At 45.5% G+C, this 143,506-nt stretch overlaps 3 protein-coding genes across 6 annotated transcripts in view; 1 reads left to right on the top strand and 2 right to left on the bottom strand.

The window, feature by feature from the left end:
- The window catches only part of Banf2 (BANF family member 2), a 42,353-nt gene extending 38,490 nt beyond the window's left edge, over positions 1-3,863 (bottom strand). For both annotated transcript variants that reach the window (NM_001430378.1, NM_001430376.1), the window contains exon 1: positions 3,796-3,863. The gene's annotated coding sequence lies outside the window, so the exon portion shown is untranslated. The remainder of the gene's footprint in view (positions 1-3,795) is intronic.
- A 23,670-nt stretch (positions 3,864-27,533) lies between these two features.
- On the top strand, positions 27,534-89,747 carry Rrbp1 (ribosome binding protein 1). Of its 3 annotated transcripts, NM_001427599.1 has the most exon segments (25): positions 27,534-27,742; positions 48,948-50,322; positions 50,413-51,120; positions 64,886-65,034; positions 65,946-66,068; positions 69,748-69,900; positions 70,732-70,850; positions 72,201-72,354; positions 74,712-74,850; positions 76,220-76,389; positions 76,515-76,549; positions 79,480-79,570; positions 80,246-80,338; positions 81,846-81,938; positions 82,017-82,100; positions 82,230-82,319; positions 82,858-82,950; positions 83,042-83,113; positions 83,723-83,818; positions 84,737-84,820; positions 86,566-86,661; positions 87,311-87,394; positions 87,698-87,796; positions 88,593-88,736; positions 89,208-89,747. In NM_001427599.1, coding segments are annotated over 24 exon segments (4,362 nt in total). In that variant the 5' UTR covers positions 27,534-27,742; positions 48,948-48,968; the 3' UTR covers positions 89,247-89,747.
- Positions 89,748-93,385: 3,638 nt separating this feature from the next.
- Positions 93,386-119,863, bottom strand: Dstn (destrin, actin depolymerizing factor). The gene is made up of 4 exons (NM_001033666.1): positions 119,740-119,863; positions 98,523-98,830; positions 96,788-96,864; positions 93,386-94,568 (listed from the first exon to the last, which is right to left on the bottom strand). Exons 1-4 carry the CDS (start codon positions 119,740-119,742, stop codon positions 94,459-94,461), a joined length of 498 nt encoding a protein of 165 aa, NP_001028838.1. The 5' UTR covers positions 119,743-119,863; the 3' UTR covers positions 93,386-94,458.
- Positions 119,864-143,506: the final 23,643 nt, after the last annotated feature.

Genomic DNA, 143,506 nt, shown 5'->3' with positions numbered 1-143,506 from the left:
TTGAATTTCGTTTCTAATCCTATAACTGTGAAAGTCTCACTCACCAATTTTACGGGGGAGGGGGCATGATGCAAACTAAATATTAAAGAAAAGAAGGAATGTATGGCCATATTTGGGATGTGGGATTATGGGTTTTGTTTTGTTTTTTTTTTTTAACATTTCCTGAGAAGACGTGAACGAAGATGTATTTACCTCTGATAAATGAGTTTAATTGATTACTTGTATATATATATTTAATATATAATTGATTATATATGTATATATATACATAAAGATATATATCTTTTTTTTTAAAGAATGAAATCTTGGGCTCCACCCAGACCCAGAAGATCTGGATTTAAGAGGCCCCCAGAGGCTGAAGGACAATGGGGACAATGTAGTACCCATGGTTGCCTACAAAGGTGGCTCCCTCAGAGTCTGTCCTCTTGCTATATGCTTTCTGCCCACCCAAGAAAAGAAGAACTCCCCCCCCCCCCATTCGTCTTGGCTTGCTCCACAGCTTGGCTTGATCAATGTGTGTGATGAAAACAACGGGTATCTTCTACTTTCTCCCTCAGAAGCTAACTGTCACATTAAAATATGATAACCTCCTCCTGATAACCATGCTGTGAGGAAACCCAAGCTACCTCCAAGGGAATGCTACCAGGAGGGACCAGAAGCCTCAGGCATGTGAGTGAGGCCTTCACGGGCCACCTGGTTCAGCTTCTGCTATGGCTGAACGCAGTTAAGTGAACCTCACCGATATCACACCAAGACGAGCGACTGGTTTCTGAGCCATAGAATTAGAAGAAATAAGTAACTTTGGCTGCACCAAGCTACCTGCTGGGGTAGCCCAGTAAGGGTCCGGAAGAGCTGACCATCTCCCATCACTACAGCGTGGCTGCCTGCAGCATGCTCATCAGCTTAGAGAGGATTCTGGGTGAGCACTTGTCCTCTCAGGCACTGTCCCAGGCATGAGGTGGCAGGTGCGAAGACAGCGCCCACGCTCTGGGGGAAATGAAACTCTTGGGAACTGAAACTCTTGGGGGATGCCAGTAAATGAGACAAAACAGAGATGATGGTTTCAGAAAGATGAACAATGAGTTGTAGTGTGGTTGGACACAGGTAAACGAGGGCCTTCCTTCTAAGGGGAGACCTCTTCTGAACCCTCCTAGCGAACTGTGGCCAAGAAAGGAGACCCTGAGATGACCTGGAAAACAGTACCAGTCAGGAAAGCAACACAAGAAAATCCAGAGTGTAGACGGCCTGGGAGTGGATGCAGAGAGAGAGAGAGAGAGAGAGAGAGAGAGAGAGAGAGAGAGAGAGAGAGAGAGAGAGAGAGAGAGAGAGAGAGAGAGAGAGAGAGAGGAGAGAGAGAGAGAGAACTGGAGAGGGAGGAGCTGAGGTCAGAGATGACATCACAGAAGCGGGAGGGAGTTAGAGTTACCCTGTCCAGCTCATTAGTTAGTTGTAGCCAAGAATAGCAGTGTGATCTACATTAAAATTTTAAATGTAGTTCTTCAGCCCCAGTAGACACATTTTAAAGGCTCCATGGCCTCAAAGGGCCTAGTGACTGCCCTGCTGGTTGGCACAAGCAGAGAACAGGCCTATCACTGAAAAAAGTTCTATTGACCAGTGCTGGCTATCGGATACATCAGACACAAACTCAGATTTGCGTTCAAGAGGTCTGATCATGTGCTCTGGGGATTGGTCCCCCATTAATTTTCTAAAGGTTCTGTTTTCTTTTAGTTAAATAAGGTTCTTCAAGTTCAATAGTGGAGAACAGTTAAAGCCACCAACAGTCAAGGCCAGCAACAGCGGCCCTGCGTTCCACACACTGACTGGAGTCTTCCTTCACATTAGTAGCACTAGAAGTCTATTCACCAACTTCTTTAGCCTCATTTCTGCCACCAATTTGGGGCTCCCTGGTGTGAAAAAAAGCACAGGGCATGGCTACTATTTCAGGGTGGCACACAGAAGGGAAATTGCCACAATTAGACAAGGCTCATTTTCATTAGCATATTTCCCTCCTCAGCCCAGAACATCTGTTGGTGTGGAAATACTTGCTTTATGCCATCCCATCAGAAGGAAACGTCTAGGCACTGAAATAGGCAGTCTATAGAGAAGCTGCCACCATCTTGGACAAAGCCTACAAAGGGCTTAAAAATGGAATCCAGGAAAAAAGATTAAGAAAGATTGACATGGTACAGTACAACTGTGACCCTAGTCCTAGGGAGGTAGAGGCGGGTGGACCACTATATAGTCTAGGTTATATAAGACCCTGACTCAAAAAAATGTGCAAACGAAAAAAAAAAAACAAACACCCCAAACAAACAACCAAAAAGGAGGAGGAGGAGGAGGAAGAGGAGGAAGAGGAAGAGGAGGATGGAGGAAGAAGAAAGAGGAGAAAGAGAGAGGGGGAGGAGGAGAGATGAGAGAGAGAGAGAGAGAGAGAGAGAGAGAGAGAGAGAGAGAGAGAGAGAGAGAGATAAATGTGATTAGGAAATACTATTTGTGCAGGCTAGGAAAGTTGCTGCAAGTGGAAATGCAGGAGCTCCTTGCCATGAACAAGACATGCGTTGCTACTGAATGTTTGTGACATCTTCTCGAGTTACTTTAACTTTGGGCCAGCAACATAACCATTGCTGTCTGTGAAATGGGGACACTGATGCTCTTGAGCCCAAAGCCAGCCATAGTTATAATCTTGTGCTTTTTGAGAAAAAGGTCTCATGTAGCCCAGACTGGCCTGGAACTGATGCAGCTGACGATGACTCTGAACTGCTGGCCCTCTTCCCTCTACCACCTGAGTGCTGGGCTCACAGGTGTGGTGTCCCATTATGCCTGGCACCATAATTGAATTGATAGGAGTTTTGTAAGAAAAATGGAAGAGCTTGAGTGTTGACTAATGCCCAGGCCTAGTTCCCTCTTTTCATCTGCTCAATGTGTAATAGCCATGTGTTGGTCCTATGGGCTTTGGATAACTGGGGTAGCCAGCTTATGCTGCTATTACCCCATGGCGCACCCAGCAGGTAGGGGTAATTGATCTCTAGTGTCCCTTCCAGCTCTGCCACACACACACACAGACTCCACCATTGTTATGGAGACTCCCCAACCCCAGACATGCTGACAGAAGGCCAGGCTTGCCTCTGAGTTCATGCTTCAATGTCCAGAGCAGTCTTACTGGGGGCAGTTAGAACAGAACACCTATGCATTTCAGGCTATGCTCTCTAGATAGGTGCATACCCAGTACAGAACAGTGCTCAGCCCTTTTGCTCATTTGTTTCGAGTATGAGAATCTCCTCATTTCTCAGATCAGTGCTGGGAATGAAGTGCAGTAAAAGAAGCTGATGGTATGGCGTGTACTCTGCACCATGCCTGCTCCCTCCTTCCTCTGTGCCCATCACGAGCCCCTCTTAGCTGGGTAGCACAAAGCTACCTGCAGGGAAGAATGTGCTTGGCCAATAGCTGCTTGTGGCCTCAGTGAGAGCTGGGGAATAGACTCCAGACAGTTTGGCACCTGCAAATGTAGCTTCTTGGCCACATGGATCCCTCAAGAGCATGGGTGACCTTCACCTAGGTGCCGGCTGGAGTCCCACCTCCTCCAGGTGGTTAGCCTGCATGCAGGAAGAGGCTCAGAAGGAGACAGGTATGCCTCAACTGTGTCAACATCCCCAAGAAGGGTTTGGGCTCATTCCTACATATTCCTGGCTACCAGTTGGGCCCATTCTGTCCTTGCCTAGTGTGACACAGAGGCTCCAAGGCAGCTGTTGGCTGTGTCCTGGTCCTGGGGGCTGGGGACAAAGTATCAGTACTCACCAGGTTCAGTCGGTCAGGAAGCAGCAGGCTCCTTACTGTGGATCTGTGGTAAGCTCGGTGTGAACAGTAATCTATATGTTGAGCCCTTGGGATAAATCAGTCCCAAGACCTGAATGGGTCACATTGTGATGTCATACTACTGAGATAGCCCTTCTGTGGCGGCTTGGTATAAGGGTGGGACAGGAGGGGCTGAGAAGTAATGAGATGTATCTACCTTGTAGAGCGTCAGCCTGTGAGACCAGGTATGACACCACCTCTGCTGCTTGTCATTCTAATCCTTGACCACACCTACTCAACTAAGCCAACCCCATCTTTGTTAAGGTTGCCCTCACCAGCTGACTAATATGCACCCTCAACTTGTCACACTTTCCCTGACTCATTTAAAATTCCAGGGCAGCCTTTTTATTTCCTTCCTTTTTACTGCCCCCTACCCCACTCACTGCAATATGCAGACTCTCACCTTCCCTGTCCACCTCGTGTGGCCTCAGAACATGCAAAATAATTTAAACATTTAGCTCAGGAAACAGGGAAACAAGTCCTCCGTGAAATCCTGCACAGTTGTCCTTTGAGTTGTCTTCTACTGTGGTATCTGGCTTTGTGCCATGGTTGGTAACCAATAATTAGGGATACTTTATAATTAATACTACTGAAAAGCAAAGAATTCATCAGAGGGGATGGGATAAAACCATTTCCTGAGGTCTCAGCCCTCTTTTCTGCTGGTGCTTAGGGAGTCTATCATGGAGAGCATTCCGAATGGATTCATCAACTGACAGGGGTACAACTGCTTGTTGCCAAGCTCGATAACCTGAGTTTGATCCCCAGTGTATTTACACACACACTCCATTTTGGAAACTGTTGAGTTATTCTCAAATTTAGAATCTGAACAGTAGATCTCAAGTGCAGATCCCACCAGAGGGATCTTGGTTCAGTAGGTCTGGGGTGGAAGCCACAAGTGTACATTTTTAGCAAGTGGGCCGATGAATCTGGTACTGTGGGTCCAGGAACGACAATGTACTGTTCAAGTGAGGGGTGCTGGCCTCCTGGGTTTGATCTTAAAATAGTCCCATCCGATGGATGGCAGTGTTTTGAGGTTTCTGGAGAACAAACAGGAGCTGTGCCTTTGAGGCCAAAGCTAGCAGAGCCCGTACTTTGTTGAAGATCTGTTCATTGGCCAGCCTGAGCCCATGATGGGGCCCTCCCTATCGGTGGTGTCATTCGTCCTGCCCACAGACTCCTGGCTGTTCTAGCTCAGCAGGAAGGCAGCCTGGCTTCCAGTTGCTATGCCTATATCTCTGCTCTGGAGCTTCCAAAGCTGCTAGAGCACACCCTGCCCACCGCAGGTAGTGACCATTGTCACAAACAGTCACTCATCCCAGTTGAACACCCTTGACCAGTGGTGAATCCTTAATGGAAATAGCAAAGGGCCACCTAGGACTGAATCCTTCATGCCCTCAGCAGGAATGGTTTGATAACTCACCTCTTTCTGCTCCCTCTTTTATCTCAGCTCTGCCACTTCTGCCCAGTACCCCCTAGGGATAAACCCCAGACTAATGCTTCCTGAGTCCTTGGCTCGGGGGAAATCAACCTAAGACATGAATGAGAAGTACTGTACATCCTTGAGAGGGTCACATTAATTTTTTTTGAAAGGGTCTCTTATAATCTACTCTGACTTTGAATTTAATGTGTAGCAGAGGATGACTTTGAACTCTTGATCCTGCCCCCTCTACCTCCTGTGAGTGTTGGGATTACTGGTATGTATCACCCCACACCTGGCTCAGACCCTACTTTGTCCTGGCTTTTTTAAGTGCCAAGGAATGAAACCTGGGGTTTTGCACATGCTAGACAGATGCTGTCCTGAGCTACATCCCAAGCCCACAAAGGGCACAGTTAGAACGAGAAACACAAGAGCTCTCTTAGAATATTGTGGAAGGTCTGGAAATAGCAGGAATAAGAGGAATAAGAATAAGAGGAAGGTCCTGGAGCAGATGGAGGTGTTCGGCTGGTTGCCCTTGGGAGCTCAGTCAGGGCTACCTTAAGGAAACATGCCAGTGGCTATGCTCAGGAGGAGGCCTGGAAACCTGGTCTGAAGGCTTTTTCTCCCATGCAGGGAGACTCACGAATTACCCATGCGAGTTAATGGGCTCTGCACATTTCTTCTGTGTTCGTCTTCCCTGCTTGGAGCAAGAATGTGCAGGTCGGGCTCATACCATGTGAGGTAAAGCTCTTGCTCAAATGTTTGGGGAGTGGTAGAGGCTGGAGAGTGGTTGAGAAGGGTCTGTGCTGGTCGACAGAATTAGTATGGTCTCCGGCCACCCTGCACAATGCTGTGAGTCTGCTCAGCCTTCCATGTGCATCAAAGTAGGATCAATCCAACTCCCTCATTGGCTTTGCAGTAGACTTCAGTTCCCACCCCAGCTCCTCTCCTGGTGTCCTCTCTCACCGTGAGCATCCCCTCTGGAGCTCCTCCAGATCCACACACAGCTCCACAGAAATGTATATGGCAAGGACATATGCCTCAGACTCCCCCATTCCCTCCAACCAGACGCTCCATGAGGGGGAATGCTGGAAGAGCTACTGTTGGCCACCGTGGGTGGGTCATTTGGAGGGACCAAGCCCTCCAGAGTTTCTCTTTTTTCCATTTTCACTTGGCTCAAGACAGCGTGACACCTATGGCACCAGAACACTATGCCAGGAGCGCTGTCAGCTCTTCATTCCTAGCCAGAAATCTAAAGGAAGTTGGCAGGTGTGTAATCAAAGCACTCGGCAAACTGAGGGTGGAGGCCAATAGGTTCAAGGCCAGTGCAGGCAACACGGTAAGACCCTGTCTCCAAAGAGAGAGGAGGGAGGGGGATAATGCATGTTGTTGTTATTGTTGTTGTTGTATGGCAAACAACACCAAGTCTTTGTGTGTGTTAGGTGAACAGACTATCCCGACCTACATTCCAACTTATGAAAATGCTTACAACCAATCATTTCATGCCCATGATTAATGCAGGGAAAATAACCCAAAATATGCAAAATATATATATTACACATTTGAATATATAAACCTAAAACATACAGGGAAGTTTATGACTAAAATGCTAACATTGGTGCAGTTTAGAATTATGAGAAATTGGAAATTATTTAAATGTCTAATAGAAGGGTAATTAAGTAAATTGCAAAGAATTCTCTTGTTAAACTATTAGGAGTCATTAATATTGTGATTATGAAGACTGTGGGTAATAGAGGAACACTAAGTATGAACTTAAACAGCTGAGGGTACAGTCACAATTACAAAAACACTTGTTTATAAAAAAAAATTTGTCGCCCTCACCAGGGAAATACATATTAAAGCCAACACATCCTCACCAGAACGGCTAAAGTAAGAGAGTAGCCATACTAAATGCTGACAGGAATGCTAGTCAGCCATAACCTTCATTCTCACGTTGGAAAATTGGTGGCTTCCTGTAAAGTTAAACATACACACTTATTCTACGGATCCACATTACTCCTGGGCGTCTCCCAACGATAAAGGCAACACATTCATAAGAAGAAGTTGCACAGAGTGATCACGGCATCTTTTATGCACGGTAGCTCTACTCCAGAAGCAATCTAGAAGTCCGTTAATAGATGACGAGATAAACCACCAATTCTGGAGAACTTTTCTATTGGAATGTATGTCAGCAATAAAACTGGAGAAATTATTGATGCTTATAGGATCACATGATAAATCTCAGAAACGTCCTGTTGAACGATAGAGGCTAGCAGGAAAAGAGTACACACATAATTCCATGAACACAAACTCCCAGAACAGACAAACACGCCTGAGGCTAGAGAAGTGAGTTCAGGGGTCACCTGGAATGGGAGGCTGAGGAAGGTAGGTCGAAGGGTCAAGTCAGGCTTGTGAGGCAAAGGAATATTCTAGCTCTTTATCTGATAAGGATTGAAATGCACTTACCCAAATTTATAGGGTCCCATTTTTTTGAGAGGCACTGGGGATGCCAGAGAGCTTCTCTACCAACCAAGCCCTGATTTGCACTTCCAGTGTGCATGGTTTGGACTGGTGAGATGGGTCACTTGCCTCCAAATCTAGTGACCTCGATTCCTTCCCTAGGACTGAGGGGGCAGAAAGAGAAAACTACTTAATGGCTCAGGTTGTCCTCTGACCTCCCCTTTCACACTGAGGCACATGTGTGTACACCCATACACGAATTTTTTAAGGAACTAAAAACTAATACGTAAATTTTAAAACACATAATTTATATCCCGAGAGGGCAAATGCCTATGAGTAACATGTGTACGTGTGGTGTATGCAATGTGTGTATAACACATATATACATATATATCGCCTGACTAGAGGACAAAAGAAAGAAATATACCACAAATGTGATAGGGATTGTATGTTCCATGGGTAATATTTTAGATGATTAGTTTCTTCTTTTTTAGATTTACCAAGGTTTTACCTGTGCGATTCTCTTTTTTTTCCTATAGTATAATAAAGCGCTCCCATTTTTAAACTGTAAGTTACCGATGGCAAGCCCTTATAATGGTCTATAATATACTAGATTTTTAGTGTGATGGGCCCCTGTAGATGCTTTTTTGTGTGTATCTATCCCTGTAAGTCTTTTTTTTTTTTTTTGGTTCTTTTTTTTCGGAGCTGGGGACCGAACCCAGGGCCTTGCGCTTCCTAGGTAAGCGCTCTACCACTGAGCTAAATCCCCAGCCCCACTGTAAGTCTTAATGCAGCTCTAATCTCCAGTTCCTAGTAAACTAGCCACAAATATCCTTGAGAGAAACAAATACCTACATTTATTTATATTGTCTACTATTTTTCTATGTACTGTTTCTTCTTTTATTCCTTCAGATAGAATCTTATGTGGCCCACACTGGACTCTATAAGTAACAGAGGCTGGCTTTGAACTCCCGATTCTTCTGCTTGTATCTCCCAAGTGTTGGGACTACAAATGTGTACTGTCACACCCAGCTACATTGTCTCTTGTTAAATACAACATTTCACTTGCTCACTGAGGACTAGGATTCACTCTGTCTTTATCACTTAGTACCTGCTTGCCTAACCGATTGTCTTAGTTAGGGTTTCTATTACCACTACAAACCACCATGACCAAAAAGCAAACTGGGGAGGAAAGGGTTTATTTAGCTTACACTTCCAGATTATAATCCATTTTTGGAGGAAGTCAGGACAGGATCTCAAGCAGGGTTGGAACCTAGAGGGAAGAGCTGATATAGAGGTTGTGGAGAGGTGTTGCTTACTGGCTTGCTTCACATGGCTTGCTCAGCCTGCTTTCTTATAAAACCCAGGTCCACCAGCCCAGGGATGGTACCACCCACAAGAGGTTGAGCTCTCCCGCATTGATCACTAATTGAGAAAAATGCCTTATAGCTGGATCTCGTGGAGGCATTTTCTCAACTAGTCTCCGTCCTCTCTAATGATCCTAGGACATGTCAAGTTGACACACAAAACCAGCCAATATTCCTATCTCCTAACTAGGCTGGGAATATCGTCAGACCACTGAGCTCCAATCCCAGTCCAAGTGATAAATCTTTGTTCTTTATATCACTACCAACCCTTAGCCTAGGAAAAGAGAAAACCACATAAATACAAAGAAAATTCCAAGGTCATACAGAACCACTAGGTTTGGTGGTACAGGCTGCCTATTGAATAATCTCCAAGCATGGATACAAACGGGCCCTCTTGTAATGTGAGTGGTGTTCTCGGTGTTGTGCCAACAGCTCTTGGTCATTGTCCTTGTCCCACTACCTCCTAGCTTTGTGATCTTGAAGAAACTCTCTAATGCTTATTTCCTTGCCTGTATAATGGGGCTGTTGGGATTAGTAAACTGATATTAGTGTGTGCTCAAAACGGGCCATAAAGTACGACACACACTACATAGAGGTATTCATATACCAGACCTAGAGCCTAAGCTCCTCTAATTTTTATTTTTATTTATGAATATGTGCCTGTGCCAACATGTGTGAGGATGGATGTCTTTGGAGTCTGGAAGAGGATGTCAAATCCCCTGCAGCTGGAGTTACAGGTGGTTGTGAGCCTCCTAGCATGGGTGCTGGGAACCAAACGTGGGTCCTCTGGAAGAGTGTGGAGCACTCTTAACTTCTGGGCTGTCTCTCCAGTGCCTGACTCTCTTTGTCTCTCTTTTACCCATTTCTATAGCAGCTTGCACTCTGTTCCCTGAAATTGTGAAGTATCTTCTAGCCTCTGGGCCTTTGCACAAACTGTGTCCTGCCTTTTGCTGAACCTGTTTCCTTTAGATGACCTAGGTTTCATCTCTCAAAGCACTCGAAGCCTCACGCTAAAATAGCCCCTTCCCCCACTCCCCCTTTCTGTCACTTTAATCAGCTTTAGGGCTAGAGCCCCCTGCCATATCTAGGGTGGCTATTTCTCAGTTCTGTAATACCAGAGATACTCCGTCCTTCTGTGTGTCCCACCCAGAGATCTCCTCTGCATTACTGCCCTGGAGCTTTGGGCTGTTATTAAGTAACATGGGTGCTGTTTGAACACACGCAGCATGATACTCACGAGCCCAGAAACCCACCTCTCGAAACTACTAAGCGCCTAATGGGCAGGTAGCATATACTGCACAGAAACGCTGGACCAAGAGGCATTTCCTACTTGTGAGAGTTCATCCTGCTGCTCCGATGACCATGCACATCACAACACAGGGATTATTTACTTCCGAAAATTTTCATCGAAATGCTTTGCACCTCAGTTGAAGACAATGGAAGAGAAGCCTGCAGGCCAGAGGAGGCGACGGTTAGAGAGAGCTCTTCGCGCAGCTCCTCTACTCCCATCCAGACCTTCAGCAGAGAGCTCATGTCTGTTAAGCACACTTACTTCAGTGTCAGCCCTGGAGCATAGCAGATGTTTAAAAAATCATGCACGAAGTCAGGCATGGTGGTGCATGCTGCCATCCCAGCACCCCGGTGCACGATGCAGGAAGACATTACGTTTGAGGTCTGCTTGGGCTATATGGTGAACTGCTGCCTCAACAAACAAGAAACAAACAGATCACGCACTGGGTGAAGAAACGTTTACTGACACTGGGCTATACACACTGTGTCTATTCTCGGTCTTCTGACTGTTTCTGCATAAGGAGACACTGTGGGACAAACACTGCTTGTTTCCATCCCGTAGCCAAAGGAATCCGTTCAAGAGCCTGTTGGCCTCAGGTCTGATGTTTGCCATGGCAGCAAGGCTCCACAGTGGCCAGTCGGCAGTGAGGACTGGGGAATAAGGAGGGCATTGTCCTGCCTGCAGGCATGGCTGTGCTCAGAGAGGAGCTGGGGAAGACACCTCTGCCAGCCAGGTATGGAGCTTGAGAGCTCTGCCCTCCCTGTTCCCTCAGAGATGAGGGCTACAAGGCCCTGGTGTGGGGCATGAATCTTCCCAAAACCACCGTGAAGTTTTCTAAAACACACAGAGGTGGATCTCACTCGTTTTCATGTCTGAAGGAAAGCAAACAAGCGCTTCTTAGGGAGCTGCTGTTTGCTCTGCTGAAGCAGTGCCAGGAAGACCAGGTTTGTGGGTGGGTCATTCTGGAAAATGCCAGCTCACTGCCACGTGTGCTGCCTACCAGTGACAGCCACCACCACCATCTTAAGTAACTTGGACAGAGCAGGAAGGTGCCCTTCTCCTCTTCCAGTGACCACTCAGTACATTTCCAGAACACTCTCTGTCTCTGCCTGTTCCCTCCTCTTAAGAATGCCCAGGTTCCTGGAGGGGCTTCCCCCAGGCTCCACTTTTCCTACTGGAAGACACTTTGGGTCAATTCCCTAGAGGTTGACTAATGCAGTCGGGTATGTCATCGGAACCTTTACACAGTAGCCAGTCTTTTAAACAGTTTGTATTTAGACAATGAGTCTTCATAAAAAGAAAACAGTGGGGGTTGGGGATTTAGCTCAGTGGTAGAGCGCTTGCCTAGGAAGCGCAAGGCCCTGGGTTCGGTCCCCAGCTCCGAAAAAAAGAACCAAAAAAAAAAAAAAAAAAAGAAAACAGTGTACAAGGAAAAGATTAAAACATCACACCAGAAAGTTGGAGTTTCATGTATTTTTCTTTTGGTATTTCTCTTTGTATACATGTGTTTGTATGCGTGCACATGTAGTTATTATATATGAATGCCTGTTCACTTCTGTGCAAGTGTACACATATGTATACACGAAGGCCAGAAGTCAGCTATGGGTATCAAATTTGTTTTCAGCCATCATTTTTTGAGACTGGTTCTCTCTATGGGACCTGGGGCTTGCCAATTAGTCTGGGCCAGAAAACCCCAGGGACCCTCCTCTCTCTGCCTTCCCAGCACCGGGCTTATAAGCATGTGCCTCTATGCCCGGTGTTTTTACTTGGGTACTGGGGATAGAACTCGTGCCCTTATGCTTGCCAGGGAAGCACTTCACTCACTGAGCCAGCTCTCCAGGCCCCTTCCGTACTTTTCCTGGTAGAGTCTTCTCTACTATCTGAATTCACTCGTATTGATTCTATGCCAGATAAATTGCAAGGAAGCTGGGGCTGGGGAGATGGCTCAGAGGGTAAGAGAGCTTGCAGCACAGCATAACGACCTGAGTTTCAACACCAGCACTCACGTAAAAAAGTCAGACATGACTTTGCATTCCTGTGAGTCCAGCATTGTGATGGATGGAGACAGGAAGACCACTGGGTATACTGGTTATCAGCCTAGCCTGGACTCAGTAAGAGAAATAAAGTGGAGAGGGTAAGCAGGATGCCTGATAACTTCCTGTAGTCCCTTCACACGCATGTCCAGAATCACATTCATACTCACACACATACAAGGATTAACCAAAAGCCCCAAATTGTGGCAAAAAAAAAAAAATGTTCCTTTTGACAGTACTTGCCTACTTGACTTTCTGGATGTATTTTGGAGAACCTAGAGACCACATGAGTGTTTGTGATGGTCAGTGGCTACTGACTAGATTCAGAATCACTTTGGACGGAGGCGCAGCTCTGGATGTGTCTGTGAGGGTGTTTCAGAGGTGATTAACCAAGAGGGGAAAAAAAACCATCCAGAATGTGGCAGGCCCTCTCCCGAGGACTGGGAGTTCAGGTGGAAAGAAGGAAAAGGAGAAAGTAAGTGAAAGGCCAGCATTCATCCTTGCTTGTTTGCATCCACGGCCAAAGTGAGAGCAAGGAGCCTCAAGCTCTAAAGCTGCATCACGGGTCACACGCTGTCGCCATGCCTTCTGACCCTCCTTTCTTTGCCTCTTCAGTCCTTTCACCACACCTGGCTCTAACATCGGCCTGGAAAGGATTATTTTACAACCAAGGTCCCCCAATCTCAGTGTCCCCCTTTACTCACCCTTGGAGATAATCTGGTCAAGATATTTGAAAAGTACTGCAAAGTACGTCACAGAAACTGTAGTATACTACTAAGCCAGTCTTGCATCTTCTCCCCCTCATTCATCACACCCAGACAAATGTGCAGCCCCACAGATGCCCCCGGAGCTCCACAGGCATCCATGGACACCTGAGGAAATGACTCGGGAGGAAGAAATGAAATCTGACCAAATCTAAGTCGCTTTGCCAAGCTCAGCCCAGACCTGGCCTTCCCTGATGCAGATGACTCTCAGAAGGGTTAAGAGAGAGGGCTGCTGCCATGAAGGCTAAGCCCTGTCACTTCTCAATCGGACTCCCCCAGTTGCAATTGAAATGGGTTGTGGGGAGGGCTATGCTGAGCTGGGATGGTGCTGTATCAGCTGGTGGCAGCGCCTGCCAGGCTGAGACACAGACAGAGCTCAGTTCCCCTCCTGGGCCCTTTTAGAATTTTGCTTCTGGCTTAAGGATCTTCTTCAAAAACTCTCACTAATGATTAAAAAATAAAAAACGAATAGGCTGATTAGCAGAGTTTGAGGAGAGCCACACAGTGATGAAGTGGGGAAGAAGGGCTGGGGAGCTGCAGTTTTTAAGTCTGGAAGGATAAACCTGGACGAGGAGATGCAATAAGAAGGTTTAAGTGCCAGGCACTTACTAATCAACAACGACCCGCATCGTGATCCCTTAGCAGAGGCCCAGCATGGAGCAGGGGGCCTCAGCTCTGCCAAAAAGCCACAAAGAATAAGACTAGAAGAAATAAGCAGACAGCCAGGGCACAGTGGTTTAAGATAGACATAAGAAAGGACTTCCTAGAGCTATGAGAGGCTTGCTTATTGTAGAACTAAAAACAAAGGGAATCCAAGAGGGGGAGAAAAAAAAAAAAGAATAAATCCAGCCTTTTAAGCATTATTGTTGCTGAAGTGTGGCTTCCTGGACAGAGTCTCCTCATAAATCCGGTGTGTCGGCCTTCAAGGGGATCCAGGACAAGGTAAAAGTATTTAGTGCTGTTCTATGGGTTTCTTAAGCACAGAACACAACTCAAGTTCAAACCTAAAAACACCTCCAAGAAGGTGTTTGGAAAACGTAACCCCCCTTACATAATAAATGACCAAAGGCAGGGCTTGAAAGATGAGAAGATGGGGAATGATCTTGTGGGGTGGGGCTGTCTGAGGCCCTCCGTGTTCACCGGAGGGAAGATGGGCAGCCTGGTGGAAGGAGATAGGTCTATGAAAGTCAGGCAAGAAACTGGCCCTGGTGAGGATCATTTTAAGCTTCTGCGAGTGAGGATAAACAGGCTAGGAGTGGAGGCTTTATGGGTCAAGCTTGTGGAAGGATAGACTGGAAAGAGAAAGGAGGATGGAAGCCAGTTCAGGTTGCCATAGTTCCTTCACAGTCCTTATCCTGTGCACTAACAGTAGAGGCTATCCCACAGTTAAAACTTAATCTACTCCCTAAACCAATTGCCTGCTGCCACCTGCCACTAAGACTGTGCATGTTGCCCTTTCTGTCGAAGTCTTATCTACTGGTAAGAGACTACTGTATCCCAGGGTACCCTACATGGTTTTTTGAGTGAATAAATTATAAATGAATGAATGAATGAATGAATGAATGAATCAATAAATAAACAATGACTGATGGAATTCTACATGACAGCTCTTCACCTCTGGGAATCCTTTTGCTTTTCCTTATTTTGTGGTGCAGGTGACTGACTAACGAATGACACTTGTGTACATGCTAGACAACCTCTTTACCACTAAGCCAAGTCCCTTCTTCTGGTAATAATAATGAAGGGGCACGATGTTTGTCAAGCTAAGTCACTTCAGCATACTTTCTGCTCAGGGATAGAACAATAAAGGTTTGCTGTACCTTCCAAACCAATTACCCTTTGCTTTTCACATTGTCCATGATGTTCGATGTGTGGTATTCAGTCAAACTGTTCCTCAGAATTGGTACTTCCCTTTATCTGAGAATACTGGGTATGGTTCTGTAGATCCCAGGAAATCATGGCCAAACAGCACAACCGGACAGGGTCTTTGAGCAAGTAAACTTTCTTTTTTAAAGACAGTCTTGTTAATGTAGCCCAGGCTGCCCTCACACTTGGGATCTATCCACTGCAACTTCCTCGATTCTGGGGTTCCAGGTGTGCGCCACTACACCCAGCTTCACTTAAAACCCCTTGGCCAGCTTTCTGCCTGCCCATTACTATCCAAAGGATGGTCTGGTGAAAGGAAAGACAGGTAGATCGTTGTATCTCCTTTTAGACTATGAGAGCAGCAAGTCTCAAATATTTTAAGTTGATATGGATTATTATATAATCGGTAGAAATTTAAAATTATTTCGACTCTCGCTTAATGTATGGTACACATGCAACTCATAAAATGTAGTGTAAAATTCTAGTCTTGTGAAAGCTACTATTGCAAACTGTTTAGGATAATTAGAAATACGAGCTAACTGTCACCCATAAATGATCTTACTTGTGGTCTTGTTAGGTACTAGTTCAGTTAATAACAGAAATAAGGTTTATTGACTCTCTTGTATATGTTTTCAAAGTTAAACATAAAAAATAGCCAAATATAAGAAAGTTTGCTTACGGGGTTGGGGATTTAGCTCAGTGGTAGAGCGCTTGCCTAGGAAGCGCAAGGCCCTGGGTTTGGTCCCCAGCTTCGAAAAAAAGAACCAAAAAAAAAAAAAAAAAAAAAAAAAAAGAAAAGAAAAAAAAAAGAAAGTTTGCTTACTCGGATGTACTATAGGTAGATAGATGGTCTTCAAACATTTCAGAGATCTACAGAACATGGCATTTAAGATATTTTAGTAATAAAAGGCTTTTCTGACAGACACATCTGCTCCTGGCAGTACCCCCAATCTACTTCAAAGAAGATGATGGGCATTGAAGAACCTCCTCATGGAGTTTGCTTCAAACATGGCAAAGGTAGCCCCTGGGCAGAAAGTTGCTCTTACCTCAACAGCTGACAACAGGCTGTCCAAACTGTGGACAAGCAGGACACTGGAAAATCGACTGTCCAACTTTGCAGAGATAAGGTAGGCCAGTCCTTTAAAATTCCTGCTTCATAGAAAGGTCTCTCAGATATTCTGGGCTTGTAGGCCAAAGATGGACGCCCCAAGGATACAGTGGAATCTTGGATGACTGTCTAGGCAACCAGCATTCTCTGTCCTTTCTATAGTTTTGGAAGCTGGTTACTCTCATTTTCTGTTTACTCAGGTAATATTTATCCTTCTCAGGTCTCTGATGGAGTTGAAGACTAGATCGTAATAATCTTATAGTTTTTCTTACTAAAGATTAAAGACAAAAGCTTAAGTTGTTTAGGATCTATGAAAATGTTTAGAGTCTAAAAAGATGTTTTTTTAGATTGATAAATTCAAGTTATGATAAGAAAGTGGTTTAGGTACAGAACTTTGGACTCACCAGAAGACAGATAGTGGAGTACTATCTCCAAGTTTGCCAAATACAAATGGACTGGACATTGTGGATATAATTCTTACTCAATAGTTCTCATAATTGTTCTTGTTGTATAGAGTTTATTGATGTTAGAGAAAAGCCAGTTTTTGGACTAAGAGAGGGAAATGTAGTGAGAAGTGTAGAGAGGGATTTTTGGTTTCTTAAAAAAAGTTAAGCTATGTGAATTTTTGTTGTTGTTGTTTTAATCCCAGGTATGGGATATTGAGCTGCTTCAGATTGTCCATAGCTACCAAGTATGATTATATCATACTCTAGGAGGGCCCTGTGTGAATTTCGCTAGCTTCAGATAGTTTATGCTTGGGATTCTGGGGACTCTTGAGCGGGTATAGATGGGAGACCCCTGAGAGGGCCTGGGGCATGGCTGCTGTTCCTCCTGCTGCTGTCTTTATTGCTAATGTTCCTGTTGCTGTGGTTTGCCCATGAGCAAAGAGATGAGAAGAAAAAATTGGAGATCCTGCCAACAAAGATTGGCCTTGCCCGAAGGGATCCAACCCCCCTAAATAGCATGCAGTAGTCTAAAGAGATATACACTCCTTTCCTCTCTAGCCTTGTCAAGCTAGTTGGAATAAGGGTTGGAAGGGTGATCAATATAAGAACCCAGTAAAGTAGCCCCTCCTCCCCCAATACACCCATATCCTGGAGCCTGAAAGAGGGGTTAGAAATGAAAAAGGTTTCATTAACTCATGAAAGGTCTGTTGAACACGTTCATTTCTCCATTGGTGGAACTTGGAGGAGGTGGAGAGAAGTACCCTGGAAACATGCTGGTCTTCAGACATTGGATTTGTCAAAAGATGACTTTGTCGTTTGTAAGTAGGAAGGCTCGGACGAGCCACCGAACTTCTCTGAAACCGAGGTTCTTGTCCCTAACCTGAAGATAACAGTCAGGACACTTCCCTGTCATGACCAGTGAAGGATAATTTGCAAAGCATTGCAGAAAACACCAAGCATCATATTGGTGATATTCATCTATTGTTTTGTTTTTTTCCTATTTACTCTGGGAACTTAAAGCCAGCCTTTGGACCAAGTATTGACATTTGCAAAAGGCCTCTTAGCTCACTCACTCCCAACCTTACACAACCCAACAAACCAAATATTCTAAGCTAAGTTAGTTACCTTTCAACACCACTAACAACTACATATGTTGGTAATTCGGTTCAACTTTTTATCTACTTTATTTTGTCTTATCTTTTTAAAAACAGTATCATCTAGAGTTTTTTTTTCCTTCTGTGTATATAATACTCTGGTTTTGAGGAGTACAGCTGCAGAATTTAATTATCTAAGAGATCACACAAGTTCTTTAAATCTTGCAAGAGTATAGCAGGCAGATGCTGACTGAGGAATAGAAGGATACTCACTATGTTTTTAAGCTTTTAAATTCTAAATTCAGGTATAAAGGGCCCTGTCTCCATTCATTCATTTGTTAATTCATTCAAGAACTGTTCCTGAGTTATGAAGCAAACTTTGTTAGTGCCTTGCCCACATCCCGTCTGTCATCTCTATGCCCATGATTACAAACATAGGCTACCTTCTTCTAAGTGCTTTCTCTGGTATGTGGGCTGGAAATTCCAGTGAGTTAATGCTTACTGGCATAGTTTTAAGCCAGGGATAGACAGACACTGGAGGGTGAGGACTCCTCTCCTGGGTCGGTGAGACAGTTCAGAAAGTTAAGGTGCTTGGTGCCAGGCCTGAGGACCTATAATCAATCCCAGGTCCCACATGGTGGAAGGAACTGAGTCCAACAGATTTTCCTTTGCCTTTCACATGTGTGCACAGTCCTGTGTGGACACACACTGAATGCATTTAATTTAAATTTGTTCCTAAAGCTTCACTCCTTGCATCTTACTTTGTCTCCTCCAGAGGCACATTCCCCGCTGTATCTGGGGCTCCTGCCTTGGTGGCCCACAGCAGCACTTCTCTGAGGTGCTCTGAACTGGTGTTCTCCCACTCTCTCGTGCTCCTGCTCTTCCAGTGCATGTTCCTCTCAGCATCTTCCAGATAAACTCCTAGGATTTGAGTCATTCCCTCGGGGTCTTTTTCTGCAATGATACCTTGCCTAGAGACACACTGACCTCAGTGGGCTGGAGATGTCAACCCACACATGTGTGATATACGATTTTTCTTGTCTTCTACATAGATTTTTTTGAGATATAACTTCATTCTATAGCCCATGATATCCTGGATTTCACCATATATTCTAGGCTGGCTTTAAATTTATAGCAATCTTCCTGTCTCAGCCTTCTGACTACTGTAACTACAGACATAACCCAACATGCCTAGTGTCATTCTTCTTCTTGATTATATTTTGGGATTGGGAGATTGAGATACAGCCTTAGTATGTCACCCAGGATGGCTACAAATGCATGGCCCTCCTCCCTAAACCTCCTCATGCTGACATAAAAAGTGTACGTACACTACCTTACCTGATTTAGTATTTCATTGTTTCTAATATTTCAAAATCCTGTTCTATTCACCAAACACACACACACACACACACACACACACACACACACACACACACACACACACGGTCTGAATGATGTAATGGACCTAGTTCACTTATGAGAGCTGATTGCTACATTTGGGAGAATTTTTGAGGAATTTATTAAACACAAACATTATTAAAAATTAGATCATCTAAAATTTGCCATGAGGTGGATTTTAAAAACAAAGATAATAAGTACTGCTCTTATTCTCTCTTGCTCTTACCCTCTTACCCCTTTGTCCCTTCTCTTCCCATTCCCCTCCTCCCTTTTTCTCCACATACTCATGGACAACCTCTACTCTTCTATTTCTCTATTTCTCTATTTCTCTCTCTCTCTCTCTGCCCCTACTACCTTCTTAACACCCCTCCCCATGCCCTGAATAAACTCTATTGTATTCTAAAAAAAAAGATAATAAGTACTAAATATCATTGTTTTGCTCCTATCTCCATAGAGATAGTTTACAATGGCACGCGACTGCAGAATTCTCCCTACCTTTGACTTGAACACAATGGGATCTGAAGCAATAGTTTACACCACAGGAATGGCAAATGCTATAAACAAGGGAGCCCTCATTCATAAAAGCCAGTGGTTAAATATTTACTACCATAGCATCAACCATACCTGGCCTGGGATCTTGCTCCAGCTCCTCTGTCCCCATAGTCTGTTACACCATACAGTCTCTTCTGCTTATTTCAGCATTTATAATGCGGCCCTTAGAAATATGACAATGCAGATCACTATAGATCAATAAAGACTGCCTTCTCTTGTGGAAAACTCCCCTGGATTCCTCTTCATCTTATCATATCCCTAGGCATCTTCTCCATATCTTCCTGCCATGCTTTTCCTTCCTCCCTAAGCTCTAGCCAAGTGGCCAGCCTTCCTACTGTTCCCTGACCCTCTGTCTGAGCTTTCCTCTGCCCCAAGATTTGGTACTTTATCATCTTCATCTTGAGACAAGATTTGTGTCTTATGCAGTCTCAACTTGCCCCCACCCAACACACACACACACACACACACACACACACACACACACACACACACACACACACACACACACACACACGGTTGGGAGGGGGCTTTTTCTGCTCATCTTTATAGTGTAGCACCCCCATTTCCAAATCCTTGAGCCTATTGCCTTCTTTGTGGCTTCTTGTTCCACTTGGACTCATCTTGCTTGTTGGTTTGCCTTCTCTATGGTCTCTCTCCCCATTGTTCTGTGAGTGTGCTCATGGAAGGGAACCCTTTACCTTACTCAAGGATATGTTCCCAGACCTTAGAGAGTGATGGATATACAGTGGCACCCATGAGATATATCTGTGAGATGAAGGGATAGAATGGCTTCTCCATTCATTCCTTAGCTCCTTTTCAATCTGGAGCCTGCTTCACCATTCCAGGTTATATTGAAAACTGCTTATTCCTCCCCACTCCTTGAAACCTCTGGCTCTGTCCTCTGTAGCACTCCAAGCTCAGGCTGATTCATTCCACTGCCGCTGCTGTTCTTGGTGATCATTCCATGATACTGGCACCTCCAATATACTGGGGTCTTCTGCTGCAACTAGCCTCTCATAGGCTCTCTTCATGGTGCCAAGCCTCAGTTCCTTTGCATGACACCTTCAGTCCTGGGTCATTAACTGCAACTGAGTCTTTACCTTCTCCAATGGCCTTTCTTGGCCTCTCACAGTGCCCAGCCTCAGCTGCTCTTCATGACCCCTTCATGCCTTCAAAACCAGTACCAACTGGGTGACTCTTACACATTACCCAAGTACAGCTGCAGTGCAAGGTACAACCTCTCCAGAACACAGCTTCTTTGATCTCTCAGAAAACACTTCCCAGAAGATTTCACCTAGTGATGCTGGTCTTTTCTTAGCTCTAGCTAACCAACACAATTTTCCCAGTAGTCCCTCCCATTCTGGACTCTAAAGCCAGAGCCACGTGACCAAAGCTGCCAAGTTCTTCTGCTTGCTGGGACTGGAACATAATCCTCCTTATTACCAGCTTTCTGTTTTCAGACCTCCCTCCCTGCTTACTTTGGCTGTCCTGGAAGTTGCTCTGTAGATTGATCTTGAACTTAGATCTACACGGCTCTGTCTCCTGGGATTAAAAGCATGTACCACCGTCCTTGGATTTAAGGTTTTCTTCACCTAGAACTTGCTCTGTGCCATGCTGGCCTTGAACTCAGAGATCTGCTTTGCTTTGTCTACTAGAATTAGTGTGTGACACCATGCCTGGACCTAAACTTAGCTAGGTGAGATCTTGCTCCAAGGCCCCACTCCCTTAATCTATTGTCTCCTAGAACATAGGATTCAGCTTCATTCTAGTTCCTGGCGCCCCTTTAATACTTGAGCCATATATTTTGTATTTTTCCTTTCTAAGCTTGCTCCCTTTCATTAAAATGCTCTTCATAAAAGTGAACGTTAGTTGCCTTCCCACTGAAACCTCTTGGGCCAGGTCTGCACAGTTCAAGTCACTCTCAGTAACAAAGTCTTCCATATTCCTCCTAGGACAGCCCATTAAGATTCCAACCAAATCCACATTCTTCCAAACAAAAGCATGGCCAGACCTATCCCAGCAATACCTTGGTCCCTGGTTCCAACTTCTGTCTTAGTTTGGGTTTGTGAACAGACACCGTGACCAAGGCAACTCTTGTAATAACATTTAATTGGGTCTGGCTCACAGGTTCAGAGGTTCAGTCCATTATCATCAAGGCAGGAGCATGGCAGCATCCAGGCAGGCATGGTACAGCAGGAGCTGAGAATTCTACAGCTTCATCCAAAGGCAAACAGGAAAAAGACTAGCTTCCAGGTACCTAGGAAGAGGGTCTTAAAGCCCATGCCCACCTACTCCAAGGGTACCCCTTCAAATAGTAGCACTCCCTGAGCCAAACAAATTCAAACCACTACAACTGGCATTCTTAGACTTCCAAACTCTGCTTTAGACCCTAAACGTCAGCTCCACAGAAACAATAGTTCAATGACAAACATTGGTGCATATACGAGATGGACCATAAGTGAGGCATTACCTGTTGTACCTCCCTCAGGACCTTCCTCGGGAGCCTTTAATTGAACACCATTTATACTGTGCTAAGTATCCTGTCCCAGAAGTGACATCACATGGCCCTATCTCTCAGGCTAGAAAGCCTAGCTCAAAGATGACTCCTATTTCTCCTTCCCTGGCCTGGGTTCACCAACCCTTGTTTCCATCACCTTCTAAACACATGACTACCACCCAATTTTACCTTTCCAAGATATCATGTTACTTCTTAGTTGAATTATTATGATGGGTCCTCTCCCAACCCAGAGGGTCCCCAACCTGGCTGGGTTTCAGTTTTTCTAAAGCATGTTGAATGATCATAGATGTCATGCACTAACCTTTTGTTGAGTGGATACCAGCAGAAGAACGACTCTCTTCTTCCCAGAGGCACAGGGCACCTTCCAGTGTGAGTATATATATATATATATATATATATATATATATATATATATATATATATATGGGCTCTGCAGCCAATCACTGCTTGCCTGACAATGCCTTGGGATAGTGGGTAGGTTACTCACCCTCTCAGAGCCTCAGTTTTCTCATCTTTAAAATGGAGATAGTTATAGAACTTCCTTTGTAGGGCCATTCTGAAGGTTAGATGACTTTACATGTTTGTAGGGTGTTTAAAACAATACATAGCTCACCATAAGCTCTAAAAGTTATTGTCTATTTTACCCTGCATTTTTTTGAAAAATTAAAGATTCATTTATTTGTTTATTTCCTGTGTATGAGTGTTTTACCTGGTGTGTATATATGAGGACCACCTGCATGGCTGGTGCCTCCAGAGGTCAGGAGAGGATGCTGGATCCCCTGGGACTGGAGTTACAGATAGTTGTGACCCACCCACGAGTGCTGGGAATCAAACTCAGATCCTTTGCAAGAGCAACCAGTGCTCTAAACCTGGAAGCCATCTCTCCAGTCCTGTGTGTCTTCTTTTAAAATAGGGTTTTTTTTTTTTGTTTCATATGTCATCTTTCTACAGTTGTTGACAAAGCAAAACCACCTTTAAAACTAATATATCTTTATCTCCCTGCCCTACTCTTAAAACCAACAATTTAGTAATCAAAAATCAAAACATCATCATGAATTAACAGATCATGCTCAGTAATTAGTCTTAGCCATTTATTTTTTTTCCTAATAAGAAAGCTTCATTTGTTGTACATATGCAACTAAAACCTAATATATCCCCTTCTGGGGGTCTGGTTGATGAGTGTATTTTCTTACAAACCAAGTTTTAGCCTTTTGGTTCTTTTTTTTTTTTTTTTTTTTTTTTTTTCCGGAGCTGGGGACCGAACCCAGGGCCTTGCGCTTCCTAGGCAAGCGCTCTACCACTGAGCTAAATCCCCAGCCCCAAGTTTTAGCCTTTTGAAGAGTGTTCCATTTGGTGACTATTGCTACAGTTATGTAACCAGCACTCCGTCAGGATCTGGAGCTTGTACCTCTCTCCTGCTCTCCTGTGGTCAGCGGTGCAGCCCACCTCTTCCTCCTTTCTCTCTCCCTGGTCAGTCTTGCGTCGTCTCATCCTTGGGCATCCCAGTCTCTGACCAGCTAGCCTTTGACCATGTTGTCTTCATCAGGTGTGTACTTCTTAGCCTAGGTACCTTCCACATTTTCTTTGAGCTTCTGCTCATCTCCCGTTAACTCCTTGCCTGGCATTTCTACCCTACCCCAGGCCTCTCTGACTACACTGCCATTCTGTGTTGAAATCCCCTAACCACATCTGAATTCTACATGGTAGACTGCCATCTGTGGACAGCAGGAACCTGTTTCCTAGGCTTCAGCCTGGAGTCTGCTGAGCAGATGGCATCGAGAGGCTGGACAGTGACGTGGGATCTTCCTCATGAGGCTGGGGCAACGTGGGATTTAGCTGACTGGGGCCTGTGTTGGAAGTCCTTAACTCTAGAATGCCTCACTCCCCTCAATGGCTTCTTCTATTCATCTACTCTGGAGGTAACTGTTTCTCATGCTAATTCTTTTTTTTTCTTAAATATTTTTTAAGATTTATTTATTAGATATGAATACACTGTAGCTGTCTTCAGGCATACCCAAAGAGGGCATCAGATCTCATTACAGATGGTTGTGAGCCACCATGTGGTTGCTGGGATTTGAACTCAGGACCTCAGGAAGAGCAGTCAGTGCTCTTAACCACTGAGCCATCTCTCCAGCCCTCTCATGCTAATTCTTAGGTGGTCACCTTCAAACCTGGAAAAGGGGAGCTGGGGACAGGAGTTCTCACAGCACAACTAGAGGGTGACAGAGGATGAACATGCAGGGGCAGAGCGAAGGCAGAGCTCATACCATGCCACGCTATTCCATCCTGAGATGAATATTGTGATTGAACTAAATTATTGAACTAGGGGAAGGAACAGAGAGAGAGAGAGAGAGAGACCTTTTTGTAAACACTCCTCACCACTGGGGACTCTGTGATCCTATTGCCCAACGGATAATATTTGCAGAACCTATATTTGCCAGCCCCTCCTCTGTGCAGGCGCTGTGCCAGGTGCAGGTTCCTGTGGAGAGGGTAGAATAGTGGCCCCCGCTGAAGAGCCTTTTAGCCCACAAGTACAAAGAATGGGTAATGAATAACCAACCACGTCTTCATCCTCTTGAGGAGAATCTCTGGGGTGTGTTTTATAGGGCTTTGCATCCCCAGTGACACAAGCTGCTTGCTTGATACCATGCTCTCTCTGTTGGTTCCCAGTTCGCCATCAACACTTCCCAGATCGTCTCCCAAATGAATTGCAGTCAGCCCTTCAACCCACAATTGTACAGTCACAGATTTAACCAACAGAGGCTCAAAAATATTTGGGAGACATCTGCCTCTGCATTGGGCATGTGCAGGTTTCTGTCCCGTGTCCTGACTCTCTAAACAATACAGTCTCACAACTATTTATATGGCACAGCATTGAATTAAAGTCAGTGTATATCACCTAGAGAGGATTTAAAGCATATGGGAGGAAGTGCAGAGGCTATACGCAAATCATTTTATATGAGACTTGCCCATCCCCAGACGCCGCAACCTGGTATAGACAGTCCTGGAACTGATCTGTCAGATATTGAAGGACTACCATGTATGAACCAATTCCTCCTGCCAGGATCTGCTTCTGGGAAAACTTAGACAAATAGCGACCAAGATAAAGAATGACCCTGCCACGGAGAAGTCTTTGGGCCCTTGGTAGATTTGTGTGTCATTTTAGACCACGGGCACAGCCTGGGGTTTTCCCTGGGCACTAACAAACACTAGTGAGTGAATGAATAAATGTTCTTACTTATCCCCATAAGAGAGAGTAACTGGCACAGCCTGGGGTTTTCCCTGGGCACTAACAAACACTAGTGAGTGAATGAATAAATGTTCTTACTTATCCCCATAAGAGAGAGTAACTGGCTTAAAGTCCATTTATGCTCAGGGAGGTAAATGCCTTGCCCATGATCAAGCCAGACTGGTTGGTAGCGACCGCTGGCCAGAAGCTGGGATCCTTCAATTTTATTTCAAGTGAGGCTCAGCTCTGGAAAATGACAGTATGGAGAGGTAACCCATGGTAATTCCTGCTGATTAATCACCAGTGCGCTAAGAAGCCACTGAGATTCAAAGTAGAAATAAACGGTTTAGCGTCACCCTAACCCCACAGTCTCCTCTCTCTGCAGCTGTAGACCAACAGCTTGTAGAGTAGCAATGGCCAACAGGGGTGCTCACGGAGGCACTGAGGCAGGAACTCTGCAGCCGCAGAGGCTGGGGCAGTCTTTGGCCTCTTAGAAAGCTACATTTTAGAGGCTACAGAGATGGCTCAGTGGGAAAAGTGCTTGCTGTTCACACGCTTCCAGGCACGAAAGGCCCTGAGTTCAATTTCCAGCATGAATGTGGAAAATCCTGGTGCCACCTATACTGCCAGCACTGTAGAGATGGCAGCAAATACCCCCAGGTCAGGCAGTGGAGTTAAAGCAGTGGGTGGGTCCCAGGGTCATAGACAGACCCTGTGTCAGAGCAAGAGAGGGAGATGCCTGATACCAAACTCTGTGTGGGCTCAGGGGGCTGGGGGGTGTTCAGGGACAGAGGAGAGACACCGAAGTTCATTTCAAAGAGGCTGGTCTTGCCTCAGGCTCAAAGGGATAAGTTTAAGAGATAGCGTTAAAATGGTTATAACCTGAGCTTAAGCTGGCATGGTGTTTCATGCCTCTCTTTAATCCCAGTACTCAGGACATAGGCAGGAGGAGCTCTGTGATTCTAGACCCAGCCTGTTACACAAAGCAAGTTACAGGACAGCCACATAGTGAGACCTTGACTCAAAAAAAAAAAAAAAAAAAAAAAGCACCTAAAGTTAAATTATTTCAACTGAATTTGGTTTTGAAGAGAGGTTTTTGGGCTGATGAGGTATCTCAGGGAAAGGACTTTTAAGTGCTTTCTATGCAAGTATGACTGAGTTCTGATCCCTACAATCCACCACGGAAGGAGAGAACTAAGCAGAGAACCAAGGTGCATGGTGGCATATGCATCGCTCCTCTAAATAGGTGGGGGGGGGGGCAGGCTAATAATATTTGAAGTATCACGAGTTCAATTTTCTGAATTGCCATCATTTGGTGGGGAGGGGAGGGGAGGGGGGGTCAGAACCTCATGGTCCCCATCATCTGAATGTAACTCTGTGTGATTTGTATAAGGGAGTGGCCTTCCCTATCAAAATCTCTACCTCTATTTCTTTTGTTCTTTCCAGGTCTTCCACCTCGATTCTTTCATTTATTCAAGGAAATTCCATCTAGGGCAGAATGCTTTCACAGATAGATAAGGTCCCCATCCTCCCTTCTCTGACCTTTGCAGAACTCATCATTAGACCGAGAGGCTGGTGCTTTCTGTGAAGTTATTTGGGTTTAAATAAGGCATTTTCCCTGTTGTTCACGGTTTGTGCAATCCTCCTCAGGGTGACACCCATCACCACGTCTTCCGGCAGTGTGGGGGGTGGGGAGGGGAAAGAGCAGCCCGCGGCCAAGGGGATTCGAACCACAATCTATCCGCCTAGGCGGAGCCGAATCTGAATAAGCGGTGGCGTGGAGAGCGGCGGCCCGGAGTGGGCGGGGCCGGCAGAGGACCTCCCTGGGTGGGCGGGGAGTTAGAGACCCGCCCCCGCGCAGAGCTGAGAGTTGCGCTGCGCGGCTCCGCCCCTCTCCGGCCCCGCCCCCCGCGGTTCCCCGCAGCTCCTCCTCTCTCTCATTGGCTGAGACGTAGACCCTCCTTTTTGGCCAATGGCCGCCGCCGCGGCGCGACTGTCCGCGACCTGATTGGCTAGAGGCTCGCAGAGTGGCGGCTAGTAGGCCAATGAGGAGAGGCAACTCGATGAATGGCTGGCCCGGGTGGGGAAGGCAGGAGGCGGCGATCCCGGCGGAGGGGGCCGTTCGCCAGCTCCGAGGCAGAAAGTGCCACGACTCCACACGCGCGCACGCAGCCAGCGAGCGGCCGGAGCGGACGGCGGACGGGGCGGACGGCGCTGGGGTCGCGGTTTGTGCAGCTGCTTAGGGGCGGCTTCTCGGTGGAGGCTCGGCCGGCTCCTCTCTCGCGGTTCCGAGGCGGCGGCGGCTGCTCTTGCCCTCTCGCTCTCCCTCTCGCGTCTCCCGCTGCAGGTAAGAAACTTGGCCGGGCCCTGCAGCGGCGGCGGCGGTGGAGGCGCGCGGGCTGGGCCGTCGGGGCGCCGGGCCGGTCGCGCCGCGCCGCGAGTGACACGTCTCCTCGGCGGCCCCTCCCCCGGCGGCGCCGGCCCGCCCGCCCTGGCGGTGGCCGCGGCCCCCTCGGGTGGGACGGAGCTGCGTGTGCCAGGCCGAGCCCGTGCAGGGGCGTCGGCCGAGCGCGCCCCTCGGGGTGGATCCCCCGGCCGGCCGGCTAGGAGCTGCGACGGCCCCGCGGCGCGACGTGGCGACCCCTCCCTCTCGGCCGGGCCGTCGGGCCGGCCCGCGCGCTCCGAAGTTGGGCTAAGAAAGTTGGCGGCGGGGCGGGGCGGCGCACAGCTGGCGGAGGAAGGGGTTAAGTTTCGGGAAGCCACCGGATGACGTTGCCGGGCCGGAGTCCGGGCCGGAGGGGGTTGGGGGGGCGGAAGGCGGTGGGCCGGCCTGGGACGAGGGCTGAGACTGGATTGGCGACGCGGGGCCCAGAGCCCTGGGCTGCGGGCTGTGGCCACTGGACACGTCGGCGGCCCCGACGGGGCGGGCGGGGGCCACAGGGCTCGCCGCGGGTGCCGTCCGGGACTGGCCGTAGCAACTTCCCTGAGTACGGGATGAGTCTCTCTGCTCCCCCTGGCGGTAGGGCCGCAGCACCGTTTCCCGGAGGGTCCTCGCGGAACCGGCACGAGGGTGCCGGAGCTGGCCTGGGTTGGGGCCACCCGGGGTCCTGCCTGGCCTCTCCTTCCCGCGCCCACGATGAATGGACCCGTGGTGCCAGGCCTGGGCGGAAGCCGGCACCTCCGGCCCGGCGGGCCAAGCGTGCTGGCACTGAGCCCGCCGTCTGTCCTGGCCCGCCAGGCTCCCTAGCAATGCCCGGGGAAAGGAGACCGGCTGGCCCGCGCCTACTGCGGGCTGTGCAGGATGCTTCAGGGACTCTTTCCCGTAGGTGTCACTCTTGGTGGACGGTTGCTAACCAAGTGGTTTCACTCAAAGGTGTTCCATTTCCCCATCTGATAAAACAGGGTTCCTGCTTGTCTCTGAGAGACAGCAGTGGAGACCCAGCACATGTAGGGAGTAGCCAACTGGTATTGACTGTTCTTGTGGGATGTGTGTTTAGGAACGTGGGAGACAAGGGAACAAGGTGGAGTCTGACTTGCACTGTGAACCACTGCAGAAGTCACGCACCTGAGTTTCAGCCCCTTGAACACTGGCGGGTCATGTCTCCTAACCTCTGAACCTGAATTTCCTTATCTCTAGCCTGAAGATAGTACCACCCACTCACCACTGGGGTCAGGGGAACTGAGCAGGAAGTGTGAGATCTTGTGCAAAACAGAGGGCAATTTGGCAATAATTCCTGAGGTCAGAGGTCAGGACTGGGAAACACCAAGGAAATGAAACTTGGAAGGATCCCTAGAGCCTCCCACGGCTCTATTTGCTAAGCTAGCTGTTCATTTGCTTAAAGCCTAATGGTGGGGGTTGGGGTCCTGGTGGAATTGTGAGTAGAGGCTCATACTGTAGGCCGAAGAACTGCACGTCGGACACGGCCTTTCACAGTTGAGTATTCTCTCACCATCCACACCACTTCCTTCCATTTTTTTCTAACTGTTCTTGTTTGTCTTAACTTCCTGAACTTAGAGAAATTTCTGGGATTTGCTGGGAGTTGTTTTAATGTAATGTTACTGAACTTTGTAAGGTCAGCCCACTCTGGTCTGCCAACTTGTTTGTCTTTAGAAGCAGCTTCCTGTTCTGAGGGCCTGGAGATGCCACTTCCCTTCTGTACAGGAGGAAAGGCACCAAGCGCTCAGCACAGACCTGTTGGTTTTCCATCTAAATGCCAGGGCAAGTCTGGATTGCTCGCCTTCTGGCCTAGTTGAGGCCTACAGAAGACCAAGATTAGGGGATGAGGGTCAGAAGAGATCTTGAGGTTTGGGATCCGCGGGTTTGTGTGAAGCATAAGCTATAGCAGAACTTTGTTTCCATATTTAGGACTTGCGCTCCAATTGTCTTCCTGTTCTAAGTAGAGTGATATTATAATGTATGGATAATTTTTGTTGACAGGAGACATTTTTCTTTCTTCTTTTTCATTTCTTCCCCCCCCCCCCCTTATCCTGCTCTCTTCCCTCCCTTTTTCCTTTCTCTCTGCAGTTTTTCAGGACAGAGTCTTAGGTATTCCGCCTGTCCTCCATGAGGTTTGGACTGACCTTGAGTGCCTGGCTTTCTTACCTCTACCTCCCAAGTATGGGATTACAGGTGTGCACATGAACACTCGGCTTGATGGAGAGTTTTAAATAAATCCTGATCGAGTCACATCCGAGCAATTACGCTCTTTGCCGAATGAGCCCTAAGTCTATATGCTATGATGATTACACAGCACCAAACTCAGGCTAAATGGTTGCATGCAAATGATTTAATTGGAATATTGGATTATTGTGTACCGGGGTACCTTTTAAAAGCATAGGAGTCCAGACTCTTACTCCCCAGAAGCCGTAACTAATAGACACATGACAAAGGGGTAGAGCCAACAGTTCTTGTGATTTTCCTTGTCTAAATCTTGCTTCCAGAAGGAAAACATCCATCGTGCTATCCCTCTATAAATTCCAGGCCTACGATGGGGAAGGCTTCTGAGTTTCTCTCTCCAATGAGCCATACAAACATGGACTGTCTGGCTCCTGGAGGAAGCCAAGATTGGGGGTCTTAGGAGTTTGAAGTCCTGGTTTCTGTAGTTCATACTGATTAGAAAGACTGCTATCTCATGGTATAAAGAGTCTGGATCCAACTTAATTTTGAAAGGCTTGCAAGTTAGAGTCAGATGCCACACTGCTGTGATTTTAGACACAGTGTGCCCAGATTTAGGACAGGGATGGTTGTCCCCATTCAGTACATGAGAACCTAGAAGCCCAGCAGAGAAGAAAGTTTGGGAATCTGCTCCTGTTGCCAACTGCTAGGTGACATTGGTCAAGCTTTTTGAGCAGGCTGTGGGGTCACACGTCTGTCTTGCTGAGACAGTGATTACCCAAGGGAGGAGGACACGAAACTAGAAGATCAAAATGAGTTTTAGTGACAAGGTATAGAGTCAGTAATATTTGGCAGTGCAGGAAGGCACTTGGTATTTTATTCCTTTCTGAAAAGTCTTTGTTCTGGGCTTTTAGACTCCATACATACAAATAAATGAGTGACCCCTGAATTTGTGTGAAGTTGTTCACAACAGCGTCGTCCGTACTGTTACTGCGTGGGAATTAAGTGCGGTAACTGTTGAACCGTCTGCTTCTTAGCCAGATCACAGATGCTGAGCAGTTGGATGCAGACCTGCCTCATCCGAGTTGTCTTGGCAACCTTGACCAGGCAGCACAAGGAAAGGTTCAAGTCCCTGTTCCTCCTGATGACATGAAAACACAATAATGTTGAACTAGGCCAAGTGTCCATTTTGTCTGCCGAAACAGATGCTGATTGGAGGTTAAGCACTTGGTGATAACTTGTCACCTTTAGAAAACACTAGTCTCGGAGGCTGGAGAGTTGGCTCAGCAGTTAAAAGCCTATGTTCTTTCTGCTGAGGACTGGGATTGGTTCCTAGCACCTATGTGGTTGATCATAACTGCTCATTTCTCCAGCTCTGGGGAGCTGATGTATACTGCTGATCTCTGGACACTAGATACATACATGATGCATGTAAATACATGCAGGCCCTCATACATAAAATAAAGATAAATCTATAAACAAAAATCCCAGTCTCAACTCAGTGTGGATATGTGGAAAAAGGGGTAGGGCAGGAGGCCAGGGACCTTTCCCTAGAACTACAGCATGAAGATGGCCCTATGTACCAGACAGAAAGAAGGAGTAGGCATTAAATAGACAGTATGCAGCTTGTGAGTGAGTAAGCCTAGGTGAGGAGGCTGCTAGCGTTGTGGAATATTAACTCGGGGACTTCCTAGGAGATTGTTTTCATAGGCAGGCAGATTCTGAATGAGTCTCCTGAAACAGGCAAGCACACACCCAAGTTTAAGTCAGACTCACTTTCTGTTTACGTGTTGGAAGCACACGTCTCTCAGCTCTCTGAAATGAGCAGCCGCTTTATAGAGGGTGCTGTATAAATTATGTGTCTCTTATTTTAGCAAGGCTGGAATACCTGTCTGGGTCCAGCACTTTCACAGCCCAGTAAACCGGAATCTTCCTCTCTGCCTGTTGCAAGGTATTTCCTGAGCACTGCACTGACAGCTTGCAGGTCCTGTTATACTCCATATGGCTTTGAAAGCTCGCTGGGACTTGGGAAGAATTTTTGAATTCTTTGTTGTGATCATATGTCAGTGCTCAATAGACTGACAGAAAGCCCAAGTTTAAAGGAAATATCCAGTCATGGGGGCAACAAGTTATTATCTTGCTGGTCAGAGAGAAGGCCCACTGAGATTGTGCCAGAAGTCAACAGCTCTTTACAGTGATAACAGGCATCAGCTGACTCAGAAGCTGACTAAATGACCTTCTTGAACCCAAACCCTTAATTTTATACCCTAAGCCTGGGCAGGCTGTAAGCAGACATTGAAAGATTTTTTTTTCATTAAAATTTAGGTTTTTAAGACTTTTACAAGAATAGCGAGGATTTGGTCTGATTTCTTTGTGGTGTTTGTAAGCCTGTGGTCCTTTAGCAGCAGTAGATCTACCCTGGTGCATGTGCTGTGCCTATGCCTGGCTGTCCCTAACAATCTGGAGCTGCAGTAGGGCATGCTGTGGCTTAGGGTGCTATGAGCAGCCCCGGGATGGTGTTCGAATCCCAGGAACAAGGAGTATGACCTTTCCTACTTGGGCTTTAGTGTCCCTTCCTTGTAACCTGGAAGCAGGCCAGATGGCTATAACCAGGGCCACCATTGGGCCCTGTTTATCTGTAACCATTGCTCTCTCCTTGTAAATTCCGTCAGCTCAGCTATCTAAGGGAGAACCTGTTTGGCCCTTTTCATACTCTCTGCTGGTTCCACTCCATCCCTCTGTCACTGTCACCTCCAGCCTGTTTTCTAACTAGTCTTTGAGACGGTCTCCCAGTTCTGACTTCACCCATCTGCTAGACTGTTCCTCTGTGTCAGGTCCTTGGTCTATCTTGCCAGTGACCTCGTGGGCCCCATTATCCTTGTGCTTCTCTCCTGCCACTCTGACCACCTCTGCAGGCCTCAGGCTTATTATGTTCGCAGCAGGGCTTTGGGATGTGTTGCTTTTACCTGGGGAGCTTTTCCCAGAAGACACGCAGTTGCTTCCTGCCCTGCTTCAGATCTGTTGATCGTCTTGTTCAAAGTTGACAGATAGCCTTCCATCCTGCCCAACCTGTGCATAGCTCTCTCCTCACTCCTATTTGATATGTGTCCTGTATTTGTCCTGCCTATCATTGTCTCCACTGGAGCATAAACTCTGTCAATACAGGAACATTATCTGATTCATTTTCCCAGGTGTCCCAGGGTCTAGAACAGTTATGGCACCTAGTAGCTGTCCCTGCTTGCTGGGCTAATGGAGAGGCTTTTCCTGTGCAAGTCTATAATCATTTAGCTCAAAGTAGTCTGGATTCCTGGAGTATCAAATATAAATACAAAAACATCCCAGAGCCAAATGGGAGTGAGTTTTGGATTACCTCCAGTCTGGCTCCAGTTGAGAAATTGACAAGAACGTTGAGTGGCCCTGTCAAGCTTCATCAGCCCTTTGCTGCCCTTAGAGGCCAGAGGTGTAAATGATCCTTGGGGCAGGGAGGTGGGCTTGGGGGCCGGCTCTGTCCTGGGCTCTTGAGTCTACAGGACGGTCTTATAGCCTTGGACTGACCAAGCATGTATCTTCACTGCTGCTCCAGTCCCAGGAGGAATATTAACAGGGATCACCCACATTTCCCAGGATACAGCAGGGCCTGGGTCAGGCCTGCAGAGGAACTGACCAGTCTGTCTAGGAAACAAAACATTTTTAGTTTGAATAGTGTGGTGGCTTTTTCTAAAAAGCTTTGAATTCTATGCTTGAGAATAAAAGTGTGCTGCAGCAGTAGGAGGGAGAATTTCTTCTTGTAGCTGGCATGGTGTTTTCCCTTCTCTTGGTCAGACTGAGGAGTTTTGTCAGGCTGAGGAGTGAGGAGTTGATGAGATTGCATCCTTGCTTCCCCTCATGGCAGTCATGGCAGTGTCTCTTGTTCTAGAGTCCCTGTCCTTTGTGGTGGGAATATGTGAATGACTCATTTGATAATAGAAGGGTAAAAGGCCTTGTCCATACCCATGTTTTCTAGAACTTCTCATTCAGTGCTTAAAAATACAGTTCAGCTGTATTGAGACCAACTGTGTTTCCCTGAAGACTGTTCCTGAGTAGGAATTAGATGTAGCTTTATTCCTCTTGGCTGTATTTTTTCCTGTAGTTGGTTTGTACTGTAGTTACAAAAGTCACTTCATAGTAATCACAGTGACTGAGAAAAGGAAAGAGATGAAGGGTAAGTGAATTATTAAAACCTTTAATGAAAAGTCTTATAGTGACGTGTCAAGGGACTTCTCTAAGGCCTACTTCAGTTGTGCCTTTGAAGCCCAGCCACTCCTCACCATTACAAGTTGCTTCCCTGGTAAGTTGGGTGATCCTGGGCCACCTTTTGTACTGTTTTAATTTTTAAAGACAGTGAAGAGAACAGAGCAGTAGGCGAGGCTAATGAAAATCACTGGGTACTCTAGGAAGGGGACACCTTCTTGACTGAGCTCCCATTAGCATCTCTCTGCAGGCAGCAATGTTCTGTTCGCTTGCTAGAGCTGGAAAGGATCAGTAGCAACAGCCCTTCGTAACAGATTCTTTAGTTTGTCCCTCTTTCAGGATGCATATTTTTAATTATTTACTGAAATAATGTGCTTGTACTTGAGCCACAGTGAAGTACTTATTTAAGCTGCATACCTTGTTTAACTAGTTCTCTTTGTGTTCCTGTGTTCCTTTATAGCTTTTCTTCAAGGATACCTGCTTTCCTGTTTATCCATCAGAGTCTTTGCCAGTGTTTGAACATAATGGAAGTGGATCACGTGACACATGCTCATTTGTCTTTCCCTTGGTGTGTATGTAAGATTCATCCGAGTGGTTGAGATAGCTCTGGTCCATTCATTTGCTCTTGTTTCATCCAGTGTGTGGCTGTATCACGGTATCTGGCTCGCTTCCAGGGAGGAGCTGTTGTGGATGAATAACCCTGGCATAATTGGTCTCACCCTGACTTTTGGTTAGCATGCACACATGTTTCTATTGGGTCTGATATCTAAATCTGGAATTGTGGGCCATAAAGAGGCATATGTTCAGCTTTAGAGAAAAGTGCCAGACTTTTCTTTGAAAGTGCTTGGAGTAATTTATACTCTTACTGCAGTATCTGAGAGCTTAGGGTATATTATAAAATGGCTGACTTTTAGAAAAGGACTTAAAGTGAAGTTTGAATCACCACTGATAATAAAAAGAGTTAATTCCACGTGCTAAAGGTTCTCTGTCATTGGAGGTGGGACTGTGGGACCAATAAAAATGTGTTGATCAGAGTGGGCCATTGCAGAGAGCTCTGTCAAGGGGGCGGGGCTGTTGATGCTCTTCACCAGAAAGCCCAGCGGGAAAGCAGCTCCTCTGGGGCATTGAAGGAGGAAGTGAGCAGTCCTTCCCAAATGAGCCCTTCTACCTGGGGATTTTATAAAAAGTGAAGGAACAGACATTTCTGGGTTAGAGTACTGGTCTAGCTCCAGGGGTTTGTGATGGGAGTGGAGGTGGGGTGGGGGGGATGAGAGTGGGAGAGGGGAGACCCCTGTAGGATTTCCTAATTCCTCACCCACTAATCTGCTATGGAGTACAATATTCCCCTATCTGTGAGGGAGCTGTCCCTAGATCTCCATTAGATGCTAAAGTTGCAGATAATGCTGAACTCTATATGTACTTTGTTTTCTCCTTTAGATACCTAAGTCGAATTTATAAAATAGGTACTGTGAGCAATAAACAAGAACAATTAATTAATGATAAAGTTCAACAGTTGTAACAGTATACAGTAAAACAGTTATTTGACTGTCCTACAGAAATCGTAACTACACCGAACCCACATTTCTGGTAAGGAAGTGAGGTCAGCCCATGCCTCCATGGTGTAGCAAGTGAACTGCTTGGCCAGCAGTTATTGAAGCCCCCAAAAGTAAAGCCACAGATAAAGAGGGACTTGGGGGTCCAGCTCTGGATCATTTCCCTGGCCCAGCTGGCCTTTTTGCCATGTGGCAATATAATCTTTCTTTTCAATTTAGTGACAGCCATGGCAGATAGATATAATGGAAGTGGCACCAGGTTTCTAGTGATAGAGGTTGTCTAGGCCAGTCTTCTGACTGGGATAAGTTCTGAGTAAAAGATTTTAAAATGACTCCTGAAAGCATAGGTTGTCTCAGAAGCTCATAAGTAGGGGGTATCTAGGAGGCCAAACACAGCCCTGTAGAGCTTTTAGCAAGCTTGACAAACAGTAGTGTTTCTAGGGACAAAGGGCAGAGATCAGTGTGGGCAGCATGGTAGGAAATGATCGTAAGAGCTTCAGCCACCCAGGCCTATCGAACCTTTAGGGAGAAAACAGATTGGTATTAAACAAATCTCTGAGTCCAGAGTGTAGCTGAATGGTTAACATTGAGGAGACCCTGGGGTCCAACCTCTGCATGGCAGAAAGAGACAGAAAACAAAAACATTTTTTCTTTTAACCCTAGGATAGGAGAAAGCACAGCCTGAAAGTGGAAGTCACAAGTCTCTCATGTAGGTCTTAGGACATGATGAGAAGTTCAAGCCTGTTTAAGATTCTGAACTTTAGAGGTGACCAGACAGTGCTTCTAGGCCAGTTCTTGAATATTGAAAGATCACACTTCTTTTCTGGACTTCAAGAACCCCAAGGCATGATTGTAAGAGGAACCATGCAAAGTTCTGTAGACAAAGACCAGCAGGAATAACCCTATGAAAACAAGGTAGCATTATTGAAAATGATTTGAGTGCTGTCACTTACTGTGCTGAAAGTAATAGGCAAGGTTTAAATAGACACAAGTAACCGAAACTGTAGAATGAGCTAGCACGTTCGAAAAGGGCCAAGTACAACCTACAGGTATAAAAAAGTTTAATAAATTGTAGTAAAAATAAAACAGGTGGGTCCAGTGGCTGATTAGATCAGAAGAACTGAATTGGAAGGTAGAGCAGAAGAAAATTCCTACACATCACTGGAGAGCCACCGACAGGTGGTTTATAGGAGAAATGGAAAACCAAGGGGAGCAGACTGAGCGGTGTGTCAAATTACAGCTCCAGGGGGAGAGAGTGGAACACCCAGTGTAGCTGATAATCACAGACATGAATGAGATACCCATCTTTTCAAAAATCTCCAAACAACCCAGAGTAAAAAAATAAAGTCTACATGGAGGTAATTCATGATGTAGCTAGAGAAACACTTGACAGTAGGTGAGAAAGATCACTTTAAGACAGAAGCAAGACCATTCCTAGATCATCAGGAAACTCCTGGAGGAAAGTGAGGCAGGGAGGAAAGGCATGAGGGAAGGAGGGGTTAGCATGTGAACGATCCTTAACAAATGCCAGGATGTTAGTGAATCTGAAAAACTGAGATCAAATGCAGAAAGACTGTAAAGGGAAGGAATTAGTGGGACAGGATAAAAGTTTAACTTTTATGTCCCCTTAGTGTTAACTTTTTTCAAAGGTTGCCACTAAAGAATTAAAGGAATGGGTTAGTTGTATAATACTAGAAGGAGAAACAAAACATTCAGAATTAATCAACAAAGGCAAAAAGTAGCCCAGGACAGAGGGCTACTAGTGTTAGGCCAAATGCAGATTTAAACCCCAGTGTATTAACATTCATATTAAATGTCAATTACCCAAACACTCAGTGAAAGCATAAAGATACTGTTTGTGCTGAATGTTAAAAATACAGCTATCCACTGTCACAGATGAAATAGTTACAGAAACACCACTAAAAGAAAGCCTGCATGAATGTGCTGGTGCTGTGTGCTAGCCTAGGGTAGCCTGAGCTACATAGAAAGGGCCACCCCCTCCCTTGCCCAGTCTTAAAAGAACAGAAAGAAAACTGATGTTATGTCAGTATTTTGAGAATAGACTTCAAGGCAGAAAAAAGCACGAGGTGATCATTTAGCAGCTTTTGGCTGAGATTAGGTGTCGGTTCAACAACTCACGCATTTTTACTTATAAAGCAGTTATTACTACATGTGTACCTGGTGAGAGGACGATTTGTGGGGTGAGTTCTCCTCTGGGTTCCTGCCTGCCAGGCTCACTGCCCAGTGAGCACCTTCACCAGTGAAGCCTTTCACTGGCCCTGTTGGAGCTTCTGAGTTAGTGTGATCTCAGTGTTTACAGTGAAATGGTCAAACATACGTAGGAAATGGTCTAATTTATAACCATAGTAGAGAAATTTCAGTGATCCTATAACTAATGGACAACTTTGGATGGATTAATGAAGAATGCAGTCTGTATGTGACTATATAAAAATAAATCCACAGTCGCATAACACACTTTATAGTGTTCAGATGGCTGTGTCAAGGGCCTTACAGTCACTCCAGTTAAATCAGAAATAGGAATAAAAAGATAAGTAGAAAATCACCGTGTATTTGGAAATTTGAAAATACTTCTGTTTGTAGGTCATAAAGTAGGGAAATATAAAATGTTTTGACAGCAATAAAGAAAGTGCTATGTATTAAATTTGTAGTATGTAGCTGAAATATTTTCTGACAGATTAATAACTCTAAACACATTCAAAGAGGGAAGAAGAAAATTATTGAGCAATGCATCTATCTTGTTGTAATGTATGCTAACTAGGATAAAAAGTAATTTCTTTAACCTGATTAAAAAAAAAAGTCAGAATAAGCCTGTGTCAGTTTTGAAGTAGTAGAAGGAAGAACAGAGGAAACAGAAAACATGCAGCAGGGCCACAGCCAGGATCACATCAGGGCCACAGCAAGGCCACAGCCAGGATCACAGAAGGGCCAAAGACAGGGACTCAGGCAGGGCCACAGACAGGGACTCAGGTAGGGCCACAGCAGGGACTCAGGCCTCTTTAGAAGAGATGATGGACATTGGCAGATGTCAAGCAAAACCATGAGCAAGGGACAAACAAGCCATGGGAAGTACATAGAATGGGTCTTCCCTATGGATACAGATGTTGAAAGGACAAGTGGTATTTATGAAGAGCACACTAACTTATTTAAATCAGTTCCATTGGTGCTTTTCTAAAATAGCCAGGTGCAATGGCGTGTGACTGTGTCCTGAGCATTCGGAAGGCTGAGGTTGAAAAGGTCTTGAGGCCAGTCAGGCTATGTAGTCTTAAACAATTTTAATAGAAAGGGAGGAAGAAAGATACATTACTCATCATTCACAGCTTGTGTTTTACAGGTTAACATGGCAAAAATTTTGCATGTTGTGACAACACTGATACATTTTTAGAAAATCGAATTTATCAGTATTAAACGCAGGTGAGGGAAAACTGGATGTTCCTGTAATCAGAAGGAAATGGATCCACAAGTAATACTCATAACGAAGATACCAGGCCAAATGCTTCTACTGGTTTGCCCTACCAAGCATATGAAGAGTTAACATTCTGTTTTTTCTCAAACTTAGGAGACTGAGGCAGCGGGGTTGGTTATAGAGCTGCTCATTCTGATGTCAGCTGACCTTGTTCTCTAGGAATAGTAGAAGGGAGGAGATCATTGTTATCTCACACCTAAGAATCAAAGCCAAACCCAGCAGTGCATAGAACGACAAAATGGTGCGTATCCTGGGACTTACTTTAGTGTTGAAAAATAAGTGTATGTTCATCTCCCATTCTGACAAATTACAAGAGTAAACTAGTGTACTCATCTTAACAGATACCAAGAAAATATATGCTAGCTCGCCATGGAATCACGCAGACTAGGGATACAAAGCAGCTTCTTTAACCTGGAAAGGATTTCTACAGAAAGTCAGTAGGCATCGCCTCCATGAGGCACCTACAATTGTCCCTTTGATATGAGGAAAGACTGCTGTCCTCCTCTGAGGTGTTGTCCTACTCTGCAGAATTTCAGGGGACAAAAGAGCAGAACATGTCAAGATTGGAAAAAAAGGAACAAACTGCTTTCTATGATTACAGATACAGAAAACTAAATAATCTAAGGTGTGTCACTAGAATTAGGCAGAATTGCTCAGGAAAACAGTAACCGCTAGAAAATCATTCACATATTTGCATGCCAGCCAGCAACAGACAGGGAACCTTAGCGACCATTCACAGGAGTAAAAACTGAAGAGCAAAAAGCATCTCTCCATCAGGACGCAAAGCATTCTTCTCCATCAGGGTGCCTGTGATTTTTCTCTTTGGATTTATTGATATGAGTGCTGGTTAACAAACACCTGACAGAAGAATATTTAGTAGTCCTCCACAGCTCTGTCTACTGAGGTCTGATACTGATTGGCTAGTGCAGTGCCTTCTGGTCTCTACCGTCTGGGGATAAATGTCTACTACAGTAAGAAAACTGTGGGCCAGTTGTCTGTTTTGAGGATTCTTGATCTTGTGTTGGCCTGTTGTCTTCCTTAATTAAGTGGAAGCTGGTGTCTTCTTGTAAACTCCCAGAGGACTTAGGTCTATTCAAATACCTACTTTTTCAAATACTTTTTAAAAAGGAAACACAAAAGCTTGTTAATTTTTTTTAAAAACATTTCCCCTTAGGCATAGAAATTGAATCCGAAATGGCTGATGATTGATTAAGCAAGGCTTAGAGTATATTTCTATTTTTAGTGGTTCAACTCTGTAAAATGAATGACATTGTTTCTTTAAAGTAGGAAGTTACTTTTAACACATGAAATAAATTATTTCAAAACCCTACTTGTAGTTGCTACATTTTCTGTTTTTTGTTTTTTTAAACAGGTTATATTTAAATTTTTAGATGCCAGGCCCTGTTGCTTCTTTGTAAACACTAGTTAATGTTAATGGAGTTGCACTTCATAGGGAACAAAGAGATTGCAGGATAGTGAGGGGAGTGACTGAACCCAACCTGACTTGATTTAGGGATGTTGTTGGGTGGGGTGTGGGCAGCTGATGGAACAGGAATTTGAGATAGGAAGTAGGGACTCACACTTAACTATGCCCTGATCTTCTGAAGGGCTGTACCCTCCAGGAAAAGGCAGGCAGTTTTCTAGTTATAGTAGCAAGAGGAGACAGCAGGAGACTGCTGTGTCCTGAGGCAGGGGGACAAATTTTCAGCAGTCCCTGATACATATAGCAATCAGTCCATGGCTGGTGACTCCCTTCAAGGCCTGGTTGAAGCAAGGATAAAATGATTTTTAGAGGAAAGTTGCTAAAGAATTGCCCCCAGTAAAGCCCAACAGAAAGGTAGTGAAGAACGCAGACAAACTTCTGAGTAGTTGGATAAGTGTAGCCCCTCAGAGCAACAGTAATTAGTGGAGATGCACATAGTGGGGGCAGCAAGGACTAAGGCAACAGATTTAGAGCTTTTTAGGTTCTCCTGTTGGAGCAGGGGCAGGAGGGGTGGAACTGAGTCAGTATGGTCCTTAGGGAAACAGGAGTCAGGAACATTTCAGCTAGAAATGTAAAGGAGCCAGGTGTGTTGATACATCCTTCCCTTTAACCCTAGCACTGGGAGGCAGATCTCTGAGTTCGAAGCCAGCCTGGTTTATCTAGAGTGTTCCAGGCCAGCCAGGAATACATATTAAAATCGTGTCTCAACAAACAAATAAATATTAACAGGAACTCAGTTCAGAGAAGTACAATGTTTAACCCCTAAGCTATTAAGCAAGAAAGACTAGTACTTGAATAATCAAACATTTGGAAGGGGTGGGGGTGTAAGTAAAGAAACGCTGTCATCCATTGGCACCACAAGATAGAACGACTGAGTCGACTGTACAGAAATCACAGTTCATGTTCGTGGACAGATCGCCACTGGGATTAAAATAAAATCCAGCTATGTGCTAGTTTTAGGAGTAACACTTAAAATATGGATACAGAAAAGTTAAATAAAGAGAAAAGTTGCAGTCTAATACTAATCTTGCAAGAGTTGGAGAAGCTTTGAAAATAATCAGATAAACTAGAATTTAATAAAAACAAATTATTAGTATATTGAAGAGGGTTATTCTCAAATGGGAAGAGAACTAGCTACTTAACCAGGAAGATGTTTAATTGTGATTTTATATCCTAACAAGGTGGTCTCAAATAAAATAAATCAATAGAATCCAAGAAACAACAGAGAAGCCTGTGAGCACAGAGGAAGGGTGAGGGCTCTCAACAGCTATCTGATTAGTAAAACCTAGCAGTAAGAGAGGGAGGGATGTTAGATCACAGTTAGAAATATGGACGTTTACAGTGAAGTTAAAATTAGGATTTGTCCAAGAAAGCTGAAAAAAAAAATTAGGATTTGTCTGTGATAATTCAATCCCTTCTGTATGTTAGAGAAATTAAATGCATTGCCATACCACAAGTCAAAGAAATACATGGGGATTTAGAGATTAAACAGTAATGGAAATGTTCTTTATAGTTGTAGGGCGAAGCTGTTGCCTTACAAGTATTTGCTACCAAGAGAGAACCCGGAACCAGCATAAATTCATGCCAAGAGGTTGGAAAAACAGCGTAAACCAGTGGATGATGGCGGGAATAATGAGATAGAATTGGATCACAGTCATCCTCAGGTCATCTCAGTGGTTACCCCAGGGTTCTTCCTGCCTTCTCTCTCTAAGAACAGCTCGCAACACCCAGCTTGACAGTAGCTCTCATCCTGTAGTCTTCTAAACTTACAGAGTTACATAAACTGTCCCAGTGCACAGGAGTGAAGGGCTGAGCCTAAGCTCATTCAGTGACAGTCTAGTGGCCTGCTACCCAGGTGACACGGTGAGAGTGACCCGATTTCTCTTCTTTTGAAGATCAAATCTAGAGACGTTATTTAAAAAGAATTTCTGTCATGTTTCTGTTTCAGATACCCAAAGTTAAAACATGGTCTAAAATTATTAAATGGAAAATTCTAGAAGTAATTAATCACTTTCACATTTTATGTCATTCTCATAGTGTTAAGAGCTATCCCAGGACATGAATTGTCCCGTTACCTAGTGTATACACTACCTGCCCCTGAATCTGGGTTATCAGATACACTATGGTAGAATTATATGACTAATTGTTTAATTATGGCCCTCAATGTCATCAGTGGTATTATATTATTATAATTATTTTATTGTTGTTTTTGCCTTTTAATGTAGCTAGTTTATAAGTTAAACTATCATAGGTATATATGTCTATGAGAAAATATAGTATATACATATAGGGTTCAGTACTATGTGTTAGGATTCCCTTAGACTCTTGAAACTTAGTTTTAGCAGATAAAAGGGAGCTACCGTATTATAATTCAATATATTTTACATTAAAGGAGAAAAGTGTCAAACAATATGAGAGTTTCCCAAAGTCGTACTCCTTTTTAGAATGGTGACTGAGAAGATGGCATACACCATTTAACTGGAGGAAAGGTTTTACCAAACAGTAAGACCTGAGGAGTGGGGAGGCAGGAACCTTCTGAGGAGGCTCCTGTGGTCAGCTCTATGTGGTAATGCCACACAGGAGCAAGAAATAGGACTGTATTTTTAAACCCTTGCACAGATAGTTTTCTATCAAGAAATCAAAGCAAATCTATAAACACTGCAATTTGACAAGAGTTTAGCATAATAAAAGCTGGGTGAATGATACATATATAAACATGAATTTACTGGTTGTGTGTAGCTGAGAGAATAAACAAAATTCACAAAATGTGCTTTTTCTCTAGGATACTACAAAAAGCAATAATTTTGACATTACAAAAACACGGAAGATGTTCATGGAGAAAAATCATAAAAATTTCTAAAAGCTTGAAGTAAAACATTGACACTAACATAATGCTGTAGAAGAGTTGCTCGTTGATGGGAGTCCACATCACAATGTCAGTCACAGTGTCAGTCCTCCCCATGTTCATGTAAATTCTGCATGGCTCAAATTAAAAGTTCAGTAGAAATTCCGAAAGGGAGAGTATAGGCTAAAAACTTGACATTAATACAGGGCTTAAGGAAATAGACCAGCAGAGCACATGAGAGAACCTGTCTGTGTCACAGAGAGGAGGAAACCAGGCAGGATGTGATGCTGTCGATAAAGCCAATGATGACTGCTGTCACTCATCTACCAGTGAGTTTATCCAGTGAGCTTGGCAGGTGAGTGTGCTGCCTCTGAGTTCTGTGTGCAGCTCTCATACTGAAGTTTAGACAGAAGTAATTGTGGACTGTGACTTCTGTCACCGTGGTCACCTCTAGGAACTGACTTCGAATGGCATGATGAAAGAGGTCCTTTACTCTGCTGAACATGCCACTACAGTTCTGTGTGAGTAGCATGGAATTTAAAACAGAGGCGTGGAAAGAGTATGACTGTTAGTATGTCATAGGAGCTCAAAGGAGTGAGCCACAATTATTTCTGTGTGAGCTTCAAAATAGAGATGAGCTAACAATTCCAGATGTCACCCTGGAAAATACCCCCAGCCCCTTTTTTTAAAATACCCTTTACATAGCAGTTATATATGTAGTGTTGTAATTTGTTTGTAGAGATAAATATTTATATATATCGTGAGCATGAACACAAGTAATAAGTGTTCTTTTCAAGAGCGTTGGCCTTTCTGGAAGAGGTGCATGTACACAGAGTCAGTCTGGAAAATGTTAGTATTTGACACACCTGACTGGTGGGTGGGGAAGTACTTTATTTTCCTTCTCACACTTCTGTGTATCTGAGTTATCAGCACTAGGTTACTGTCCTGTTTCCAAAATATTTTGACTAGAAGTGTTTCAGATGTGGACTTTTGTTTTTGCTTATGGGATATTTTAGGGATGAACTCCAGTCCAAACACTAACTTCATGATTCCTTTATATAGTATGCGCTCAAGGAAGTTTATCATTTTCAGGTACTTGCAAACAATGAAATTTACTTATTAGTTTATGTGTATGTCTGTATGCTGTATGAATTTATGTGCACTGTGTGCAGAAAGGAGCTCATCAATGCAAGAAGAGGGCGTCAGGGGGTTGGGGGATTTAGCTCAGTGGTAGAGCGCTTGCTTAGCAACCACAAGGCCCTGGTTTCGGTCCCCAGCTCTGAAAAAAAGAAAAAAAAAAAAAAAAAAGAAGAGGGTGTCAGTACTTTAACCCTGACTCACAGGGAGTTGTGAGCCGCCAGGTGGGTGCAAAGGACCTTAGTCCTTTGTAGGAGCACTTACTCTGAGCCACCTTTTTGACTCCCAATTTTAACCACTGAGCCATCTCTCTAAGCCCGGAATTTTATATATTTTAAATGTACCTGACTTAAATTTTTATTTTTTGAAATAGGATCTTGTTCTGTAGCTCAGGCTGGTCTTGAATTCAAAATGTTCCTATATCAGCCTCCTGAGTGCCCCTGGGATTGTAGATATGTGCCCCACACTTGGCCTGTGCCTGTGTTTGACTGAGACCATTACATAAAGTTTGGTGGAGAAATTTCCATTTTTGTACCATCTCTTGCTCCCAACTTTAAGAATTAGGCAAATTTCAGACTTTTGGATTGGAGGTGCTCAATCTTTACATTAAAACATTGGGAGATACCTAACTTGATAGAGTTAAACCCATTTCGGCCTTTATTTTCCTAACAAGTCATCTTGACTCGGAATACGTTTGGAGGCTTGTCATCTTAGCCTGTCTTCCCTGCTGGCTTTTCTGAGCTGCAGATGTTGTATACTGTAGAACAGCTAGAGAGTGGTAAGACACTTCAGACTGCTGTTGAAGGTCCTCTCCTAAAATCACCCTAGATCCCAAGTACCAAACTGGGCTGAACTGGCTTTGTCAGTTTGCATTTGAGCTAGGAGATACAGTCCACAGTCTACATCTGAAGAATTAAGAGCCTCCGTTTCCTGTTGTTCCCCAAAGCCTAAATCAAGAAGAAACAGCATTCTTCTGGGATTAAAAATGGTAGCAAGTCCCATTCAGCCAAGCCTGGGAGTGGTCCTTGGCCTTGGACAGCTTCCTGTTTACTTCCTTCTCTGGACCTTTATGGGCCAGTCTTTCACTTTGAATGTTTTAGCAATCGTAGGTACATAAAAAGTGCCTATTTCCCAGAAGTTTGTGGAAGTAACAGAATAGAAATTTCTATGGTGAAGTTGGATAGCGTATGGGTGGGCAAACATCTGGCCTGAATCAGCCCATGTAAGCATGGAGTAGATGCACTCTGGTCTCAGTAAGTACCATGAGCAGGCTGCAAGCATGAGCTAGTGACTCCTCTATTAGGCACACTAGCCTATGGGTTAGGAGTCTCCCAGGATGTGTTTGTGTCTACACTCATGGGGTGGGGGTGGGGAAGGGGGGGATTCCAACTTACAGTGATAGTTCACCATGGCAAACTCAGTTTGAAAGAAGAAGGGGATTATTATTTTTTTTTATTTCTATTTATTTGCTGCTTGCAGAAATACTGCCTTAGCTTTAAATGTTTTTGGTGTGTTTCTAAAGACTAAAGGCTTTTCTAAAGGCTTCTAAAGGCTTTTCATTTTCCCATGAAAGTTTTCTTTTAAAAAAATTCTAGTTCAGGAATTAATGGTAGGGATGTAATTTCTTTTTAAAGCTGCTTGTTCTGCAAAAGTTGGGACGACACATTGATGCTGTTGTGCTCCGTGTGTGCTGCAGGGGAAAGCGTTCACCCGAGTTTGCTTACCCTGATCCTGAGCTCCCCGTGGAGAATGTTGTGTGTCATGTCTGCCTGTGTGGAGTCACATTTAAGGCTGATTTTCCAACCTTGGCTTTTCTGTCTGAGCTGAGCAGTTGGAAGGCACGAGATTGCACAGAGCTCCATAGTCCTCAGCTGAGAATAGGCCTTGCTTTGTTGATGGCCCTTCACTGTGTCAGGGGCTGGTGACTGGTGCCAACTGCATCTCCACAAGAGGCCACCCCTTGAGTGCATAGTTGTCAGGAGGCCACTTGGTGTTTATGGAGCTGTGGCCTAATGTAGGTCTACCTCAGGATAAGGTGGTGTTCTGGAGACTGTTGTCTGCATAGGACATCTGGTTATACTCTATTTTGTGCACCTGAGCATGTCTTCGTCGGCAGAGTTCTGAGTAGCCAGCCCTGTAAGGCCTTGTAGGAGTTTTAGTCTCTACTCCTGGAAGGAAGGGCGGTCATCTGTGTCACATACTCTTCTGTGTTATATACTCTTCCCCTGCCCTCCTGCACACAAAATAGTCAGGAGTGGGCAGGCGCACGTTGTTTTGGTTTATTTTGGTTTTTTTGTTTTATACCCAGCCTACTAGGAGTGAGTTCCTGGAAAGGCTTATTTTAACAGCCTTTCTTGACTCTCAACTGGTGGGGGTGCTAACTATGACGTTGGATCAGATGTCACTCATGGTTTAGAGCTAGAAGTCAGAATCCATTTGGAATGTAAGTGCTGCCATGCCCAGGCTTCGAAGAAACGTGTGTGTGGCCTGGCCTTAGACTCTGTTTGCTGAAGCGATGACAGGGATGGAGTATTGGGCCTTGGTCCTACACAACCACACGTGACAGTTTATGGAAGGGTGAAAGTCACAGCCACCACAGTAATCACTGTGGAGAATGCTTGCTAGTTAGCAAACCCTCAGTGTGAGCATTTCCATCCTTCCTTAAGGGTCTTGTCAGGATAACACAAAGAAAAGGGTTTGCACTGTCAGGAGAGTGTCTCAGAATATGATACTGAAGTGTTTAAACAGTACCTTTCTTTAAAATGTCCTAATGTCTGTCTGGAGTCCCATCTCCTTCCTTTTCCCCTGTTAAAGAGGAACATAAATTGCACTGGCCAACTGAGTAGAGAGCCTAGACACAGTGTCCTTGTCTTTCTTACCTTTTCCCAATTATCCCTCCATCCCAACCTTTCCCTTCTACACTGGAGTTCTTTTATGTATACGAATGCACTGCTGCTGTCTTCAGACACACTAGAAGAGGAAGGACATCAGATCTCATTACAGATGGTTGTGAGCCACCATGTGGTTGCTGGGAGTTGAACTCAAGAACCTCTGGAAGAGCAGTCAGTGTTCTTAACCTCTAAGCCATCTCTCCAGCTCTCTACACTGGAGTTCTTGGTCAGTCTTTCTGATCCTCTTCGGAGGGGCCAGACTGTTTCTCCTCTCTAGTTCAGGGGATAGAACAGATGATGGCATTGACATGAGTTAAAAGTTTGGTGAAGTGGAACTAAGTCTGGGCTGTCAGACAGGAAGGATAAGCCCAGCTACCTCTGATCCTTTGCTCTTTGGTCATAGGCAACAAGAATGGAATACTCCATCCTCTAGGTTTGGTGGACACTGTCTGACAAAAAGCCTAGTGACACTGAGTGACACTGCCCCTTCTCCTGTGAAGTCCGAAGATGTGACATTCCGAACCTAGAATCTGATGGGCTTCATAAGACTTTGTGTTTCCCAGTATGGGATGGTAGGCTCTGTGACAGAGGAGGCGCTGCTGCAGAAAGGGTGTTATCCTGCACCAAGTTCTTGATGACTTTTCAGGATTGCAGTCCCAAGGGTCTTTGACCCTAGTATCTTTGTGTAGGGCTCTGGTCACAAAGCAGAGTGTGGTGTGCCAGGAGCCTGCTGGGAAAGCCTGTGGATCTGTTGGTGTTGACTGGGGTTTGTGTTGGTTTGTTTAATTAAACCAGCCGGTTTTACATTGAAGAAAAACATAAAAAGTACAGATTTCAGCCCAACATGAAAAATGAGAAGTTCTCTTACTTAGCTATATGTAGTGTCTGTGGCATATGCAGCCATATTACTTAACCTTGCTGTCTTTTCCATGTTGCCACTACTCCCTGTTGTTTCACTTCTGGTCAGCACTTGTGCTCATGAGTGATTTAAATGGGGCAGGTTCAAGGGGGCACCTTGAACTTGGGCTGTGGCCATGGGCTTTGGAGGCTACAAAACATTAGAAACTTGAGTTGTTCCCCTGTACCCCTCCATCCGCCTGTTCTTATCTCCAGCACTAAAAGAAGTATTGATATACTAGGTAAAAATTACCCATTTCTGAAGGGGTCAGGTAAGAAAGTGGAGCAAACATGGCTTTGCTCCTACTCTGAATTTAGTCTGAAAACGGTGAGAAATCTTAAGTTTGGTGATAAGGGATGAAAATTGTCTAGTTTTTCCATTTCTCCAGAAAGTAATCTACTTGTATGTGTTGGCAGGTGGAAAGCAAGCCAGCCAAGATGGATATCTACGACACTCAGACCTTGGGGGTTGTGGTCTTTGGCGGGTTTATGGTTGTTTCTGCCATCGGCATCTTCCTGGTGTCAACCTTCTCCATGAAGGAGACGTCATATGAAGAAGCCCTTGCCAACCAGCGCAAGGAGATGGCAAAAACTCACCACCAGAAAGGAGAGAAGAAAAAGAAGGAGAAAACCGTGGAGAAGAAAGGAAAGACCAAGAAAAAGGAAGAGAAGCCTAATGGGAAGATACCTGAACACGACCTGGATCCCAATGTGACCATCATCCTCAAGGAACCAATGCGCGTACCAGCTGTGGCTGTGGCTCCAACTTCAGTCCATTCCTCTGTGGGCCGTACCCCTGTAGCCACTGTACCAGCCATGCCTCAGGAAAAGCTGGCTTCCTCCCCTAAGGACAAAAAGAAGAAGGAGAAAAAAGTGGCAAAGGTGGAGCCAGCAGTCAGTTCTATTGTGAATTCCATCCAGGTTCTTGCTTCAAAGTCTGCCATCTTGGAAGCCTCACCCAAAGAGGTGCCTATGGTGGCTGTGCCCCCCGTGGGCTCTAAGGCCAGTGCTCCTGCCACCAGCAGTCAGGGCAAGAAGGGGCAGGGAGCCCAGAACCAGGCTAAGAAGGGGGAGGGAGCCCAGAACCAAGCTAAGAAGGGGGAGGGGGTCCAGAACCAAGCTAAGAAGGGAGAGGGGGCCCAGAATCAAGTTAAGAAAGGAGAGGGTGCCCAGAACCAGGCCAAGAAGGGGGAGGGGGCCCAGAACCAAGCTAAGAAGGGGGAGGGGACTCAGAACCAGGCCAAGAAGGGGGAGGGAGCCCAGAACCAAGGTAAGAAGGGAGAAGGGGCCCAGAACCAGGCTAAGAAGGGGGAGGGGGCCCAGAACCAGGCTAAGAAGGGAGAGGGGGCCCAGAACCAGGCCAAGAAGGGAGAGGGGGCTCAGAACCAGGCCAAGAAGGGCGAAGGGGGCCAAAACCAGGCCAAGAAGGGAGAGGGGGCTCAGAACCAGGCCAAGAAGGGGGAGGGGGCCCAGAACCAAGCTAAGAAAGGTGAGGGGGTCCAGAACCAGGCCAAGAAAGGGGTAGAAGGGGCCCAAAATCAGGGCAAAAAGGGGGAGGCAAACCAAAACCAGGCCAAGAAGGGGGAGGGAGGCCAGAATCAAACTAAGAAGGGGGAAGGACTCCAGAACCAAGGCAAGAAGGGAGAAGCAACTCAAAAACAGGACAAAAAAATAGAAGGAGCCCAGAATCAAGGCAAGAAGCCAGAGGGAACCCCAAACCAAGGCAAGAAGGGAGAGGGGGCCCAGAACCAAGGCAAGAAGGGAGAGGGGGCCCAGAACCAAGGCAAGAAAGGAGAGGGGGCCCAGAACCAGGGCAAGAAAGGAGAGGGGGCCCAGAACCAGGGCAAGAAAGGAGAGGGGGCCCAGAACCAGGGCAAGAAAGGAGAGGGGGCCCAGAACCAGGGCAAGAAAGGAGAGGGGGCCCAGAACCAGGGCAAGAAAGGAGAGGGGGCCCAGAACCAGGGCAAGAAAGGAGAGGGGGCCCAGAACCAGGGCAAGAAAGGAGAGGGGGCCCAGAACCAGGGCAAGAAAGGAGAGGGGGCCCAGAACCAGGGCAAGAAAGGGGAAGGGTCTCCTAACCAGAATATAAAAGTAGAGGGTATGCAAAACCAGGGCAGAAAAGCAGAAGGAACCCCAGCTCAGGGCAAGAAAATGGAGGCGGCCCAGAACCAGGGTAAAAAGGCAGAGGGGGTTCAAAGTCAGGGCAAGAAAGGGGAAGGGTCCCAGAATCAGGGCAAAAAGGGGGATGGAAATCCCAACCAAGGCAAGAAGGGGGAGGGGGCTCCCAACCAGAACAGAAAGACAGATACAGTTGCTAATCAGGGCACAAAGACAGAGGGTGTCTCAAACCAGGTGAAAAAGTCAGAGGGGTCCCCCAATCAGGGAAAAAAGGCAGAGGGAGCCCCAAATCAAGGCAAAAAGGTAGAAGGATCCCCCAACCAGGCCAAAAAAGTGGATGCAGCTGCCGGTCAGGGTAAAAAGTCGGAGATGACTCCTGCTCAGGGTAAAAATGCAAGCATGGTCCAGAGCCAGGAGGCACCAAAGCAAGAGGCACCTGCAAAGAAGAAGTCAAAGAAAAAAGGAGAGCCTGGTGAGTGTCTCTGCCTGCTCTGTGAGCTTGAAGGAAAGCTGTTCTCTGTGACTGATGGGTTGGCTTTCTGCTGTTGACTTTGTCTTCACCCAGATAGGGTACTGATGGTCGCTAGAGAGATACTCCACCAAGTCTGTCTTGAACTATTGAGCTCTTGGGGTTTATACAGGAGCAGGGGTGAGTGTTTACTCATAGGAGCATGCATAAGTCTAAGGGAGCTGTATCACCAGCAAGAAGCATAGCCCAGTGATGGTATTGGTTATGTAGCCTTGAGGAGGGGCCTCTGAGTCTTGGGCTTCCTGAGTTTTGTGAGCCTCCATCCTCTGCATGTGGGAGTGCTTCGTTTTGGAGGATGTAGGTACATAACATGGTGCCATCTGTGTCGGTCAGCTGCTACTGTAGTAAGGCTCTACAACAAGCATCCCCGATTCTGTTACCTTACAACAGCAGTTCTCTGCTTTGCTTCCTGTCTCTATGATTAGCTAAGGTTGGCTGATTTAGAGCCTGTCTGCTGAGAGGCTCTGCCCCCTGCTGTGCCTTAACTGAGTTGGCTCAGGGCTATTGGCATGTGTGAAGTCATTTGGAGATGTAGGCTAAAGAATCTGTGTCTCACAGGGGCAGAGGGCTTCTCAGAGTTGTAGCAGAGGCATAAGTCATTTTGATCAGTCACATTCAAGCTACATCTCATTCTTCAGGGCAAGTCATGTGAATGGTCCCCAGACAAGGTGCAGAGCACTCACCATGTCTCCAGTGAGGGACTGCACAGTGAGATGTGAGGAACAGTGTAGGCAGGGTAGCTTGGCAAATTTTCTTGAACATCTGGCTATATCTTGTCAGTCTGTTCTGTGTTCATACTTTACCTAATGTCAGCTTTATTGTTTTTAAGAAATAATGTTTCCTCCTTATTGCCCCATCCCTTCTTCCTTAGTCATTTAATGAAGCACTCTAGAACTTAATGTGGATTCTATATTATATAGATAGAAAGTAGATAGACATCACAGAACACTGATTTACTTTGGTATTTTTAGTGGGTGGTAACTGTACAGCTTTAGTCAGGGTTAAAGAGAAGTTGAATTTGTGTGACTGGTGAAAAACACTTTGGCACACTAACAGGATTTTGAGGAATTCTCCCAGGAGGTCTCCCCGAGGAAGCTGAACTGTAGCACACAGATGCTTAGTGGACTTGATGCCCCCAGACTGCCTGTGGACCCTGCATCTGCTGACCCAGGCACAGCACAGCCACCAATGTCAGTGGTGAGAGATGTTAAGACCCATGGAGACATATAGAGATGGCACAGTGTTGACACTAAGTTCAGAAAAGTAGGCTACCAAATTCTTGAAACAGTGTGATAGTGAAAGAAGTCAAAGGCATTAAATACGGGATAACACAACAAAAACAACTTTAAAAAATAGACAGGCTTTCTTCACCTGTCTCCCCCTCCCTGTGAATCCCAAAATCTGCAAATATTGTCACCTCGTAAATGACATCCTATTTGCATATAAGTAACTCCCAAAGTCCTGTATTCATTTTCCTTTAAAAAAAAAATGTGTTTATTATCCACCCCATATAGTGCTGGGATCAAACGGGGGCTCTGACTTGGTTAGGGAAGTTTTGTACCAATGAGCTACATTTGTAGCAATGCAGACGCTGTGTAAGCAGTTGTTATGTTGTATTGTTTAAGGAATGACTTCAAAGAAAAGGTCTGCATATGTTTGCTAGGAGAGGCACATTGTTTTTGGTTTTGGGGTTTGTTTTTTTGTTGTTGTTGTTTTTTGGGGGGTTTTTTTGGCTTTGGTTTTTTTAATGTTTTTGATCCCAGGTTGGTTGGATCTGGATGGGGGACCTGTGGAGGCAAAGTGCTGGCTGTCCCACAGCTAGAGTCCAGTTGTTCTTTGACTTTTTTTTTTATGCAGTGTGCTGATATTTTATTCTTCAAAAATTGGAAGCAACCCTGAAGAAGGCATTGGCTCTTGTGGCTGTGACAGCGCCCCCTGACGTTGGAAACACCTGTGTGGAAGGCCTTCGATATCATTCTCCTTGGTGCAAGGCCACATGGGACAGAAATCCTAATGAGATGTTGCAGTAGATAATTTCTCATTAAAATTCTTATTTAATGGCCTTTTGAAATTACTGTAGGGGCATAAAATTGGGTCTTGATATATTTTATTAAATGCTGTATTCCTTATCCCCCAAAGAATAAAGCAATAATGATAACATCCAAATGCTGAGACAGTCCAGAAAGAGTCATGCAGGGCAGGGGTGTTGGGCTGCTTTTCCTTGTGTTTGGCAAACTCATTGTGTAGATCATTATATCAGGCTTCTGCAGTAGATCAGTTCCCATCGGTAACTGTTGAAGCGTAGAGCAGGACCCACTACTGGGAGCCTCATAGCTTAGGTGCCTCACTGAAGACCAGGATTGTCAAGGAGGTAGTATAGTCTTGAAGACAGGTTAGAGCTAGAGTCACAGAGAAGGAAGGGACCATGGTTTTCAAGCATTATAAGTTCAGGGCAGGTGACGGAAAGCACTCATAAGCACTTGTGAATCCTGAGATCCCAGGTACTTACTGCCCAAGTGACATGTCTATGTAGTTAGCTGCCTCTTCTAGGTTTTTTTCTTTTCCAGACAGGATCTGTCACTGTAGCCCAGGCTAGCTCCAAAATAATGGCCTTCCTGTCTTAGCCTATATGAACATGAGCCATCATGCTCTTAAGAGGGTTACCATCTGTTTTTCCTATAGAACCAGGAGAGTATATTATTGGTGAGGTTCCGTGGTGAGCCATGGAAAACTCATAGGTCTTTGAGGGTGTGTGAAGGTCTGTGAGAATTCTTATTTTTGCTGTTCATAACTCTGTTCCCACTTAGTACCCTTAGGTAAGTGAGTCCCCATCTCACCTCTACGATATCAAGACTCCCCTCAGCTTCCTGTTACATATAGGGGACTTGCTCCTGCTTGCTGTGATGTGAGCAGGGTGAGCATGCTTTATGTGGAGGTTGTCCATTCCACTCCACGGGCAGGTTTATGGAAGATGATGGTGGAGATAAAGAATCATGTCTTCTCATCATGTCTTAGTGCAGTGGCCAGACCCTGTGTGGCATTGTCAGACCAAAGCAGGCAAGAACATGGTCGTGAGTTACTGTTTTTATAGGTGCACCATATATTTGGCTCTGCTCTGAGGGTTATCTGAAAATGACCCAATCAGTATGGCCCCTGATGGTTGTGGGTTATAAGGAGAGCTTGGTGTGTCCATTTATATATAGTGCTTTATCTGGTCCCTTGGGACCTGGCTGCCCTTGGCTAGACCACCCATTTAGGTTTGTCTAATGGATTCTGTCACAGTCTGCTTATCCTCCAGCAAAATATATTTCCCACCCTTCCTAGTTCCTGGGCTCTAAAGATATTTCTTATTCTTGGCCACGATTCTCTTGATTGATGTTAGCATGGGAGGGTGACCCAACCCCAGCCATGGCTAAGCAGCATGATGGGGAGAGTAAAGCAGGTACTCCATATAGATAGCACCTGCAGTGTCTCTCCGCCTCTGTGGATGGTGGTCAGCACAGGGTGGAGATTCACGGTGGGTTCAATAAACACATGACCTTTCCCTCCATTATACTGGTGATTCTAAGTAGGACATGTGACTCCAAAGGTCTTTATCCATCCATCATCCATCCATCTATCTATGAAAACACTCAGGCCTGCTTCTCATGCATGCCTGCTCGTCTGGTAACTCTCACAGCTGCTGAGCAGAGAAAACACCTGGGGAACTTTGGGCAAAGTAGGGCACTTAGCCACAGACAGTGGAGAATCCTGATTTTGGCCCTCCAGTGTGAAGACCTGGGGTGGAGGTGGTGGGGGATCAAGTACAAAGCCAGGTGTTAGTGGAGTACTTTGGATTACTGGATCACAGCTCCAATGGAAACTTGGACTCACTTTGTCTAGCATCCTCTTGAATGTACTACAGGCTTCACTGAAGCATGGACTATAGTAACTGAAAGTTTGGGGCATGAAATCTGACAGTATCGCACTTTCCAGAGGCTCATGGAATCATCTTAGTCTGGTACATGGAGGGGGAGTGTACTAGAATTCACCTGATCTACTATCAAACATTGCAGCTGTGAGTGTAGCCAGGTGAGCAGGCATGGATGACAAGCAGTCCTAAATGTTTTCACAAAGCTAGACCTTGTGTTCCGACTCTTCTTGGCTAGGCTCTGGTTGGTCCCAGTTGGCCTGGCTTTAGACACCCTGCCTTTGGCCACAAATAAGTGTGTGTCTGTCCAGAGCTGCTGTACTCTGGGGACCACAAGTGCCCAAAGGAATTGTGGCCGAACTGTTGATGGGTGCTAGGCATCTGGGAGTCTAGGGCTGGGCAGATGAAGTAGCCTGAGGTAATGCTGTGAGGATCCAGGAAACGCTTACCAGGCAGGTTCTGTTATTGGTATAGAGCAGGCTAGGGAAGGGAGCTCCTCCCACAAATTCAGGAGACCTAGACTTGGGCAGGGTGTGAGGAGGGGCCCTTGGCATCATGAGGTTTTAACAACTGGCTATGGACAAATTAGGGTGGAGAGATGTGCTTTTCCACTAAGAGACATTGGTCTTCCTGACCATTTAAATTCATTTAATCAATCCAAAGTAAGTCCAAAGTTCTTTGATCATACTTAGAGCCCCTTAAAGCTCTGTCAAATGTTACAAGCGGCTGCCCTTTAGAACAGTGTAGAGATAAAACATCACCATCAGAAAGTCCCATTGGACACCCATGTTCTAAGCAGCAACCATTTGGAGGGAGGTGGCCTCCTGGGTCATCTTGCAGGTATCTCTATGAAGACCTGGTTTATAGCCATGTGTATCATATACACTTACTCCCCTACGTAGGTCTAGTTGTCACTGTCCCTCATATAGCAAGGCATTAATGACATCACGGTGCAGGAGCAGTCCAGGATGCAACTGGGCTTGCATTACCAGTCACTCTGTCCCTGGCTGGTGCAAGGCCTTTGATGACAGGTATCACAGAGGAGATGTGGGAGGTGTGGAGGCAGGCCTGGGCGTGTTTCTGTAGGCCAGCTGGAGCTCTTTCAGAGCTTGATTGGGGGCCATGCCATGGTTTCTTACTACTTGTCTGTGGCAGTGTTTGGCAATGAACACCTGATTCCTGCTCCTAAAAAATGTATTATTACATGAAAGTATGTTTCCAGCAAACAATGTAAATAGTAGAGGAGTATGGATGGGGTGGAAATCTAAAGTCTTTCTTGCTATTCTGTCCCTGTCACCATTCACTTCTGGGGGACCCTGGAGACACTGCTATCACATGCAAGCTGTGGTAATACCCAGCTAGAAACTGCTGTTTGCTTTACAGTGTATTGGTGACATCTTGCCACATCCATGCTTGCAAAGCTGCCACATTTGGCTATGTAACATTCTGTGGTGTGAATGTATCGTGATTTATTTAAGTGACACTTAAGTGGTGTGCAGGCTCTTTTGGGTGCTAAAATTGGTGCTGCAGTGAGATACATATATTGCTGTGTGTCTCTTAAAGTAAATTCCTAGGGCTATAATTGCAAGTCAAAAGGTAGGTACATTTTTCATTTAAGAAGACTGCTTCCTCGATCTCCAAAAACAGTTGGGGATTTACAGAGGCCTGCTTGATTATTTCAGAGCTAACCCTTGCTTATGTGGTTCTACATTGAACTGAGAAGGGTTTTTGTTGCAGAGGAGTGTTATGAGCTCTTTGTAGAAGGAGGAGAAACAATGGCCTGTGAAGTAAAAAGCAGGGATTCTTTTCTGAATGTTTAGGGACTGGGAATTGGTAGAATCCTTGAGAAGTGAAAACTCCCCTGAACTGAAGTGTTTGGGGTACCACTGCTGCACTCTGAGTAGTCCAGCAGCTGTGCCAAGGATCCTTTAGGATGCTTAGGAAGCCTGGGTATGTGGTGGTGGTTTTAAAATCTATTTTTATCTTTGGATTTAATCTGCCTTCTTAATTATGCTCACCTGCCTCCCACCCTGAGCTGGGCTGCCCTGATCACTTGGAACGGCCTCTTGGTGGTGTGCTGTCAGGAGATTGCAGTAGAAATGGCTTTGGTTAGATCCTACGTGGGTCTGGATATAGGAAATAGACTGCATAGTTCCCTGGCCCGCAGATAGCATGAGTTCTAGAATGAGGCAACTGTTAACTGGAGTGAGGCTTGTTTCCTGCTAGAGGGAAGAGTTGAGACCAGGATCTGATGAGGACTCTAGCACAGAGCCTGTGGCATCCCGCTTAGTGGGACAGGGCCTCTGGTACTTTTGTCATACTTTGTGCGTGGCTTTTTGAAGAACTCTCTCCTTCCCCTTATTCTGGGGCCAGGTGACCATGATGTCATGGCCAGGAGAATCCCACCACCCTCCAAAATGTAGAAAACAGAAATAGGCTTTTTATGAGTCTCTCATGGTCTGCATGGGAGAAAGGACAGCACTGGGAGGTAGGATTGTGGGTACTTTTTTTGTATCTTTCATTTACCCTTTCACATTTTCCTAGTTTTTCTATTTGTATTAGTATTTTTTTAAACTGGAAAAGAAACGAACTCCACTTTGGAGTTCCAGTCTGTGTGTTCCTGGAGCATCTCTGGCGGCGGAAACCTTGTTAGTCCTTTCGGGGAGTTAGAAGTTCTCAGGCCTCCCACAAGATGCCAGTGCCCACCCAGGCCCTGGCACCTGTTACCTGGTAAGTGCTTGTAAGCTGAGGTAAGATGGATGTCAAAGATGCTTCTGTGCCCTGAAGCTAGGGGTGTCCTGCGGGTGCTGGTGGAGGTTTCTGAGTTCCTGTGTGCAGCTTTGCAGGAACACCATTCTACCTGCAGAGCGGGCAGACATGTGTAATAGGACATACAGTGTAAAAAGAGCTGTAACTCGACAGGGGCATGACACGAGATAAAGAAGGGCGATCAGAGCTTGCAGGAAAACCTACTGAGGGCTTACATTGCGGGTCAGAGCTCTTTCTTTAAAACTAGTGGTTGGGCTGCAGGTGCTCCCTTCCCTTCCACCCTTGCCTGTTCACCCGTGCTTTGGGTGCCTTGCCCAGACCTGGCATATCCCGCTGCTTGTCTGCAGTGTGGCATCGTCCTGTGCAGCCAGGCTCTGTCCAGGTGCTGGCTGTTGATTTTCCTGCATTTGTGCTGCTCACAGCTAGCCCAGCTCTGCCTGCTCTATACGGACAGCTTAGACTTGGCAGAAGTCATGTGGCCAGCAGACGGCAGCCCAGGGTCTGCACAGCAGCCCTCCTGAGACCCCTTCCCACCCTTCATACAGTTAACTCTTCACCCTTTTTTTCAGGCTGAAGCCACCAGGTGTGTACTCAGAACCAGCCTTGGTAACCTTTGTTCTTTGACGTCAACTGTGTGTCAGGGTTTGAATCTCTGAACAAAACCCTAGATGCTTTGAGCAGTATTTGCTGTCCGTGTGAGTTCTTCAAAACCCAAGTCCCTGTTTTCTCACCCTCTCCCCGATTCTTCTCTCTTCCTCTCTTCCCTTCTCCAAAAAAGAGTGTAAGGAGACACCCAGGGAAGTAAGTTAAGTGTCACTGTGAGCTGCTGGCTGGCATTCTTCTGGAAACCCCCATCTAGTGACTACTTGATGTGGCTGTGCTGAGTCTGCAGACACTATCCAGGTCTCTGTGGTGAGGCCCATGCTAACGCACGGTTTGCTCTGTAGGCACCAAGGAAAAGTGTGACTGCTTGCTGAAACTATTGCCTTGGTCTCGAGCATTCTGCCTGAAAGCCCAAGCAGAGAGTTTGCGCAGGCTTTCCCATAGTTGTCTTAACAACTGTTGTGATGTGTGCGGTTTGTTGTTGTTGTTGTTGTTGTTGTTTTTGGTTTTGTTTGTTTGTTTGTTTGTTTGTTTCAGATATAAAATTGTTTCTGTTGAATTCTGGAGAAAAGAAAAATAAGTGTAAAGAGGAAAACAGTCATTTATCTGTAGGATACGTTTCCAGCTTGGTTATAGGTTATTCTCTCTTTATCAAGGAGGAGAGCCTTAATAAGCTCCTCTCCACAGCTTCTGTGCTTGGTGCCAGGGCCCTGGGAACCGCAGCTGTGTCTGACCCTTTAGGGCTCTGGCCCAGCTGTTCTTCTCTGGCTGGCCTGCTCTGGGAAGGGCTGCCTGAACATGCTGCCCGGGCCATCCTGACTGAGGACGGGAGAGCAGTAAGTAGGGGTGGGAGGAACCAGGGTGTATTCTAATTTTTCTGAGGGCTTGTATTTTCCTGTAGACTTCTTGGCCACAGTTTATAAATGTATGACTGGGGAGAGGCCGTGGTAATGTTAGACAGTCCTTGCCGTTGGTTGGTTCCTGGATCTTTGGTTGTAAATGTAAATGATCACTTGGAACTGGGCTCCCAAGAGGCTTAGAGGTCTGGGGCCTGACTCTTCTGTAGCACAGCTCAGTTTGGCTGAGGTGCTTAAGATGGACTGGTCATGGAATCTGCTTAAGGTTAGGATATGACTTCTTTCCTGTGGAGATGCTGTCCTAGGAACTCACACCGTCCATGCCATTTGCTGTGAAGGTCCAGCATTTGAGGGAAAGGCCTTCAGAATGGGTTTTGGACAGTCCCTAAGAAAATGAATGTTCTTGCCATGAGTCCTCATTAGTCCCCACCTGTGCTTCTGTCAGGCCCCACTGTGAAGTGTCCCCTGGTTATGATCTGGGCTTCTCACACTTAGTCGCCTGAATACTCTCAGGCTTGAGTGCTGGCTCAGGCTCTCTCCTGTCTTCTTCAAGCCTTGTTCCTCTTGGCATTCCACACAGTGTTCCCTTTTAGTTACTGCACTTTGTCTATGGGGTAAAATCCAGATCTCTGGGGCTGGTGAAATTTTGTTCCTATTCCAGCCCTACCTCCCTCTACTCCTGGGAATCCGAAGTCCTGGATCCTGCAGACTTCCTGGGCTGCCCCCTTCCTTCAGACCTCTTGCTACCTCTTTACTCAGTAGTGCTTGAGGAAGCACCCGTGCTTCAGCCTCGGCTTCCATTGTATCTGCATTCTCTAGGCCCAGCATGCAGCTCTCTTGCATGACCACCCTGTGCCTGCTGTGTTGCATAGCTGTCGTCTTCCTTTCTACTTAACCTCTCCAAGCCAGGCATCTGTAGACTTCTCAGGGGTACAGTGCACACACTGTTTAGAAAAAAGCTGGGCCTGCCTGTCCTGGGCAGGGCTGTTCAGGAACCTACAGTAGTACTCACCTCCATTTAGCCTCCAGCTATCTGTAGGTGCTCACAGGGCAAGTCCTGGAGTGGGCTGATGCTCCCTGCTGGTGGAGAAAGTAGGGCTGTTGTATAGCTGACAGTGTAGGGTGGTGGCTGCTAGAGCAGGGAGCTGTAAGTCTCAGGGCCCCCTTATATTAACATCATCTTATTGCCGAGGCCATTCACTGGGGAGTTGGTGGTTATGCAGCCAAAGAGCAAATTTTCCTAGAGGAGCCCACAGTTGACAGAGAAGAGACTCCTAAGTACCTCTTTACAAGTTTCATTTCCTAGGTGGGGAAGGTATTTCTGTAGCAAACTGTTTGCATCATAGTTTTGAAGTCCAGGCACTAAGCACATACAGGCTTCTTGTCAGTGGAGGCATATCCTCTTCCCTCAAGCTTGTGTGCCTCAGAAGTAAGAACAGTCTGTCCTTTTTCTGAGTCTCTAAGTCAGCCTTGGCCTCAGAGAGGCCATTCTTTGAGCCTCACCCTTGCCTGAGTTCTTCCACTCTTGAGCTGGAAAGGGATAGGAGTTTGGCTGTCCAAGGAGTGGGTCCTAATGGCTGGGCCTCCAGAGTTGGCCCTGCAGTTAGTTTGATTTTCAGTGCTTTCCCGGTGCCTCATTCCAAGCACAAATTAAGTTAATCTTTGCAGCCAGGCCATGAGGGAGGAACAGTTATCACTGACTTTACAGACAAGGAAACTGAGGCAGGAGGTGGTTAAGCCAGTGGTTAAAGGAGACAGTTGAAAGGGGCTGAGTTGGAAATTGGCATTTTTAGCCTAGGCCCATAGACTGGCCTTGGCTCAGAGAGATATATTTGTTTAGCCCCTGTCTGTCTTTACCTGCCTATATGCCTGCCTACCTACCTATCTACCTACCTGCCTACCTACCTACCTACCTGCCTACCTGCCTACCTGCCTACCTGCCTACCTACCTACCTGCCTGCCTGCCTGCCTGCCTACCTGCCTACCTACCTACCTACCTGCCTGCCTGCCTGCCTGCCTGCCTACCTACCTGCCTGCCTGCCTGCCTGCCTGCCTGCCTGCCTGCCTGCCTACCTACCTACCTACCTGCCTACCTGCCTACCTGCCTACCTACCTGCCTGCCTGCCTGCCTGCCTGCCTGCCTGCCTGCCTGCCTGCCTACCTACCTACCTACCTGCCTACCTGCCTACCTGCCTACCTACCTACCTGCCTGCCTGCCTGCCTGCCTACCTACCTACCTACCTGCCTGCCTGCCTGCCTGCCTGCCTACCTACCTACCTACCTGCCTGCCTGCCTACCTACCTACCTACCTACCTACCTGCCTGCCTGCCTGCCTACCTGCCTACTTACCTTCCTACCTACCATGGAGTTAGCGTCCAGCACTATGGGTCCAGTCTCTTAGATAGTCTACAGCTGTAAAGTTTCTGGACTGACTTCCCTTGTTAGCTGTTACCTGGAGTGGTGTGCTGTGTCGCAGGTCCCTTAGGCCCCCAAAGTTCCTTTGTGGAGTGCCTCATTCCTGAATGGCCTAGTCCAAGGGGAGTGTGTGGCTGTGTCCCCCACATCTGGTTGATGCTGTCTTGTAGCTACTCCTTTCTGTCTATCTGCTGCATTCTTCTCTAGACCAGAGCCATCAACCAATGTGAGCCAGACCCAGGCTGCCAGGGTGCCATGCAGGGAGCCGACCTCTTCTAGAATTCCCTAACCCCTTGCTCTTTTTAAAGCCATGGCTAATGGATTAAATATGGAGTCTCTGGTAGGTTTATTTTAATACTTTAAGATTTCACAATACCAAGAATTACTAGAATCTTCAAGCATTTGCTAGAGGTGTGAGTGGGGTGCTGGGCATGTGCTAGGCTCCTGTGGGCATGCTATTTGGATAGGACTCACCCAGGGGCTCATTCTTCCTTGCTGTCAGTTTTACTGCCTCTGATTCAGAGACAGTGCTCTCCTATTTATGTATTTATTATTTATTTAATTTGCCTAAGGGAGTTGATGAAAAATGTTTTGTGAAGTTATAGGAGAGTGTGTATGGCGAAGGTAATATTTCTGTGGGTGGAAAAGCAGAATAGACAGAGAAGGCTCAATTTTACTTACATTTCTTTGGATTGTTTCATTTGTTACAACTGTTTGTTCATTATTTTAAGATAAATTAATTAATTTATTTATTTATACTGTGTAGCATAGGAGGGAACTTCTAGACAGTGCTGGAAGCATCTTGAAGCATCCCATAGCCTTGTGCCTGAGATGATATTCAATAGCAAGACTTCCTTCAGCAGTGATAGCCAGATGTTTTCCTCCCATGGGAGGAGTTGAGCCTCGAGGGACAGGGCCTAAAGGGCAGTGTCTTTGTTTGGACTCCCCCGCCCCATTCTTCTTTATGATAAGGCCTCATGTACCCCAGCAGGCCTTAAACTCCCTCTCTACCTCCAAGTACTGGAATTACAGGTACACACCAGCATGCCTTACTAGAAGAGTGTCCTCTGGTGGAGAATTTAAGAGGTTAGAGATTTCAATCACTTGGGGAATTCTTGAGGATAGGTGCTTCTAAGATTTTTGTCAAGGAGCACTTTAGAGGTCCATGGGGATAGAAGGGCATAGTCTAAGGAATATAGTATGACCCATAGCCTTAACTTAGTAGTCCCTCTCGCCACATTAGAATAGGCCAAAAGGAAACAGTTGAGATGAATTTTAACAGCATACTTCACCGAATTTATCCAAATTGGGTGCTCTTGATGCTCAACCAGTATTTTAGGTTACTATTTTATGCTCTTGTCTATACTAAGGCTTTGGAACCCGTGTAAACTCTTTGCCTGAAGCACATCACAAGTTGCAGGAGTCTTGGGTTGCAAGCACAAATTATCAGAGGTGCCAGGACCATTCTGAGTCAGGAAAGGAAATGTCTCTGTAGCCTTCAGCTCCACACAGGCTTAAGAGGCTGCCCTGCCTCACCTGTGTCTTTTCAACTCTGGGCAGTGAATATCTATCTATTAAGGTTGGGGGTGTGTGTGGCAAAACACAGCAAAAAAGGTATCAGTAGGGGTTTTTCCGGAGAGTGAGTTCATTTTATTCTGTTTTGTTCTATTTTATTTTATTCTAGCTCTGCGGCATTCGGGATTATATCTAGTATGTACAAGTCCACCATTAGTTGTATGTGCATACATATTTCATTGAAATTAAGAAATGGGGTCCCCACACACCTACTCTCCCATTTTCTTGGCAATACAAGCTCTTGGGCCTTTTAATGCTGGTGTGGTTATTTTTAAATCTACTGCACTTTCCCAAGGTAAGACGTTATATAAAATAAGGTGCTCTTAGCAACCAGCCCGCCCACATCCCACCTTTCCTTTATTATGATATCACGCTAAGTGCTTCCACTTGTAATGACAATATTATGACTGTGAAGTAAAAATATTGTGACAGTGCTGTAGAAGCCTTCTCCATTCCTTGTCCTCAGAAGGTAGGCTTAGCTGAGCTTCAACATGGTGGGCGGGGGTGGGGGGTGGGGGGCCTTGTCCGGCTCTTTGAGTGCATTTGGCCATCTGTTTCAATTGTGAGACAAATTTAGATGTCAACGGAGCAATTTCCCAGGCATTCATTTTAGGTGAGCTATCTCAGTTCACTCTTTTCTTGCCTGCAAGGCTGCATGGGTATCAATGAGACTGGGAGTAGTGATTTTTTTTTTGGGGGGGGGGCGGTAAGCAAGTGGTCTGTATCTAGAGAGTAAAGAGCTCATTCTGGGAGACCTGGCACAGCCATTTCTTTTTTGAAGCCAGTCACTACTTGAGCTCCCTCTAGGGAAACTAGCATGCTTGTCCTTGACCGTGGGGAGCAGAGTTCTGGTACCCTCCAAGCTTTTCTGTGTATGTATGGTTCTGGACATCATTGGATTGAATGATGAGTACCCTGGATACTCATGGGCAGGCAGTGCCCATAGAGATGCTGGGGTAAATAAGGCAATCTCCCTGAACCACAGAAAATGAGATGGACCAAATGTTTCACTAGAAAAAGAAGAAATGGAGGGAAAAAAACTGAGAAAAATGGGTTGTGCATAGTTTTGTGCAGCGCCATTTTTGTTACTTGTTTATTTACTTATTTTGAAGTATGGTCTAATGCAACTCAGGCTAGCCTCAAATTCACTGTGTAGCTGTTAGGACCTTGATCTTCCTGCCTTCATTTCTGAAGTGTTGAGATTACAGGCATATGCCACCACTTGGTTTATATGTAGTGCTGAACTTTGAACCAGCCCTATCAACAAAGCTACCTCAAATTCCTACACAGCTTCGGTCTTGATAACTTAAAAAGAGGAAGAAGGAACAGGGCAAAGGCTAGCCTTTGTCCAGCACATACTGACCCCTGAGTTTGATCCCTACTACCACTAGGAAATAAGGAGGGTGCTGCTCCTAGCCTTGGCTGGGACTTTAGGCACACAGACCATCGTTTATCAAGAAGTCCGCTGTACCATACAACAGAGTGCTCCTTGTCTCTGACCAGAGCCACCTTTTCATGGATGTTGTTATATATCCACCTGTTTGGGGTAGAATGTAAGCCCCTGCTCCTTCCACTTCAGGGCCCCCAGATTGCGACAGCCCTCTTTTCCTGCCCTACAAGACACTGGTCTCCACAGTTGGAAGCATGGTGTTCAGTGAGGGCGAGGCCCAGCGGCTTATTGAGATCCTCTCTGAGAAGACTGGAGTCATTCAAGACACCTGGCATAAGGTAGGCCACTGCAGGGCTGATATAGCGGACCCCTTTCCCTAGAGATGAACGTCTTGCCTGGTTCTGCCCCTGCCCAGGAGCTGTCTTGTCAAAATGCAAAGAGAATGTTCTAGAACAATTTTCACTTCTTCGTAGAGAATCCTGCCACTGCTGTCTGTGCTTGGGCTGAATGATCACCACTGCTTGTGTACTCAGTGCAGAGCAGGGCCTCTGTGCTGCTTGTGCTTCTGGGGTTAGAACAGACACCCAGTTGGGTGGGCCAACTGGGTGGCCAACACACAAGGAAAAAACCTGAACATAATGTCCCTTGAGCTACCATGGCAAGCTCAAAAGACTTGCAAGCTCCCACTCCCTAGTGCCCCTGGCCAGTCTAGAAAGTGCAATATGCATGGGTTTTTCTTTAACTGGTTGGGTTGATGGTAATTTTGCTGGTCAGTTCAGTGGCTGGAGGTGTTGGGGGATGCCATGCTTTGTATGGTCTCAGTGCTGCTGAGAGCTCTCAGCAAGTAAGTATGAGGGTGTCCCTGGGTATGAGTGTCCCAGGGTCAGGGTGACCATTGTCCCATCTTGTCTCAGACCATGGCTTTAGAGTACAGGGTTTCTGTCCTAGCTCCCACACTTCAGCAGGTAGCCACCAGTCTGCACTCTCTAGCTTTAAGACTGACTGGAAATACCATCACTATAAAAACTACCCCAAGCATCTGTGTGTATAAGATCTGGGAGTTCCTAAAGACTGGGTAGATTAACAGGACTATCTGTTCCCATGCTGTGCTAAGATCAGATGGAACCACTTATCTTGAAGCCCATGCTACCTGCTGTGCTTTTGTTTATTGCCAGAGCCGAGGGGGGGTGGGGTGCACGGCTGTGTCTTCTTCTGTTCCCTGGTAACATGGCTTTGTCAACATTTCTAGGCCACTCAGAAGGGTGACCCTGTAGCAGTTCTGAAGCGCCAACTAGAAGAGAAAGAAAAGCTGCTGGCCACAGAGCAAGAGGATGCAGCTGTCGCCAAGAGCAAACTAAGAGAACTCAACAAGGTATAGCCTAAGCTCAGAAGCAAGGCAGCCCCCCTCTCTTTCTTTGAGGATCCCCTTGCCCCAGGGCCACAGATGCCCTTTGGTCATCAGGATAGGCTCAGGGCTGCCTCTGAGACAGGTGGCTTCAGCCGGGGCTTGTCTGCCTAGCGTGTGGCTCTTCCCAAGTCCAGAATGTTTTCATTGATGTTTTACTGCTGCCTAAAGAGGTAAAGTGTGGTATTGAGAGGGTTCCTTCCCTGTGGTCCAAGAATACATGCAGTTGAGCAGAGACCAGGGTCTCAGACTGGTGGCTCCCAGGGTACCAGGGTCTTTTGAGTTAGTGACCTAGAAAGGAGGTGCACATTTAATGCTGGTGGTTTTCCTGAGAACTGCAGCCCAGGTTGCTTTGCTGCCTTTGTCTGACATCAGTGGAATGATGTTCAGGAGAGTTCTCGGCTCTCTGAGCCAGACTAGCTGGAAGGTTTTTTAACTCTGAATGGCAGGTGGTGGTGGGCCAGGCTTGCTGTTGGGACAGGCTTGGAACATTGTTCAGGACATGCCAGGTCCTCAGTCACTGAAAGCTAGTCACTGCTGAACCTACTGGAGCCTCCCTTTTGTTCTCTGCTTCTGGGAAGTGGGTCTTGGTGTCCAAGTGTCCCCAGTGGACATGATGAGCAGGGTAAGGGAATCCTCATGGGCCTGGTATCCCCTAAGTTAGAAGGTCGTCTCATCTGCCAGGTGCTGTGGGTTTTCTTTTGCTATTCCCTGCCTTCTCTGTCCCAAGTAGCAGACTTCAGGGAGATGGCCTGGGTCAAGAAATATCTGATGATGCCGGGTGGTGGTGGTGGTGCACACGCCTTTAACTTGGGAGGCAAAGGCAGGTGGATTTCTGAGTTTGAAACCAGCCTCATCTACAGAGCGAGTTCCATGACAGTGAAGGCTACACAGAGACACCCTGTCTCAATAAAGAAAGAAAGGTCTGACACCATCTTAGACATCACCCTTTCCTTAGATATTTCCCTCTGCTTATTGGAGACAGAAATGAGGCAAGTTGACCTTATCCTTAATTCAGTGGCTATGCTTCTGAGCCAGACAGAAAAGTCTGGTTGAGGGTCAGGCTGGCGAGACCCCAACCCTTTGAATAACACTCTTTGGGAGGTCATGCTCAGGAGCAGAAAAGAAAGACTCCCAAGGTGTCCACACATGGTTACTAGAATGCAGACCTTTACCTGGCTTGACAGCAGCAGGTGTGCTGTCTCCTCTTAACTATGCACACTATGTCATGTTAGGAGTTAGGCCTAGGCTACAGTAGGGCTGAGAGTATTAATACCATAGAACTTGGGAAAGCCCTCCCACTTCCTGGATCAGGTGGCTAGCACACCTTCCTAGATCAGGTGACTACCATGCCTCCCTGAATCAGAGTCTGCTTTTCTGAGAAGCAATTTTTCTGTACCTTTTACCTGGGAAAGAATTTATATTGCTGTAATAAAACACCATGACCAAACGCAACTTGAGGAGCAAAGGGTTTGTTTCATTTTATAACTCTCAGGTCACAGTCCATCACCACAGTCCATCACTGAGGGAGGGCAGGGCAGGAATTCAAGGCAGGAACTGAAGCAGAGGCCATGGGAAAAGCTGCTTTCTGGCTTGTTCAGTCTGCTTTCTTACATAAGCCAGGTCCATCTGCCCAGGGATAGCTTCTCTCTTTTCAAGTGAGTCTAGATTATGTCAAATTGAACAAACCAACAAACAAACAACTCCCCCCCCTGACACACACACATACAAACCTAACTAAGACACCATCTTTCTAGACAGAAAGAGAAATTAATTTTCTAACAGAAATTTGCTTACTCCCAAAGTCAAGTACAGTGAGAGGCTACAGTAGTATTTAGATTCCTGGCAGGCTCTGTGTGGCTTGGCTGGTTAGTTGGGTCTGTGCCCTTTAATTTAGAAAGGGCTTAGGGTATGATGGATGAGGAGGTTGCAACCTCTGATAGAGTGGGCCCTTTCCCATTCTGAAATCACATTCACCAAGGACAGGGTGGTAGGTATGAAGAAATGGCCAGCACAGGGTCACATTCAGTGCCATGCTGTCCCTTAGAGGTGGCTGTGTGACATATTTTCAAAAACCACATTGGCATCTAATTCCTAGACATATTCACCATGCCCCACCCTCCTTGGGTTGAGGCAGTGGTCTGTTCCTGGTGTGGCCTGCAGGTCTAGAAGCCTTGATTTTTGTTACCCACCTCACCATCCAGAGTGTGGCCCTTGGCTCTGATCCAAGATACTTAATGCCAGTGTCAGCTATGGTTCTCTATCCCCTGACCACATCCTGTTTCCCCTGAGCTTAGGAGGTCCAGTACTGATCTCTCCTTACACCCCTTTGATACTTTATCACTAGCTCCAGCCTCTATCCCCAAGTCTAGTCTCTGGCATCTGGCCTTCCTTTCTTCTCTGGATGGTTGCCTGCTCCCAGTATGCCCTGCTCCTTCTTGCTCCTGAGGTTTTCCTCTACTTTCGATGGGCTAACATTTTGTCAGTATCCTGTATGGGTGTTTGGCTATCAGCCCTCAGCACTCGAATGGAGCTCTCAGATGGAGACGATTACCATTGCCACAGACCTGTATCTGGTTGCCTACAGACTGTGAGCCTTGGATCACACACACTTTGACTTGCTTGGCCCCCACCCAGCAGATGTGAGGAAATGGCTACTGAGGCCCTATGGTGGTTTGCAGTTGAGGGAGGAGTGTTTGTTCGTATTTGTATTCTTGACATAATACCAAGAAGATTAAAAATATATTTTAAAGAGCACTTTTTCAAAAGACCCTTGTGTCAGGTAGTACCCTAGGCAGAGGATTTCCATCTCCAGGTGAGTCTGGAGTGATGCTGATTACATTTTCTGTGTGTGTGGCATCAAACATTGAGTGAGAAAATTCATGTGAAGATGTTACTGACCATATGACAGTTCCTCTTACTGCATTCTCATGGGAGCCTGTGAGAGTGGTAGACTGTTTCATGTCAGTCCTTTCTACGTTTCCTTTATTCCTGTGGTGACATTTTTATAGTTGGGAAGGGTCTTGCTTAGTGATCTTTCTTGGAGTCATGCCAGTCATCTGCAGAGTCTGGCACCCAGGTGGAAGGTCCTGGCAGAGATGAGCGCAGTGTGATAGTATCTGAAGAAGCTTATGGACTTGAGCACCCTTGGGAGCTCCACCTTAGCCCTTTAAGTGTTGAGGGCCCAGGTGTGACTCTGTAGGACAAGGAGGGTGAAGCCTTCTGGAGAACCTTTCCAGTGTGGTCTGCCAGGCACTTCACTCTGGGCTGGACTACCGTGTGTCCACCCCAGTGCCTGGACAGGAGACTCAGAAGACCAGGACTGACAGCTAAGGAGCCCAAGGTGAAATGGCAGGTGGTACACTTCAGCCTCAATCTGGAGGCAAATCTGTGGACACCTTCTGGGCCTAGAAGTCTATGCAGGGCCCCACTAGGCCTAGGCAATGGTGCCAGATCCCGAGGGAATATGCCAGTGGATATTCCAGAGCACCAGTGGAGCTGGTGACAGTACTCATTTTCCAGCCTAGACAGACAGAACCAGTGTCCACTTAGAACCTTACCTTTTGAATGCTTTTCAAGAAAATAATGTGGCCCAGTCTCTGCCTGTTTGATGAGGCCACTCACCCCACCTGTCGTTTCTTCTCAGGAGATGGCTTCAGAGAAGGCCAAGGCTGCGGCTGGGGAGGCCAAGGTGAAGAAGCAGCTGGTAGCCCGGGAACAGGAGATTGCAGCTGTGCAGGCGCGGATGCAGGCCAGCTATCAGGACCATGTGAAGGAGGTGCAACAGCTGCAGGGCAAGGTGGGCACAGGGGAAGGGACAGGCCTGAGTGCGTCATAATGGCCCAGAGGGTGAGGCTTCAGCTGGGCCTGAGGATGTCTGCTGGGGGTTGAATTTGGTTCAATGTTTCTGTATGTTTCTGGTATTAATAACCAAGAAGATTAAAAATATATTTTAAAGAGCACTTTTTCAAAAGACCCTTGTGTCAGGTAGTACCCTAGGCAGAGGATTTCCATCTCCAGGTGAGTCTGGAGTGATGCTGATTACATTTTCTGTGTGTGTGGTTGGGAAGATTGCATGAACTAGGAGACCTGAACATACACTTAGCCTGGGTCTGGAGACCAACACTGGTGACTGCCTGTCTAGACTGACCCTCATTGTCAGAGTCTGACATTTATCTTCTGAAACCTATGCTTGGCTCGTTCTGGGCATGACAGCCTCCGTGCCACATGTGCCATGGGTGCCATGTGGGCTCAGAAAAACAAGAAGTGAGCTGTTGCTCAGGTGGTTGTGCTTTGTGACCTTGTGCTTTTTTCCTCAGAATAGTATACCACCCGTGTGGCCTCAGATGTGTTATGTGCATACATCTGAAGCCCTGAGTGTAGAGAGCAGCGAGGAGAGAGATGTGTTGTGTATGGTGGTGAAGGAGGTCCACACTTGTCCCCGAGACCCTGACCCTGGCATGTCACCGTGCATGGGCCCCTTGCTTTATCAGCAGTCCTGACTTCCTTGGGAGCAGATACAGCCTCCAGAGCTTCCCCTCTGAGCTGTGTGTGACCTTGTTGATGCAGGTTCAGTCAGTTCTCTGTGTGAGTGACAGACGCCCTGATGTTCCTGTTGGCACCTTTTCAGATCCGGACTCTTCAGGAACAGCTGGAGAATGGTCCTAACACTCAGCTGGCCCGCCTACAGCAGGAGAACTCCATCTTGAGGGATGCCTTGAATCAGGCTACCAGCCAGGTGGAAAGCAAGTAAGCCAGTGCCCCATGCAAAGACTGTGGTAGCATGTCCCCTAGGACTTAGAGCATGGGTGGACTTTGTGAGTCTTGTGTAGGCTATAGCAGGTGAGATCTAGTGCCTTTCTGGGTATGGGGCTGGGTGGCAGTCATACACAGGGCTCTTGTATATAGAGCTACCTGTGAGTTTCTACTCTCCCCACATCCAGCCTCTATGTGGGTTCTGAGCACTTGAGTCTTTGGCAGGTGTCTCAGAGCTCTCACGTCTCGATGCCTTAGAAAGAGCTGATGTATGCCAGCTTGTAGCTGGCTATTGAGGTTGAGGGGAGTCTGGTGGGCAGGGGATAATACCAGGTGCCTCTCAGTCCTTGTGCTGGCATCCGGGCACCGTGGCACTTTCATGCTCATTCTTACTGCATCCCCTATTTGAGGTACAGGGCAGAGTATTAAAGCAGATTTGTTCAGGATAAGTAAGGGCTTGTTGGGGTCTCAGTCCTCCACTGGGAGGATATGGGATTGAGGAACCTCACTGTGGAATTTACTGATGCTTTTTTTCTGGAGAAAGTGCTGAAGCTTGGGGAAATGCCACCCAATTGTCAACTGCTGCCTCCCTTCAGTTCAGAAACTGCCTGGTGGGGGTGGGGTATACAGCAGCCAGGTGGATTTTACCAGTCCTGGCTCCTTCTACAAGTCCTAAGCAGTCCCAGGTTCCACACTGCCCTTACCAGGTCACTCGGAGCTCTGCACTGTACAGTGCATGAGCTAAAGACTTAAGGAGCCCCACACCAGCTCTCAGCCAGGCTTCCGTCTGTCTCCTTGCCTTATGCTTTTCCTGAAGAAGTAGCATATGTACTAGTGACAGAAGTGGACATTTGATTAGTCTCAATTTTCCTTTCCATTAAGTTTCCTGAAATTCCAGAATAATCTTTTTTTAAGTGCCCTGTGCTCTAGTTTTGCATGACTTCCCAGGTCCTCTGCTAGAACACGGAGCCAGGACAAGTGCTCTCAGTGCCTTCAGGAGGCTCCCTGGGCTGGCATCACATCTGCCAGCAAAACAAGACCCTTGGCATCTGTGGGCTGCTGCCCAGACACTGCCAGGAGTGAGCGGAGGTGCCGTGCACCGGTCTTGCCTTTGACTTTCCAGTGGTGTCTGGGAGAAGCCTTTTGCTCTCTCTGGTCCACATACTGTGTTGGCAACCCGTTTTTAATAAAACACCAAAAGCCACATGGTTGATGTGCAAAAATTACTTGAATACGAGTGACAAGACGTGGACACTAAAATCAGAAAAGGCAGCTATGCTAGAAGGAGGAACAGTGGCCAGGCTCTATCACTGTCCTCAATTGGGGCTGCGGACTGTCTTGCAGGCAGAACACAGAACTGGCAAAGCTCCGACAGGAACTCAGCAAGGTCAACAAGGAGCTAGTGGAAAAGTCAGAGGCCTCCCGGCAGGAGGAACAACAACGGAAGGCTCTGGAAGCCAAGGCAGCCACCTTTGAGAAGCAGATTCTACAGCTGCAGGTGAGTAGCAGTGGTAGGCACCTCAGTGCCCATTCACTGCCCACCAGAGCTGATTGCATAGCAGGGATGGTGCCTGGTCAGAGTCATCCCTTTCCAGTCATGATAGACAGCTGGGGATGTAGTCAGTGTTTGGGGCTTGAACCTTGACCTTTGCTTGTTAAGAGTCATAGCACATGAAGGGTACTATGTGCTAAGCATTGGTATAAGTACTTAGTATCAGTATGAGTCTGGTTGTAACCTACCCTGTGAGGTAGGGACTGTTGGCATCTGCCCTTTACTCACAAGGAAGCATGTGTCCCAGAGAAGTGAAACAATATTCAAAATTTGCCTGGCCAGGACGCAGCAGAATCAGCATCTGGATCTCCGTCTGGCTCCCTGAGCTACCGCAGCCTGCAGTGGCCAAGCAAACTAACTGCCTGTAGATCCTGTGGCTCGGAAGCTGGTTTCTCAAGGGGTTGCCCAGCCTCCTTCAAAAAGAGGGAGGTGTCCTCTAGCATGCTGGGTAACACTCATGGGGCTCAGTCAGCCCATGGGCCTTAAGGCTTCTGCTCCTGATAGTTTGTGTCAAGCCAGATCAGCCTAGCCTGAGGCAGTCAGCACTGAGCAAGCTGAGTTTCTCTGTTTCTGGGTTTGAGAGCAGCACCTGTTCTGCCGTGGGACTTGGAGGGGGTGGGGCTATGCCAGACTGCAGCTTACTTTGTTGAAAGGAAAGGCCTCTTTCATTCTGTCCTTCTTTCACCTGCAACTCCTTCTGTGTGAGTCAGCCCGTTCCTTAGGGACCAGGGCAGGCAATGCCTCCAGGGTACAAAGTCTTAGATTTTTATTTCTGTGGATGAATGATTTCCTGTGGTTGTTTGTTCTTGAAACCAGTATTCTAACTAATGTTGGCCGTGAGTAGAAAAATGTGCAGTGTCCCTGCAATCTGGGTTGATTCCTTCTCGTAAGAAGTGAGACAAAGACAGGCTGTCAGTGTTTTTTCATGGGTGACATTTCTGTCTGTCCTGTTCCTGTCAGTTTCCAAAGAGAGTGAGGATATTAGAGTCCAAGTAGGGAATCAGGCTCCGGTGATGGGAGGGCAGAGGAGAAGCAGGCTTTTCCTCTAGGAGGTGCTAGACCACTCTTCACTGTTGTGCCTTCCCTGTGGAGCGGAGACAACCTTCTCACTAGAATGTAGAGAAGACCTACACCCTAAGGCCTGGATATGGTGTTTGCTTTTCTACAGCTGAGGGGTCACAGCCCGTCCTCAGTAAGGGTGCTCTAGGCTGTCTTGGTGTCTCTAATTAAAGTATTTGGCCCAGCACCACCCCATGCAGACATTGCCCTTTTCCTTTTTTCTTTTTTTTCTTTTTTTTTTTTTTCGGAGCTGGGGACGGAACCCAGGGCCTTGCGCTTGCTAGGCAAGTGCTCTACCACTGAGCTAAATCCCCAACCCCTGCCCTTTTCAAAGAGAAGGGGTTGGGGCTGTTTTCATTCTGTCAGCTCCTTAAAGGGGTTGAGGCATGACCTGGGATCTCATGTTAGCTGACTAGAGTTAAATGTTGACTGGCCCCTCTCACCTACCCAGGCCCCAGACAAACTTGAGTTCTATAGAGATCTGGCTTTTTGCAGAGTTAGATTCTTCAGAAGGTCTGACAAGTCCTCCTCCCCAGGGCCCAGTGTATGGGAATGGTTGACAAATAGCCAGAGGAGGATTGCTTGAGCTCACCATGGGTGAGAACGGCCTTTCAGCCACTGAGTGGCAAGAGAGGAAGAACATCAGGCACTAAAGCTTTGTGGTTCTGAGCAAGGATGAGGCGCACCTGTCTGTGTTGACATGGAAGTCTTCAAGATTCAGACGAAAAGTAGGAGAAATGACCATTTTATGGGTCAGACATGGTTGAACACTGATGGCTTTGTATGGCTGAAGCTTTAAGTGGAAACCTAGAAGTGCTCTACAAATGGGTACTTAACTGTGTGCCTTGCTCAAGTGCAGTGCTTCAAGGGAGAGGACTGTCACCGATGGGGAAACTCCCCCAGAAGGAAGGCCTCTGGCGGTTGTCCTCATTGAAGGGGTGCTAACTGAGGGACTCCTTGTCCAGGCTCAGAACTATGTGGGAATTGTCTCTTTCTTGTTGAAATTGCATTGTAGTTTCAGTTCTCCTTCAATCATGTGGGTCCCAGAGATTAAACTCAAGATCATGCTTGCGACAAGCACCTTTACCCGCTGAGCCATGTCCCCGGCCCTGAACTTTGTTCCTTGCCCACCATGCAGAGACTGCAGTAAATAAGACAGCCACACGGAGAGCATTGCTCTCTACAGCCCCGAAGCTTTAGGAGCCTCTGCTCCTCACAACCCTCTTCCCTCTGTTCCTCCTCAGGCGTCCCACAAAGAGAGTGAAGAGGCTCTGCAGAAGCGCCTGGAGGAGGTCACCCGGGAGCTATGCCGGGCACAGACGAGCCATGCCAACCTCCGAGCGGATGCTGAGAAGGCTCAGGAACAGCAGCAGCGAGTGGCAGGTGAATGCAGTGCCAGTAGCTCTTTCTGGGGCCGCCCAGATGAGCCCTCTGACCTTGGGTTGCTATGGGAACCTGCATATAGTGGGCCAGGATTGTCCCCTGGGAACAGAGTAGAACCTGTAAGGGCCAAACATGAGGTGAGGACAGTAGGGCAAGGCAGGGCTGACAAGTGAGGCTTAGGCAGTGCCTGTGATGAGAATATGACAGTCACTTACTCACCATTCCTCCTGACCCCTGTCATGGGCACTGGACTAGCAGCAGTGCTAGCCATAAGGACTAGTCCCAGCAATGCCTTATGGACAGACAGTATGTGGAGGGGCAGAAGGTAACTTGACTCTCTAGATGGATAGTTTTTGTCACAACTATGATACTTGACTGCTGGGGGCAAAGCAGCCATTGATATCCTGTGATCTGTAGTCCTGGCATTGAAACAAAACTTTATGACAGGGAGTGAGCAGCCTTTGAGCCAACTTGCTAGCCTCTGTTCTAGAAGGCCAGGTATGCCTTTAGCTACTGTATGCTTTCTGAAGTAGAAGGCAGGATTTAAGACTAGGCAAGAATGGTGAAAGGGGAGGTCAGCTAGCGCAAAGCCCTGAGTGAGCATGAAGTAGATGTCTGTAGACACCAGGACAAGAAGGCTGAGGAGATGAGCAGGAGCCTGGTGCTTCTCCTGTGAGTGTGAGGTGTGACAGGGCAGTGACTACCGAAGTGCTGATAAAGGGGCAGAATGTCAGATGGTGGGGGCAGAGTCCTAAGCTTCAGCGAGGGGAGAGGCGAGCTAAGGCAAGAGAATAGCCAAGTTCCCACTCCTGGGAACTGGGATTGAGAGTCTGCTGCTCTGTTCAAGTTCTCTTTGGATACAGTGCGAAGCAATAGCTAGGACCGACCTGGAAGATCAGCCTTGTGGGAGAGGGAGTGTCAGAGACGCTGGACCACTTTAGTTGGGGGACTTCTGAGACCACACAAGGAAGACAGTGTCTCCTACAGAGAAGGCCCAGGGCAGGCCCTTAGGAGGACATCGTCACTGGGTGTGTCTCATTTCTGCTGAATCTCAGCTCATCTGGCAGTATTTTCTAGAGAACAAGTTGTCCGTGGCTTCCACTGAATGTGCTCTGCTTCCTGCTCGTTGTCCATCGTGGTTCATTTCACCTTGTAGTGCTCACAGATGCTGCCACAGTATCTTCTCTCCTCCAGTCAGTCCACAGGAAGAGTTCATGGATCACAAGTCTGTTCTAAGGCCTCTGCATACATAGTGCAGTCCACAAAGAGGCCCCTCATACTCTGTGTGTGTTAGAGGAGGGGCCAACAGACGAGGTGTCTAGCCAGGCGTTCCCAGACCCTTACCTCTCTCCTTGCCCTTCTGCAACAGAGTTGCACAGCAAATTACAGTCCTCGGAGGTGGAGGTAAAAAGCAAGTGTGAGGAGCTGAGTGATCTCCATGGGCAGCTCAAGGAGGCCAGGGCGGAGAACTCACAGCTCACAGAGAGGATCCGTTCTATCGAGGCCCTTCTGGAAGCAGGCCAGGCCCAAGACTCCCAGGTCAGTCACTTCTCAGGCCAGTTGGAGGAGAGGGAGGACTCCCCTGAGCAAAGGGTTTCCCATGATGTCCAACCCCTACACATAGAGCCTTGTGGAACCAAGGAGTTCTCTGTGTTTCTTTTCAGGCCAGCCGAGCTGAGGCCGACCAGCAGCAGACCCGGTAAGCTTCAAGGCAGGCTGGACGGGACTGCAGGGCTGTAGCTCCCGCTGTAGCCCAGGCTGGCCAGGGCCCCTGGAAGCTAGAGCTTTTACTGGAATGCTTGGGTCTTTGGGGAAAACCCCTTTTAGAGCCTTTCTTACCTGTCCTGTCAGTGACTTTGAAGACAGAATACAAACTTGGGTAGGAAACAAAGCTGTCTCCTAAGGGGTTTGCATTAGTCTGTTTTCCATTGTTAGAGCAAAACGTGAGGCTGGGTCCCCTTACAAACAAAGGTGATTTTCTTAGTGCACAGATTTGGTGGTATCTGGGCTCTAGTGAGGGCCTCCTTGGCTATCACATCATGGAGGGAACACTGGCAGGAGTCCATGTAAGGAGACTGACTGCTCGTGGTGAGGTGGTGAGGAGGTGAGGTGAGGAGGTGAGGTGGTAAGGAAGTGAGGAAGTGAGGTGGTGAGGAGGTGAGGCTGGAAGTCTGGGGCCAGCGGGAAGCCAGGGCAGGCTCACTGTTTACAGCAGCTTTCCTTTATAGGATGAATCCCAAGAAACCAGTGTCAGTCTCTTTAGGGCAGCAGTCCCCATGACCTCACTACCTGCCTCCCATTCGGCCTTGCCTCTTAAAGGCCCCACTCCTCCTTAACATTCCTACACTCAAGGCTTCCCAGCAAAGCATGAATGCCTGAAGGACACAACAGTGAAATTCTAGTAAACTCTTCGGTCACTCGTCAAGAGCCATTTTAGCTCTGGGAGGGAAAGACCTCTGCTAGCTCTGTGATGCAGTGTTCTCAGTGTCTGCAAGGTGAGGGATTTTTAAGGATTAGGTCAGGCAGTCATGAGGAAATGGATATGGCCCTCCCTTTCTGCTGTAATCTAGAGCACCTTGTAGGACTTGTTAACTTAGTGAGGTGACGTCCCTGCTGGCCAAACTTGTCTTCTTGCCCATGTCAGTATCCATACAGACCCACACCAGGCCATTCTCAGGACTGTTAGTTGTTGCTAAGGCCAAGTACCTGGGTGGACCAGCTCAAATCAGGCTCTCGTCCTGGGACCAATTCCTCTGCAGCAGAGGCCCATATTCTTGGGAGGTGAATCATGGCTACTATGGTCTAGGACCCCAGAGCAGCCGTGTTGAGGAATGGTGAGGAGGGTGGTCTTCATCTCCCTGCACATTCTGAATGTGCCCTAAGCTATCAGCCAGCAAGATCCCTCATTCCGGCTGTTACTGCCAAAGAGTTGTTGCCCCATGTGCTTTGCAGCAAATGCAGCTCCCCATCCACAGCCTGACCACTGGTGTTCAACTTGGCTTTGTAAATGGGGCACCTAGAGGGAAACCTGGAACCCACTTGAAGACCTAGAGCCAACCGTCTCCATCTCCTTTCTCAGAACACATGGATGAACCTTGTTTCTCCTGACGGTGTTTACAAGGGTAGAGAGACAGTATTCATTAAGGATTTTCTCTTGTGTCTTAAGACCAGATTTTTTGAAGCCTGACATGGTAAGATACACCTGTAATTTTAACAGTTTGAAGATTGAGGCAGGAGGATTACAAGGTCAAGGCCAGCCTGACCTACAAACCTGTCTCAAACAAACCACCTGAGATTTTTGTATCACACTAAATTACTAAGATAATTCAGTCACACTCCAAATGCCTGGTGTTGATCGGTCAAGCAAGAACTGGTTGGTTTCCTTCTGAAACAGTGTATCTGTAAGTTGCCTGGGTGTGGCCATCCTGTTCTGAACTGACGTATCAACTCCCACATGTTCTGAGATTGCCTAGGAGGTGAAGGTCAGCATGTCCTTGCCAGTGACCTGTGTTCTCTGCTTCTTCAGGGTCTTGTTCTGGGCATGCTTTGGGGTGTTTTGCTGGTAAAGACTTTTGTGTAATGCAGTGGTAGAGGGAGAATTTGACACAATCCCACTTTGAAGGTGGAGTCAAGGTTCCATGGACCTGAAACCCATAGCCACAAAACCAGCCAGTGTCTTCAAGTGTAGGCCTGCTGTATTACAAATCCGGAAACTTTGCTAGACTGAGTCCATCATTAATTGTGGTCAGGATAGCCATGAATTCAGCCCATGGTGACTTTATATCATGTTGGTGTGAATGGTAGTTTTCAAAAAGATTTTGACTATGTCCTCCCAGAAGAAACATGGGTGTGTGTTTGTCCCCTTCTGGCTGACAGTGACAGTCAGATCCCTGCATCCTTCGACTGGTGGCAGCTCTTCTCTGCCAGACTTGCCCTGGAATCTCAGAGTTGCTCAGGCTGCTGATTGAGAATGTCATTGACCACTTCTGGATTTTAGATTTCGCATAATCTGAGTCTTACCATCTGTTCTGTATTCTAGTGCAGACGTATCACATTAAGATGTCCAATTTGAGGCTTGAGTATAGCTTTTATTTCTGAATGGTGAATGTCAATGAAGCTCATTGGATCTTTACATCTGGAGAGCCCTAGAAAGGTCCCATAGCGTGAGAAGTTCTCTTCAGCTTGTTCTGTAAACCTCAGTTCCAGAACTAAGAAGAAGGAAGGAGCATTTTAAGTCTCAGAAGAGTTATAAGTCAGTTGAGAGCTACTAAGAGCAGTGGTGCCCAGAGTTCCAGTTTGTAATGTGACAGCACTGCCCCTGAGTCCTTCGCACAGCTCTGAGGGCCAGGTGTGCATCATGGAGAGGGGTCAGCTGGCAAGCTCTGTGGTACCAAGGTAGGACTCTGCTAAAAGAAAGAAGGTCTTAAAAACTCTACTTGTGTCTCTCATTTGGGTCCATGCCCTACTCTTGGCACTTAAGGTGAGTAGAGAACGAGTCTAGGCAACTAGACAGGCTTCTCTGAAAGCTTATGTCCAGGCAGATGGGAGGACCTCAGTCTGGGCCAGGGCATAGGCAGTAAAGAACTGAGCTCTTAGAGCCCAGACTAAAACCTCATCATGTCTGCCTAGTCTCAAGGAACTGGAATCACAGGTGTCGTGTCTGGAGAAGGAGACCAGTGAGCTCAAGGAGGCTATGGAGCAACAGAAAGGGAAGAACAATGTGAGTGGAAGGTGCCTGCACTGGGGTGGGATGAAGGGGCAGAGAGAGGAGGCTGTGGGCAAAGTCTTCCACTTCCGTGCACACCACCCAGGCTCCACAGGACCTAACTTTGCCTCCAGCTTCTTTCCCATTGTTTGCACGAGGAATTCAGTGTGTGAACCTCTCTTCTGCCTCTCCATTCTCACAGTCCAGCAGCTGTCCCACAGACTGTCCGAGCATGGAGCCACTTCTGGGCTGGGAACACAGTGTACCACATCTCCTGTGCTTGCCTGTCATAATCAGGGCATGCTTGTTGCCCAGTACCCTCCCACAGGGACTGGAGTTTCCTAAGGGAGTCTCCAGGCCAGGGCCGTGCCAGGGGCTAGCTTTCTGTTTTGGAAGCAGGAAACTCTTCCCTCTGAAGAGACAGGCTAGTTCCCTACTTCATCAGACCAGTGTTTCCTCCTCCTGGCCACAGTACTAGCTTCGTCTTGAGCACTTCCCTGTGGGATGATGTGCACATAGTCCGAGGAAAGAGTGGTTAGTCCCTGGCAGGTCCTGTGAAATGCCCTGGTCTGGGATAGGGAGATTCCATGGGCCCTGCTTTTGCTGACACCTGCTTGAGGCAGCTATCCTGTGGGGACCATGCTGTGACTCACTGCATGTGGGCTACTGACTTTCTCTGGTTTCCTCTAGGACCTCCGGGAAAAGAACTGGAAGGCCATGGAGGCCCTGGCCTTAGCTGAGCGGGCGTGTGAGGAAAAGCTGCGCTCCCTGACCCAGGCCAAGGTCAGAGCACCCGCCCATCGAGTCCTTTGGTCAGGCCAAGGCTAGAATAGCAGCACCTCTCTGACTTAGTAAACACCATGAAACACACATGGACAGGATTGCCTTGGCCTTAGAGTATCTCCTGTATCCAACTCAGAATCTCCCAGGCTCCTGTGTCCTCTTCTTTCCTTCTCTTCCCTCCTTCCTTCCTTTTTACTTTTCCTTAAGATGGAGAAAAGAATCTGTGCCCTTGATTGCCTCTCCTCTGTTGAGAGGAGCGCAGACTCAGAGCAAGCCCAGGGTTATGCCGCTTTTATGCAGTTTTTATCCTGGCCTACATTGAAATTATCATGCCTGTCAGGGAAATGATCTTCTCATTTGGGCAGAAAAGTCCTCTAGTGCTCTGGTTACTGGAGCCAGCATGGAGTCTCATCTCTAGCAGTAGTGACCCCTAAAGCCACTGCACCCCTACTTATCACACATGTTCATCGAGTGGGAAAGGCTCTCCTGCCAGCATCATGTGCACAGGAATGTCTGTCTCCATAGGACCAGCCTTGCAGTGACACTCATGGCTTTCCTGGGAAGCATGAGGGTGCCAGAGGAAAACCTGGCAGGCTAACGCTGGCCATACTATCCTCTTAAAGCTGAAATTTGATTCCCGAGTCTTAGACTTTAACCCTAGAACTGACTCATGACCTAGCCCGTGTTATGGCAGATTCGGAAGTTGTGGTCTCAGCTCTTACCTGACTGGATTGTGACTACACAGGTAGACGGAGAGGACCGCCTTACCTGTCGCATGGTTCACCTTCATGTGTCAGGTGTAGGTAGTGAATGCTGTTCATAGTTGGGGCCCTTGCCATCAAAAGCCTCAAGCCATGCCAATGGGTGTGGAGCTGCCAATGTCCTGCGTGTCTCAGTTTTAGACAAAACTTCCTTTTATGCCAAAGTTCCCTAAAGCCATTCCACAGATTGACGTCCTCAGAGAATGCAGCTGTCCTGGGCTTTGCTCCATGGCTCCTTTAATTCTCTGGCTCTTTTCCTGATGCTGTGCTCTCAGTGGTGGACACTTCTGGCTCCCTCTGGAGGGCCAGAGAGAGGTGTCAGGCTTTAGTCACCTTTACTATGTTCTCTAAGTTGGTATAGCTCTGCCTGGTGGGAATTGGGTCCCCTTCAATAGAACAGGATAGCTAGAGATGAGCCTCCCCAGCCTCTGTCCCTGTCTTCCACTGACCCTAACCCCGGTGGCTGCTGGAACTGCCCTGCTAGCATCCACAGTTTCCATCTGTTACGATACCATGCACTCTCTAGCCTGCCCCATCCTGCCCTAGCTGTATCCTTGGTCTTTATACATGTGTGTATATTATACACTCAAGCTAGAAAGGAAAGTTAATGGGACCTGAGTGTCTACTGGTTTGCACAGATAATCAGGGGCACAGACCAAACAGCCTGGCCTCCTCCGACCTGTCCTCCCATGTGCTGAGAATGGGGGCAGAGGCTGAGTGCTGCCCTTCTTTCTCCCACCTTCCAGGAGGAATCAGAAAAGCAGCTACATCTGGCTGAGGCCCAGACCAAGGAGGTCCTACTGGCCTTGCTCCCGGAGCTCTCTATCCCAGCTCACCAGGTAGGAAGGAGGATGGCTCCCTGGGTCCCTGCAATTGTCAGGGAACAACCTGGCCCTAACATGCCTGTTTCCTTTTAGAATTATGCTGACTGGCTACAGGAAGTCAAAGAGAAGGGCTCTGAGCTGCTGAAGAAGCCACCTGTTTCCGTAGAGCCCTCCTTGGTAAGTGACATTGCTGCGTACTGGCCTTTCCTGCCTAAGCCCTCTGACCCCGAGGAATCGGGAGCTCAGTCTTCAGTGAGTTGTCAAGACAAAGGGCTGAGTAGACTCTGATGACCCCTTTACCCTTAGGACATAGTCTCAAAGTTGAGGGAAGCTGAGGAGACCCAGAACTCTTTGCAGGCTGAGTGTGACCAGTACCGCACCATCCTGGCAGAGACGGTAAGCAACCAGGGCCAGCCTTGGTAGTGATTTGTGACTCCTTGGTGTTTCTAGGGCACTGCTAGGAGGGAGAGCTTTGGTCTTTGGGGCAGGAGATGTCATGGTTCTGTGTGACCTCAGGTAGCCCTGTTGCCTTCTCTGGGCCTCATGTCTTTAGTTGGATGGTAAAGAGGATGAAGAAAGCTCTTGGGGTTTTGTTGTTTTTAGTTGGGAATAAGTGGGTTAAGGTCTGGGGCTTGGAGAGATGGTCTCAGCAGAGAATGCCTGGGCAGGCAGCTCAGGGGAAGGACAGGTAGGCGGAGAGTAAATGGGGTTGAACCCTTTGATTCCAAGAACAGTAGGAGTTGTAGCAGCTTTATTGGGGCCACAGACCTTATTTCCTGGTACAGCTCTGCCAGGGCCAGCTTCTTCCCCTGTGACAGACACTGAGTTAAAAAGTCCACAGGGCGAAATAGCGCTGCTAAGGGTAAAGAAGATAGTGTGAGTTCATGGGGTCAAGCTAAGAAGGGAGAGAGCCTCAGTGTCCCCTCCCCTCCAGGAGGGTATGCTCAAAGACCTGCAAAAGAGTGTGGAGGAAGAAGAGCGTGTGTGGAAAGCCAAGGTGGGAGCTGCCGAAGAGGAGCTCCAGAAGGTATGGCTGGCCTACATAACGGCTTCCCCAATCCCTTACCTATACACACACACACACGCTTCCCACGCTTAATGAGTCTTCTCTTTTGTAGTCACGGTTTACAGTGAAACATCTAGAAGACCTTGTGGAGAAGCTAAGAGGAGAACTTGAAAGCTCAGATCAGGTATATCATTCTCTTTCCGAGGTTTCTTCTCTGTTGTGCTGTAAATTGCTGGGCATGTTCTGACCACACAAGCATTGCATGGGTCCTTGTTATTTTTTTTTCCCTCATGGATCACATGTCTAAGGAGGCTGTTCTCTTCTGAGCAAGGGTTTATCCTATTTGGCCTAAGTGATGGGTGGCCTGGGAGCCATGGGCACTGGCCATGCAGTGGCTTTGGATATATACTTCAGAATTAAGAATTAGTTATGAATTAAGGGGCCTACTGCTCTTGAAGCTACTGCAGCAAACTTTGGCCTTTGTAAAGGTGCCCTCCAGCCTAAGCTTTGCTCAGTGCACATCTAAGGACTGTTCTGCCCACTCCTGAGATCTCCTTGGTAGGGCCCAGCAGGACTGGAATTTCAGTTTGCTGTTGAGTAGGGGTGGGATGGGAGATGGGGGGCAGGCTCTCTTACCAGGGATGGTTTTCTTACTGACCTCGGTTTACCGGGTGGCATTCATCCTTGCTTGTTTCAGGACAGCCAGACGTTGTACCTCTCATTTCCGTTGTATTGTTAGGGCCCCTGCTGATCAGTAAGAGACTGACCAGTGTTCATGTCTGTTGCTGCCCAGGTGAGGGAGCACACTTCCCATCTGGAAGCGGAGCTGGAGAAGCACATGGCAGCTGCCAGTGCAGAGTGTCAGAATTATGCCAAGGAGGTGGCAGGGGTGAGTGGATCCATCAATCATTCCCCAGGTCCTGGTCCTGAGTAGTCTCTGCCCCAGGAAACCTAGGTTATTCCCAGTGACTCCTTTACTGTTTGAGTGCTTGTCAACAGGAGCCTCAGGAGCTGGGTTTTCAGACTTCCACCCAACAACCCTGCAGATGTCCCTTTGGATTGACAGCTCTGGGCCTATTGGGGCAGATTTCAGAAAGCCAGCCCCAAGGCAGGGCAGGGACAGAGCCTTCCTTATGAGAGTGATCCCTCATGCTCTGGCTGGCCCATCAGCATGTGGCCTCTCTGCTTGGCTTGCTGTGGTCATTTTTAGCTGAAACTGAAGTTCAGTCGGTCTCTGTCTTTCTGATTTCAGAAGTAGAACTCCCAACCTTCAGGCTAGTTTTGATTGAAAACCTTTGCTCTTTAACAAGAGACAATGGGCAGGTGTCTTAGGGTTCTGTTGCTGAGAAGAGACCATGACCACAGCAACTTTTATAAAGGACAACATTTAATTAGGGCGGGCTCACAGTTCAGAGGTTCAGTCATGGTAGGAAGCATGGCAGCGTTCAGGCAGACACAGTGCTGAGAGTCCTACATCTCGGTCCGCAGGCAGTAAGAGAGGAACTGAGAGCCACTAGGCTTGGTTTGAGCTTCTGAGACATCAAACCCTACCTGCTAGTGACAAAACCTTCCTCCAACAAAGCCACACCCACTCCAAGAGGCCTCGCTTCTGATAGTGCCACTACCTAGAGGCGTTTCTGAAAGCCTGGGTGTGCCATCCTTCCGAAATCAGCTAACAGGAAATTGTACCGGTAGAGCATCCCCGGGCTACGTAAATCGCCAGGGCTTGGATTCTCTTTCTGTGTGAAGTATGAACTCATTGGAACTTTCCCCCCTTTTACCCTTCATCTGGTTGTTTCCCCTGAAGTTGAGGCAGCTTCTGCTAGACTCTCAGTCTCAGCTGGAGGAAGCCAAGAGTGAAGCCCAGAAACAAAGCAATGAGCTTGCTCTGGTAGGTTGACTTACGTCCAGGGCAGGGGTGTATGATACGGGGTATGCGTGTGTGTGTGACTTGATGGTGCTGCTTTGATATCCATGTGGTCTCTGCAGCTTAACAGGGCATGCCATGCATCAGTCACATAGGCAGGCTCAGTGGGACTACGGCAGCTTGCCGAAAACTCTCAGCTGGGCTTGTAGCCGCCAGGGGCTAGGATGTTCACATTCTATTTCCTGTCTTTGGGCAGACCTGGCTCCTTCTCAAGACCATGGGCTTGGGGACCAAGGGCTGTGGGACATGTAGGCCGTAGTAGCCTGTTTGGTCAACTGAGCAGTCCAGGACATAGGACCCCTGACATAATAAGGGGCTTTCATAGCCTTTTGCCATTTCTGGTTTCTGCATGTTTTCCTGCTTCAATGATGGTTCAGGCCGTGCTAGTCTTCCAGTTCTACAGGATAACCCGCTCCTTCTGGCCCTCTGTCAGGCACTGACCACATAAGCCTGGACAGACGTGAGGAGCTGCACCATGCAGGTTGCCTCCTGTAGTCCAGTCAGGTTTTCCAGTTTGCAGCTGCTGTGACTGATCCCATGTCCCAGCTGCACAGTCTCCCTTTTCACAGGAGATTGTCATCCCCAGCTCTGGCAAAGGGCAGCAGCCTGTGCCACCATTGTAGCTATGTTCTGTTTGGTCTGCATTGTCATTTGAAAACCTTGAAGTGATTGAACATGTGCTGTCCAGGAGAGCAGCTCTGGTGTGTTAGGCTGCCCGTCTCCATACTTTCTACTGATCCAGCTCACTGGATCCAGGTTTTAGGCCTTGCTCAAACTACCATACCAGAAATAGATGCTGTCCAGGCCAAGCCTCCCAAACTTAGGGCTGCAATTCTCAGCCCCCCCACTCTCACCCCGCAAGGGATGTAGCCCAGGCAAGGCGTGCACATAGTACATGCCTGCCAAAGGTTGGTTTCTGTCTCTGGGGCCTTTTGGGAAGACAGACGTGGGGTGGCTTGCTGACTAACGCTTAAGTGGAGACTGTAACCACCCAGGTCTCCTAAAGAGCTTACACTTGAGTTCTGTCCCCAGGCCTTCTGACTGGGACCTTTCCCAAGCAACCTGTGACTCTGATGTCCTTCAGGTGGGAGGCCCATGGTCTAGTGGGCTCCGAGAATTACAAGGCAATAATGTGGTCTTACCATCTTGTCTGGCCCCCCAAAAGGCCATGAGTAGGACACCACATCCTTGAAGAGTTGGAATGTGACCTGTTGTCAGTTGCCTCTATTCCATGTAGACTCCCTGGCTTTGTGTGGTTGCTCCTGGGGGAGAGGGGTGTTGCCCCACAAGTTCACCTCAAAAAACACACATGGCTCTCATCAGCCAAGAGGCTTGTTGGCCCCAAGGCTTTTGAGGCCCTGAGTGCAGTTTATGATCCTAGCCTATCCTTTTTTTTTTTTTTCTTCTTTTTTTTTTTCATTTTTCCCGGAGCTGGGGACAGAACCCAGGGCCTTGCGCTTGCTCTACCACTGAGCTAAATCCCCAGCCCTACTAGCCTATCCTTAATGCACAAGGGGACTTAAATATCCATCACAGATGGCAGACCTTTACTCCTCCTCCATCTCTGAGGAGTCTCAGTGTCTGTCTCTGTCTCTCTCTCCTCCCCCCCCCCTCTGGTGAGTGCATGGGTGCTTGTGTGCGCGCATGCGTGCTGTGTACCTGCATGCCACCAGTGTGTATTTGCATAAACCTGCCCCTCCCTGTTTCAGGTCAGGCAGCAGTTGAGTGACATGAGGAGCCACGTAGAGGATGGTGACGTGGCTGGGTCTCCAGCTGTCCCTCCAGCCGAGCAGGACCCTGTGAAGGTTAGGGTGATAAGCTGGTCCTCAGGCGTGTTCCGACCTCAGGTGGTGCTCAGGGGTGGGCAGTCTCTGTGCTGACTAAACTGAGTGCAGGTATTCCAATCCCCCTGCCAGCCACCCTGCTTGATCTGGGTGAGTCCCCAGATGGAAGGATGTACAGTCAAGGGCAGGTGACCAGGGCCTCTTACTACCGAGGAAGGGACTCCTGGACAGCTTGGGTTCGGGTCTGTAGCCACAAAGGGGGTTTGTCTTCAGCTGTAGACCTTTACTGGGGCACTGCTGGCTGGACATCTCTCTTCAGAGTTTTGACCAAAAAACCAGTTGCCAAGAGCAATTGGCAAGAGGCAGGGACCTATCGTTGGGCTCCTTTTGTGGACCATGTCATGCCTCATGGCTTTGGGGTCTTTCCTACCTTGTGAGTCTGTGAATGGCTCCTGAGAGTATAGTGTCCCCCAGCGCCTTTTTTCAACTTGTCTGCTTCTCTCCTGAGTCTGAGGCACTGTCTTTCCAGAAATGAGAGTGCTAAGAATGACAGTGCAGGAAAAGGCCTAGGGAGTCCTAGAAGCAGCTTGAACGGGGAGCCTACAGTTTCATTCTGCCCCAGAGGGGCCTCTGCCAGCTCTCCAGTCACAGTTGTGGTGTCTCCATACAGTTGAAAACACAGCTGGAGCGGACAGAAGCCACCCTGGAGGATGAGCAGACACGGCGGCAGAAGCTCACAGCGGAGTTTGAGGAGGTTAGGTCCTCCCTAATGGCCCCAGCCCCTAACTTTGTCCTTCCCAACTTTCCCACCAGGCACCTGGGCTAAGAAGCTGTGAGGCACCTGGTGCGTAGGCACTGGTGCTGGCTCTGCCCTAGGAGGAGCCTTGTAGGTTTCTGCGTCTTTGGGGGATCCTGAAGGCCTGGATGCTTGTGGATTATCTCCAAACTTCTTGCCCATGTGGATCAACGTGATGTCCTCTTAGGCTGGGGATAGCCCTCCCTTGGTGAACTTAGCCAGGTTTGACTACTAACCCAGATGTGTCCCCTCTCCAACAAGGCTCAAAGTACAGCGTGTCGGTTACAAGAAGAGCTGGAGAAGCTCCGTGCTGCTGGCCCCCTGGAGTCTTCAGGAATAGAAGAAGTTACACAGCTGAAGGTAGAGGATGAAACTGGGGTACAGTTTGGACTTGAAGGTCTTCAAGGCTTTGGTCATTGTCTTAGTCACGAGTCTATTACTGTGAAGAGACACCTGACCAAAGCAACTCTGCTAAAGTAAAGTATTTAATTGAGGGCTTACTGAGGTTTATTCCCCATCACAGCAATGCGTGTGGTGCTGGAGCTGGAGCTGAGCTACTTCCTGAGCCGCAGGTCAAACTAGTGGGCTTTGCCTGGGGTTTGCACACTCATATCCTAATCCCAGAGATACACTTCCTCCAAGGCCACACCCATTTCAGTAAACCACGCCTCCGAATTCTTCTCCGGTAGTGCTACTCTCCAACGCCCCAGTATGCAAATCTATGAGCCTGTAAAGGCCATTCTTATTCAACCACCTTGACTCTCCCAGTCAACCTGGTTCTGGGAGAGGGGCCAATCCAGAAGGAGCAGCTTCCCTTGCCGCACCTAGTGGAAGGCACTTGACCTAGAACTAAGTCATATCTCAGTTACAAGTTAGTGTCCCCCTTGAAATGTAAGCTTAGTAAAGCTTGGTTCAGATACACAGGTGGTGGCCTTTACCTTGGGCAGTGCACAGTAGACAGTCAGGCTAGGAAGCTGTCTGAGAAGTAGCAGAAATTGACAGAACACAGGCAGAATCATCAGTAAAGGCTTTCTCCCAGCCAGCACTGTCTAAGTAACCATATTCATGTATTCCTGTATTCATGAGTCATCAGAGCTAGCTCTTCCTCCTGGTATATCATGTGAGAGCCAACTACTTTCCACCCTCTGGCCTGCAGGAGAGACTAGAAAAAGAGAAGAGGTTAACAAGTGACCTGGGACGTGCTGCTACCAAACTTCAGGAACTGTTGAAGACAACCCAGGAGCAGCTGACAAAAGAGAAGGACACGGTGAAGAAGTTGCAAGAACAGCTGGGAAAAGCAGTGAGTACTCAGTGCAGGCTGGACTACAGGGCTAGCATCCAGGCCTCCAGTGGTTTGTTCCAGGCTGTTTAGGGACCCCAGGGAAGCAGGACACTGGGGATAGAGAAGTGCAACGGGAGCTGACGTCTGCATTGCTGGCTTGTCCTCATCCTGAAGCCTGTGTGGGCCCCTCTGCCTAGTTGGAACGCCTTGCCTGCAAAACCATTTTTAGCCACACTCAGTGCCTTAGATTCCTCTTATAGGGTCACCCCAGTTCCTACGCATGCACCCCCAGCCCCTAGAGTCAACCCTGGACCTCTAGACTGACAGGTTTGCTTTCTCTGAAGTGCTTGGAGATGCTTGTGGAGCTTCTCTGAGGGAGGACTTATGGGTCCTGGGCACACAGCAAGTGGTGGTGATTGGGGTGGGGGGGGGGTGCCTTGATTCCTGACCTGGTCTGGTCTCGCCTTTACATGTCTACTTTGTTTGCAGGAGGATGGTAGCAGCTCAAAGGAGGGAACCTCTGTCTGAGTCTCCTCGGCAAACTGTTCAACTTACCAAAATGCCTTACACATTCCTTACAAATAAACCAACCAACACAGCGTTATCCAGGCCCAACTTCTAGTGAAGCCATTGGAGACAAGTCTCAGAACCACAGAAATAAATCTTCCAGAACCCCAGTCTGTAAAAGAACCTTTGTCACATTTGATAAACACTATTCCCGGGAGCAGCCCTGGACCACCTCGAGCAGACGCCAAAGCCCTCCTCAATGCTGACAGACCAGGGTGTGCTGGGAGTCCAGGACGCTCGGGATCATGTCAATCAGTGCAATTGTCTGTATTTCTCAGTGGGGCCGGGTCAGGAAGCAACAGGCCAGGTGGTGAGTTCTCAGAGGCTGCTGAGCAGACTGGAAGGCCCCAGCCCAGCCCAGCCCAGCAAGGCTGCAGCCCCTCACCCCTGGAAGTTGCCAAGCAGAACTGACATGTGACTGCCTGGATGTCAATGCCATTAAAACCAACGTGTTGCCCGGCACTGGGGTCTTGTGTGATCTTCTGCTGGACCTCTCCCATCTAGCTACTAAGCCTGAGTAAAGCAAAGAATAGCTGTCCTTCCTGAAGGCCGGGACCCTGCATGAGTCATTTGGAGTCCCCCGATTTCTGCCTGCCCCACCCTCTCTAGTCACTTCCTAAATTCCAGAGTTCCCCAGGCAGGGCAGGGACCTGGATACTAACCACGCCTCAGGGGACTGTTCTCAGTGTGAAAGAAGCCACTCTAGATTTCCTATGACCTCAGAACTGTGAGCTCTTGGCCCAGTAACCTGAAGTTGGGGAATCTTGTGCAAGTGGTAGGGCTTGCATAGAGGGAACATAGACTTCATATAAAAAGTAGTCACAGTAGGGTGTGAACCTCCAGGAACAGAAAGTGGCTCTGAGCAGCTCCGGGCTCCTGTGCCAGGCTCCATCCAGACTTGTCAGACTCTTCCACAGGCAGTGGTTCCCACCCCTAACCTGTTACCCTCCAAATCCTAAGAATCTGACTGGTTCAACTTGGCTAGGGAGAGCTGACCCTTGGATGCCGCTAAGTCCTGGGGTAAGGGCGACTGGAGGGTGAGATTTCTACACTGCTCTGCTTTGTATCACAGAGCAACCTGGGGCTCTCCTGCTGGCTGTCACAGGAATCTTGGGAACATCGGTATGCTTTACTTGTGTCCTCTTGCCACCCCCTCACACCACAGAACATAAACTACCTGAGACCACATGGCCAAGCACTCTGGCCCCAGCTCAGGAAGCACCTATGAACCAAGACATGGCTCTGCTGTGTATTAATGAACAAGGTGCTGGGGGGGGGGGTGCCCTGGGAGATGGTGGGTGGTTGCAGATGAGGGAAGGTGGTAAAGGTAAGGCCAAGAAAGTATTCGGTCACGTGGCTGGGCAGTACATGGCAGCAGGAGACAGTTTTTAAGGAAGGAATACAAAACCTTCACAGAGGCCAAGAGCCTTCCAAGACTTCTCCCCATGGTTTCCTACTGGGAGAGTTCAGCTCTGTGCCTCTCAACATTGCTACCACTGTGACTCTAGTATAGTTCATGCTGTGGTGCCCCTAAAACCATAAAATCCTCACTGCTGCTTCGTAACTATAATCTTGGTAGTTCATAACACTTTGTTTTCTGATGGTCTCAGGCACAGGAGTGGGGGGAGGGTGCTAACAGCATCCATGGCTAGGAAGATGTCCTCTGATGCCTCCTGCCTACTTTGGTAGGTTTTCTGTTCCTGTCCTTCCTACACTGCTTCCTTGTCCAGGTGGGCCCCACTGAGGCTGCCTACAAAGCCAGCATCCTGCCTTGGGCCAGGCTTCAAGTGAGGGTCATGAGAGATGACCAGAGGAGCATGCTTATCTCAGCAGTGGTCTGCCCAGTAGTGCTTCCAGCTCTGTTGGTGGTGTGGACCATGTGACAGTGGGCATCAAGGACACTTTGAGAGAAAAGAGGAGACGAGTAAAGGTGGCAAGATACTGAGGTTACCTCACCAAGCTTCAGCATCTGTCCCAAGATGCAATGGCTTCTGCTTGTCTACCAGTGGGAGCCATGTCTACCACTGACAGCCTGTAGGAGGCTAGCCTGGCACCTTATGCACACTACTTCAGCATCTCTGACTCAAAGGTGCCACCAGTCCTGACAACCTGCCCAGCAGCAGCACCTCCCAGCCAGCAGAGGGAGCCTGAGTTTGCCAGGTAGTACAACTGCCACAGTAGTGTCCAGGATCTTACCTCAGCTAGACCCAGCTGCACAGCTGTTCCAGAACAAGGTTGCCTCTCTCCACTGGACTGCAACTCAAACTGAGCAGTGGTCTACAGAGTGTGAAAGGTTAGCAGGTGCTGCCATTGCTACCACCGTGCTCAACATGGTAGACACCATAGGGACCTTGCCCAGTCACAGCTCCTTGTCCACCAAAACTAAAGAGGTGCTCAAGCAGTCCCAGCTTCTAGTCACTTGACTGAGGAGGTGGGCACAAGTGTCATCTCTCAGGAGATGCTGCTCTCCAGGACTGCCCTGCCTCCTCTAGTACCAAGCTACCAAAAGCTTCTCTTTAGACATCCCACACAGCCACCAGAGGTGCCCTGCTACCTAGGCAGCTCTGTAGGAAGACCATGATTCAACCTTTCCAAGGGACAGCTGCTTTCCAGAGACATATTTTTGAAAGTAACAAACATTATAGCCAACTCCTGATAGAATTCTGTCTGCACTGGCCTCCTAGGTGAACCCTAAGGTGGCTTCCCATATAGACATTTTAGTATGCCTACCCTTGAGAGTGTAACTATCTTCTAGAGATGGCATATGCTTAGCAATTTTGTTCTTGACCAATGTCAACAAACATGTAAACCTTAGCTGCAACAGAACTGAAACATTTGTTAGCACAACTTGGGACTCAGACTAGGTGTCCCCTGAATCTTAGCAAAAGCCACCTACAGAAGATAAACGGCCTCCAGGAACCATTAGAATCTACCCCATTTCTGGAGATGTTCACTTAGATTGCTTAAAAGCCTCCATGCAGCATCCCTGCCTTACATGTCTTAATAAGGGTTTTACTGCTGTGAAGACCCCATGACCAAGGCAAGTCTTACAAAGGACAACATTTAATTGGGTCTGGCTTACAGGTTCAGAGGTTCAGTCCAGTATCATCAAGGCAGGAACATGGCAGCATCCAGGCAGGCGTGGTACAGGAAATGTGAGTTCTACATCTTCATCTGGAGGCTGCTAGCAGAATACTGGCTTCCAGGCAGCTACGATGAGGGTCTAAAAAGCCCACACCCACAGTGACATGCCTACTCCAACAGGGCCACACCTTCTAATAGTGCCACTCCCTGGGCCAAGCATATACAAACATTACAACACACCTATGTGCCTGAAGCACAGCTGTGGTAAAGGCACGGGAGCCATACTTCACAAGCAGATACACTTTAAATAGCCATGGATAATACCTAGGTATTCTTGGTCTCCTACGTTATGATGCCTGCTGCAATGGCTCCGAAAGCTATTTTGCAGAGATTCAGGATGAAGAGTGACAAGTGGCCAACTTTTTTTTTAAAGAGTCTAATGGAAGTGCAACTTACATTTTGCTTGGAAACTCTTCTTGGAATAGGAAAAAGATGTCCAACGTTTACAACTGCATTCTCACTTAAGCAGAGTGTGCTATGACCCTAATCCTATCAGAAATGCCAAAACCTGGAGGGCTTACTGCCTAGGGAAGGTATACTGGCTTGTTTCATCTTGTGTCAACTTGATAGAAGATAGAGCCATCTGAGAAAAGGGAATCTCAATTGAGAAAATGTCCCCATTAGATTGTCCTGTAGTCTAAAGTCTTTGGAGACATTTTCTTAGTCGATGATTGACGTAGAAGGGCCCAGCCCACCGTGCGTGGTGCTACCTCTGGGCTTGTGGTCCTAGAGTGAGCCAATAGGCAGCATTCCTTCATGTCTCCTGAGTTCATGTCCTGCTTCAGGACATGATGGATTCTGGAAGTTGTAAGATGAAGTAAACTCTTTCCTCAGTTGCTTTTGGACATGATCTTTATCATGGCAATACAAGCCAAACTGAGACAGAAGGGAGATTCTTTACCTCCAACCCACACACAAATAACCACACAAAGAAAGGGTAAGTTACAAATGCTTCCTTTATTACATAAAGCCAGCACTGCTACTAAGTTCAACTGACTGTGCACCTCTACAGTGTTCAGTGTCATGCCTGTGATGGTAACCATCATTTCCAAGTGTTGTTGGGCAGTCCCCTGTGTCATCCATGGTACTGCTTCTGTCTCACACACAGCTGGTAAACTGCTCTAGGCATTTGCACCCTACCAGGCCCCAGAGGAAACATAATCAACACTCTTTCCAGTCTACTGTACCAGACACAGCAGTTTTGAAGAAGAGATTACAGATCGAAAGCACCTTGGCTTATCAGTACACTGCCTTGTCATTTTTCATTAATAAAGTAGATTACAATGAAGCCCTAATTTGCAATGTAATTAGTTGTTACAAGACACGGAGCATTCTCCTGAGGATCACCATGATTTCTAAGACAGAAAGTTGCTCTACGCCATCTCCCAGCCCAGCGAGCCTCTTGCGGCAGGTACAGGGCACTGACTGCACTCCAGCACGGTGCTCTGGCGCTTTGCAAGATGAGCGTGAACTTTAAGCAGACGCGAGTCTGAAACAGTCTCATGACACATCTGATAGAATTAAGACTGCCTGGCTTAGTCTTATTGCTGTTAGTATAGATTAGGTGTTGTACACAGTATAAAGAAAATTATATCTCATTATTCTGTTTAAGTCAAGGAAAAATAGAGAATTTGGGTCAAAATGATACACAGATTACAATCACTTTTCTAAACAAAAGAAACAAAGTAACTGCTGAGGTTAGCAAAGATTAGTAGTTCCCCTCACATTGCCTTGTACTGTTTTGTGAACTGTGTTATTAAAAATCCTGAGCTTAACAAAATCTTTACAAGTCACTTCATGAAAATAGGCATTTGGCCAATAAGAATTTAATTCCACACCAATGAAACTTTAGAGGCTAGATTTATGTAGGGTAGTATTTGCAGACACTATAAAATTTTTAGTTTACTCTAAAAGATGACAAGACAAATTCCCCTCAGTGAGATCCTGGCCTAATATATTTGCTTTACTTATATAGTGAAAGGATAGTGTTAAATATGGAAGCTTTCAATTCGTGGCACTGACTGATAATCTACACAGGGGATCCTTCGAACGCTACAATTAAGGAGCCACCTAGCTTTTCAGCAATACTAGTCCGATTGAGGTCTTCTGGCCCATTTGCTTGATACTCGTGCTTTATACCTAGAGAGAAAACAGATTCTGTTTAGGATGGTGCAGCAGCTTACTCGTTTCTCTAAGGTACCAAACTGATTTAAAGACCCTTGTCCTACAGAATACTATCCCACTGCGAAAAGAAATAACGCAGAAGCACATGCATCAAAATACTGACCCCCTCTGCAAACGTAATGCTGACTGCAAGCAGCCAGAAACATAGTGCACATTCTGTTATGAGTCCATTTAAGTCTAAACCAGCCCTAGCTAATGAATGCAGTCAGAAGCTAGATACCAGTTACTACTGGGGTTCAGGAACAGGGAGAGGAATGGTACAAAGGAAAGAAGGCACTGGGGAAGGTTTTGTGGAACTAATAACTAGATAAAAACAATCATAATATTCAGTCTGCAAACACATTTTACTAAGGATGTTATACTTCAATAAAAAGACAGGCTTAGGATTGGGGATTTAGCTTGCTAGGCAAGCGCAAGGCCCTGGGTTTGGTCCCCAGCTCTTGGGGGGGGGGGGGGGGAAAGACAGGCCTAGTAATTATTTTTCCTATTTTCTAAAACAAATAAAAATACAGGGCTAGAGACATAGCTCAGTGGTTAAGAGTGCTTCTTGATCATGCAGGACCAGAGATCAGTCCCTAGCACTCACAGTGTGGCTTCCAACCAACCAACCACCCGTGATGATGGTGCCATGGACCAGGTGCCCTCTTCTGGACCCTGAGAGCACTCACATATGAATGAATCCACACACTGATGTTCACATATGCACATATAAAGTAGAGGGGCGTGATGGGGGACACCTTTAATCCCAACTCTTGAAAGAGACAGGTGGATGGCCTGTCTGGTCTATAGAGAATTCAAGGACAGCCAGGACTATACAGAAAAATCTAGCCCCCAAAAAACCTAAATAAATAAATAAATAAATAAACGCTTAAAAAAAAAAGCAAGCATGAACTTAAAACACTGTGTTACAGAAAACATAGTTCTGTGGTTGCATTCACACCACACATAAGGCTGTGGCACTGATGGGCCGTAGGACAATTCCATCAACACTACAGAGCTAGCTCACCCAGGGCTCACGCACAGCAGGTTCTCCGCACAGAACTGTTTTAAACAGTTGCACAGCTGGTCTACCAAACTCTTCTCAAAAATGTCAGTTTTTATACAACTTTTGGACTAATTTGAAAAAGCCACTGATGATTCCACAAAAAAGGTGACAGTGACTATCATTTAATATCCCTAAATCAAATCTTATGTAGCAATTCCCCTTAAGTCTTGGGTTTCATCAAACTGTTGAGCTGAGAAGTCACTGAGCTGTGAAGCATCAGTTGATATTTGGGAGCTCACTCTAGGGCCTCCCAAACCAACCCAGAAGTACAAAGAACCCACTGAAGAGAGCAGCTGCAGGACTTGGGGAAGGATGCGGGAGTTCTGGTTACTTAACTCATTACAACAAGCTGGGGCGAACCGGTTCTTCTCCAGGAACACAAAAGCCAGTCACAGAAAACACACAAAACCAACACTGGGTAAACTGTGTAAGCTCTGCTCCCTCAGCTATTTGGAGATCACAGGGGAAGGGAGGTGGCAGGACACGCAGATCAAGCCTCCTGCCCCAGAGCTGAGAGAACTGAGGCCCATGAGGTTAAAGTTCTGGCCTTGGTCACACAGCAGTTAGCAAGCTCAGCCCTTGTGCAAGCCTGAGTTCATACACCATGCTCTTTCTACCATACCAATGTCTTCCAACTGGAGTCTGGCCAGAGCCACTTCATCCGGACCCCAGCAACCCAGCGGCAAGTCAACACTTGCCAGCTCAGGTGAGTGTACTGTCCTTTGGACCCAGGGGACTCAATTACCTAAAATCACACCATTCAACAGTGAAGGCTAGAGACAAGAGAATGTTTCCTGCCACGAACATTTCCTTTCTGCAGCTTTGCCAATGTCTATATCAAAAACAATGAATAACAAGCCAACTGATCCCCACCTGTCATGTGAAAAACTAGTTTAAAACCAGCTGTACAGTGTGTACAGCCAATAGGAAACAGACAGGGTCAGGAATACAGGCCAGAGCACATTGTGACCAGTCCGAGACAGATGATGCTCAGAGGGCATTTCCCCCTTTGTTACCCTTTGTTTCTAAAGCTCTACGAAGATAATAAGGTGGGTTTTAGAAACATCCCAGTCCCCATCCCGGGACCCACCACACCCATAAAAACTTCAGAGGCAAATCTAGCTCCTACCTGGAAATTTCTTCTTGATGGCGTCCTTCGAGCTTGCATAGATCATTTTACTTTTCAGAGGTGCTTGTTCTGGTGCCCTAGATAGAAGGATGCCAGAGTGAAAAAGACTACTATAAAGTACAACCTACATCATATTAAACAATCTCCAGTGAGATGAGACAGACGGCAGAATCTAAGAGTTTTCGATTTCTCACCTCTGAAGGTTAATGTCATCAATGGTCACATACAAAAGTCAAAGAAAAGGAATTTTAAAAAGGCAAGTAAAGAAAGCATCCCCAACTTAAAAGCTCATTTAGCCAGCATACCTGTCACATAACTGTAAATTCCTCAAAGACAGGGAGGGACTTCACTAATTTTAATCATAGGGCTGTTTTCCCCCAGGTTCTAACACTATAACTGGTGTATAGGAGAAATAAAGTTTAATGAATACGATCTTTAAGGCTTATCAATAATTACCTTTTAAATTTTTGTTTTTATTTATGTCTATGTGCATGGCTACTTGTCTATATGTGTACTCTCTGTGTACAGGCGTCCACAGAGGCCGAAGAGGACATCAAACTCCCTGAAACAGGTACAGGCAGTTGTGGGCTGCCTGAGGTTGGTGCTGGGAAACCAACCATAACCCTCTGCAAGAGCACAATGCTCTCCACAACGGTAAGCTGTGTGTTCCTACACGTCTGACCTCTTGCTTGCAGCCCTCACATCCTCACGGTTTACAGAGAATAGTAGAACCTTGGTGGAACAGCGTGAGGGTGGCCTCCCCTCAAATCTCAATGCAGTAGATCTGCAGTCTCCACTTTTTATGCCCTGGCTGGCCTGGAAGATCAGAGAGATCTCCCTACCTCTCCCTACCAAGTTGTAGAATGAAAGACTTTTGTCTAAGGCTTAATGTCAAATATTTCAACACTAAAATAATCAGAAAAGGACACATAATCACCTTAAAATGCAAACTAGAAAGCACTGTTCAGCTGAATCTTTTACAACAGTGAAAATGCTGTTTCTGTCAGTCATATGTGGCTACACACTGGAAATAGATATTCGTTCAAATCAACAATGAATTTTAGCTAGGCACGGCAGACCATGCCTGGACTTCTAGCACTAGGAAGGGCTACTGTTGGGTTCCAGGCCAACATGGGCTAGACAGGGAAACTCTGCTCCAGTGTATAGAGGTTAATTTTTAACTAATTGAAATTTAAATTAAAAATGAAATATCCCTATGCAGGTATCGGGAACCTAACTAGACACTACAGACACAGCGGAACCTCGGCAAAGGAGTACGGATGGCATCAACTTCCTCAAAAGAAACAGATGACAAGTATGTAAATGAGGAACGTGTATCCAGCAGAGCAATCAGCATGATATGCTGAAGAGGGCTCTGCTTTACCAGTAGGAACATTTAGTAGAAACAGGGAATTTGATTTAGAAACAATGACTTCTAAGAATCCACAAGATAAACTACCTAAAGTGGTGTTCCTCCAAGTACAGTGTAGCTAAACTCAGTACAGCTCAGACTTGGTGAAGCCTGTAAACATTTTGACGGTGTATATGAGTAGCTTTGATACAAACATGTTTGGGGGATCTGGGGATACAGTGCTAGAGTCCTTGCCTAATGCATGCATGGTGTCCCGGGCTCAACCCCAATACTACCAATACCATTCTGATCCCCAAACTGGTTCTCCAAGAGTGGGCAGTAGAAGCCTGGCTCTCAGTTTTACAGAGGCTTCACAGTGCTCACCACAAGAAGAACATGAGCTCTTCTTTTCTGGACTCCTTGGTTTCAAAGCTGGCATCATACAAAGCGTAGCGACAATCTTTTTCAGGAAGCATTCCCACAAAATGCTTGAAAGGATCAGTTATGGTAACGCCGACATCTCCAACCAAGATCTCTTTGCCTTCTTCAACGACTATGCACTTTTTGTCTGCACTGAGACAAAAAATGACAGCCTTCTTTCTTTTCTTGATTTCTTCAGGTGTGGAGCATTTCCGAACTTTCATGTCGTAGAAAATACGACATACTTCATCTGCAACTTGAACTCCTGAGGCCTACAATAAGAAATGTGCAAAAGGGTTTACAACTCTTATAATTTCAAATAGAAAACACTACCTTTTGGCTACAGATTGGTATATACTTAAAATCTCAGAGGAGTGTGAGCGTTACTGATTTCCAACTTCCACATGCTGTATAAGCCATGTCCACCTTTAATTATGGGGAAACAGAACTACAATAGCCCTCCTGTCCTCAAATCTCTGAAGGCCTTCTTAAAACAGCCCTGGGTGTTGTCATTGCCCCTGACCCCAGTCTGTCTCTTTGGGACAAGGTCTCATGGAGACCAGGCTGGTGTCAATGGTTGTGAGCCAAAAATGACATCATAGTTTAAGCGTCTGGTCTTCCTCCCCCCTCCTTCCAAGTGCTGAGATTACAGGTGTCTGTCAGACACTGCGTCTGCTTAATTCTGTGGTGGAGAATGAATCCAAGGCGTCATGCATACTGGACAAGTACTCTACTGACCGAGCTACACCCTGGACCTGAATTACGTTTTTCTCACAGGTTTCTTAGAGTCTTAACCGAGATCACCTTCCTAGTCTGAGTATTAATAATATCTTGAAAACTTTTTACCTGAAGCAAAACAGAAGGTTTCAGTTTCTCAGCTGGAAAAATTCCAGTCCTATAATCTCAATTATCAATATCTCCTCCCTCATATATATCTCCCCCACTCACCCACTCACTCAAAAATAAAAAAAGCATTATGTAAATACTTCAAAGATCAGATCAATACTCAGTAATATTAATTGCTTATTTTTAAATTTAATTCACCATGCAGAGGGAAAAGCAAGTATACAAACCATAAGGACTTGAGTTTGAAGCCAAACAGCCATAGCAAAAGCTGGGCATGGTACTGTTCTTATAATCCCAAACATGGGAAGACAGCACCCGGAAAACCTATCTCCTGGGGCTGTGACCTGACAGCCAAAGCTAATCCACAGCCCTAAGTGACAGACCTTGTCTCAAAAACAAGATGGACAGTTTCTGAGAAATATCACCTAAGGTTGACTTCTGGCTTCCACCCCTCTACTCACCCCCACCCCCGTTACACACACAGACATATTTCTTCTATAAATTATTTACAAATCACTTATAAAATATTTAAATTATAAATTGAGATTAGGATAAAAATTTTACTATTAATAATGAAGGCAACAGTTTAATTTGGGATTATACTAACCAGAAAAATAATCCTTTGTCATGTAATTACTTATTATTCTGGATCAGGGATTTAAACAGATTCTTGATGCCAAAAGATCTTAAAGCAGTTTATAATCTTTCTGTCTTCTACTGTCCAACTGCATGTACTATAAACACTAACTGCAACATACATCATTCTGTATTAGCTTTTCTAAAGCAAAGATTACGAGCTTATTAACAAATAATGTAAAAGTACCAATACTTAAAATTAATACCAAGTTATATAAGAGTCAGGAGTGCATAAAAAATGAAGAAAACCCTAAGAATGAGATTTGCAAATCATTAAAAAATTTTCATTCAGGATTTATTAAGAATCCTTTCAACTCAGTAATAACAACAAAAGAGAATCAGAAGAAGAGGCAAGCAGATCTCTGTGAGTTCAAGAGCAGCCTGATCTACAGACTGAGTACCAGGACAGCCATGGCTATGCAAAGAAACCCTGCCTTGAAAACCTGAGGGGTTTGCTGACCAGCCAATCTAGCAAAACACATACACGCACGCACACGCACAGTATCCACTAACAAATGTTAGTGAGTGTGGACAAGCTATAATCTCACATTGCAGCAGCAAAATTGCAAAGGTCAACCACTTGAGTTAAACATGGAGTTATCAGATCACCTAAGAATTACAGTTCTTACATACAAAAATAAAAATATTCCCATATAAACAACCATACACAAATGTTCACAGAACCATTATTCACACAAATACAAAATGGAAACCACCCCAAAGTCCATTCTGTGAAGAGATTTTAAATGCACTACAGCTACACAATAAAGAAAAAAAAAAAAGAGGAACTGACATACTACAATATAAACGAATCTCAGAATACATCAGATTCAGAAAAAAAACAAAACAAAACAAAAAGCCCCAGAGGCAAATCTATAAGTAGACTAGTGGTTTCCAGGGCTCAGGGAACTGGAAAGGGACTGACTTCTAGGTGGCAGTTTTCTTTTGGGGGTGATGGAAATAAGTGCTCTGCAGAAAGCTGCTCCTTAAGCATGCACTCAGGAGCTGGCTGTGGTAGTGCTGGCCTATATCCAAGCAAGCAGTTTGATGTCTAAGGCAGGAGGATCACCAGTTCAAGGCCAGCCTGGGTAACACTAGTGATTCTCAATGGCAAAAAAAAAAAAAAAAAAAAAAAAAAAAAAAACAAGAGAAAAAGATGCCTGCAAGAATGTGGGGAACTGGGATATGGTGGGAGTCTAGCATTTGTTTCTAAGGTAATTTGGCATTCAACCATCGACTGTTAAGAGTGCTACGTACATACCCTCTAATCCTGGCTACCTATTCCACATCTTTTCACAATCTTCTCAAATATAGCTGACTAAATCCACCTTTTTCTTATAGATGCAATTGCTATAAACATCACATTTTAATACAGTGGCAGTTAGAAAATTAACAGTAGATAGAAAACAAACACCATATAATATTACTATACTCATATTATTACATGTGGATGCTTATTGCATTCTTAAAAATCAAATTTAAACTTTTTACTGCTTTAATAGTATTTTCTGATCTTTGCAATTAATGGGGGAAAATGCTCAAATATTATCAAGGAAGAACTAGAAACACTTTAATTCCTCTCTAGTCCATAATAATGCTGATATCTAAGTATTTTTTTTTAACCAACAACCAAGTCTTTCTTTTAAAAATACTTTATTTAAAATTTATCATTTGGGGCTGGAGAGATGCCTCAGTGGTTAAGAGAGCACTCTGTCTGCTCTTCCAGAGGTCCCGAGTCCAATCTCCAACAACTACATAGTGGCTCACAACCATCTGTAATGGGTTCTGATGCCCTCTTCTGGCACGCAGGTGTATACACACACACACACACACACACACACACACACACACACACACACACACATATATGATAAATAAATCTTTAAAAATAAATAAAATTTATCATTTCTATGGTGTGTTTGAATCAATCTACCTACCCCTCAAACTCCTCCACTAGCCTCCCACTAATTTTACTTTCTGACTTCTTGTACTCTCTTTTTTTAAAAGAGGCCACTGAGTCCATTTAGTGCTTGCCCAATCCTTAGAAGGCAACACTGGAAAGCTTTGTATTCACTTAGTCAACTAAAACCTGAATTTATGTAAAGTGTTCAAGACTCTCAAACAGACCTTGAAACTGACTTAAGTAATCAATCATGACCTGTAACTAAAAACAAAGTAAAGCACAATTCTGCAGATGTGTGTGGCTGGCTCTAAACTGAGCAGAGTGGACCTGTTCTATGAGACATGCTGCCTGTGCTGGTTTCTGGTGAGAGGTTATTTCTAAACACCCGTGCTTCAGGAAATGGCCCCTGAAGACCATGAGGGAGAAGATTTTGACATCCAGATGAACAAACCATCAACTGCCATAGTGAGGTTGGTAACCAAACCCAAAGACAGAAATGGTGACACAGAAATGTCAGTATGGCATCAAGTCAGAGAGGCCCAGGCATCAGGGTGGCAACTGACCTACAAAAGGAGCAGGAGGTGGAAGATTACTCACTCCCCTAAACTTCCACTGCAGTGTTTTAGAGGCTGACTCCAGTATGGTTCTTCAGGACCGGACAATAATTCTGTATTTCGCCTGTGGAAAATACTAAGAAACCCAGCAGGCAGAATATATGTTAGATTCAGTTAAATGTATTTTTGAATTGCTATACCCAGGCTCAGTATGTCAACATAGCCTTTAAAAAACAGTGATATGGGGGTTGGGGATTTAGCTCAGTGGTAGCAAGCGCAAGGCCCTGGGTTCGGTCCCCAGCTCCGAAAAAAAGAAAAACAGTGATATGGAAGAAATGAACAAATTAACTGTTGCCCAGACCCTTCATACTCATTTTTTATAGTCAAATGCAAACCCCTTGGGCAACCAGACTGAGACAGCCCAGGACAGCTCTCTGTCCCGTCTGAAGCCTGGACTCGCTGCCTCTGTTCCCCACTGCCTCTCCCGGCTGTTCCCCCAGCACCAGCACGCCTCCTCTCAACAAGCTGAGAACTCTTACACTGTTTATCTAATTCAGAGGGCTGAATTAGAAACCAAGTAAAAATTGTAAGTGAGGTGGAAAAGACAATTAAACAATTAATTTTTAATTGACTGATTTTCCTAATAACTGGGAGGTCAGATTTTATTTGACTTTAATGTGAATAGGATCTACTGCTAACATTTAGCCCTAAAACTTGATAAAATATGATTAATATTTTATTTTAGTTCACTGTTGTAACTGCAAGTTGTAATAAAGAGTCCTTTACAAACACCAGTGGTCTAACCTATGGACACCTTCACAGCTTAAACCAAACCGCACAAATGGTCACAGAAGAAGCTGACCGCATTAAAATAGAGCTTGCCTTGGCAGTCTACGTGAGAACTCACCCGGGTTACTCCAAGACACTAGGGTGAGGAGTCTCTGGCACAGGCCTGAACACGGAATCATGCTGTGCTTCTCTAACTTTTAAAAAAGGCCCTCCCGTCCCAGCCTGAGCCTCTTACCTCAGTAATGCCAGGCAGGGCCTCTCTGGTATCTTCAAGGAAAGGTGTGAGCCTCTCAGCCTCACCTCACAGTACTCAATTTAAGACTGAGAAGTTAAGGGGCTGGGGATTTAGCTCAGTGGTAGAGCGCTTGCCTAGGAAGCGCAAGGCCCTGGGTTCGGTCCCCAGCTCCGAAAAAAAGAACCAAGACTGAGAAGTTAAGTTTAACTGCTCACAGTCAAGAAGTATACTGTATTAAATTAAGTTAAATCATGTTCCATTTCAAAGTCAAAGTCTGCACAGCTCACACAATCCAGACCAGACCACTGGAATCCTCTGAACCACAGGATACTAAGTTGCTGCAGAGCTGGACGGATTTGAGAGCAAAAATGGACTCCGCTACCACATGAGCTTTGGCCACCTTAAAAAGCGACAGTGTTCACAGCTGAAATCCTCCGAGATCCATACCAAAACCACTGGAGAAGCCACACCCTACCCTGCATCACCACAACAGCTGACGATGATCTTGTCTCTTAAGACACTTGTCTTAAGTCTCTTCTGGTGGAGTATTTATTATAAAACTTACCAACTGAGAGATTACATCAAGATTCACAAGCACAGGGTCTTTGAACAGTCTCCAGTCAGTCACACACAGAATTATGCCACAGATATAGGAACACTGGACACAATCTTATGATTGGCAGAGTGACCAGAAAAAACAAATCTCCCAATTCTACCATAAGGGTGAGTGGCAATTCTTGAAACGTAAACACTGAATTGTGAGGATTTAATTTTTATCAACCATTAAAGCAGTCCAATCCTAAACATGATCATCAGTCACTAACAGTGGCCATCCTACACCAGAACATAGAAAGGGTTCATGTTGCACTGCCACAATCAAGACCCTCACTTTGGCTTCATTCTTAAAGCCCATATACTTTAATCCTAACTTAAAAACAATCAAACATACAACAACGACAAAACAACAAAAACAACAGAAACCAGAATAAAAACCATTTAGCTACCTAAAGAAAGTACTCATTTCTAAGACCCAGTTTCTCTAAGAGTCCCATATCTGAAAACTGGGACTACTGCACTGCAGACATACAATGGCAACAACAACAAACTGACAGAAAACACTCAGTGGTTCCTTTTCTACTGGCTCGTCGAAGGAACTGGGGGCTTCATATTTATACCATGCCTTGCACAGGACCAACAGAAACAGGAAATAACAGCTGATGCCTCCTAGCAGTACAGACAATGCAACTTCAACTACAGTGCTTCAGAGCTCTACTAGTAGGAGACAAATAGAAAAGACCACAATCCAATCAGGACCAGAACAGGAATTTGGAAATTCAATGGGAAAAGTGGGGAAAATTAGTGTGATCCCTTTAGAACACACACATATCACCTCCCTGTCCCTTGACTTTGGAATTCCAGAGTTCATCCTCTAGAGGGTATTGAGATCATTCCAGCCTTGTCACACTGAAGAGAGTAAGTGTACACACAGAAGGAAGAAAAGGCACACTCTAGGCTGTGGCACGGTAAGGTGTGACCCTAAATCAGGACATCCCTACTCCACCAGTTTTGGGGAAATGTGTACACAGCAGCTATGCCAGCATTTGTTTGCTACTTTCAAACCACCACGGCCATCACTGTGAGCAAGAATACTGGAAATACGTTTGATTTTAAGAAATTTAACAAGCACATAAAATTGACTCAGTATTAAAGTAGTTTTGGGCAAACAGTTTTCTTATTTAACCTCTTACTGCTTTTTTGTGAATTTCATATTAACACCCCAATTCCACTCATCTCCCCATCCCTTCGTATGCACCCTCCACCCCTGCAAGCTTCCCCTCACCCACATCACTGCACAACAGACAAGGGCCTACCCTCCCAGTGCTACCAACAGGTGAGGGGCAGGGCCAGTTCTACAGCTCTCAAGATGACAGGTGGCAAAACATTTATTAAATGTATTACACAATTCCCACTCTTGGGAAAGAGGACACCGTTTTTGTTATGGCTCATGTCACTTTAAACTTGCTATTATACTATGTAAAAAATTAATAATATATCTAAGGGCAAAGATTTCACATTTAATACTAAATCTATTTATAATTGACTATTACTGAGGGCATGGAAGCAATCTTGAGGGACACAAACTGTGTGTGTGAGAGAGAGAGAGACTGATTTATTATATAGCAGAGAGAGAGAGAGAGAGAGAGAGAGAGAGAGAGAGATTGATTATATAGCCCAGGCTAGCATCAAATTAATAACTACCTTTCTTCAGCATCAAAAGTGTTAAAATTACAGGTTGAACCACCAACCCTGCCATTGTTTTGTTCTGAAAGATTCAAAGCAATAAAAAGTCAAAGTTTCGTGCAAAATGGCTCAACTTATCTAAGCAAAGCCTTTTAAAAAAGACATTTTAGTTAATCCCTTACAGAAGAAGCACCGACTATTGGCGAAGTAGTGAAGTAAGAACTAGAAAATTTTATGGAGGTCATGAAAAGCAACTTTGGCCCAGATCACTGACAAATCTGCAATTGAGAGAATAAGTTCTTTAAAAATACCTTGAGGAAAAAAAGAGAACTGGTTACACTTGTCTCCTAAGCAGAACTGAAAATGCTTCACTTTACATCTTTCTCTGCAGAAGAGCAGTATCAACAATATCCTGCGACATCCCCCAGGTTAGCCAGGGCTGCTCATGCTGCACTGCTAGCTCAAAACGATGGGTGGGACCACACACACCAAGCACTGGAATGCAATGCCTAGTAACACCGTTTGGTAAATGCACACTAATCATTATTATTACTATCTAGAAGATCCATTTAGAGCTTCTTCAACTCTTCAGGAAACCAGGTTGCCAGTTCTCAATAAAGCCTTGAGTTATTGGACAAGTTAAAACTTGTATCTGAAACAGGAATTCATTTATTTATAGATAAAGCAAGATGAGTTTATAAAGTACACTGCAAGGGGCAAAGGGCAGGGCAGGGCAGTAACGAGAACAGCTCAAACAGAGAATCCTTTGTTTCCGGTTCACTAGAACTGTGGACTTAAAAAAAAGAAAAAGAAAAAAAACTTAACATCTGGTAAGTACCACCCATCTCTTTCTTCTCATGAATATTTAGTGGTGTCATTAACAGATAAACAGACATTGAAAGTGTGATATGTATACAATGGGATTTTATCTTGCCATGAAAAATGAAATTATAAAATTTGCAAGAAAAGGACAGATCTAGAAACTATTGTATTAGGTGAGGTACCCTGACCTCGGGAAAACAATATTGCCTGTTCTCATTCATATGTGAATCTTAGCACTTTAATGTTCATATATATTTGTGAAATTAGAAGTGAGATAATAAAAGGGAGAAAAAGTGTTGAGAAGGGGTAAGGCATCGAACACATGTGAATTGAAAGCAGAAAGGAGGTTACTGATAGTGGACAGGTACAAAAACTGGAGACATAATGGAAGGAAAAGAGCAAGGAAAATAAAACTTGTTTGAAAGTGCCATAATGAAACCTAATACTTGGCATGCTAAACAAACAAACAAATAAATAATAATGAAACCTAATACTTGGCTAAACAAACAAACAAACAAACAAACAAATAAATATTAGGTGGTTAATAGCAAAGGGACCACCAAGACTGCCCAAGAGGTAAAGGAGTTTGCTACCAAGTCTGACTGACCACCTGAGTTCAAGTCATGGAATGCATGGTGGGAGGAGAGAACTAATGCCTGCAAGCTGTTCTCTGTCCTCCATGTGTCCCATAGCAGGTAAACACAGGCATACATGCATACACACACCAAAGAAGGAAGGAAGGAAGGAAGGAAGGAAGGAAGGAAGGAAGGAAGGAAGGAAGGAAGGAAGGAAAAGAAAATGTAATAGCACAGAACTGAAAAGATATCTTAATATTCACTGCTCTAGCAGACAACACAAGTTCAGTTCCCAGGACCTACATAGGGTGGTTCATAACCGCCTAGTCCCCAGTTTCAGGGAACGAATCTCCTCACCCTCTTCCAACCTCCATGAATGTGTGTGTGTGTGTGCGTGTGTGTGTGTATGTATGTGTGTGTGTGCGCGTGTGCACGCATGCAAACCCCTCTTTTAAAAAATAGCAAAGAAATGTTCAATAAAAAAGATGGGTGAAAGTTAGTATTTTAAATATATTTAATATAAATATACACACATAGTTTTAATGAACGTTTCACACCTGAGCCGATGATGCTCCCTCCAAGAGCCAAACACTACCTAACAAAACCCCCAGAAAATGAAAAGCCCTCTTTTGAGTTGCTGGCCAAGGCTGTCCAAAAGTCTCCCAAAACATACGGCCTATTGCTGTTGTCCTTGGCTGTCCCTCAGAGGTGGAAAGTAAGTAAGTCGCCAATTGCTGAAGATACCATGCATTTCAGAAAGAGGGTCCACCCCTGAGCTGGAAGTGACTAGAAGGCACCATTAAAAGTTTCAAAAGAGGGTTGGGGATTCAGCTCAGTGGTAGAGCGCTTGCCTAGGAAGCACAAGGCCCTGGGTTCCGTCCCCAGCTCCGAAAAAAAAAAGAACCAAAAAAAAAAAAAAAAAAAAAAAAAACACCTTTCAAAAGAGGGAGGCAACCAACAGACCCACCCAGCTATAACACCTATGAACCACAGCAATAAACAAAACGGCAGGATAACCCTAAGAGTACAGTAGTGGCATAGTCGATAGTAACCACCAGCTCTCTAATAGGACCTAACACCCACTGAACAAGAAAGAAACCACACCTACTACTGGAAACCCAGCTAATTCAGTGCTGGTGAATCATGGATCTTGAAGGAGAAACTATAACTGCTACTTTATTAAACCAGCACAATCCCTAAGTACAATTTGTCCCTTCAGTCATCAGCTCTAATCTAACTCTGCATCTGCTTCTCTACGTCCTGATGAAGTCTATAATTATTTCTATTATTGTAGTATTATCTATTCAATACTGTCCTATCTGTCGGTGGATCCCCGCTCTTGACTTCCCCCTAAAAGAGTAAGAGCTCTTAGTGGGTATTTTTTTAATTGTTACTTTGGTTTTTATTTATCCCTGCTAGGATCAGACCCAAGACCTGTGCATGCTAAGCAGGTATTCTATCACATGCCTACATCCCCATACCGTTAGTGTCTCTATCACTGTATTCTACCCTACGTATCTTTATCAATCCTCCATCCCCAGCTAGAACTGTGACGCTGCCAACCAGATGTTTAATCAATAAAAGTTTTATAGTATTTTTGTCTTTATACTTGTAAATATGTATTTTTATTTTTAAAAAACTGCCTGCCTAGGAAGCGCAAGGCCCTGGGTTCAGTCCCCAGCTCCGAAAAAAAGAACAAAAAAAAAAAAAAAAACTGCCTAATATGTGAGCATATTTCACATAAATTTCAAGATAAATGCTACATAAGAGATATGAATGTATACACTAATCAACATTCAAGAGAACGACTGAAAAATCAATATTCTACAAAACACATTTAAAAGTTTGTGTGGGGCTGGAGAGATGGCTCAGCTGTTAAGAACACCCTACTACTCTTCCAGAGGTCCTGAGTTCAATTCCCAGCAACCACATGGTGGCTCACAACCATCTGTAAAGAGATCTGATGCCCTCTTCTGGTGTATCTGAAGACAGCTACAGTGTACTTATATATAATAAATGAATAAATCTTAAAAAAAAAAAAAGTTTGTGTGATCTAAGTTGTTGCTACAGGCCCATCTGATCCTGCTGAAAACACTTAAAGACATTACTTAAACAAAGGTGTCTGCTAGTTTTACCAAGTAGAGAGAATGTTTCATGGATTTGCTAATATTTGAAGGACAAAAATGATTCCCTGTAAAGTCAGGGATAAGGTAAGAACAGGCATTTTGCCATTTCTACCCAGAATGTGAAGTCTTATCCAGAGCAACATGGCAAGAGAAAGAACTAAAGGATAACCAGACAGGAGAAGAGGCAAGCATATTCTGTTTGCAAGCAACATGATTCTCTATATAAAGTCTATCAGACTGATAAAACTGATAATTGAATTCAGTAAGTTTCAAGATACAAGAATCAATATACAAAGGCAGTAGCATTTTCATGTAGCAACAGTGAACTAGTAGAAGGAAAAAAAATCAAAAAAGCAATCCCCGCTGCCAAAACAAAAAAACAAGAACAGCAGCAGCAACAAAAAACCCTTACAAGGGACTGAGGGATGTAGCTCAGAGATACCTAAGGGATACAATGTATCCTTTTCCAGATCCTTAGCTCTTACCATAAAAAGCAAAAACAAAACAAAAACCCCTTATAGGCCTACATCTAGCCAAGGGAGTGAATTGTTACACACAATACTAATTACAAAGCTTGATGAAGAACAATGAGACTACACACAACATGGAAAGACGTCCCAGAAAGCTTCTGGGTTCAAAGAGTTACTAAAATGTCCATACTATAAAAGCAAATTAAAGTCAATGCAATCTCTATCCAAATAGCAACGATTTTCTTCACACAATAGAAGAAGGAAGACGGGAATGATGTCACATGCCTGCTATCCCAACGCTTGGGAACTGGAGGCAAGAGGATCAGAAATTCAAATATAGCCTTGGCTACACAGTGAGTGTAAAACCATCCTAGACTATACAAGGAAGGGAAGGGAAAGAAAAAAATCCTAAAATTCATATGGAACCACAGAAACCTGGGTAGCTAAAGTAGTTTAGCAAAAAGAAAAGACCAAAAATGTCATAATAACTCATATCTCAAAACATACTACATAGAGAAAATAAAATAGCATGGTGCTAGCATAAAAGCACACACATGCAGACTAACAGGAGAGAGAGCCTGGAAAGAACTCCAATCTCTGCTGAAGGAATCACTGGCAGAAGCACCAAAAGCCTACATTAGTAGAGCAAGGACAGTCTTTAGGAATGGTGCTTGGAAACTCATACACAGAACAATAAACTAGACTCCTAGCTCTCATCACATAAAAATCAAGTCAAGGGCTGCAGAGATGGCTCAGTGGTTAAGGGTTAACTTCCAAAGAGCCTGAGTTCATTGCCCAGCAACCACATGGTGGCTCAGAACCATCTATAATGAGACCTGATGCCCTCTTCTGGCCTGCAGGGATACATGCAAGCAGACTGCTGTATACAGTTTAAAAAAAAAAAAAAAATCAAGCAAAGTGGATCAAAGCCCTAAATTTAAGCCCCTAAGCCATGAAACTATGCAATGACATGAGAGTGACCAAAAGGAGAGTGAATAGACAATGGCTTTGGATATGATTCTTAGAGCACAGGCAACAAAATATAAAAATATAAAAATGAGGTTTTAATCAAACCACTTAGTTTCTGTACAACAAAAGATACAGGAGAGAATAGACAACCTGTAGAATAGGAAAAAAGATTAGTAAACCAACAAGGGATGAGTACGACTACCCAGAAGAAACAAGAGACCCGACAGAAAAATAACAGCAATTTGATTTGAAGGGGGAGGGGAGGTTGAACAGATCTTTCTCAAAGGATAAATGACCAATTATATTAAAAAATGGTATTAGAAGGGAAACACAAAGCAAACCATAACCAAGTACTGTCTGTCACATTTCTGTTAGGGAAGGCCACCATCAAGAATCTAAATCTATTCATGCTGGCAAAGACACGGAAAAAGGTGAACTGCCACATATCATTGGTGGTAATGTTAACTTGTGCAGCATTATGGAAAGTAACATGGAGTTTCCTCAGAACACTAAAAATACAACTTCCATAATCTAGCTATTCCACTAGTTAAATACGCAAAGGAAATCAAATCAGCCTAAAAAAGAGATGTCTGGTAAACTGCCATGTTTATCACAACACCATTCAAAAAACAGTATGAAATCAATCAAGGTCTTCACTGTATCTGACATCACTACTCCACTCCACCTTTTCCAGGTCTGCCTGGAATTCACAACTTCCCCCTTAGCCTCCCAAATGAGAGAAATACGGATGTGTACATCACCCGACATCACTTCTTCTAAATTGGATCATTAGGGACTCTGCTCCTGGGTTCGTCTATTCTGAACTTGTTGGACGAAGAGTTGGCAAGCACTCTCTCCTGTTGTTCAGGCTATCAACTCACCCTGTTGTTTCTGCTGTCTAGAACACTCAGGTTTATTCTGAGTTGGTAATTTTACAAGTCAGACTCTAGTTTGAAGGAATGATGTGGAGCACAGCAGTTTGAGCACAAGATGACATTTCTTTAATTAAGAAACTTAGATAAACCAGTGCTGTCATGGGGACCACTGACTGAAACAGGAGGAAAATAGCTGAGGCAGGAGTACGTATTTTAAGGACTGAGAAACTGAAGGCATTGTCCATGTGTGCATAGTTCAACGGCAGGCACAGGGGGATCAGTGGGAGGAAGCAGGTCAGACAGCGGCCCTTTCTCTTTCATCTCTGCTTCAGGCAGCCTCGGGGCAGGACAGATCCCCAACCCCCACTGTACATTTCCATCATGATGCTTTTGTCCTGCCAAGGCCTAAAGCCATGGAGCCAGGCAATCATGGACACACACCATCAGCCAGAGTAAAACTTTCTTCCTTTAAACTACTAACTCTGCTATTTTTCACAGCAACAAAAGCTGACATACTAATTTTTCTCCTTTGTCTGCAGAATTTTAGCCAGACAAGCCTTTCTGTCCAGGCACAGACCAAATTCATTCTCTTCTCAAGGTTCTTTGATGAGTTCTCCTGCCTGAAATTCTCTATACACAGCTGGATCCCTCAACAAGGATTAGCTTGCCTGGGCCCAACTAGGCAGAAATCCTTTTTTCCCCCCTAAATTAAGTCATTTTGGCTTTTTCTATGAAGCTGAGGAACAAAACAGCAACTAACCCAAGGCCACCCAGAAAGGGGCAAAGCCAGATTCCAAAAAGATGCTTACTAAGCACTTGGCAGTTTGGCTCAAGAGAGGTGGTAGGTAACAGATTTGTTCTAAGGATGGCATGAGACAAGGTAACACAATGTCTGACACATAGTTAACACTTGTAAGTTACCTTGTTCTTTCATAAGTTAGGCCTTTAAGCTCTTTTCTGTGGTTCAAGATGTCCAATAAGTAACTATCATCCAATCTCATTTCACAAAGAGTCATTCAGACTCTTACAGCAATACTGCCTCACCTATCTCTAAGGATTTTCATGAAAAGATTCCAATTGAATTGTAATGTGAATACAAAGGTTTCAAAGGTGAAACTCAATTGTTTCAGCATTTAAACCTCAATTTCCATGGCATTTTTAAAAAGTGAGAATAGAATTATAAAAATTAAATTATTAAATCTCTGTAGGAACTTGTCTGTCAAAATTAGGAAAATCCTCTTAATCACTTATTCATTATAATTCAGTAATATCTCTGTGAGCTACTATAAAAAGAGGACTGTATTATTGATTTGAACAGCCCCATCTTAAAAGAATGGTATAGTCCAGATAAGTATTTTAAAAGAAACTAATTGTCTGGAGAGATGGGTCATCAATTAAGTTCTTACTTACTGTAAGCTCTTTGATTGAACCCACATGGTGGCTTTTAACTGTCACAAGGATCCAACATTCTCTTTTAGTCTTTGGATGCTTCTCCATGCATGTGGTACACATAAACTCCCACAGGCACGGGTATATATACATACACACATAAATAATAAACAGAAACTGACACTCTTCAACATGTATAGACATGCATATAAAAATAAAAGGATTCAAACTAACTTCCCACCACAAACTGCATAAACCAATTCATAATGTATATGGCTTGTCCAAAAAGACCAACACTAACCAACCATATACACTTTAGTGGTTCATTTAAATGTGGCTAAGGAATTGTATTTTTTAAGTTTTATGCTAGGATAACAATACCAAAGCCTGAGATGTGCTTTAGTGTAAAGTATGTACAGAATTTCCAATAATTAAGATGTAAAACTTACTAATTTATTTTTCTATCTGTCAAATACTAATACAGTGTTTTAGATCGGCTAGGGATGATTAAGTAGAGTGACTGCAGGTATACACAAGGTTCTGGGCTGGCATCTAGTACCACAAATAAGTAATTATAGTGGTTTAAAATTTCACCTTTGTTGTTTGCCTTTTTTTAAAGAGCAATAAGAAAAAATTTAAATATGTATACATTTCTGTAACAAAACTTCACAACTTGAGAATTCCTGAAAGCTCAATCACTTTAAGATCTGCCCAAATGAAAATGTTCAATCTTGTCAGCTCTATAACCATTTGAGAATACAAGAATTTGTATTTTATTAAAATTAAATGCTAATTACATCAATAAGCCAATAGACGAACAATCATAGAAAATTCCTTTCATTTTCTGAGATAAGGTTAAAAGAGGCACAGCCTATAACATAATATACAAATGTTAAAGAGTAGTCTTCCTTCAGTGAGATCCAAAAGTCAAACAAGGTCACCAGTGTCTGTGCTGTGCTAGGAATGAAATCTCTCTGGCACTCTTTTACAGTCTGTCTCTCTGTAGTGGCAGAGGGCTAGCCTTTTACACACCTTCAACTAGACACTAAATTCTTTTTATTTTTAATATTATTAAAATGTAATTCTTAAATTTTAACGTAACACAGAAAATTAAGTAATCAAGTTAGCAACATATAAGCATGTCTAGTGGCAATGTCAGCCACTCAAAGATTAGTTTGGTATTAAGAGTTACGAATCACTCGCGATTAGAAGCTGAACTCAATGGGGTCTGATGCAGCTATACTAGGCTGAATAAAGCTGATATAGTTTTCTAACTATATACCTTTCACAGCAAAATGTTAAGGCCAGAAAAAAAAAAAAAAAAAAAAACAAGAGGTACTAGCTCAGAAGGGTAATTCTAAGGAAAAGTTGTCACTGTAATGGTCCAACAAAGCAAGAGCATAAGGAAACAATCCTAGTGTGGGATACAAACCTTTCAATATGCTTTCACGAACAATCTAAAGGGGAAGAGGCATTTTCGTAATCTCGTGTTTTATGTTCTCTGGTTTGCACATAACCGTACACAAGGAGAACAGGCTGAGTCACTCAGAACAGACCAGGGCCTGGGGTTCTTTGGAACTGGGGTTATAGGGTGGTTGTGTGCTGCTCAGTGAGGGTACTGGGAACTGAACCTGGGTCCTATGCAGGCATAGCAAGTGCCCTTCATTACTGACCCATCTGTCGTTCGTTTTTAACATTCTGGCTAAATGAACTTCCCAGGATAAAGAGACATGTATAGAATGGAGGAGACTAATCTCTGTAGCCCCTGCAGCTAAGAGGAACTATGCTGACCAGAAGCCTGAAAATGGCAGGTGAAATAAAAGACAGCATTTGTCTTTGGTGATTTAGCAGCTTAAGATGCCTGGGAAGACACAATCATGTTCATATTGAAATTTTTGTTAGTACTAGATTGCATAGCTCTAAAGCCAGCTCAAGTTCACAGGTACATCATATGTATAAAAGCTGTTTACCATATATATAAAAGCTGCCTATCTGATGTGTAGCATGGTAGTTACCTTGCTTACCTATCATTATGTGAGCCTTTCAGGTTCTATGCCCGGCCTCAATTAAAAGAGAAAGTGATACACATACACATACACATACACACACACACACACACACACACACACACACACACACACACAATCAATCAAACAGAAACCATTTTTACACATCAGATAGGCAAGGGACTTAAGGCTCATATTAGGTAAAAAGAAATATAGAGACTGTGACAGTTATTTCCACCAGCTGGGGATCAAGTGTTCGAACACATGAACTTATGAGGGGCAATCGCTTACTCAAGCCACTGAAAGGTTATAGATGAAACATGACGTCAAACATACCAGCAGGAAGAGAATACATATGCATAAGCATGCTCTCCACTCAAGAGTCTGTGTATTTATACCAAGAGACACACAAACAGGGACAAGATGAATAATATACATGTAACGTTAAATGGAAAACAAGTATGGTAAAAAGTTTAAATAGATAAACCAACTGGAGAAATGTTAAAATATCCAGTAATAGAAGAATGAATAAAGTTGTACAGTTTTATAGTAGAATATTCAGTAGTTCAATCCAACACCCTGGGCTGCTTAAAATGGCTCAGAGTAAAGACATTTATTTGCCCACAAGCCTGAGGGCCTGAGTTTATTGCCCAGAACCCACATGGTAGAAGGAAAGAACCAAGTCCACCAAGTTGTTCTGACTTCCACAAGCAGATCTCTGCAAGCATGTGTAAGTAACACAATGAAGCAAGTAATATACGCTGGGTGGTGGGCAGAGGCAGGTGGATCTCAGAGTTGGAGGCCAGTCTGGTCTACAGAGTGAGTCCTAGGACTTCCAGGGCTATGCAGAGACACACTGTCTCCAACTCCCCTCCCCCACCCCAAAGTTAAGTAAATATAATAAAAAGCAACACCTCCTCAAAAGCACACAAAATTTTTAAAAAGCTGGAAAGAGCTAGGCAAGTACAGCACACACACACACACACACACACACACACACACAATGTATAATTTAGCACATTAGTGTAGCATGAATTAAGAATGCATGTACAATTAACGCATGAAAAGTAAGGGGGCTTAAGAGCCAGCCCAGTCAGTAGTTGGGAGCAGTTACTGCTCTTTGCAGAGAACCTGTGGTCAATCTCACATGGCAACTCATAACCATCTGTAACTTCGGTTCTAAGGGATCTGATCCACGTTTCTGACTTCCATGGGCACCGCACACACATGGCATACAGACATACATGTAGGTAAAACATCCACACACATAAAGAAAATTTTTAAAAATGCATAAAAGCACCAAAGAATGAAATCTATCAACTATGATGACTATGGTGAACTCGACCTGATCCCTCTGGAAAGCGCTGGTGGATGAGAAATCCAAAGGCCATTCTGTGTTGTGGGAAAGAGGTCACTGGAGAGGATAGGCCTTTTAATCCCAGCACTTGGAAGGAAGAAGCAGGCATATATCTATAGGTCTGAGGCTAGACCATCTCAAATACTGAAAAACAGAAAGAAAGACCAGGGAGAGAAGGCCCCTGTACTTTTTCTCACAGTGAGAGGCCTGTTCATATCCTTCCTCAGGACTCCCTCAGTTACCTGCCTGGGTTCTTTTTCTTAGAGAAGTTTCTCCATCATGAACCTTCTTTGATTTTGCAACATCCTGAATGAAATCGTTTCCTTTAATGAGCCAATACTGTAAGATTTTTGACACTAGGGTGGGACCCTCTAGACTAGATAGGAAGATGTACACTCTGATTTAGTGATAAAAAACATCCTCAACTGTCATTTTTCTTTTGATAAGAGGGATCATTATCCTGTGCGCTTTACTACTTAAAAATACTTCAAAATTGGTAATTTTAAAGATTGATGTACAAGAAGGAAAAGTGCTTTGTAAGCAGTAACCGATCCTTTCAAGCAGAGGTTCTCAACCTTCCTAATGCTTCCTTTAACACAGTTCCTCATGTTATGATGATCCACAACGATAACATTATTTTTGTTGCTACTTCAAAGCTGTAATTTTGTTACTGTTATGAATTGCAATGTAACTATCTGATATGCAACACCCCCACCCCCACCCCGTGAAAGGGTTATACGACCCAAAAGCAGTCTCAAGAACTGCTGCCTTACAATCCACTCTTTCATGTTAAATGGGCACACAAACGGTGTGCTGGCCCATGCCTTTAATCCCAGCATTTGGGAGGCACAGGCAGAGGCAGGCAGGTCTGCGTTTGAGGCCTGAGCATGGTCTCTGGCCAGGGCTACAGAGAAACCCTGTCTCAAAAACAAAAGTATGTCCAACCTATTTAGCTGAATTGTTAAAAGTATTTTTCCTAATCACCGAGTAGCAGGCCACTTAGTTCAGCTTGTTGGAGCGGAGTCCCATCTACGTTAAGTAAATGGTTAGATTATGGCATATTCCTTAATTCTATTTCAAGGCAAAACTGAACTCCACTTTCCAGAGAGTCATAAAACTATGTTGCAAATGCATTCCTTGGCTAAAGAAAAGACTAGTCAAATCTACATGTGATGTGTCAAGCTGTATCCAATAGAACTGAGCAAATAAACCTAGGAATTTTATAGTGGGCTGGTAATCTTGCACATATGAGGAAGCTGACACACCCAGTACACACACACAGAAACTTTATTTGCCATCTGCAAACAGAAGATACATTTCCCTGCTGTGGGAAGGGGCTTTTTATAGAGACATTTACGGTGATATTTTATAGTGAGACATTTGAAAACAGGACATCTCATTTTTCTAATTTCAATTTCCTTTATTCCTACTGCTTCTAGAAGACATAATGAGTATCAGGAAGTAATTCTAATTTAAAACAAACCCATACGTAGTTAAACATTAATCTTCCCACTACCACCCCAAAAAGAGGAAGGGGGGTTAACTAAACATATTAGCTGCCATCTATAATCCCAGCACGACGGACCCTAAGAGAGTAGAATACTAGGCCACTGTGGGCCTATACCAAGTCTCCAACGCAAAATATAAAAATACAAAACCAGTGTAGTTCTTGACACCTGTAACCCTAGCACCTGGATTGCTTCAAGTTCAAGTCCAGCCTGGGCTTCTCAGTGAGTTCTGAATTATGGAGTGAGATCCTGCCTCAGAAAAGGAAACCATGCAGTTCACCAATAAATCTAACTGCCCCCCCCCCACCGCCCATTCTCTAATAGCTGGGCTGAATCGAGATGCTTTGTGCTTATACAACCAAACATAGTAAAGTGTGTTCTAAATTCTTAAAACATATCTAGAGCAGGAGAACTGGCTCGTCAGGTGAAAGCGCTTGCCAGGCAAGTCTGACAACCTAAGTTCAATTCCCAAAGCCCACAGTGAAAGGAAAACTGGATGGGCAAAGTACCAGTACTTGGATGTAAGAATGAACCCACCTTTAGTTTTTACTTTTGTCTCCCCCAAGTACCAGGAAATACAACACTTTTTAAATTTTATTTGAATGTACACTGAACAAAGTTAAGCTTTAAAACCAAGCTTTTACACACTTAAAATGTTTGACCCTATTTTAAACATAATGTTCGAATTCTCAACTAAAAGAAAAGATGTTACATCAGCAGACCGGAGAGTAGACACCAGTCCACTTCACAGCACTTCATTACACTGAGTACTCAAGTTTATCAGAACTCAAAACATTTAGATTTAGTCTTTACTATAAATCAGCATATACATACATTTAAAATCTTACAGAGGTTCAAAAGACTTCAGTTTGAAGTCCTGAAAGTTTGAAATATCTGTAGCTCACAGCATTAAACTCAAACAAGACTTAATATCAAGAAAACTACCCATTTAATCTAATGAGCCAACCTGTATCTGCAAGCCAGTTGCTATATCCTAAGGAAAAACCAAAGTTGTTATTCAGTGAAAACACTCTGTAGACAGATAAGTGGGTACCAACTGCTTCCTAGCGCACAGATGTAGCAACAGGATAGTATTTCTAGCAGTGTGGCAAGGCCTTGCCAGCAAATCATTGACCAAAAATGGTAACAGTGTGCAGACTACAGTGACAAAATGTTCCACCTGATCGCCCAGTTAAGATACTGTTTTACAACCGATTTGAGTAACAGTTTAGAGGTGGAGAAGTTTGTAAATTAAGCAAAATCTCTACCATCTCAACACAACGAATGTTACTCTTTTGAAAGAGCTGGCAGGAGTAATTAAACGGGCTTCCTGAAAGTTTTTAAATTTGTATCAGGAAAGCAACATCATGTCCACGCCTCGCACCCAAAGTTGTGGTAAAGCCATGTTCTCAGGTGAAGGCAAATTTCTAACTATGGATGAACGGGCCCGACAGGGAAGGGTTAAAAGAGCCACTGCCAAGCTTGACAAGCCCAACGAGAGTGCCACAGAAGCTGATTGCCTGATACGACAAACAAAGCCACGGCAAGGCCACCCGGTTCCTAATCACGCTCGCTAGCAATCACCCCGCCCTCTAGAGTGTTCAATAAAATCCTTCTTTTCCTTCTCAGTAAAAAGGGCTGGAAAGGTTCATGGGTCACCGAGCTGGCCTTGGGGAAAACCGCGCCCACACGGACGGTCTCAGGTTCGGCGGCCCACCCCGGGGATCTACCGACTTCGGGTTCGAAAGCAGCGAGGCCCGGCCGAAGAGGATCCCGGGCGGCGGCCTGGAGCGGTGGGCATGTTACCGGCTCGGGAGCTGCCTTGGAACCCTGGGACGCGGTCCCTTCCTTGAAGCACGCCCAAGCTGCAAGTAACTCACCATGTTCGCGGATCGGGAGGAGAGCTAGGAACCTGGCGGAAAGTCTGTGCACCTTCTTCCTCGCGGTAGCAAAAGCAGGAGAGGAAGCGCAGGGCGGACGCGGCAGCTCGAGCTTATTAAGGGCGGGCACGAGTTCCAACCAGACTGCGGCTGCGCGCGCCGTGCTCCGCCCGCCGTTGCTACGCAACAGGCCGGCCTCCCCGGACAGGCCCCACCCAGGAGGCCCTGCAGTCTCCAGACAGCAGGAAACCTCGCTCCAGTTAGAGGGAGTGCATGGCTTCCCCGCCCTGTGGAGCGCCGGGCAGCTTCTCCGTGAAGGGCGGGCACAGGACGCTCCAGGGAATCTGGCCCTGCCCTTGAGGCGGGACCACGCGATGCCCCGCCTACCGCTCGGCCTTTGCCCATACTTGGAAGTCGCCACCTGGCCAGGTGTGCGCGCCGCCGGGGGCGGAGCCCCAGTGCGGGGAGGGCGGGGCGAGCGCCGGTGGGCGGGTGCTCTGCTTGGAGAGCAGAACTCTCTAAACGGCTCTCAGGGACCGCGACCAGCATTTTTTTACCTACTTTGGTGCTATTCCCACCACCCTGTCCTGATTGGTCAGCGTGGCACTTCGGGCCCTCGCGTGAGAGGGAAAAATCTGCACATTTTTCCTCCTTCCTGAGGCGACCGTGGCTGTTCAAAGTGCTGTGTGAGTCAGCGCTTATCCCAGGATTGGAAAACAGGAGTGATTTGTTTATCTACGGAGCGGGCTGGGAGGAGGCCCAGTGGCCCGCGGGGGTGCGTGGGGGACGCCGCGTGGCCCGGGGCTGTGGGCCCGGCCCCTCCGCTGCGCTTGGGGGCTTCTCACTGGGGAATTGTCTTTTCCTAATGGGCGGTTGCACGGAAATACAGCTTCCAAAGGGCCACCAGCAATCCTAAGAGTTGTTTTCTTAGGGTTTTTTGTGGCGAATAAAAGGAACTCGCAAAACGTGGGATGATCACCTAGCTTTTAAACTGAATTTAGGCAAGGAGAACATCAGGATCTTTACAAAAAGTTTTAATTCTCTAAGAAGGCTTTTGGGCGACATGATCATTGTGTTTTTTGTTTCTATTTTTTGGACGCTATATAAAAATCTACCCTAGGTAGCTTTTGTTCCGCCTGTGTAGCAAAATGCGGTTCCCATTAGGTTTTTTGTTTGTTTGCTTGTTTTTATTTTTTGTTTCTTTTCTCAAGACAAAAGGCAAGTCGTGGCAATTCTAATCCCTTACTGCTTTGTCAAGGGGTGTTTGGCAGTCTCCAGCAGTGGCGTCAGAATCACCTGAAGAGTTTGTTCAAAGATTTCTTAGTTCTGGCTCTGTGCATTCTAATGTAACCTAAGAATTGGCCGTTTAGCAAGTCTTTGACGTTAATAATTGGGGATCACACTAAAGAGAAAGAACCTCCCTCCTGCTGCAGCCCGAACTTTTCTGGTTTATTTTTATTTTTTCTGCTCAGGACTCTGGCCCCCACTCAATGAGACTTCTAACTCTAGGGCAGAATTGAAGCCGTTCATTTAAGGACAGCTGTCTGCCTATTCAACCCCTCATTGGTGTTTCATCCTCCACAGTTATGTCCAAATACAAGAATGTAATCCTGCTGCTTACTGCATAAGATTTTCTGTCTTCTTCCAGAATCCTAAGCAAATCTCTCTGGCTCCTCGGCCTCTAGCCTCACTCCCTCTCCTTATGGATTTGCTCAGTAACTGTGTTCCTATCACCTGCCAACCTGGAATTTTTTTTACATATATTTATTTTTTAATAGCTTACCAGGGAACCTGTTTTGTGTCTTTGCATAATCATTCACTTAATGGAATGCTGTGTCGGGGGTCGGGGGAGTACCTTTCCTGGGCTTCCACTGATTGTTTTGTGGCTATGAACTGTTTTTTGTTGTTTAAATACATTTGCCACTACTCCCAGATCAGGGGAATTCCAGAAAGACAACAGAAATTTAGGGTGCATTCTACATGAAGTGGCCAGGCTGTCAATATGCTACCTGTTTAGTAAACGTTTTCCTAAATAAGCTAGTATCTAAAGATGGTTTAGGATTTATCAGACAATATGTCTGTTCACTGTTGCCTCAAATGACCTCCCATTGAACTTTAACCCCCACATTTACCCCCAGTTGCTCTAGCTATTTGTATTCCTCTCACTCTAAGAAGGATCAAGTTTAAATAAAATGTTATATTGACCAAATGTTGAAACCTAATTCTCAATGTGATGGTACTTGGAAGTGTCTTAATAAAGATCATCAGGTTGTGAGGTCAGAGCTTACAAGAAGGGGAGGAGATCAAAATGTATGCGTAAAGAAATGGTTCTGCTGGGCAGTGGTAGTCCTCGCCTTTGATCCCAGCACTGGGAGGTAGAGGCAGGCAGGTCTCTGGGTTTGAGGCCAGCCTTGTCTTAGTCTACACATAGTTCCAGGATAGCCAGAGCTACACACAGAAACCCTGGGAGTGGGCAGTGGGGCAGGGGATGTTTCCTCATCAGACACTGAATCTACTGGTCCCTTGATACTGAACTTCCCAAGCTTATAAAATCATGAGAAGTTTCTGTTAAGCCATCCAGCTTATGCTATGCCAATCTATCACAGCAGGTCTGCAAGAAGTAAGGGCTCAGTGACTAGGAGGTGGGTGTGTTCCATTTGTCTCATTTAGAAGATGCTTTGGGTACCGAATCTTTGAACTCATTTGTATCTCATTTGAATACACTAATGTGAGTAACAGAGAAGAAAAAATTATACATTAATGAGACCTCAGAGAGGTTTGGATTAATAGTCTGGAGAAAACTCCTATGCCAGGGGTTACAACCCTATTAGAACCCAAGGAAAACTATTTTGGCCTCGCTGTTATTTTTCCACCACAAATTCATCTTTCCCCTATTCCCTTTTTATTTATATCTGTAGTCTTTAAAAATAATATTAGTCACATGAGTAAAATGTATGTTCTCCCTAGGGAAGATTTGAACTGCAACAAAAGAACCCAAGGGCACTTGCTGTTCCTTCTACTCTTAAGCTCAGTGCCCTCAGAATAACCATTGGTGTGGGTGCAGCTTCTGCCTTTTTTAAATATACCCTGTGTGTGCTTGATTTGCGTTGGTATTCTGATGACTAGTTTTATGCTGGGTATAAATGTTCTGTAGCTTGCTTTATGCAACTAATGGTTGCCCCAGTGACCTTTCCTTATCATCACTTGCAACTGCTATAAGCATGATTGTCCATTTATTGAGTCTTTCCACTGATAGCCATCTAAATGATTGCCAGTGTACAGTCATCACCAACAGTGTTCAGTGACCAGCCTATTACTGTTCCTTGTATATACAAGCTAGTACACATCTCAGAAAGGGCCAAATAAGGGAATCTCGTATTTGGTTTGTGGCTAGTCTAAGTCCAAACTCTACAAAGTGTATGTGGAGGGGGTTGGGGATTTAGCTCAGTAGTGCAAGCGCAAGGCCCTGGGTTCGGTCCCCAGCTCCGAAAAAAAGAAAAGAAAAGAAAAAAAAGTGTATGTGGAAATAATTGTACTATTTTAGTGGTTTTCTTTTGCAATATAAGATGACAACTTGGATAGATCTTCGATATATAGTATTAATGAATGAATGAATGTAGATTACTTTTTTTGTAAGTTTTATATTACAAAGACTTCCAAAGCTAATGATGTGGCTTAATGGTGGGGCAGTTCACATTCATGAGACCATGGGTTCGGTTCCTAGCATGTAAAAAAAGTAGTGGTGTAAGCCATTATTGAATTTTGATATGTGAAACATACTTTACATATCAAAGAAGTTCAGAGACAATTAGTTCCAACTTGGTGTTTTGATTTATTTTGCTGAGAATGTAGATCCCTTTCCAGAGTCACCTAATGATCCAGAAGTGTCTAGAGCACCAGCTATTACTTCCATTTTCTTGATGGAAAGGAGAAAGAAGGACGAAAAGAATGTGAGGTCACTTCTTTAGTTTTTAAAAAAAAACTTCCCAGAATTTTTGCTTTCACTTTCACCAGAGTTTCATCAATGAGATGTTTCCCATGTCCCAGCCAGCAGTGTGCTGAGCTTAGAAACAGGCACAAAGGATAAATGGATGTTGGGAGATAAGTAGAAGTGGCTGCCACAGATAGATACTATTTGGGTTTACAGGGAAGGCAAGGTGAAGAGAAAGTCCTTAAAAGCCCAAGACCTCAACCATCAGATGCATGATTGACTCATCTGGTTTTTGTTTTTAACACAATGAAGTATTTGCTGGAAAAAAAGACGGAAGGAAGTTGTAGAAAATATGCTGTGAATGTAAGTTATTGAGCATGAATAGGTGATAGGTAGGTAGGAAGACAGACAGACAGACAATGAATGAATGGTCTGTCTTGAAGACTGGTAGTCAGTCCTAAGGCTTTGGCATCTCTTGGTCTTTATGGGACAGTAAAAGTCTCTCTTCAGTGTTAAGCATTGAACAGATCTGTGTGTTTTTAGATAACAGTATGCTACTACCAGGAAATAATGGAGTAGAATGAACTCCAACAGATATGACTACTGGTTCTTAGCCCCTTGTTGGCCAGGTATCTCTCTGTGGTTTTGTTTTGTTTGGGGTTTTTATTGTTGTTGTTTTGTTTATAGTTTTCTAAGTTATTTGATCACTCAGCTGTTAATTTTCTTCCATATTGAGTGTCTATAAATTCTGAATATGGTAGCAAGGACAAAAGTTACCAGAGTAGTCAATTTATGATCTCTCATGCCTCCCACACCCCTCCCCCTTTGGTTGAGATCTTGGGTTTTTAAGGACTTCTCTTGATTGTGCCTTCCCTGTAGACCCAAATAGTATGGATCTGTGGCAGTATATGGCTTGTTTGGTGATTTCTCAGCTTCATTGCACCTTCTGGGCAAACATAGACTGATATGGACCATACTTATTTCTTTGGCCCAGACTTGTTAAACTTGTCATTGTGTAAGAGGTGCTTGCTTCCTGAGCCCTGCTCTGGTGGTTGTGCTCATGGACACCGATGGTGTATTCTCAAGTCTCCACTTCCTTGTTAATTTAAAATTATTCATTAAATAAAGAAGTAGACGTCTCAGATTGAGATTAAATATATTCTACAACACGGGCCCAAGTTGGAAAGGAAAGACACAAGGGATTATCACTACTATGATTTTTATACAAAACATTAAACCTCCCTCCACTCTAGAAAGATTAATTTTTTGTGCCAACTCTCAAAACTTGTTTATAATCCCTAGATCATCAGTTCTCAACCTGTGGGTGGGGATCTTCTGGAGGTCCAGTTCTCAACCTGTGGGTAGGGATCCTCTGCCAATCAAACGATCCTTTCACAGAGGTTGCATAAGACCATCAGACAACACAGATACTTACATTATGATTCGGAAACAGTAGCACAATTATAGTTATGAAGTAGCAACAAAAGTAACTTTATTGTTGGGGTCACCACAACTTGAGGGGCTGTATTAAAGGATCACAGCATTAGGAAGGGTGAGAACCACTGCTCTAGACCCCATGTGCTCACTGCCCTGAAGAACAAGTTCTCAAGCTAGGGTGGGAGGTGTTCTGAAAAGGAAGCCCTGTGTAGGCATATGAACAATCCCACAATTCCTAGACCAAATGTGGTGTCATGTTGCCCAGCCTTATAAATATAAAAACCTTCCAGTGCCAGGGAGAAGACTAGGCTGACTCCATGACAGGCTTCAAATTGGCAGTTCAGGAGACTAGGCCTAAGAACTGGGCAAGTCCAGGCAAGTCAGTTACTAGAAAAAACCCAGGCTTCAGACACCTAGTCAGAAACTGCCCTGCCATCAGAAGTTGCCTCGCCACTTGGCCTGAGGCAAGGACAGTAGGTCAGCAACAGTTTCCAGCCCCACATGCCCCATAAAGGTTCTGGAATGTCCCTAGAGATGGAGCAAGATTAAAGTCACCTACCCTGGAATTCTCCTAATGTGCTTTAAACCTGGCCTGCGAGCTCACTTGGTTGTCTCCATCCTAGAATGGGAGACCCCAGCATACCGGACTTCTGCAGAATAAAACACTCTTTGCTTTTACACACTATTTGAGTTTGGCATATCGTTCTTGAGAGAATCACGGACCCTTACAGCAGGAAGTCCTAGGTTTGATTCCCAGCAGTATTGGAGGTTAGTCTTGAGCACTGTATATTCAGTTGCTGATTTCTGTGCCCAGAGATCTGGTTACAGTCTGAATGCTGGCATTGTCATAATTATTAAACCATCCCCTGTTATCTGTTGTGTAAAGAATGTTCCCCAGTTATTGTCAATTGGTTAATAAAGACCTGGTCAGCCTGTGGCTGGGCAGAGGAGATAGGAAGGCTGGACTTCCATTCCTAGCCAGGGTCCTGGAGGGAGAAAGAAGAGATGAGTCATTAGGAAGAGAAGAGGAGGCCATGAGGCAGAGGGTTCAGTCCTGATGAGGAGATTGCCGAAAGATTCACCATGAGGACACATATCGAGCTGAACAAGTCAGGGAGAAACAGATTGAAGGCAAAGGACCACGCACGGCTAGGAAATAAATATGTAGATGATTAGAATAGATAAATATCTGCCCAGTCATAATGCTTAAAGCTTGCTAATAAGCTTAACCGGTCTTTGTGCCAATTATTTGGGAGCTAGAACCGGAATAGATGACGTTTTCACCTTCACTACTCCACAGCAGCACATAAACAGGACATGGTGGAGCATACATGTAATCTTAGTTCTAGGGAAGTAGAGGCAGGAGGATCAGAAGTTCAAGGCCATTTTTTAGCAATGCAGTAAGTCTGAGGTCAACCTGGGCTTCATGAGGAACAATGATAAAAAAAACAACAACAACAAAAACCAAAACTTCCAAACCTTTATGGAGTATTTATAAGGTACAGTTGGTCTCAACAATACACACAGGACTATAGTTTCTATTCATCCATGCAGCAGTATATCTTGGGGTCTGGGGAAGCGTTCATCTTTGTTATCTTCCTGTTTTTCCTTAAGCATGCTCTGTTCATGCTGTAGAGTCAGTAGTTGCCTTTCTGAAGGAAGATAAGGCAGGAAAGGTTCATAAAGGGACAAAGAAATAGAATATTTGATTTCAGGATAAGCTCCCCAAAATGCAGAAGAGCATCAAGGGTTGAATACAGTCACAAATTATAAAGTGGAGGATTGGAATGAAGGGAGTAAGAATGCTGTGGGAAATTTTAACACATAGAAGTATAAATGTGCTCCTGAAAGCTCAGAGGTAATTTCAGGGCAAGCAGAAGTCTTCGGTATGGCTGATAAGTGATGCAAAAGATGGAGAAAAGTGAAATGACAAGTGGAGAGAAGAACGGATTGTCATAGTAACAGTCCAGGCATGCTGAACTCTCTTGTGGAGAGCCCATTTTCCCTGTCCCACTGTTCTTTGTTGGTCTAGCCTCCCATACTGGGACTGCAGGGCAGGAATCCCTCAGAACCTGCAAAACATTCATCCTCTCGACTGTCACACTGGATCACTGCCAGGCTGTGGGGAGTTGATGTCAACACTTACAGGTGTGTTGCCTTGGTCCAGAGCTTTCCCTCTACCTCTGCGGCCTCAATGGTTAGATCCTGAGGTAGTGGGAGAACCAACTGGAAGTCATCTGGCAGGGACGGGGCCTCCAAGTTGAAATGAGTGGTTGAGGCTCTAGACCCATCAGTGGCTTCCCAAGGAGTAGAACATCCATCCCCACTTGTCTTCCCAAGGAGTAGCCCCATTTCTCATAAGCGTGGGTAAGTGGAGGTCCTAAGACACTCAAGACTCTATTGGTCAAGAGAAAGATGGAAAAGAAGTTCAGGCACAGTGATGGACAGCAAGCTAAATAAACTCCAGCAGGAGCAAGCTATGAGCATAACAAACATTCTCAGAGAGGCTGGAAGAGCTGTAAGCTGAGGACAGAAACACCGTTAGACCAGTCGAGCCAGTCAGCAGTTGGGCTGACGTAGCTATCCACCCAAAAGGGTGGTGAAAGATGAAGCCGAGGAGTTAACTTGGAAGGCAGCAGAAAGCTAAAGGTACAAAGGATAGAGAGAAGCAGCCAAACTCTATGTAAAGGGATCCAGCAAAGTGACTTCAGAAAGGGGGACGCGCATGTTTAAAGAAACACTTGCCAGGACGACCCATCTGCTTTTAAAAACAATTTCTTTTATTATTTCAGTATTTGTTTTGTACCTGCAATCTGCCTGCTCTGTCATGAAGCTGCAATGATACAAGGTTTCTTCCACCTGGCCTTTTAGTGTATCAAAGTTCAACAAATAACTACACCAGAAAGTACAAAGATGTGTGTGGAAATGCACATTGATAAAACTCAGTCCATGAGAGATGAGGGTGACAGAGGTTTTAATGACGCTTGAATGAGATGAAGGACACAGCCACGGAAAGATCTTGGGGGAGGGGACATTCTAGATGGAGGAAGAAACTACAGGGCCTGTTCAAAGAGAAGGAAGACAGTGGGTGGGGCCTGATTAGCTGGGCTGCGTGGATCCCAGTGAGGCCGAAGGTGACCATGCAGGGCTGTGTGAATGTGGTGAGAAAGTAGGAGGGCTAATGAAAAATGCTGGGGTTGGGGATTTAGCTTAGTGGTAGAGCGCAAGGCCCTGGGTTCGGTCCCCAGCTCCGAGAAAAAAAAAAAAAAAGAAAAAAGAAAAAAGAAAAGAGAGAAAAATGCTGAGGCATAGCCTTAGGGTACACAGTGTGTTGTGTTTATAAAGAGAGAAGGAATGTGTTTGGTGGAGGTGTGGTCAGGTCTGGGGAAAGGGCGTGTCTCCTAGGGCTCATTCTGATGTATCCCTTCCCCCTAAGGAGCCAGCCACATGACAGTATAGTATAGAATAAAGTTTATTCAGGGCATGGAGAGGGGAGTTAAGAGGGTAACAGAGACAGGGAAAGGGAGAGAGAGAGAGAGAGAGAGAGAGAGAGAGAGAGAGAGAGAGAGAGAGAGAGAGAGAGAGAGAGAGAAAGAGAGAAGGAGGAGGAGGAGGAGGAGGAGGAGGAGGAGGAGGAGGAGGAGGAGAGGCCGGCATGGGCACCTGGAGAGAGAGGGGGAAGGGGAGTGGAGAGGGGAGAAGGGATGAGAGAACAGAGAGTGAGAAGACAAGAGAGCAAGAGAGAGAGGAGGGGGGCAAGCAGCCCCTTTTATATTGAGTCAGACATACCTGGCTGTTGCCAGGTAACTGTGGGGCGGAGCTTAGACAAAATGCTAATATAGTGTATTTATAGTTATATTATCTTCTTTTTATATTGTTCTTTTTATACTCAGGTTTTAGTTTGCATACAATATAATTGGTGAATTGTGGCATTTTCATACATATATTTTGTAGTGAGAATTTTGGTTTCTTTAAAAAGCACAGCTTATAAGAATATGTTTTCCTTTCAATCCTAAGTGTGGGATAAAACTTTGCAGCAGCTGACTATGATCTGCCTTGTACTCTGGCAGGAATGTGGTTCTGCCAGATGCAAATAGTATCTGGGAGTGTGTGATGTTTGGAATTCTGGCGACTTTTCTGCGCCTATCTATATAAATGCTAGAGCCCCGAGAGCTGTTGGCTGGTTGGTGGTCAGATGCAATTGGCTGTGGTTTGTCAAGTAGTTGTGCACAGAGAGACAAAAAGAAGAAATTAGATAGCCCGGAAGGAGCAGGCCAAACTTGCCCCAAGGAACCCAACACCCCAATCAGCAGGAAGCGGTCTAAGGGTAATGATGGCCCCTTTCTCCCTATCCTTTTTTCTCTCCTACCTAGCATTTGGGGGTTGAGAGGGAAAAAGTTAGAGAAGGGTGGAAGAAAGAAGAAGCCACAGAGTAACTGGCCACATATTTCATGTACCTTGTTCCTATTTTCCCAGCATCCTCCCTTGCCACCCCTTTCCTAAGTCTTGCTTGTCTCCTTTCTTCCCCTAAATCCTCTCCTTTCTGCTTTTATGTCACGCATATAACACACACACACACACACACACACACACACACACACACACACACACACGGGTGGGGTCTACGTTCTGCACATAAGAGAAAGAACAGATTTTTATCTACTCACTTTACTTTCTATTACATTGAGTTGAACAACTTTCTCCTAATGTTCAGCCATCTTTGGGCTGGGGCATGGTGGTGTATATGGCGGTTTGCTTATTACCCCAGTACTCAGAAGACTAAGACAGAGGACTACAAGTTTTGGGTCAGCCTTATAGCAATACCATGTCTCAGAAAACCAAACCAAAACAAACTATTTTTGACCTACAAAAACAAGGATTTCCTGTGTTCAGTCTCATAACATACTAGCCACGTAGAAGTCTAAGTAGTCTGGTCTAATTTTTTTAAGGGCTGTTTTCATCTTCCTAGTGTCTATTACTGCTTAATGTTTCCCGAATAAAAGAGAGAAGCCAAATACTCAAAAGAAAAGGCTTGTATTTGGAGGCACAGCAGGGATCTTGTTTCCTTCCTAATGGCATATCCCTCTGACCCTTTCTGACTTTGACCTGGAAGTGTTTCCTGGAGCCCCACTATTGCCAGCTGTGGCTGTGTTAGCCAGAAGCACCAAGATGGGTGAGTCCATGAGGAGCTGTCAGGCAGCAGCAGATCAAAGGCAAGAGAGGTTGGGCTCCCTTGGGATCCTTCTAGATCCTAACCAGTGGGGCAGATCACATCAGGCAAATGTCATGCCTCCCCCACTGGCCAAATGTTACCAGGTCTTAAGGCAGCAAGCCATCCACAAAGGGAAACCATAAAGTTGGCCTGTGTCTTCTCCTTTATAATGGCCAATGTGAACATAAAAGATACAGAGGTGGAAGTTTGGAGGAAGCAAGCACAGCTGTACTCCTAACAAGAAATTCGACCTCGTGGTCTAAGGTATATGAATGCAGGACCGAAGGGAGCCTGTTTGTGTGTGTGTTGGTCTCCTTTGGGTAAGGGCCGCTGTAGTTTATTTCCTTGATTTCCCATCTGGGCGTGAAAGGAGTGGTGCCAAATAATGACTTAGTCACGGAAATTCAGGACTTCTCAAGGAGGAAACATAGTTACAAGTCAACCTTTTCCAAAAATAGCCAGAGGGTGGGGACAGCAGAAAGATTTGAATGTCACTTAGTGACAGGGTCTTGCTTTTATCACGAGGACCCCAGTATTTTACCTCTAGACCTCAATCCTGTGAGTCTGGGTATCACAGGCTTTGGTCTTGACTCTACCCTGCTAGTCCGCCACACCCATAAGGACCTCTGTGGGAGCACCTCTCTCAGCCTCCTCCTCCTCACCTGGGAAATGAAGGTGTAAATGATATTAAACAATCTCTTTGGCTATCTGACTGCTATGCTCACTCTCTATAGAGCAGCGGCTCTCAACTTCCCTAATACTGCAACCCTTTAATGCGGTCCCCTAGGTTGTGGTGACCCCCAACAATAAAATTATTTCCATTGCTACTTCGTAACTGCAGTTTTTCTACTGTAACGAATCATAATAAATATCTGTTTTCTGATGGTCTTAGCGATCCCTGCAACGAAAGGGGTCACTGCCCACAGGCTGAGTACCATTGCTATAGCTGGTTTATTGAGAATGAGGATGGAGCTCAGTAGAAGAAGTCACGTTTAGCTCATGCGAGGCAGACCCAGGGTTCGATCCTCAGCACCAAAATATTAAAATAAATAATAAATATTATCGAGAGTTTAACCTGGTCTTAGTAATTCGTATTTCCAATTTGTATGTATTTCTAGCCATATGAAGCCAGACAGACTTTCATTTACAAACTCTAAGACGTGGGCACTGGACATAGTGACTGTTGTAGTTTGATTGATTAGTTTTTTTGAGATAAGGTCTTCTGTAACCTAACTTGGCCTTAAGTCACTGTGTAGCTGGGGGTGGTCTTGGTCTTGAATTTCAGATCCTTCTGCCTCTATCTGCTTAGTGCTAGAATTGCAAGCAGGTACTCTTCAAGCAGTGCTGGGTACTGAAATCCCAAGTCATGCGTGCTATGCAAGCACTCTACCAACTGGGCCATATCTCCACTCTTTCCTTTAAAACTTAAAAATTTACCCAATCACCTACCACACTGTTTACTAATGGGGGTTCCTTAAGCATGGGCCGAACAGCATTAGCCTCACACATTTTCATGAAATGCAAATGAGGCAACAGGTCATCCTTCAGGATGACCCAGTTTTCATTATTTTTTTAGATCACTGGGGAGAGGGATGACTGGTTAGTGACTGCAGGCCCAGCCTCTCAGAGGTGAGTCTCTCCAGAGATTCTCTGTGCTGGAGGTGGGAGGAATCACTAGCTCATTTTGTTCTTTTTCCTGAGGAAAACTGACTCACCTGCCCCTTCGGCCAGTGAGTCATTTCCTCCCTGCCAACCTCCGAAGTCTCCTTCCTTGCCCAACCCAGTTCACAAGCTTCAGAGGACTGCGGGGTTGGAAGGGCCCTCCTGGCGTGAGCACCGACTCTTCAGAGATAAATCCTCCAGGCTGGAGTGCGCATGTGCTCCAACGGAGGCTGCGTGTTGGATTCAAGACTCCCTGTTTTTTCCTTCTTGTTTTAAACAACTCTAGGAAAGAGACATCCGTAGAAGGTACTGTGGGTCCAGGTTTCATTTATGACTCATGGAAATTTCTAAAATGATAAATATTGGCTCTGAGGCAGCCTGACCTAAGAAACACTCCATTAAACCAGATGCCATGGTTACAAGAAGGAAGAGCATATTCAACAAATAAACTGTGGTCCACTTCCAGGCTGTCAAGAGACGAAAGCTAGGCCTGGCTTCTCAGTCTCCCTGGCAGACCAGTGTTCTGTTGGATTTCCTGAGACAAGAAACTTCCCTCTGAGCTGGTTGCAGTGTCTTTCTGGCCAGGAAGATATTTCAAATAGTTTAAATTCTCTACTTAGTCCAGATTCCTTTTGCCTAATATAATGAAAATATTTTACCAATCATAAAAGTTAATGAAAATGAAAATAAAAAATATGTTCCCTTCAGGAAAGAAAAAAAAAAAAAGGAAAGGATATTTTCCCTGTTGTGGAAAACATTGATTCTCTCTGTGTGGAAGAAACTGGGCTGCAGATAAGCCAAGAATCTGGACGAGCAGCCTGATCCAGAGATGCCCAGCCCAGCTCCTGCTGCCCTGAGTTTTCACTGGTAATAAAGGAGCTTTGGTTTTATCATTCCATCAGCTACCTGAATTTTCTAAAGAAGACATCATGTGGAAATTTTACAGCCAGCGAAAGGCTGATGAAACACTCAGGAAGATCCTAACAAATGTCTTGAACCTTCTTTTCAGCTGGCTTGTCCTGTGGGATAGGTTTATTAACAGAACTGCCTTGCTGGTCAGCAGTGATCCTTACAACTGGATGCCAAGTGCATACATGTGCACATATAAACACACATAAACAGTCATTCATACTCACATACCACACACATATACACATAAACACACATACTAACATCCACATACCACACACATACACACATGCCTGCATAAACATGCATACACCAATATACCACATACGTGCACACATAAATGCATATACACACTCACAAACCACACGCATGCACACAAACACATACACACACATAAACACACACAGTCTGGAGTCATGATAAAACATAGGGTAAGGAGGATTAATGGCCTAAATGCTATTTCTTTTTAAGTTTTACTTGACACACAATTATGCTTTTTTTCTCTTTATTGGAAAATATAAGGGGCTAGAGAGATGGCTCAGCGGTTAAGAGCACTGACTGCTCTTCCAGAGGTCCTGAGTTCAATTCCAGCAACCACATGGTGGCTCACAACCATCTGTAATGAGATCTGATGCCCTCTCTTGATGTGTCTGAAGAAAGAACACAGTGTACTCACCTACATAAAATAAATCTGAAAAAAAGAAAGAAAGAAAATAAGATATGAAAAACAGAAATAGGTTCTTTGCATATTCTATATCCTAATTATGGCTTCCCATCTCTCTGCTTCCCCCAGTTCCTCCCACCTCCCCTCCCATCCCTTTCCCATCTCTCATTAGAAAACAAGACCTATGTTTCCTGATGGTGTAATGATGAAGTCAGGATATCTGGCTTACCCACAACCCACAGTTTCTTTAATGTTGAGAACATACCCAGTTCTAGGTATTTTGAAGTTTTGAAGTGCACAGTCGAACACTGGATTCTGATTCTCTTTGTGGCCAATAGCACTCGAGAGCTTCTTCCGCACGTCCAGCTGTGGTTTTACACGTAGAGCCAGCCTCTCTGCATCCCCTCTGGGCTCCCCCACCCCACCCCACCCCCGCCTCTGCTAGCCACGCTTCTATTCCCGTCAAATCCGTGGTTTTTAGAATCCACACATGAACTTGTGACTTCCATAAACACACCCCCATACATAAAATAATACATTTCTTAGAGACTGGCATGACATACACCTGTGCCCTCGCCAGGACAGCTATGAGAAGAAGAAGGTGAGTTCCAGGACACTCTGGGCTACATTGTGAGACTTAGACATTGTGAGACTCTAGTTACTAACCAGCCCACTCTGCCCTTACAGTGTCCTCAACAAACGATTCAAACAACCAACAACAAAATAGGTAAGGGGACCGTGAAACATGTAAGGAGCCCAGGGACTTAAAGGAAGGTGCCTGAGGCACCAGATATTAAACCTCCCAGGTCTTACTGGTCAGTTCCCACAGCCCCCCAAGGATGGATAGATTTCCCTTCAACAATACAGAAGCCATGTTGGGACAGAGGTAGGGGCTCTGAGTAAAAAGTCTAGAACACACTGAAGGGAGTTGGAGATAAAGGGTGCATGTGTTCCTTTATAGAAGCCCCTGAGGTGGCAAAGACCCTGGGTGGTATGTGGTCAGGAATACCAGTGTGGTCTGGGAAGAGGGAAACAATGCCTTCTGGTCCAGCAGCTGGGAAACTTATCTCAAGTTCCATTAAGGAGAGAGACAGAGCCAAATGTGTCAGCGGCCTGTGGCGTGGCCCTGACTCTAATGCTGAGCAGTGCTTCTACTTCAGGCCAGCCCCTCACTTTACTGTCCCTGACTTCTCATCGTATATTAATCAGCATTGCAACCTGCTGGGAACAGAGCACTCCCCGCCCTCCAGGCAGTGACAGGAGTGTTCCCACAGGTAGCCAGGGTGACGCTGGCAGCTGCATCCACAGCCCTTTGATGGTACTGGCAGAGTGGCTTGCTGTCTGCCAAGGGAGAAGGTAGGGCCCTGGGCCAGGATGCAAATGGACCTGAGAAATTCTGCAGGTTGAGCAAAAGGACATTAGCAATACATTTAGAATGGGAATCATTTGGCTACATTTCTTTTCTGGTTCTAAAAACAATGTTTATTGCATGACTTAATCTCATGCATTTAGGGTTTTTATTGTTACATGAAGATCAATGGAGACTCTTGCCCAGGAGTACGACTAATACAGACTCTGTGGACCCTTCAGTTCCCAAGCAACAGGCGGCAACACTATGCTATATGTCTCAGTGCAGAGCACACAAGAATGGTTCATGGTGGCTTTTTAATGTGTGTGTGTGTGTGTGTGTGTGTGTGTGTGTGCGCGCGTGCATGTGCGTGCGCGCACGCGCGCGTGCGTGCTTGCTTGCTATGGGAAAATATGGATGTCAGAGAACAAGTTACAGAGTTGGTTCTCCCCTTCCATCATGTGGATTCAAGGGATTGAACTCTGGTCATCGATGTTAGTTGCAAGTGCTTTTACCCGCAGAACCGCTTCAGTGGCTCCCATGGTGCCCTTCTTTGGCCACGCGTATGTCCTTCCTTGGCTGACCGCCTTTAGTACACCTGCTCACATGTTCTCCGTTTGTTCAGTTCTGTCACTACATTCTGTCAGTGGAGATTAGCTTTCACTAGTATGGGGTTTTTTTTGGAGGATGTCTTAGTTAGGTTTCCATTGCTATGAAGAGACACCATGACCAAGGCAACTAACTTTACAAAAGGCAACATTCAGTTGGAGCTGGCTTACAGGTTCAGAGGTTATCACCAAGGCAGGAAGCATGGCAGTGTCCAGGAAGGCACAGTACTAGAAAAGGATCTGAGGTATCATCTTGTTCTGAAGGCAAACAAGAGAAGACTGTCTCACTGGCAGGTCCTCCTAGGAGGAGGATCTCTTCCACACACGGCCCGAGCACAGGACCTCAAAGCCCAGTTACACAGTGACACACTTGCTCCAACAAGGCCACACCTATTCCAACAAGGCCACACCTATTCCAACAAGGCCACACCTCCTAATAGTGCAATTTCCCATGAGCCAAGCTTATTCAAACCACCACAGAGGATTTTTTTTTAGGTTTTGACAATTTCATTTATGTGAACAATGTACCTTGATCACATCCAACCCAAACTCCCTATTTCACTCCCTGAAGCCCCCCAGTACTTCTTCCTCCCACCTTCACAACGGCTTCTTCCTCTTCTATGATCCACTGAGTGAAGTTTGAACGAGCATGGGTGTGAAACTCTTCTTCAGAGCAGGAGTAATCTCCCAACAGCCACACCCAAGAAGAAAACTGACTCCTCCTACCCCACCAATCATTAGCAGCCACCAATTGCTGATGGCTCCACAGGGATGGAGTCTCATGGGCCCCTCTCCCATTAGTACTGGAATGCTGCTGGCTTGATCTCCTGCAGGAAACCACAGCTTCAATGGGTTCAAGAGGACATGCCATGTCTAGAAGATGGCATTTCATATTGGAGGGTGGTTCTGATTGTTGAGTATATCTGTAGTTTGTTCCTTTTCATGGGCAAGTTGTATTCCATAGGATGAGTGTGCTATAGCTTAACTATCCACTGAAGAACATTTGACCTGCTCTGGACCTACAGATGACCTGCTCTGGACCTACAGAAGACCTGCTCTGGACCTACAGATGACCTGCTCTGGACCTACAGATGACCTGCTCTGGACCTACAGAAGACCTGCTCTGGACCTACAGAAGACCTGCTCTGGACCTACAGAAGACCTGCTCTGGACCTACAGAAGACCTGCTCTGGACCTACAGAAGACCTGTTCTTTACCTACAGAAGACCTGCTCTGGACCTACAGAAGACCTGCTCCGGACCTTCAGATGACCTGCTCTGGAACTACAGAAGACCTGCTCTGGACCTACAGATGACTAGGCCTATCAACATTCAAGCAGGGATAGGAGAGGGGTTCATGGGACCCCTATGTTCTGAAATATTGTCTCCCGGTGGATCTGGAGGGAATACAATCTTTTTCCTCAGTTGAACTACCAAACCCAAGTCTGAAGTCACATAGACAGCCTTTGTTATGAGTGGGTCATAAAACAAAACCTGAGTGCGGGAAAGGGACGTGTATGGAGGGAGAGAAGAGAGAGTGGGAGGTGGGTCACCAGAATGCAGTGTTACACACGTGTAAAACTGTCAAAGAACAAATCTGACTACTAAAAAAGAGTATCTGACTTACTTCCACTTACCATCTGTTACGAACAAAACTACGGTGTTAAATTTGGGAGGATCTACAACTTTTTTTTTTTTCTTTTCTTTTTTTTTTTTTTTCAGAGCTGGGGACCGAACCCAGGGCCTTGCGATTGCTAGGCAAGCGCTCTACCACTGAGCTAAATCCCCAACCCCGGGATCTACAACTTTAACTTGCCTACAATCTCAGCCTTAAGAGGCTGAGCCAGTAGGATTATGAATTTGAGGTTAGTGAAGGCTATGGAGGGAGGCCTTAAAATGAAAAACTCCCAAACCATAGAAAACAAACACGAAAATTATGTTTTTATAAAAGAATCTTTAAAATGAGTGATAAGGAATACTAAAGTCTCCTGTTAATCACCTCATCACCTTTTAATAATTTGAAAATGGTTTTTCAAAACATTTAATTACAATGCCTATAATTGGAGGATAGCTTTTTTTATATGTTATTTACTAATTTCACATCTATGCTTCTGGGCCTATGGGCACAAACTGCTTTACTGTAAACGACCCTAACAATCTCTGCATTAAAAAATATATACAAATTTAGCTCCTAAAATTTTTGTTTTACTTTGTGTGTATATTTGTTTTGGGGGGAGGGGTTAACACGCACCATGGCACATGTGTGGAGGTCAGAGGATATCATGTAGGAGTCAATTGTATCTTTCCACTGTGTGGGTCTCAGGGATCAAAGTCCGTTAGTCTGGCCTGCAGGTACCTTTACCCACTGAGTCATCTCACTGGCTCTAATTTAACTTTGAAACCTAAGATAAACCACGGCTGTGAAAGCTTACCTATATATCCCCTCTCGGACGACACAGATGAGCAACCTGTCCACATCCTCGCCACACCGGAGGTGGTTTTTTACACGCTGTTCCAGTCTGATGTGTGCAGAAAGCTGCTTTCGGATGGCCAGTGAATCTATGGAGATGTTCGCTTCGTGCTTCCTTTTCTGTGAAGTGGATATTTGCTATGACTAACTTTTATTTTGCTTGTCTATCTTGTCCTGACTTTAGAAGACACTTACATGTTCTGATCACCAACCCTCTGCTTTGTATGTAAAGATTTACTTCTTAGCTGTTTGTCATTTAATTTTCATTTATACTGTCTTTTATAATGTTTCAAAAATGCCAAATGGTAGTATTTTAATAAGATAATCCGAGCCACTCTTTTTGGTAACTATTACATTTTTGGTCTAATATTCTTTGTAAAATTCCTAGTGTGTCTTAGTTGTACAAAGCAGTGGATTCCTTAAGGGCCTCCTTGTTCAAGTAGATTTTGCACTCCAATCACTCTTCGCTATGCTCCTGTCCCACACCACCTCTCCCTGTTGCTAATCACTTTCCTATTCTGTGTGTATGTATATATGTGTATATGTGTGCATGCATGTACGTGTGTGTAGATGTCTGTGGTTTTATATGTATGAGTGTGTGCATATGTGTACGTGAGTAATATCTAGGTCCCACATATGACAGAATGTATGTGCTATTTGCCATTTTGAGCCTAGTTTACTTGCTATCGACATCTTTAACTCCACTTTCCTGAAAATGGCATAGTTTCTCCTTAAGGAAAAAACTCATTGTTCCTATGTTTCATATTTACTTTATTCATTTACCTGTGGCTAGGAATCTAGGTTCGTTCCAGAACTTGCTTACTGGGAACAGCACCACCCAGAGCATGGTCTGTCTCTGTGGTGTGCTAGATAATGTGGTTTTCTATTTTCATTTTTTAAATTAACTATTCCATTTACTTACATCTCAAATGATATCCCACTTCCCGGTTACCCCTCGACCAACCCCCATCCCACATTTACCCCCCTCCCCTTTGCCTGTATGAGGGTGCTCCCCCTCCCCCACACTGTCCTGTCCCACCACTCCAGCTTCCCCCTACGCTGGGGCATCAAACTTCCCCAGTACCAAAAGCCTCCCCTCCCGTTGCTGTCAGGCAAGGCCATCCCCTACTATATATGTATCTGGAGCCATGGATCCCTCCCTGTACACTCCTCGGCTGGTGGTCTAGTCCCTGGGAGAACTGGGTGGTCTGGCCAGCCTATGTTGTTCTTCCAATGGGGTTGCAGTCCCCCTCTGTTCTTCCAGTCCTTCCGCCAGCTCCCCCACTAGATTCCCTGAGCTCCAGGTATCCTCATCTGCATTGGTGAGTTGCTGGCCGGACCTCCTCCAGAACCACCATGCTAGGTTCCTGTCAGCAAGCACCTCTTGACCACGCTGTCAACAAGCACCTCTTGACCACGGCAATAGTGTTGGGTTTGGTGTCTGCAGACATGATGGATCCCCAGATGGGGGAGTCCCTGGTTCCCCTTCAGTCTCTGTTCCATTTTTTTTTTTTTTTATCCCTGTTTTTCCTTTGGACAGGAACGTTTCTGAGTTTAAACTTTGAGATGGATGGGTGGCCTCATCCTTTGACCAAGAACCGTGCCTATCTCCTGGAGGTAGTCTCAACAGGTTCTATCTCTCACTTCTCTGTGGTACTCACCAATAAGTAGATATTAGCCCAAAAGCTCACAATGTCCATGATACAACCCACAGACCATGTAGAGCATAGACAGAAGGAAGACCAGGATGTGGGTGCTTCAGTCCTGTGTTGGGGTGGGGGGAGGACAATTGTGGGAGGTAGAGGGAAAGGGGAATCAGAGAGTGAGAAAGGAGGGGGAAGAAATAAGGGTGGCAGTATCAGGAACTGGAGGAGATATGAGAGAGGTACGGAGGGCCAGGAAATGGAACAAAGTGATGAGGAACTGGGGGCCCAGACAATAGGGAAACGCTAGGTTCTAGTTTCATTTTTAATAGAACTTCCGTTCTTAGTTTCCCAGGGCTCTAGTTTATATTCTCGGCTGCAGTATGTAAGAGTTCCCTTTTATCCATGTCCTTGCTAGAGCTGTTGCTGGGAATTAGTTGTTTTCTAATGATAGCCCTTTGCACAATGGTGAGGTGGAATTTGCATCTTCGGCTGGCTAAGACAAGGGAACAATTATCAGGCATCCTTAGACAGCATCTGTATGGCCCCCTTGGAGAAGCATCTGTTCATCTCATTTTCCAATTTAATTGTTGCACTGTTATGTTTTAGAAAATAATTTTCCGTGAGATATTTAGTCAGAGAAAATTTTCTCCCGCCCTGTAGGCTGCCTCTGCACTCTGTTAATTATTCCCTGTTCTGTACAAAGGTTTTCAACTCCACGCAGTGCCATTTTCCTGAGCCACTGGAGTCCTTTTCAGAAAGTCCTTGACATTTCCCCCTGGTAGTTTACACGTTTCCAATCTACTGTCCATTTTCTAACTAATCCTTATGCAGAGCAAAAAGTACAGTTTCATTCTTCAACATGTGATACTCAGTTCCTCGGCACAACTGGTTGAAGAGGGTGCCTTGCCTGCAGTTTTCTGTTGCCATTGTAAGAACCGAGTTGGTTGTAGCTGAGGGGACTGGCTTCAGGTTGTGCTGTTATAGTTGTTGGTCTATGTGTCCTTCCCCCACTCTGTTCCTTGCTTTCTTTGTTACTATGGTTTAAGATTGATCTTTTTGCTCGAGACCGTTTTGACTATATAGGGCATTTTGTGTTTCCACGTGAAATGCTTTTCCTTATTTCTGTGAACAATGTCACTGGACTTTTGATGGGGACTGCATTGAATCTGTGGATTGCTTTCAGAATTGTAGATTTTTGTTCGTTCTGACATGACATGAGCACGAGACATCGTGCATTCCAGCATCATCGTCCATTTCTTTCTTTGCTGTTCTAACATTTTCAGTTTAGTGGTCTTTCATTTCCTTCAGGTTGTTTTCTTTTGTTTTGTTTTTTACATCTACTGTGAATGGGTCGGTTACCTTATCTTTCTCTGTGTTTGCTATTAACATATAGAAAAGTTGCCTATGTTTTAAAGTTGATTTTGTTTCATTCTATTTTGCTCTAAGTGTTTTATCAGATTTAAGAACTCTCTGGGAGTCTTTAGGGTTTTTAAAATATAGGGTCATATCACCATACTAATACAAGGCCATTTACTTTCTTCTTTCCCTATTTGTAGACCTTTAATGTCTTCCCATTGCCTATGGCTCTGCCCAGGAACTCAAGCACTACATTAAATTAGAGTGGAGAGAGTGAACACCATTGTCCTGATGTTACGGGATATGTGTTCAGTGTTTCCTCACTTAGTATAATTTTTATTGTAGGTGTGTCATATAGAGCCTGGACTATGTTGAGGTATGACCCTTGTAGCCTTTGTTAGCTCAAAGGCTTTTATTATGAAGGATGGTGCAGTTTGCCGTTGCTGCCTCTATTGAGATGATTGCGCACATGCTCTCTGCCCTCAAGTCTATCTATGTCTTGTGCTATTACACTTATTGATCTGTATGTGCTGATTCATCCTTGTGCCCCTGGAATTAATCCAGCTTGGTCATGCTACATGATTATTACAATGTGCACTTGAATTAGGTTTGCAAGTATTTTATTGGGAATGTGTGTTCCCATGCATCAGTGATGCTATTCTATAATTATTCTCTCTTCTCCCACTACCCCGTGCATGTGTGTGTGTGTGCGTGTGTGTGTGTGTGTGTGTGTGTGTGTGTTTCCCTTGCCTTTCTATTCTATGGAAAGATCTGAGGAATATTGGAGTTAGTGTATCCTTAAATGTCTGGCAGGCCTCTTCGGTGAGCCCACGCACTCCTGAGCAGTTTTGGTTAGAGGTTCTTTATTACTGCTTCAGTCTCATTGTGTCTTGCAGGGCTGTTTAAGTTGTTTATCTCCTTTTGGCTTAATTTTGGTAAGTTACATGTGTCTAGGGATCTGTGAGTTTCTTCCAGACTTTCTAATTTATTGAAATACAGATTTTTAAAGAAATCCCTGGCTGACCCTCTGAATTTGACAGCTATTTCCTGTAATATAGGCTTGTAATTTGTAATTGGTGTCTTCATTCTCTTTTTTGTTAGTTTACGTAAGGGTTTGTCAACCTTGATTTCTTCTCAAACAAACTTGGTCTCATTGATTTTTTTTTTGTAATTAAGTCTCTATATCATTAATTTTTGGCCTGAATTTATTATTTCTTCCCATCTATTAATTTTGAAGGTTCCCTCCCTTATGTTTCTAAAAATTTGAGGTTTATTACTGGATTGTTTTATTTGAGTCATCTGTGGATGCATAGCTATGAAATCCCCCTTTTAGAGTCATCTTGGCTGTGTCCTAAGGGTGCTAGTTAGTTGCATTTTAGTTTTAATTTTAGTTTTAGGAGTTTTTCAATTTCTTTCTTGATTTCGTCAAGAGTGTATGTACAGGGACTAGGGAGATGGCTAGGTTGATGAGGTGTATATTGCATAAGAGTGAAGACTCAAGCTTAAAATGCCAGCATTCACACAAAAACTGGATGTGGCAGCATGCTTCTCTAACATTAGTGCTCAACAAATGTGTGCATGTGTGTGTGTGTGTGTGTGTGTGTGTGTGTGTGTGTGTGTGTGTGAAGATGTGAAGAGGTAGGATGCAGGATGCTGGCTGAGACAGGTAGCTTCTGGAAACATATGGGCTCCAGTCTCACCAAATTAACAAGCTCCAGATACAGTGAGAGACCTTGCCTCAAAATATAAGGTGGGGAGTGATTTGGGAGGAACCAATATCAAACTCTGCGCTAGGTACACATTAATGTTCACACGTATTTATGGGAACCCATACATAGAGCACATACACATTAAAAAAAAAAGAATATATTGTTCAGTCTTCTTGTATTTGTCTAGCTCCTGTAGTTTCTCTTGTTACTGATTTGTAGTTTATTCTATTCTGATCTGATTAGATACAAGAAATTACTTCAAGGGGTTGGGGATTTAGCTCAGTGGTAGAGTGCTTACCTAGCAAGCGCAAGGCCCTGGGTTTGGTCCCCAGCTCTGAAAAAAAGAAAAGAAAAGAAAAAAAGAAATTACTTCAATTCTTTTGTTAAGACTTGAACTTGACCCAGAATGTGGCCTATTTTGGAGAACATTCCAAAGAGCTGCTGAGTAAATGGTGTTTTCGTTTTAGCTGTTAGATAGATTATTCTGTAAGCGTCTGTCAAGTTCATTTGACTACAGATTACATCTGAAGTTTCTCTGTTTGGGGGAAAGGGTGTTTGGCCGATCTATTGATGAGGAATAATGAACTTTCCCACTATTATTGTATCTGGTCCTGTCTGTTACTGTGTGTCCACTAGCGTTTATTTTTCAGCAGAATTAGATGCACCAGCACTTGGTACATATATACTCATAATCATTTTATCTTCCTGGTGTTCTGAATTCATATACGATGAGCTCCTTTATCCTTTTTGAGCAATTTCATCTTAAAGTCTGGTTTGTCTTATTTAAGAATGGCAGCTTCTGCCTGTTTCCTGCTT

This window comes from Rattus norvegicus, chromosome 3 (genome assembly GCF_021556685.1).
Source record: "Rattus norvegicus strain SHRSP/BbbUtx chromosome 3, alternate assembly SHRSP_T2T, whole genome shotgun sequence".
Taxonomy (NCBI): Eukaryota; Metazoa; Chordata; class Mammalia; order Rodentia; family Muridae; genus Rattus; species Rattus norvegicus.
Note: the sequence above shows the minus strand (reverse complement) of the source record. Positions and strands in the feature narration are given on the sequence as shown.

What these genes read in the sequence shown, in the direction of transcription:
- Rrbp1 (XM_087652218.1), top strand. Translation starts at nt 48,969, where the DNA reads ATGGATATCTACGACACTCAGACCTTGGGGGTTGTGGTCTTTGGCGGG. An exon ending in TGCAACAGCTGCAGGGCAAG is followed by an intron (nt 69,901 to 70,731) that starts GTGGGCACAGGG and finishes GCACCTTTTCAG; the next exon opens with ATCCGGACTCTTCAGGAACA. An exon ending in TTTCCGTAGAGCCCTCCTTG is followed by an intron (nt 82,101 to 82,229) that starts GTAAGTGACATT and finishes CTTTACCCTTAG; the next exon opens with GACATAGTCTCAAAGTTGAG.
- Dstn (NM_001033666.1), bottom strand. An exon ending in GAGCTCATGTTCTTCTTGTG is followed by an intron (nt 96,865 to 98,522) that starts GTGAGCACTGTG and finishes CCTTCTATCTAG; the next exon opens with GGCACCAGAACAAGCACCTC. An exon ending in CATCAAGAAGAAATTTCCAG is followed by an intron (nt 94,569 to 96,787) that starts GTAGGAGCTAGA and finishes TTTTCTCTCTAG; the next exon opens with GTATAAAGCACGAGTATCAA.